Source organism: Catharus ustulatus, chromosome 14 (genome assembly GCF_009819885.2).
Source record: "Catharus ustulatus isolate bCatUst1 chromosome 14, bCatUst1.pri.v2, whole genome shotgun sequence".
Lineage (NCBI taxonomy): Eukaryota > Metazoa > Chordata > Aves > Passeriformes > Turdidae > Catharus > Catharus ustulatus.
The window spans coordinates 14,444,322-14,573,077 of record NC_046234.1 but is presented as its reverse complement, the minus strand read 5'-3'; the positions used below and the strand labels follow the sequence as shown (position 1 = coordinate 14,573,077).

Here is a 128,756-nt window from a genome sequence, read left to right as displayed (position 1 = left end):
GGAGCTTTGGCACCAGGCACTTCCACCTGAGCCTGGCCCTCTGAGTGCTCTGGAACCTCCCTCCCACCTGAGCTTTCAGCAGCCCCACAGAGGCTTTCAGGCTCATCTCACCTAGCATTTCTAAACAATGGACATTGCACATCTAAAACAAACTACTGCCAAATTTTAAATTAATCTTCCAGCTTCAATCAAATTAAAATTCAGGGGGCAGGAATTAGAAAGTGCAAATAGTCGTCCATAATAACCAAAGAAAAAAAGCTCAATTTCCCCAGGGTCAGAGTATGATCTGGCATTAGTTGCCACTGGTATGGGAACAGTGCTTTCGTGTGGTTTCATTAGGTCAGGCCAGAGCCTGCCATTATCATATGCTCTGACTGGCTCTGAGATTGAGCACAGGAGAGTGGGTGGAGGGGCAGCTTGTACAAAATGGGCTTCAAAAAGAGAAAGAAGAAAATGCCATAGCAATTGCAATTGATGTCCTGTGAACAGTTACAATTTAGACTATTATTCAAAATACAAATGGCAATTACATAATAGCTACTAATAATGCAACATCAGGGTAGTTAGAAAAGAAAAGCTTTCTAATGGATTTGATAGTCCTTGCTGTAAGGTTTGGGTGACAGAAAAAAGAGAACTACCATTGTATGTATCTATTACAATCTACCATTGCAACTGTTCCTCCCTGCTCTGATGAGCTTTGTCTAGTGACCCACTGGGGCTGAATCTTCAGACTTCTTTTTAATTTTGTTCTTGGAAAAGAGTCCTACAGAATGACTGACAGCACACCCAGTTCCTATGTGATTGCTGGCCCCACGATTTTCAGTGGGGTGTGAAACCTTAGCAGGTAACAGCAACAGCCAGCTCCTACCTGTGCTGTCCGACCAGCTCTGAGTGCTCCAGTCCATGGAGGTCTGCCCTTTGGGTTGGTATTCAACCTATCAATGTGCATTGTCCTTTGCTGGGGTGGACTCTCAGCTCCAGAAGCCTCTGAGCCTAGAACATTCCTTCAGGTGTGTTTTCTTTTTAGGAGGTGCTTCTTGCCTCTCTGCGTGGTAGTCAAGAGAGAAAAACAAACAAACAAACAAACTAAACAACAAAAAAAAATCTTGTTTTCCTTAACAGAAAACTCTTTACTAATGAAAGGGTCTTGGCAAAGAGTGGAAGGGGTAAGTCATTTTCTGTGTGTGGTGTGCATGGGGGTTGATTTTAGGGATGTTAGTTCCCCCATCCCTGCCTGCAGCTCACTCTGCAGGGCACCAGGAGAGCTTCTTGGAGTCCTCCTGGGCAGGTACAGCAGCAGTGAGCAGGGACACCCCCACATCCACACACCACCCACACTCACACTGAGTGACACCCACTGCACTGAGCTCACAGGGAGCCTGGTGACCTGTGAGGAACAGTTCAAAACTCGCACACCTCTCACAGTGTCTGAACTCAGCCCATCCGTGAGTGCATTGCTGGTCTGAGGCCAGAGAGCTGCAGCTCTGCAAGCAGGACTTTGTCAGAGCAGCTTCCCCTCAGAGGTGTCTGGAGTAGAAGCCAGCAGCTGACAGACACTGCACAGACCCTGTCACAAGCTCAGGAGAGAGGTGGATATGTTTGACGAGGTGAGGAAGACTCAGGCAGCACGCTCCCCTGTGCTGTGCATTCCCTGGCTTTTAAGAAATGCTGTCCTGGAATGGCTCATTATCTCTGCTCCCTTCCAAGACCCAATTAATTTAAAGCATGATAGGTTTGCTGGGATGACTCACACACCAAAGGAAAGGAGGAATGAAGACAGGACTTGAAAAATATTGATGCAATATACATTTACTTCAAAACTCTGTCCTTTGTGCAGCTCTGACCAAAGGAAGAGATGTGACAAAGGCTAAAGGTGCCTGAGCTATAAAGGGACAGTCATGCAGAGGCTGATGGCAGCTGTAGCATCCCACTGAGTTCTGTCTGGGGACAAGTCACCCATCGGGGCCCTGATTCAGGGATCTCACTGTGTGGTAAATACCTGTGAGTAGCTGCTGAGGGATGTGTCAGCTCAGAAAGCCCTTGAGCTGTGGAGCTCCGGTGAAAGCTCACTCCCTCAGCTGAAAGGACCCCTCTTGGCAGAATCCCCCAGGATCTATGTGTTTGCCCAGTTTCTGGCTTTGGGAGGAATGGTTCAGCCACCAGCAGCATTGGTGACAGGTTCCTTCCAGTGTCACCCCTGGGCCAGGTGCTCCAGGCAGCTCTGCCACACAGCCCAGGGCAGCCAGGACTCGGGAACAGCTTGGCCAGAGGACACAGAGTGCTGAGGCTCTGCCAGATTCCTGATCAGCAGAACAACCACAGGCACCAGCAGCTGATGGTGAGGGGCACTGGGGCAGGAGCCTCTCAAAACTGAGCTGCAGCAGCTGCTGCAGGGTCCCAGCAGGGTTCCAAAAGTCCATCGCTCTGAGCTTGCAAATGCATGGAAGCAGGAGCAAACAGCCAGGGAAGGAGGGGTAGTTCTGACAGACACTTGAGCTGAAGCATTTAAAACGTAATTTTCGGCTCGTTCAGTCAAAAGAGGTTATGAAATTACAGCAATAAAATCTGAAGAGCGTCATCCAAATGGCACTTTCCTGGGAGGGCTAAAGAGCTCAAAAATGAAAGTACTGATTATTGTGTTTTTAAATTATAAGTTAAACTACTTTACCATGAAGGGAACAAAACATGGCCAGTAGGGTGTCCTTTCTGAAAGGGGCTGCAGGGGCAATTCTGGTTATTTTACATCCAAGTTCCCTTCCAAGCAGCCTGAAAAAAAGGATTAATGCACACTGGAGAAATGTGATTTATTGGAGCATGCAGACACATGCACGTCAGAGAATTTACCCTCCTGCTGGAAGGAGGCACCACAAATAAAGAGGACCTCTCCACACAACCCCCTTGGATCTCTAGGAGGATTTCCACTGGTTTCCCTCTGGGTGGAATGGTGGGCCAGCCTTGAGGATGGACAGAGCAGGCAGAGAGTGACTGGCTGCCCTCTGCCTGCACAGGACACACGGATGGCTGCAGGATGACTTCAGGGAACTGAGGACTGGTTGGGATGAAAGGGGCATTTCTCACTGCTGTGCAGAACTGGAGAGTGCTGAGGTTGCTCAGGCACGTCCTGTGCAGCCCCACACTGCCCCTCTGCCTCTGGAGCAGCCAGGCAGCACTGGGGTGACTCACCAAAATCTAGCACTGCAGAAAACTGGAGCCTCTAAAGCTCAGTACCAGGGGCTAAACAAGAGCACTGAGGAGTGAGCTCTGGCCTTTGGATCAAGCAGCATAAAGATTTCCAGGGCCACTTGGAGACTTCAATTTCTGTAATAACTGTAGACAAGGCAGCAATTTCCCATTTCTTTACTTACTGGTGCAGAATTCTAAACAACCCAGACAAGAAATCAACACACAAACCACCCAGCCAGCATATGTCTGCAGAACACAGCCAGCCAGCATCCTCTGCTCCCAGCTGCAATTATCCAGCAAAACAGGTTCCCTGTGCCAGCTTTGGCTGGTTTATCTGCAGAATTTTGAACAACTGAAATGGGAACAGGCCCACAGGGTGAACTCAAGGCCCATCAATGTGTATTTCACTGCTGAGTAAAGTCAGGGCAGGTTTGTTCCTCTTCACAACAGCAATATACTATTTCTATCAAAAACTTTTGTACTGAAATCCTCTGGAACTGTGAATGCAGAACAAGTTCAGGAATCAGCAAAACCAGAAAGGACATAGCTGAAGGTATGTGCCTTCCTCTTGAAGAGGAGACCAGTTGCCACCAGCCCTTGGCCACTGGAGCCTCTCCTGCAGCACAGAGCTCACAGTGACAAGAAGTGATGGGTGGCATCTGCAGGGAGCCAGCCCAGCTCAAGGGAAAACCACGCCAATTTATTGAACCAGAAAATTAAGTTTTCACAAAAACAACCCAAAACCAATCAAACAAACACAAAACCAACTAACCTACTATCAGAGAGCTCAGCTAATAAAGCTCCCAGGCTGTCACACCAGACGATGCTGGGCTGGAGCTGCTTGCTGCAGCCTTTGGGTTCAGGTTCTGCAGGGGCTGGGCCCCTCCCTATCCATTGCAGGAAATATTCTTCTTGCCAAGATGAAGCTTGGCTAGGTTTTGAAATTCCTGGTTTCTCCTGGATCAGGGAGCTCTGCTCAGGGTTCAGTACCTGTCAGAACAGAGGAGGGGCTGCTCCTCTGCTCAGGAGCTAAGGTACCTCAGGTACCAGGAGAGGATTCAGGAATGCTGATTTCTTGCCTCTGCTCAGCTTTCTTGCTCCAGGGACTGATCTAAATCACAGTCTTTTGGGGTTCCTCCCTTTCCAGGTGTAAGAGAAAAAATTACAAAAGCTCTTCTTGCTTTTGAGATGTTCAGCAAGGATAGGTGGCACAAAACTCTCAGAGCTGCTGCTTGGGGCAGGTACCACTGGGCCAGGGCTGGAAAGAGCAGGGATGAGGAGAGAATGCTGGCAGGGGCTGCCCCTGCTTCCTGCCTGCCCTCCCCAGCACCTGCAGGTTTCTCCAAAACCCTGAAATCCTGAAACCCTGAAACCCTGAAACCCCAAAACCCTGAAACCCTCTCTATGAAGCTGCAGAGTCTTGGGTATCACAAAGAGACCCACATGTGGCAGGGGGCTCCTGCTGGGCAAAAATGTGGAGAGCAAGGGAAATGTTGCTGCTGCTGCTGCTGCTGCTGCTGCTGCTGAGGCTTTTCCCATGAGGAAACACAGAGAGGGATTTCAAAGCCTTTGGTCAGTTCAATGCCATCCCCCTTGGTGCTGAGACCCCTGGTAAGCCTGCCCAGATCCTCCCTAGAAACCCATTTCTCCTGTCCACAATGCTTAATTACACTGGGTGATAGATTAATTTCTGTATTTGGGGCTTATCCAACCTGGGACTCAGATCATCTCCTTTTTTCTTGCAGTTTTTTCCTGCTGTAGATGATAACTCATTCAGGAAACTTCACCTCAAAGAAGCCACTTCTGGTAATTTTTCCCAACCAAGGCCCTCGAGGCCACGGGCATCAGGTGGATGTATCTGCCAAACATATTTTCTATTTTCTTGAGACTTTAGAGTGCCTGGGATTTAAATGCACTAATGTTCCATGTTTTCTGTTTCCTTGATGAGCCTGGCAAGCACAGAAGCCAAACCTTTCCCAGAGGCACATGAATAGCTGCAAAGAAGGAGAATCAGGAGTCTCTCTTTGTTCACTTAAGAATTTGTGAACAAAAAACTGAAAAGAAACTGAAGAGACAGGCATTTCCTTTTTGTATAGAGAATTCAATGCCCAGTGCTGGGCTCAAAGACACATTTTCCACTTCCTATTCAGCTCATTTGTGCTAATCAACAGGGTATATTATAAGTGAAATGAGTGCAGGTCTGTGTCCCTGATGTGGCTTGCTGGGATGGAGGGATGGCTGGCTCAGACCAACCTAAACTGATTTGTGGAGCTGAACCCTAAAACGCTCCTGTGAAGAAAACAGCCTATTGTTATTGTCAGCACTGAAGATCTCGTTTGAGGGCAGAGGTACACCACAGGTCATGGGCTGGCTCCTTATTTTGGCAGTCTAAGTCCTCCCATTCTGATTCAGGAGAAAATCCTGAATTCCCTGGGAAGAGGGAAAGTACAGAATTCAGTGCTGCAGTGTGTGGCAGCTGTGAACAAAGATGAGTCGATACCATTCCACTTTGCTAGCAGCTCAGGTGATAATAAAATGACAGATTCCCCATGGATCAGAAGCTCATTGATGTGCTAAAGCTCAGTGTGGCTTTGGAGGCAGCTACACCCCCACATCTCCTGACCACCAGCCTGTGTTTTGTACTCCAGTCAATCAGCACTGACACTGGGAGGCCCGAGTGCCTTTGCTGTGACAAAGAGGGACCTTCAGCAGTGAGAGTCTTTGCCAGGCTGCTCAGTGAGCAATCTTCTCTCTTCCCTCCTTGGTATGTGATTGGGCTCAAACACACCAACAGCTTAAAGAAAGGCTTGAAACAGAAGAGTCTGTTGTGTGGATGTGTGGGCAAATAGGAACAGCAAATAATCATATCCTGTAAATAAACCATGGCCTAGGTCTGGGGAGATCCAGCTGCAGGTGTTGTCAGGAGCAGGGGCAGCTCACACTCCTGCAGCACAGCAGAGGCTCAGAGCATCCTCTCCCAGCTCAGGGTTGCTCCAGACTCACCTGCAATTGCAGCCATGGGCAGGTCCATCAGCAGAGCCCTCACTGAGGCTCAGAGCCAGGGCAGCACTAATAGATGTGAGCAGAGTGACCAACATGAACCCTGACTGGTGACATGTCTGTCTGATGAGTCTGCTTCTACAGTTCTCCTTCAGGACTTCTGTTTCTTCTCCAGGACTGAATAATTCTTTTTCAATGAGCACTTCATCAATATGCAGCTACATTCTGAAGATGAGCTTCCAGACACTTTCTGCTGGATGATATTCAAATTTCTTACATAGGCATTTTGATTCAAATGAATCTTATTCTCTAATAAAAGCTTTGAATCAACCTGTAGCTCTCCCACTTGAAACACTGGAGATAAACAATGAATATTCAGAACTCCATATCTAGATAAGACAATGTTTTTTTCTTCACATTTGCTCACACCTCCTTTCTAGGAGTCAGTGAGTTAAAGATGTGACGTGTAATTGTCCTCCTAGTGCCTCCCTCTGTGCTGTCCATCACCTGTTGGGGCTGCTGGGGGTCACCAGTCAAGGGAGCTCTCCAGTAACATGATGGCCTTCAGCAATCTGCTCCCCCTCTCAAAAGCTGCCTGTTACACCAGGAGAGCACAACGTGGGCTTTGATGCTGTTATCTGCCTTTGCTCCCGTGTTTATCAAACACTTTGAAATATGTGACACTCCTTTTGCAGGCACTCCAAACCATCCAAGCAATTAACACTAATCTCTGGCAATAACAGCATAAGAGGAACCAGAAGACAAGGGTTCCCAGCTCTTCACAGGCTGCCTTTAGAATTGCTGCAAGAAAACTCTTCCTGGATACTCAGGCAGTTTATTCCTGGGTTAGGACAGAGATTTCCTAGAACCTCTTCAGATAGCTTGTAGGATTTGCTTCATTAAGATGCCAGAAAAACAGCATCCCCACTCCTATGCCCTTTGGCATTGGGTTCCTTCCCCAGCCAGGAAAGACAAAGAAAACTTTTCTTGAGAAATTTATAAAGATGCACAAGTTTGCCAGGGTGGCCAGAGGGGACAGCCAAAGTCCTGAGCAGAGTGACACAGGGAGGGAGGAGACACCTCTCTGGGGATGGCTCTGCTGCTCCTTCTGTACCCTCTGCCCAGTGCAGCCTCATTCTCTTAGTGATCTTCGACACCCCCTGGTCTCCATGGGTTTGTTTTTCCATATCTGAGCATGTGTCTGACTTAATGTTCCCTTAGCATGAAAAACTGCACACAGAGAGGCATGACTGTGGTCTCACAATCAAAAAGAGAAGAAAACTGCAGCTGAACTAATCCTTCATCAAGATGCTGTTCAAAGTGAAAAAGGATTGGGAGGCAAACCCTGAGGTTTTGAATTTTCAGGAATTCTGAACTGGCATTTCCAAGCATCACAAAAGTGTCCTTCCTGCATTGCAGGTAATTTGGACTATGAGAAGCAAAAAGGGCAGAATAATCTGATGGAACCTCACAGGACTGCAGTGACACTCAGGGAAGGGAAAGCTGTGGGACAGCCTGACCACCAGCAGAGGAGAAAGAAGTATAGAAGGATTCCCTGGAGGGAGAAGCCACTTCACAACTCTGAAAAGCAGGAAAGAATAGGCAATTATACTGCAATGGCAGCAAAATCGGCTTTTAGGTGCAAAGTGGAGCCTAAACTCCTGAAATCCTTAAGTACTTCAAGATCTGGGAACTGGAACTTCAGCCACATCCCTGTGAGGAGCAGAGCCCTGCCCGGTGTGGAGGAGGCCAGAAACACAGAGCAGACCCAACCAGATCCCCACAGCCCAGAGGAGTCAGTTCTGGATGCAGACCCTTCCACTCAGAGCCCAGACCTTCCCAAACCTCCTGGGCCTCAGCCCCTCACAAACCTTTTGGGCTTGGGTGCCAAAACTATTCCAAGGAGGTTTATTAAATTCTGGAAGTTTATTAAATACCCATCAGTTCATGCACAAACCCCAGCACAGCCAATGCAGCCAGGAGCACACAGGGATTTGCTGCCCCTCAGATATCCTTTTCCAGTGGTATAAATAAGATCCACTTCTTCATTTATGCTCCTCCTGAAGCTTACTGAAGATGTGGATGAATCTCTAGTCCACACCATATCATGCAGCACAAACCTGCTCTCAGATTCTAAGGCTGTGAAGAATTATCCGGCCCTCAGAAAATGCTGTACGATCTGTCCTATCCTGATTTTCTTGCTCCTCCAGCAAATCACTCTGCAATTTCCTGCTGCACAGTGCTAAAATAGAAGGGAAATTGTTTCCTTATGAATCAGCACAACCAGCATTTTTTGCGTGTTTGATCTGGCTGAGTACTTTTTTCTTAGAGAGGGAAAAAAATAATGCCCACGATCCTGTGAAACATCCACGGTCAAACACCCGTATATCCAAGGGAAAGGGACTGACTCTGGACTTGGGAGCCAAATATTGAGAGGCAATATTATTTTTTCATCTGCCACTGAGGGGCTGTGGGCTCTGCTGGGGTGCCCAGGCAGCACCTCCCTGGTCCCAGGGGAGTGGAGCAGAGAGCAGTGCCAGTGCCAGTTTGCCACACACGCTGCTCTGCACGCTCCCACTCTGGGAAGGGGGCCAGGGGGTGACACAGCCAGCAGAGTTCATGCACTGCAGACAGACCATCACATCTCTGCTCCATGTGTTTGGGAAGTTTGGAGTTGCTGTAGAGACACAGAACAGGATGTGACATGACAACTCCTCTGCCTATGACCTTAAAAACTAGTTATTTTTATTAACGAGGAATGCGCGCAGACAAATATTCCTCTGCTGCTGGCAGCCGTTTGTGTGGCTTGGCAGGCGTCACATCCCAGGGAGTGGGAGGGCAGGGGGGTGGACAGACCTCAGCTGGGTCACCCCAATGCACGGCACAGACACTCCTGCTCCCTGTGCCAGCTGGAGGTCGGTGGAGCTGCCTTGGGGACAGTCCTTGGTGGGGCTGGGTGCCCTCCTGGTGTCAGAGCCAGGCTCTCCCTCTGCAGCAGCTTCCCCAAAAGAGTGCAGAGTGTGATGGAGGACCTCACAGATCCCTGCTCAGCCTCTGCACAGCAGCTCAGTGTTACACAGACCCTGACATGGAGCATCCCCAGCCCTGACAAGGATCCACCTCATCTGTCCCTGCAGAGCCAGGTTTGGAGTTCCGTGGCCAGTCTCACAATGGGCACTTTGTCTGTGAGATTGAGTCTCTTGCAGTTGCAGCAATCCACAAGGAATTGTGAATGATTGATAATTCCTCTTTCTGAGCAAACATGATTTGACACAAGCTTAAAGGGCTGTTAAAACACTGATCAAGAAGAAGCTGTAATTCATTACTGGAAGCTGGAATTAATTGCTGCTGATAATCACATTAACCAGAGAATGCACATTCTTGGCAGGGAGTGATCAGGAGTGCTGACAGGTAAAACAGTTAAGCTCAAGAGTGTGGAATTACCCTTTTCTTCAGGAAGACCAGACACAGATTCATCTGGAGCCCCTCGTGCCCTTTAGTTTTCTGTCCCCCCTCGGGGACATCCCCAGTTTCTTCCCCCTCTCCAAAGCTGGCCATGCTGAACCATCCAGTCACTCTCACCTGGATCCCTGGGATCCCATCCAAATGAGCTCAGGCTCTCCACAGTGCTATTTGAAAGGTCAGGATCTGACTCATGACTCCAGTATGGTGATATTTTTGGCTCTGCTTTAATCATTTTCTCCTGCATGTCTCATGTGCTGCCTGCCAGAAACCCTTGTCCTCCCAATTATGGTGAAAATAGATAATTAGTAATAGCCTAATTCAGGAACTACTTGGAATTATTGACGAAGAGCCTCTAGTCCAACAAGATGAATTCTTCATTTATCTTTTCCACTTCAGTACTGGCACAGGGATAAATGCTGGGCCAGGCTTTCCAAGGGAGACGCTTGTTGGCTGCTGGGAAGGTTTATGTTAGAATCCTGATGTGTAATGCTAACATGCTGGTGCTAAAAGGGAGATGAAGCCCATCACTAGAATCCCTGTTGTTCCCTTGGGGTCTCCTCTCAACTCCCAGTGACAGAACTCTTTTCTGTGCTCTGCAGAAAACTCTGCTCCCCAAACCTTGTGCTCTCACCACGCCAGCCACAGGCATTTCAGATCATATGAACTCCCAAATCTTTCTGACATTAATTTGTGTTCCTCAGTCTAGACTCATCATGTCCAACTATTTCATTCCTGAGATCCCAAACATTTCAAAACTGCATTTCCGTTGCAGAAGTTTTATTCCACATAAATATTGTTCTTAATGTCTCATCTGAAAAATATTAATTCATACTCAGCCCTCCTGTGAAGCAGAGAAATTGCTATCATTAACCTCAGTTTATGGAAAGGAAAGAGAGGAGGAATGATTTGCTGAGGGCAAAGAGGGAAAATTGGTATTAACGTGGGAGTGAAAGCTCAAAGGCTCCATCTCTGAGCCATCCCTGTCCTCAGCAGAGCAGTGCCAGGCAGCCTTTTTTGGGTGCCCAGCAGAGACATACATGGCACTTCACTCACATCTGCTCTTCTGTTTCATTCCACACAACCTGTTCAATAAACACAGGGTTGCCCAGGCACTAGAACAATGAGGGAAGCCGCCCTGCCTTCCTCCCTTGTCTGCTCCCTCCAGAGTCCCTGCACTCAGTGCCCCTTTTCCTCAGCCTGAAGATGACATCCAGACCCTGCAGAGGGAGAACACACCCTGGTTGTCACCTGGGGCTCTGTCCTCACGCTGGCTGTCACTGCAGGGCCAGCTGGGGCAGATTTGACAGCCTGGGCAGCGACACATTTACCACAGGCACCATGGGCACTGCCACACACACCACGGACACCACTGCTGTGTGCCATGGGCACTGCACACACACCATGGACACCACTGCTGTGTGCCATGGGCACTGCCACACACACCATGGACACCACTGCTGTGTGCCATGGCACTGCTGTGTGCTGTGGGCACTGCCACACACACCATGGACACCACTGCTGTGTGCCATGGGCACTGCCACACACTCCATGGACACCACTCTGTGCCATGGGCACTGCCACACACCATGGACATCACAGGAGCTCTGCCACACGTGTGTGAACAAGTGGCACAAACCCTGCACATCACACCAGGGTGAAGCTAACGCTGCCCCACAGCATCCTGGCTGTGACAGGGGAGCAGACCTTGCTGTGCCCTGAGGGCAGGGCTTTCTCAGCTGCTTTTATTTTTACCAAGTGACACGTCTGACCCGCAGAGGGGTGACCTAGTCCCAGCTGTTGCATGGCTGAGCCACAGCAAACATGCCAACAGTGCTTGACACTGGCACAAAACAGCCCTCCCCCTTTTTAATGATACATGTACTGGAAACTCCTATCTCAACTAGCAGGAGCCCAGGCTGCCCAACACTCCATCTCAGCATGGGGAGGTGTTAGGAAAGATATTTTTGAAGTTCTGGACAAGCTCAGTCAGTGAAGTGCAATTACTACGAAAAGCTCTTAATGTAGAAGATAAATTTTGCTGTGCACACAGGATCCTGCACTCCCCAAGCAGAACCAAGATATAAAGCAGAGCACACATTCAGGAGACTCGCTTTCCTGATACTAATGCCTCAGATATTTATTGAGGCTTGGGAGAAGGGATCATTATCTGACTGACATTGCATTTTCCTTTTCTCTTTCTCTCCCCTGTAAATGCATGTGGGTTTTATGGAAGAACAGAAATCTGGCATTATTAGAAGTCACCATAAAGTCAACTTTAATGTTTGGAGATTTTTATTTTGGAGGAGACTATTTCTGTACTGCAGTTTTCCTGGTCTTCTGGATATGTGTTGAATTTTCCAATAGATGCATCCATTAAAAAAATTATTTCGTCTGTAGCCCAAAGTATGACTTTATCACCAAAACCTCCTCTACCAAAAGCCCTTCTCAGCTGCCTGACTGATTGCTGAAGGCTAGGAACAATTAATGAGACTGCCAATATTCAGGACTCCTGCATGACCAGGGCAAGAGGAAGTATTCAAGACATAAAATGCTTTTTCCACCCAAGAGGTGAAAGTTAAAATAGCATTAATAATAGCAGAATGGGGCTGCAACAGCCTTCCATTCCCAGGCTACCAAGACACCCAAACACATAATTCATAGCAGTTTGGGGATCATTTTAAAACACTTTAATTTGTGTTGAGAAATTTGCAGAAATCTGGGTAAGACTCCAAGAAAGCAGGCTTTCCTGGTAGTTCTTTGATTGCTTTATGATTTTTCCATGTTTAAACAGCAGCACACAGCAGCACCCAGGCTGTTGATGGTCCTGGGGACACCAGGCTGGAGCACAGTGAGGGGATACAGGACAGGGTGACAGCTGAAGAGCACTGCCCTGCATGGGAAGCCTGCTCCTTTTCCCTGCAGGTGGCTCTGCCTGGAGACAGCAAGGGCTGAACACTGGATGCAGAGCAGAGTCAAGGCTCCCATTTTACCAAACACAAATGCTTTTCACTGCCAAACCTGCCAGATGTCCCTCTGCCTGGATAAGTGCCCGTGAAGCTGGGACAAGCAGGAGAGGAACTCTGGAACCGGGATTAGAAAAGCAAGTTTTGATCCTTGCCAAGGTCTCAGACGTGGTACCATGTACATTCCTGTGAATGGCTGCATTTCTCAGTGCTCCCTCTGTGCCTCCTGTGGGGGTGTTAATGGGATTGTGAGTGCCTGCTCAGCCCCACTTGCAGCTGATGTAATTCCCCCTAATTTGGCAGAGGTGGTGAACAGAGCTGAGCAGTTGCCTACTGAACTGAGGAACAAATTATTGTTTCAGATTATTTTTAACTTATACACACCATTGAAGCAGAACAACTTCCACAGGAAGGTCTGTGATTCAAACAGACTTTCCATGGGGGTGACTGCTGGAGGCAAGGGCGTTCTTGGAGGAGGGAAGTACACTGGATAAAGCCCCTCAGCTCAGGAGGAGCTTTCACCACCAAGGAGGAAACCTTCCACTTGCTGGGAAACGATTTAATTGCATGGTTTCAAGACACACACACACAGCTGTGAGGATCATTCCAGGTGTGTGTCTGGCATCCCCTCTGAGAGTCTGCCTTACCAAGTTCCTCAAATACACTGCTGGGAGAATCTCTTTTCTGTGTCCCATCCAGTTACTGGCTTCCCAAGCACACTGCCTCTTTCCAAAGCACATGGCTTTCATGGGAAATATTGGGAGCAATTGGAGAAGCAGCTTTTGATGGCTGCAGCTTTTAGAGATTGCTCCTGTAGTTGTAATGTTCCCTCAAGTTGGAGGATGACACATACCTAAGGGTGTCAGCCAGCCCCACTGCTGCCCCTTTAAGCCCCAGTCTGAAATGCAACACTTCAGAAATATGATGGTTTGGACAACTTTAGTCAGTGAGTCAATTCCGGATTATCAGCCCACAGAGGGAGGATACCGACTATCCTTTAAAAATTAGCAACCAGCAAGCTCTTCCTTTTGATGAATGTTATTTTAAAGAGTCAGCTCACTTCTTTGCTCCAAGAACACTTGCCATTAATCACCGCACAGGAACATTGTGACCTCCTCCCCCAATGGCTTTATGCCCAGGATGACTAGTTCAGCATCATCAGAAAAGAAGAAGGGGGGAGAGGAGCTGGAGAAGATTTGGTCCCACCAAGATGTGGGGAAATAGGTGTCAGTATCAGAAAGTCACTTCAAGGGATGGGATAGATGGGAAGCAGCATGCCAGTGCTCACAAGACTTCCAGACCTAAAAGTATTAGAAAACAACTAAACTTTTGCCTGCTTCAGGAGAAAAAAAAAAAAAAAAAAAAAAAAAAAGAGTGGGAAAGGTCCTGTGCCAAGACATCAGCAGTTCAGCGGTTCAGAGCTGCCTCATCTGACAGATCTCCCTGTCTGCCACACACCCTCCCATTTCCAGTGACTGTGCTCATTGCTATGACCACTGCTGTCCCACCAGTACCTAACCCCTGCAGTGCTGCAGCCAGTGCCTCAGTTCAGTGCCTCTGCTGTTCTCAGCTGTGATTTACCCACAATGAGCACCAGTTAAACAGATCATGTGAACAGATAAAGCTGCTGAGGAACAAGTTCCTTTATATGGCTTGGACTGAACATCTCAGCTTCCAGATCTGAGAGAATCTGTGATTACTCTTAACATAAAGTTAGTGATACCAGACTGGGTATGACTGAGCAGTGAAAAACGCCCAGAAGCATCAATTCAGTGAATATTTACTTTAATTTGCAAGGCTCCATGAAAGGGCAGTACCTGCAAGCCCTGATCAGCCCAGAGCTAATTGCAATTTGCTCCAATAGACTTTAAAACCATAGAACATAGATTCAAGTAGTAAAAGGCAGTGGGGATGGTCCCACTGAGCTCCCAGGCCTAGCAAAACTCCACCATTAGTTTTACAATTCTTTCTTCCCATTGTATATATATTTCACATTCCAGATCTTTCTGTGGCTTACACTGTATTACCAAATACTCCCTGAGGAATTGAGACTCACACTCTTACAGGTTGTCAGGCTCATTAGGGAAGGCATTAAAACAGAGCTTGAATATCTAAAAACTACTAACGACCCCTTGTGCTACATCCAACACCTTTCACACTGTCCAGGCTGTGGGAGGAGGATGGGACAAGCCCAGGCAGGGTGCTCAGGGCAGCCCTAGGTGAAGGAGCTTCCCAGGGGACAGCTCTGCTGAGCAGGAACTGCTCTGGTCAGTACCAGGCACAGGGAAGGGTCTTTCTTCAGGGACTCACAACTTAATGAAGAAACCTTTAAACCAAGGTCAGTGGGGTTGGTGATGTGAGCCTGCAGGTGGGTCCAAAGCACAGAGCCCTGGGCAGCAGCCTGAGCACACACAGTTGGAATGGAAACAAGAAAACACTGGCTCTTTTTTGTTCCCCTGCTTTGATGCCCACGTCCAACAACAGAAATGCACCAGCCAGCCCTGTGCCAGCAACAGCAGGAGATTTCCATACAAAAACATGCAAAAAAAATTTGCCTGAAATAGGAAAATACTGCAAAAGGTATACTTCTTAATTCGCTACTGGAAAATATTTTTCACTCGAGATTTTTACCGTTTCAGATTGATAGTCCTAGCATGTATTTTAAACCAAAGCATTTTAGTTTTCCCATGGCAATTGGAAAATCCTTTTGCTGGCTGGATCTCCTGTGAAACTGGCTTTTTCCATAAAACACTTTGGAAGTCTTGTCTGACTGACAGCTGTCATACTGGCATCACAGCCTCTCTTCTTTTATCCCTGTCATCTCCTTCCTTGTGTCTGAATTATCTCAGGAGTTTTGGGAAACTGGTTAAAAGCTCCCAGCAGAGGAGCAGCAGAACCCCTGGGATCCCTTCCTTCACCCCACATGGTGGTTTTAGATCATGATCATCTGCAGCAGACAGAGCTGAAATAAGCCTGCTGAAGGGAACAGGTTCTCCTTTTCAACCAGTGCCTCTGGGGGCTCTTCTCTGTTGTGTGTTTGCTTGGGTTTTAGGCAGGTAAAGAATTCACAAAAAATTTAGAGTTGGAATCTTTCTTTATCCAGAGGCAGAAGTTTATGGTTTTCACTTAATATTTCTAGAAATAGCTGGAACAGTGGTTAAAGAAAAGTGCCTGTTTTCAGAAAAAGAGAGGAACTCAATTTCAGATTTGAAGTGTTTTTTGCTTTGTTTAAACACACCTGCCAAGTTCTATCTTTCCTTTCTTTTCAGCTTCATAAACAAAACCTGCCAATCTGCTCAAAAGAAGCACAACAATTTGACACTTGAAGCAAAATTATCAGGTTATCTTCCAGCCCCAGCAGCGGGCCCTGGGACGGCAGCCAGCCCTCCTCAGCTGGGAGCAATACACCAAAACACATCCCTAACCCCAGGAAGAGGCTCCCAGAACATGCCAGACCTGCTTCTTGAGGACACAGGGAAAGGCAGATGGTCCTTGAATTTCCCTTAGCCGGTTGTACCTGGCTTTGCAGTGTCTGGGTAACACGCTGCAGGCAGTAATGCAGCCAATAAACAACCTTTAGGGTACTCAGTGCATGATGCTCTACAGGGTTAGGTTAGAACTGACTGAGTGACACCTGCTGGTCTGTCTGGGTCCTCAGGTGCCCGATGCCACCAGGCTGACCTGCTGTGCAAGGCTCTGGGGCATCTCCAGAAAACCTGTGCTTGGCTGCAGTGCCACCAGCTCAATGAACTCAGTTACACAGCCGAGGAAAGGTTTTATTGCCTCCCTGAAAGCCATAGAAACAAGGAATGATTTATAGTGGTTTATTGACAGTTTGATTCTGCTACCTCAGGAGGCTCAGGAGAAGAGTGAACAAAAGACAGGATGCTGACTCATGAGCAGAAATGTAGAAAAAAGATGATACCTTGTTCAAACCAGCCTTCAGAGCAGTGATGATATTCTGGGAGACATTAATGACTGGGAGAAGTATCCGTGGGATTCATCTGTTTGTTTTAACTTTCCCAGGGCAAGTGCTTTTTAGCTGTGGGCTTTCATGTATATTAAATGCAATATTATTACTCACAAATCGTCAGCTGGAAAGGAGAGATATTATGTCAGAGGATGAAAACTGACACCCCCAACACTTTGTTCAGCTTCACCGGAAATCTGTCACCTCCCCGGTCTCTTTTTGAAGAGTCTGAAGATTTAAGTTCAGTGTAGCAGAAGTATTTGGCTGGTCTGCTCTGGCTGACCACTGCAAGCCATCAAGAGCTATTTTTAGATAGATGAATAATGCAAGATTTTGGAGTGGGTCCTGAAATGTCCTGAGCCTCAACAGGAATGTGGCAGTGGCACTTAAAGGGGCTTGTTTGCAAGTGTTTAATTTGTTCATTTGTTCAGAGCTCTCCATCCCAGTATGTGCTGTGAGTCACATCTCCTCTGCCCACAGCTCCCCATGGGAATGGTTCCAGCTGGGGGGTGGGTCTGTGGGTCTCTGCTCTCTTGGGGTTCAGCCAGGTCCAAGCAGTTCCACCTTCTGCTGATGTTTGTGTGGCTGTGAGTGCCACAGCCTGGCACCGTTCCCCTGCAGCCCCCCAGCCCCCTTCCAGGCTGGCAGCTTGGGTTTGTCAGGGAGGTGTTGGGGACACAACTGCTGCCTGTCCTTGGCCAGTCTGTGCTGCCACCCTCGGCAGCCCAGGGCAGTGACTGGAGGTGGAGCTCAGGCTGCCTGATCTTGTGTGTTCTGTCACTGAGACACCAAACTCCTGGGCTGTGGCTGTGTCCGGGGCTCAAGGAGTCCCTGCCAAGGCACCAGCACAGCTCCAGCCAGCAGCACGGCATCGGCACGAGCATGTCACTGTGTCACATCCTGCAGTGTCACTGTGTCACATCCTGCAGTGTCACTGTGCCCCATCCTGCAGTGTCACTGTGCCCCATCTCGCAGTGTCACTGTGCCATATCCTGCAGTGTCACTGTGCCCCCTCCTGCAGTGTCACTGTGTCACGTCCTGCAGTGACACTGTGCCCCATCCCGCAGTGACACTGTGTCACGTCCTGCAGTGACACTGTGCCCCATCCCGCAGTGTCAGTGTGCAATATCCCGCAGTGTCAGTGTGGCACGTCCTGCAGTGACACTGTGCCCCATCCCGCAGTGTCACTGTGCCCCATCCTGCAGTGTCACTGTGCCCCATCCTGCAGTGCCACATCCTGCAGTGTCACTGTGCCCCATCCTACAGTGTCACTGTGCCATATCCCAAATGAGCAGGGTGCAGTGTCACTGTGGCTTGGGGGGGCTCTGGGGGGGGCTCTGGAGGGTCCTGGGGGGCTTTGGGGGGGGCTTGGGGGGGGTGGGGTGGGTCTGGAAGGGGTTTGGGGGGTTCTGGGGGGTGCTGGGGGGGTTTGGGAGGCTTGGGGGGGCTCCTGGGGGATCTTTGGGGGGATCTGGGGAGGTTTGGGGAGTCCTGGGGAGGTTTGGGGGCTCCTGGGGGTGTTTGGGGTTGGTCTGGGGGGGTCTGGGACGGGTTTGAGGGGTTCTGGGGGGGCTTGGGGTGGTTTGGGGGTTCCTGGGGAGGCTTTGGGGGATTCTGGGGGCGCTTTGGGGGGTTCTGGGGGCGCTTTGGAGGGGTTTGGGGGATCCTGGGGAGCCTTTGGGAGGCTTTGGGGGGTCCTAGGGGTCCTAGGGTACTGGCCCAGATCTGAGACCCCCAAATCCCCATATTTTACCCCAAATTTCCATTTTCTCCAGATAGTCCCGGTGCCCCCCTGGACCGCCGGGTCCTGGCACGCGTGGCCGCCGCCGTCAGTTCCTGCTGTGACCACCTGGGGGCGCTGCAGGTCCAGGGAGCCGCGGCGGCCGTGCGGAGCTTCTGGGTCCGGAGCTTCTGTGATGTGTACCTGGTATAGAACCCCAAAATGTGCGAAATTCGCCCCAGAAATATCCTGAAAATATCCTGAAAATATCCCAATATCATCACAAAAAATATCCAAAAAATATCCCAAAAATATCCCAAAAATATCCTGAAAATATCCCGAAAATATCCCAAAAATAACCTAAAAATATCCCGAAAATATCCCAAAAATAACCTAAAAATATCCCGAAAATATCCTGAAAATGTCTCAAATTCACCCAAAAAATATCCTGAAAATATCCTGAAAATCGCCCCCAAAAAACCCCAAATTCAACCCAAACTCAGCGCTGTGCAGAGCTTCTGGGTCTGGAGCTTCTGTGATGTGTATCTGGTATGGAACCCCAAAAATACCCCACAAATATCCAAAATTCACCCCAAAAATATCCCCAAAATATCTTGAAAATATCCTGAAAATATCCCAATATCATCACAAAAAACACCCCAAAAATATCCTAAAATCACCCAAAAAATATCCTGAAAATATCCTAAAAAGCATCCCAAATTCACCCCCAAAATATCCCCAAAATATCTTGAAAATATCCTGAAAATATCCTAAAAATCAGCCCAAAAAAACTCCAAAATATCCCAAATTCAGCCCAAACTCAGCTCTCTGCAGAGCTTCTGGGTCCGAAACTTCTGTGATGTGTACCTGGTATGGAACCCCAAAATGTGCCAAATTCACCCCAAAAACATCCCAAAAAATACCCCAAAAATATCCTGAAAATGTCCTAAAAATGATCCCAAAAAAACCCAAATTCAGCCCAAACTCAGCGCTGTGCAGAGCTTCTGGGACTGGAACTTCTGTGATATTTATGTGGTATGGAACCCTAAAATGTCCCAAATTCACCCCAAAAATACCCCGAAAATATCCTGACAATATCCTGACAATATCCTAAAAATTGGCCCAAAAAAACCCAAATTCACCCTGAGAGGAGCGCTGGATTTGTCTGTACAAACTGTGGGTCTGCTGGTGGATAAGAGCAGCACTGAGAGACAGAAGAAACAATGGGATGGATTCCACTTATTGAATGAAAAAAGACATTTGCCTTTACAAACAAATTGCAGAAATGAAACTGGGTATTGGAAGATGAAAGAAACAATGGGGGGGAAAACTATGAATTCTGTAAGAATTAAAAATTAAAAGGAAGGGTTATACATTAGAAGGGAATCTCAGGTATCAGGCGTTCCGGGAAGTCTGTGCCTCTCAAGTACCTCAGCCATGGGGAAAGAGAGAGGGAAATGCAGCTGGGAAAACAGGATTAAAAGGAGGCTGTGTCCTCCAAAAATCTGAGAGACCCCAGGGGAATTCCCCATGGCCTCTCCCTTTATTGGAATAAAGCAAAAGGGACTCCTCTGTCTCCTTTTTGGACATAAATCTCTATTGTTTGTGGATTAATTTTCCTGACAATATGAAAGGGCGATAGGAATTTATTTAAGAGTAATCCGCAAGTCAATGTGGATTCTATCAGCCAGATGTCCAGATGAAAAGGATCATGCCAGCTCCTGACAAGGCACATTTATTGGGACCTGTGTTTCCAAGGCATAAATTCATGTCTTTAACAGTCTACCTGTCACAGCAATATTATCTAAGCAGCACTGTCATGCCACTGCTATGGAACTTTTCTTTAAAAACAGCTGTAGCCTGTCACACAAAATCTGTATCAGTTCTCCTGTTCCCCCATGCCTGAGTGTCATGATATTACAGATTGATGTTTATTTCACATCCCTAAACCTTGTGTTTATAGCACTACTCCATTCAGAAATTACCTTGCAAGGAAAGCAAAAGAAAAATAAATAGTTGGATTCAAAAGAAAAAAAAATGAGAATCTGGAAAGATGACAGATAATCTCTCATACAGCAGATGTGCCCATCTTCAGACCAAACTCTAGCCCCAAAGCTTCTTCTGAAGCAAGTGCAATTAAATGTGTAGCATAGCAGGTTTAATCTCCTAATTTATGCAAGTTAGAAATGAGTAGGCATAAAAATATCTGTGTTTGCAAAATGTTTGTGAGTCTTCAAACATGTCCAGAAGGGATCCAATCTGGCAAAATACAACCAAAGGCTGAGTGTCGAAGGATAAGCAGACCACAGCATTTTGTTTTAAGAGCCCATAGAGACTCATGGCAATGCTTTATCACTCTTCCCTTCCACACATTTCCCAGATATTTTTCAGTTCCGGCTTTTCTGTAGAGAACAGCTACTGCCAACATTAAGGATGGCTACCCCTGAGAACAATTGTTTGGGACATCAGATCTGAGGATAGCGATGATAATGTGCTGCACAATATTCAAGAGCAAAACGAGCCCCTTAAGAACAGCATCAAATGGTGATCCAAATAATAAAGCCCAAATTCTGCTGTAGGTCAGTGCCTCTGGCAACACCTTTGTCTAACAGGTGAACCAGAATTTGGGTTCTTCTCGGTGTGTTTCGCCCAAACAAGCCTCTTACACTTGTCAGGGGAAGTCCTCGGGAGAGCGAGGATGCAATCCAAATCCACTGTGTGCATGGAATCAGGAGGAGAATGCCAGAAATGAACATAAAATCTAGAGAAGGAGTTAAAATCACCACTGAGCATCCCCACAAAGGGGTGAGCTGCGGGCGGCATTGCTGCCACAGTCACACCCACTCACGTGAAGTACCGTGATAAAGCATCCAGTAAAGAGAAAAAAGGTAAGAAAGCAGCGCCTTACACCCTCTTTCAGTTGCAAATGACTGTGGAAGGACCGACAAGCACTCTCTGCTAATGTCTCCCGGGACAGAAGGGGACAGATGAAATTCAAGCTGAACGGCCTGAGGGAAGAGCCCAAGGTGCGCATCGCATTTTTGCCAGCTCACCGTCTTCACTTACCTCTGTAAATATGCCCCAATCTTAGAGAAGCTCACAAGCACAGAAGCAGTGAGGAAATCAATCTACTTACCCCAGTCAGCAACGCCGCATTTTAGGATGTACTTTGAGACATAAACATTGAAAACTTTGACAAGAGCCAAATAAAAGTGAACAGACTCCAGGCACATGCACATGAATAATGCAAGAAGGAGATAGCGGAGGAGCACGGCTGCAGTGATGCGGGGTCTGGCTGGTTGAATTATCATCGCTATCCTCAGATCTGATGTCCCAAACAATTGTTCTCAGGGGTAGCCATCCTTAATGGTGCCGTTGGCAGTAGCTGTTCTCTACAGAAAAGGAACTGAAAAATATCTGGGAAATGTGCGGAAGGGAAGAGTGATAAAGCGCTGCCTGAGAAACATGTGTCTTTATGGGCTCTTAAAACAAAATGCTGTGGTCTGCTTATCCTTCGACACTCAGCCAGGAATCGGTGAGGATGACAATGCTCAGCATCAGCAGCACAAAGGTTGAGCAGGATCTTTGAGGGGTTTTTTGTCCTCACCTTCCTGAAAAGAAAGGAAAAGCTCACAACGTTGTCACTTCATCATCCAATTTACAGCCTATACCCAGGAATATTCCAGATCCTTGACATAATATCTAAGCCACGTCCAGGGGTAAATTTTTGAAATGACAAATTTTTACTCTTAACAGACATTTTACTGTGAGAGTGGTGAGGCCCTGGCACAGGTTGCCCAAAGAAGCAGTGGCTGCCCCATCCCTGGAAGTGTTCGAGGCCAGGTTGGACACTGGCGTTTGGAGCAATATGGTCTGGTGGAAAGTGTCCCTGCCAAAGGCAGGGTGCTGGAACTAAAGGACCTTTAAGTAATCCCTTCCAATCCAACGCATTCAATGATTTTATGAAATTTAGGAACATAAAAATTGCTGAACAGTTCAGACAGGTGCTTGTCTTGAAGTATAAGTATTCAAATCTCCCTAATTTCACAATGGTAAGACATCAAAATAAAGCCATATTTATACTGCCAGCTCTCAGTCTTCCCTCTTATGCATCACAGCATCAACTATTAGCAAACATTCTGATAATTGCTGCAAATGCCTTATTGCCAAAATATGAAAATCAGTGTAAGAGAAAGGATCAGACTTACTCAAGGGTTCTCAAGGGTTAGGTATGGCATGGGTGTTATTCCCAAAAAATAAAAAAAAATTAAAAAAAAAAAAGGAAGAAGCACTACATCCTGCATAGCTTATCAGACTCAATATAAAATCATGTGTGACATCTATTTTTGTCTGGGCCAAATGCTGCATTACAAGATAAAGAAACACAGTTGCTTGCTGAGACAGACTTTGAAAATTCCTTCCCAGACTTTGACCTTGTGAAATTACTGTTCTGATTCCTGTTGTTTTTGGAGATTTCCCATTAATATATTTGCGTGTTTCTTATTGCACAGTCCCACAGAATATCCAAACTAGTAAATGGTAAATTAACCAGCAGTATTTGAAGTGTCCAGCAATGAGTTGCAAAGCTAGAAAAGCTGTTCTTCAGAAACCACAAATTGAACATGGACTCCAGGATCTCACCAAAATTATTCCACTGAAGCTCACTTTGTTTCACTGGCAGCTGCCATGCTTGGGAGTTGCACAAACCCTCTAAATGTCTTGGAACTTGCCCTGTCCTGAAAGCACCACTGCAAAATCAGACAGGAGGTTGGGCTCTGCTTCTCCACAGCTGCTGCCAGGAGGGACATCGAGGGAATTTTGTGGTCCCATGGATGATGCTGTCAAAGACCAGTAGCTGGGTCACGCTAACCTCTAGGGAACGCATCAAAGGCAAAGGTGGGGCCTCACCCCATCCTGTGGGCTACATCCTACTGGGAATAGACAATTCAATCTGTTCGGTTCTGCCTATTCTCAGGCAGTCATCCCAGCTTTAGACATTTTGCTTTTAGAGGCAGTTTTCTCTGTATTACAGAGAAATAAGAGGCAATAGATAATGACATCTCCCCTATTTATACTAAACTGCACTCTCTGATGGTGCATAGATAAAAATTTCAAAAAGATTTAATGTCATTACTTGTCGCTGGCAGTTAATGAATTTAACAGGCACTTCCAACACAGTAAATAACACATAAAGGTCAATTAAGTTACACCTGCAAAGTACAAACTACATCTGTAAAACAAAATTGCCTCGAAGCAAGTGACATTTAAAGGACTTTACACCATTTAATTATTATAACTGGGGTTTTTTTGTTACTGTCGATTTTGGCAACACTGCAGATATCTAAGAACTTGTATAGATATGAATCTCCCATCTCTTCTCCAGAACTAGTGATGACTTTGTTTAGTGCCACGGGACTTTCTGGGAGATGATTCATGGAGTACTCACCAGCCAGACTCCAAGATGGGTAAGGTGGTCACAAAAACATTGTATAATTCATATCTGTATATTCCATTTCACACCCCAGTGTATTCCAACCACCCAGTCCATCTGTGTAATAGAGAAAAAAGGATTTTTAAGCAGAGTTAGTCATCCTCCATCATTTATAGCTCTGCAGCATGCAGGGTGTGTGAACATGAGCTCAAGTGAGTACAGATTACAGGGTCATTTAGAGTGAGATTTCACACTGAAACACCTCTTCTGTAGTTGCCCGAGAACCTCAAAATTTGGATGAAAGCTTTTGGTGGAATGAATAAATATTTAAAGTCATTTACTTACGTGCACACATAGAAAGAAGGAAAGAAGATGAACAACTTAGTGCTGGGTTAGATTGCGCTGGAGGATGTGGAAACAGAAGAAAAGAAACGCGCACGGGGCAGGGGATTTGTTTAGGTGGAGAGCAGCACCGAAACAGCCGCATCTTCCCTGGAAAGACTGAATGTTATTGACCCTATTCATGTGGCATCCATCACATACTCGGAAGCTAAGCTTCTGTTTTAAAAGAAACAAATAATTTATATATACTCCTAGTAATTGCAGAGGAAACCTCTTCCACATGCTCTGAGTAAACCCAATTCACAGTTACCTCTCTCTGCCTGGTGACTGAGCCATTCTAAAGACCTGACCCCAGCCAAACCCATACTGTATTCCCTGAAGTCACGGTAGCAGTTCGTGTGACATTTCACCGCATTTCTGCCTTTTTCTTAGGCAAAGTCTTCTTGTTCATGTAGATGCAGCACTGCACAATGCCACACCCATATCCCTGGGGATAACACTGAGTACAGAGGTGTTGACATCAACACAAAGCAGTAGCACAAACTCGAGTTTCAAGGTGCCATGTCAAGCAGCCAAAGCCTCTGCGATGCTGGGAGCAGAGCCAGCTCGGCAGGTAACACTTAGAGTTTCCCAGAGTCCCAAAAAACGCAGTGCACTGCTGCATCGGCTTGGGAACAGAAAAAAAGGAGGCTGTGACATTTATTCAGGACATCGTCACTCCGTCTGCACTCGCAGATGTGTATCTCACTCTAATTGGGGTGTATAACCACGGCACTTGGATTCCATTTCCCCTGCAGCGCTTGGCAGCGAAGCCCACTCGTGTCCGGGATTATTTGTGTGTGGCTCTGAGTCTGTCAGCTGTGCCCTGGCAGCTCAAACCCTTTGCCTTGGGATGCTTTCCCTAGAGGCTAGCGTGACCCAGCTCCAAAGGCAAAAGCCCTCCCGAGAGTAAAATTTTACTTTTACAGAAAGGAGTTGAGATGGTTCAGATTTCAGACACTTGCTCAAGTTTTGGGAATCAAATGTATGGAATTATACAAATCGCAGCAATCAGGCTGTGATCACCCAGAGAGACAATCCAAGGCCCAAACAATTCCTCCCCAATCCAGTTTGGGGGAAAACACCCCGTGCCTGTCAGGAGCTCTGACTCTGCTTTCCTACCAGCTCCTGAGAAGTGTCAGGGCCACGCCTTGAGGGCTTTGAAATCCAGGCAAATCCCAACGTAAGAGCCGAAAATGCGGGACTCCAGACCGGCTCTTAAAAATGATGTTTATTGTGTCCAAACGATGCGGCAATTCACGGGTCGTGGGTGACCAGAGCCCAGCCCACAGCCTTTTCAGCCACCGCGATGGGTTCGCCTGAAAGCTTCTCCTAATTTTGGTTATAATGCATTATATACTTTTCAATGTAGATCATCTTAATACATGAAAACAATTAATACTTTTACTATTACCTATAGCCTATCACAACTACTAACATTACCATATTCATCCTACTATTTTCCAATCACAAAAGGGTACCGTATTACAGGTTAAGCTAGAAGTTGTTTTTTCAGTTTTCTTGCAGTGGAAAATTCTGAGATCTTTTCTCTACTTGCAACAGGACATCTTTGTTTGTCTGTGAAAATCCTTTTGCTTGGTAAAAACATCTTTTGTTTGAGGTGGATTTATCCTTCGGTCGGAGTCATAAAAGCCCTCCCAGCTCACTTGTTCTGCCTTCTGAGCCACTCAGTAAGATCGGCTCAGCAATTCTTTACCTCTATATCAAAAGTTGCTATCATTCATAGTCCTTCTTCAGAGACTACATGCAAAGACCTTTCTGTTATACACACATATCTGTCAAATCCTTAGCCTTCTCTATACCTCAAATCCCACACAATGGGGAAAACGTCCACCTTCTAAAGTAGGCGCTATCAACAGCCAAGGCAGCATTAATCGATGTTCTTATCACTTTGGTAACTACATTCCTCCTGGCACACACATGCAAATGAAGGAATTTAGGATCTTAACTCGAGACTTGCAAAAGAAAGAGCAAAGCAAGAAAGATCTTCCACCCTGTGTCCTTCCTGCTCAGCTCCAGGTGGGGTCTTTGGTCAGCCTCCAAGAGAGGTGAAAAACATTTTAGCCACATGCAAATCCATCAGCTCCTTTTCCTAAAAATATCTGCTCCAAGAAATGATTTCCCTTGCTGTGGCTGCACCCATATGTATGCTCTGTGCATCTCGGAGGGGAGGCGATTGTCACAAACATTTGTTCAAACAAAAGAATTAAAATAAGCTTTCTTCTGAAACAATGACTGTTTCTACATGAAGCACGGTTACGCAAAGAGTCCAGATCAAACTCCCCAAACCTGCCAGCACTGTGTCACAGGCAGCACAATCCAAAGGGCTCGCTCCCCGCAGCGTCTGCAGAAATAAATGCAGAAATAAATGCATACAACTTGCTAAATGCTGCTTCAAAAGGAGAGGTGTCAGCACAAAGCACCGTGAAGCCAAGGTTTGTCCAGACCTCAGCCAGCACTCCCAGCGCAGCAGGGATGTCAGCGCACAAGGTTTGCGCTCTGCCAGAGCTGCACAGCACAGCCTCAGCAAGAGCACAGCCCCACACCTCCTGCCTCCCCAAACCTACAGCACACACAGTTCCCAGCAAAGCCCAGGGCACGGGCATTACTGACCCCAAACCAGGGCATGGGCATTTACTGACCCCAAACCCAGGGCATGGGCATTTACTGACCCCAAACCGAGGGCATTACTGACCCCAAAGCCAGGGCATGGGCATTTACTGACCCCAAACCCAGGACATTTACTGACCCTAATCCCAGGGCATGGCATTTACTGACTCCAAACCCAGGGCATGGGCATTTACTGACCCCAAACCCAGGGCATTTACTGACCCCAAAGCCAGGGAATGGGCATTTACTGACTCCAAAACCAGGGCATTTACTGACCCCAAACCCAGGACATTACTGACTCCAAATCCAGGGCATTTACTGACCCCAAACCCAGGGCATGGGCATTTACTGGCCCCAAAACCAGGGCATTTACTGACCCCAAACCCAGGGCATTTACTGACTCCAAACCCAGGCCATTACTGACCCCAAACTCAGGGCATGGGCATTAACTGGCCCCAAACCCAGGCCATTACTGATCCCAAACTCCTCTGCCCTTGTTGGGAGCTGGGTCGCCCTCCTCCTTTTTTTGTGGAATTTTCCCCATTTTAATGTTAAGAGACTTGTTAGCTACACCCTAGGACGATGCTTAACGACAAAAGCCGGAGGAGAGGTGGGCAGGACACCGGAGTACCGGGGGCGGGGTGAAGGAAGGGAGACTGAATTGTCCTCTGAAGGACACGCTCTTTCGCTCCACCGTGCTCGTCCGAGAAAGACGTGCGGGGACACTGCGAGCTGCCATCCCTGCTATTCCCAACGCGGCACGGCTGCTTTTTCCTTTATCCAGCCTGTACCTCCGGATACCCCGCCGAGCCACACTCCAGAGGTAAGCAGGGGATGCTCTTCTATCCCTTTCCGCCGCCGCTGCTGCCATGGTTCTGCCCTCCGTAGCTGCGGGGGACCCGCCGTGCCCCGGCACCACCGGGACTGAGAGCGGGGAGACGGCGGCTGCGGCCGGGAAGGGCGGGATGTGAGTTGCGCTGTTCTATTTCCTCGCTAATTTTCATAGCTGATGTTTTTTGTTTGTCTTGTAGATATATTATTATGTTATGTTATGTCTATTCTATTCTATTCTATTCTATTCTATTCTATTCTATTCTATTCTATTCTATTCTATTCTATTCATTATTCCTAAACTCCTATCTTTGCCTAAGAGCCCCCTCGATTTCCAAATTATAATAAATTGGAGGCAGGGGTTTTCAGTCTCCATCTCGGGGAGGGAAGTACCTGTCTTTGAAACCACGGCATCTCCCAGCCAGAGCTGCTCGAGGGTGGGAGCACTGAAGGCTCGTGCGAGATCCACACAGAGAGCACAGGGAGAGGCTTGAAGGGGGAGTATTTGAAAAGGTACATCTGGAAGGCATGAACAGACTATTGCAGTGACAAAAGTACTTTTTAAAATAGAGCACGCTTGTTCCATCCCTTTCTGCTGCCAAGAGGAATCAGCAGCAGAGGGCTGGAGACAGCAGGGACACGTGTTTTCTCTGAAAGGAGAATTCATTCTTTTGGCCGATGGGTTCAAATCCAAGTGTGGGGTCTTTCCATCAGCAGCGTTCAGTCACTGGCAAGCTTTGCTGGAAGCGCTGCAGTTGCCTTTCACATGATCACATGAAAAGGTGCTTTCTGAGCTTCTGTTTGCCATTCCTTTTTTCTTCTAAACTACGTACGATTTAAAATTATCTGGACGAGTTACAAATTACGCTAACCAATTCTTTCAGCATGCAAGAATAGATGACTGTAAGGCGATTATAAATGTATTTTCTAACCGTTATAAATTATAAATTTATTATATAAATTATAAATGTATTTTCTGAGCAGTTCAAGCCCAATATTTCAATGTTGGTATAAAAATATACGAAACCAAATTGTATGACAGAGCTTGCTTTGTCAAACACAAATGCCTCAAAATACGCTGTCTGGCATCATGAGCAGTAGGTAATATTTTTCAGACAAACCTTTTCAAGGAAAAATTCCAATTAAAATTAACAAAAGACATTCAAATGTAGGATTTGATAATGTTCTCTTTTGATTTCAAGTGGCAACAGTTCTAAAGTTTGTTAGATTCGTTTAAAGGTCAGCCCCAAAATAAAAAAAATCAGCTATGCAAAATATTTTGTTCAACCTTTTGAAACTTCCTAAAGTTATCTTTCCTAAAGTTACTTTCCTCAGTTGAAAACTGCCCAAAAAACCTCCTGTATTTCTGCAGTTCCCCTATGTGCCATCTTTGTCTCCAGTATTTCTCTACATCCCACAAGCCAAAACACACTATTTGTTCAGCTCTAATCCAAAGGGACTTCACCCATGTCACTTATCAGACCGTTTTTTGGATTTTAAGTCTTCCCAGCAGCTGTGATCTTTTGGTGTGAGGAGAAGGGAAGCTGAATTTCCTGGCAAAGAAACCACTCTGAACCGCTTGTACCCAGCTGAGCAGCACTGCTGCCTCACAGGGCAACGGGCAGAGAGAAAAGGATTCAGCAGTGCTGCAGAGGTGGGGTGGGAGCAGGGGAGGGCAGGGGGAACCTGCCAGGCTGCACTGACACCAAATGTCCCTTAGCACAGGGCAGAGAGGAACCCCAAGGTCTGGAAATGGTCCCCCCATCCAGCCTGCCCCTGCTAGGATGGAGAGCCAGGCTCCAGGCTGCCACCACTTGGAACCCTGGCTGTCTTTGCAGTGCAAAATGCCTCTTCCCAACTGATATCGTGGAACTGGGCAGGTTAAGACTTGCTTCACAGAGAAATTAATCTTTTTCCTGGTTTTTTAAAATGTAGATAGCCCTAAATAGAGGTCCCTGTGACTCTTAGGCCATTCTTCTTAGTCCTGTTCTTGTCCACCCTAGTAAGTCAGATGTATAGTAGTAACTTCTTGCATTCACTAAGGACTAATTATGCCACTTCATAAATTTTCTATGTTATCTAGTTATGCTGCTGAAACACAAAGTTTTGCATGCAGTGATGTCTTGTCTTCTTTGTTGTAGCTGACTAAGGCACAACAGCCCAGCGATGGCAGGAATTTCCCAAATGGTGAAGCTTTTTTATTCCACACCTGACCTGGATTCTCATACCTGGATCTCTGACAGATAAGTGCAGGGCTCCAACCCACAGAGGGGATGGGAGTGTGATGCTGGTCTGGAATGGTCAGGAGGGATTTTTGAGGCAGCTTTGGAGCAAGAAGCAGCCCCTTAAGCACCCTAAGGGGAAGAGTCTCAATTTGATCTCAATGCTGAGTGGATAGGGTAGGGCAGTTCCTCTGGGTGTCATGTCACTTGTCTCTTGTGCAGTCTGTGTTTTCTGTGTGTGTTGTATGGTATGTCTCTTACCTTAGCTCTTTAAAGAGGCCTATCAGAACTCATTGAGTTTTTGCGGGCCCTTTTGGGGTCTCAGGGTTTTTTTTGGGGGTCTCAGGGGTTTTTGCGGGGAGTTTGGGGTTCTCAGAGGGTTTTGGGGGAGCATTCTGAGGTCTCATGGGGTTTTTAGGGGGCCCTTTAAAGGTCTCACTGGGTTTTTTGGGGGCCATTGGGGGGGGTCTCATTGAGTTTTTGGGGTCTCATTGAGTTTTTTGGGGCCCCCTTGGGGAGTCTCCCCCTCTCCTCCCCCTGCCCAGTTGTTGAAGAACTGCTTCATCCACAGCTACGTGCAGCTCCAGGCCGACGACATGAACACACAGCTGCTGCAGGAGACCCCTCCCCAAACTGGAATTCCCCACCCTGAGGGCCCGGATTTCCCACCCCCCCCAAAGCCCCCTCCCCAAATTGGGATTTCCCCCCCGAAGCCCCCTCCCCACCCTGAGGGCCTGCCGGGTGCTGTGGCTGCAGCTGTGGCGATGGTCTGGAGGCCAGCCATGCTCAGGAAGCCTTTGAAGGTGCCACACCACGAGCACTGTGGACACCGTGAAGTCCTGGGGAGGGGGCGTGGGGTGGGGGGTTCAGGACCCCCAGAAACCCCCCAGGAACTGCTGCAGACACCGAGAAACTTCCCCCAAAAAAGACCCCCCACAAAGTGCCCCAAATTTCCCCCAAAACCCCCAGGTCTTTGAATCCCAAAATTTCTCAGGGGTCTGAACCACCCAGAGGCCCCCCAAACTCCCCAAATTGCCCCCAAAACCCTCCAAAGCCCCCTGAATTTTCCTCAAGATCCCCCCAAACCCTCTGCAGGTCTGAACCCCCAAATTACCTTAGAAATTCCCTCCAAACCCCACCCAGACCCCTCCAAACCCCCCCAGGGGATCTTTTTCCCCCCAGCCCCCCGGGGGTCTCACTCTGAAGGTGTCTGCCATGGCCTCAGCCCCTTGCAGGGTGGTCTAGGGCAAGATTCCCACAAAGAATTCCCGGCTGGGACCCCCTGGAGGGGGTCGGGGGGGAGGACACTGGGTTAGAGCCCCCAGACCCACAGAGCCCCCCAGAATCCACAGAGCCTCCCCCGGATCCACAGAGCAAACAGAACAGAGTGATCCACCGGTGAACAGAAAAACGTCGCCCCCGTCCAGCACCGCTCCCTCGTCCATCCGTCACCGACAGCAGCCGGAGCTGCTCCAGCACCTCCAGGAGCCCCCCGAGCTGGGAGGGGGAACAGCGGGCACGACAGAATCCACAAAGACCCCCAGACCCACCGAGCTCCCTGAGCTGGGGATGGGGACAGGGGGTCATGGGGGAGTCATGGTGGGGGGACACCAGGCACGACTCACCCCAGAACCCCCAGTGCAGCCCAACCCTCCCTGAAATGTGGGATCCAAAACGGGGTGGTGGGGGATGTTCAGGGGATATCAGAACGCCCCCACCACCACTTGGGACCCCCAAATTGCAACCCCCCTCCGCATCCACGGGGTCCCAGGCAGCTCCAGGATCCCCAAAAGGACCCCCACACACAATTCCAACTCCTCCCGGTGCTCCCCTGGTGGTCCCAGCCCCCCAAAATCCCTCCGGCTGGGTCAGCAGCGCCATGCCCCCTGCACCACCAGCAGCTCCTCGAGCAGCAGCGCCCGCAGCCCCCCGGGCCGGGGGCAGCTCCAGCAGCTGCAGCCCCAAGTGCTGCCGCAGGTTCCCCCTCAGGACCCCCCCTTGCCGCTGCGCCTTGGCGGGGTCCGCGACCTCCAGAGCCCCCTCCCAGGGGTGCCCCGGGGCAGCCAGCGTCCGCACCAGATCGTGCGTGAAGTGGCCGAAGGGCAGGGACATGGTGGGGACCCCTCTCCAAAAATGGGGGCTCCTCCCAGAAATGGGACCTTCCAAAAACGCGACTTTCCAAAACAAACGCGACCCCTCCCCGAAATGGAAACTTCCCAAAAACGGGACCTTCCACAAACGGGAACCCTCTCCCCGGATGGGCGGGGCAGTTTTGGGGCTTCCCGGGGGTGGGGGGGGGTGGGGGGGTGTCTCACCGAGACAGGAGGAAGAAAAGCAGCGGAGGGAGGTGAAAAGGGAAGATGGGAAGGAAGGAGCGGAGCCTTCGGGCGCCCAGGGATGAGGATTGGGGGGCGGAGCAGCGCCGTTGATTAACGAGGACTTATTAGCGATAACTACCGGGGTAGGGCGGCGCCATGAAACGTCCCCCATGCCCAGAACTGCTCAAAAATTTGGGTGGAGGCGCGCACAAAGCCGACCCCTTCCCCCCCTCCCACACACACAGAGCAGCCAACCCACTTCCACCACCCCCCCCCCCCCAAAAAAAAAAAGGAAAAAACCAATACCAAAAAAAAAAATAAAAATTCCCCGCAATCCCCGGGCCCGCCTACCCACAATGCATTGCGGCCCCGCCTACCCACAATGCATTGCGGCCCCCTACCCATAATGCATTGCGCCCCCCGCCTACCCACAATGCATTGCGGCGGCCCCCTACCCATAATACATTGCGGCGGCCCCCTACCCATAATGCATTGCGGCGGCCCCCTACCCATAATGCATTGCGGCGGCCCCCCTACCCATAATGCATTGCGGCGGCCCCCTACCCATAATGCATTGCGGCCCCGCCTACCCATAATGCATTGCGGCCCCGCCTACCCATAATGCATTGCGGGTCCCGCCTACCCATAATGCATTGCGGGTCCCGCCTACCCATAATGCATTGCGGCCCCCGCCTACCCATAATGCATTGCGGCCCCGCCTACCCATAATGCATTGCGGCCCCCGCCTACCCATAATGCATTGCGGCGGCCCCCTACCCATAATGCATTGTGGCGGCCCCCTACCCATAATGCATTGCGGCGGCCGCCTACCCATAATGCATTGCGGCCCCGCCTACCCATAATGCATTGCGGCCCTGCCTACCCACAATGCATTGCGGCCCCCTACCCATAATGCATTGCGGCCCCCCGCCTACCCATAATGCATTGCGGCGGCCCCCTACCCATAATGCATTGCGGCCCCGCCTACCCATAATGCATTGCGGCGGTCCCCTACCCATAATGCATTGCGGCGGTCCCCTACCCATAATGCATTGTGGCCCCGCCTACCCATAATGCATTGCGGCCCCGCCTACCCATAATGCATTGCGGCCCCGCCTACCCATAATGCATTGCGGCCCCCGCCTACCCATAATGCATTGCGGCGGCCCCCTACCCATAATGCATTGCGGCGGCCCCTACCCATAATGCATTGCGGCGGTCCCTACCCATAATGCATTGCGGCCCCCCGCCTACCCATAATGCATTGCGGCGGCCCCCTACCCATAATGCATTGCGGCCCCGCCTACCCATAATGCATTGCGGCGGCCCCCTACCCATAATGCATTGCGGCCCCCCGCCTACCCATAATGCATTGCGGCCCCCCGCCTACCCACAATGCATTGCGGCCCCCGCCTACCCATAATGCATTGCGGCCCCCGCCTACCCACAATGCATTGCGGCCCCCCGCCTACCCACAATGCATTGCGGCCCCCGCCTACCCATAATGCATTGCGGCCCCCGCCTACCCACAATGCATTGCGGCCCCCCCGCCTACCCACAATGCATTGCGGCGGCCCCATACCCATAATGCATTGCGGCGGCCCGCCTACCCACAATGCATTGCGGCCGACCCTACCCATAATGCATTGCGGCGGGCCCTTACCCATAATGCATTGCGGTCCCCGCCTACCCACAATGCATTGCGGCCGACCCTACCCATAATGCCTTGCGGCGGCCCCGCCTACCCATAACACATTGTGGCTTCAATCCACGGCACGGTTGGAACTATCGCCACACCCCCATTCGTGCGGGCTTTCCCCCGGTGAGTGAGCAGGGGTGGGCGGCTCTACTGATGCCTTTATTGGGGGGCGGGGGGGGGATGTTTCATTTTTATTTTGGGGGTTCTGAGGAGGTTCTTGGGGAGCCTGACAGCATTTTCCTCATCTGCTCCTCAGCTTCCAGAAAGTTCTGCAGCTGACTCCAGCTGGATCAGCTGGGGGGGGGATGGGTCAGGGTGGGGTCGCCCCCAGCACCCCCCTGTGAGCCCCTCAGGATGGCCTAATCATGCACCAACCCTCAAAATTTCCCCAAAACGCCCCCAAACCACTCAAAATCCCTCTAACACCCCCCCAAAACCACCCTCAGACCCCTCCAAGACCTCCCCCAGCCCTCAACCCCCACCTGAGCCCCCCTAAACCCCCCCCAAAAATCCCTCTGAATTCTCCCCAAAATCCCTCTTAACTCCCCAAGAACCTCCCCCCCCAAAAAAAATCCCTCTGAACCCCCCCTGCCCCAGGACCCTCTGAACCCCCTGAAAACCATCCTGGACCTGCTCTGGACCCCTCCAGACCCCCCCGACCCTCTCAGGACCCTCTGACCCCCCCCCAAATCCCTCCTGAACCCCCCCCAGACCCCTAGGATCCCTCTAAACCTTATCTGGACCCCCCCAGACCCCCTCAGGATCCCCCAGACACCCCCAAACCCCCCAGGACCTCCCCAGCCCCATTTATCCCCCCCAGACCCACATGGGGGTCTCTGCCGGGTCAGCCCATGCGATGCCCGCAGGCTCCGCAGCGCTCGGACAATTCCCAGCACGAACTCTGTGGTGGCCTTGGCCTCCTTGTTGTGCCAGCAGAACTGGGGGGACAAAGGGGGGGTCAGGGACCCCCAAAATTCCCCCAGGGCACTCCAATCTCCTTCTGAGTGCCCCAAATCCCCCCTGAGCCCCCCAAATCCCCCCATGATACCCCCAGGACCTCCCTGAGACCCCCCAAAATCCCTCCTAGGAGCCCTCCTGACATCCCAGGACTCCCAAATCCCCCCCCAAATTCTCCCCTGAACTCTCCTAAATATCCCCCAGGACCTCCCAATTTCCCCCCAGACCCTTCCCAGGCTGCCCCAAATCCCCCCTGAGCCCCTCCAGGACCCCCCAAATCCCCCCTGGGATCCTCTTGATCCTCATAAGAGGAGATGGATCCTGGAGTAGAGCTGCTGGCAGCTTTTGGGGAGGCCAAGCCCCTACTTTACTTTACATCCTACTTTGCACCAGGTCTCTGTCAGGTTAATGTCAAGACAAACCCCACTAACTCTTGTCCTCATAATGACAAAAGAATATTAAAAATTAAAACGAATTTGAGGTCATTTAATGGTCAGTGCAGATGCCACAGAAGAGTATTTTCCACCTGAGAAATCTGAATTTTGTCCTGTGAAAAAAAGAGTTGCTTTTCATTTTGATGTGTAGGAGACCAGGCCCATTCTTCTTCACTTGAGATACCAGACTCTGTGCAAACAATAGCACTGCATGAGTTAACACTTCTCTTGTATGGAAAAAATCATCAACAAGAAGCAATTCCTGTACCTGAGTCAGGGCTCAAAATTTTTTAAAAGGCCAAAGTCCGCAGTAGAGTAAAGTGTCAGACCAAGTAACTTGGTTCTACCAGCTTAATAGTTATTCAGCTAGCTAATAATTACTTCACTGGCAAGCTTACCTCCTGCACAATGAGCACTGGACTCTTTGACAATAGCAGCAATCCCAAATTGCTTGTCAGTTCAGGTGACTGACCCTCTGGGGTGATCAGCACTGTGTGTTGGGGGTCAGACCACACTATGAGCAACCCTCAGGTGTCTTCTTACCACAGTTAAAGCCAAAGTGAGAAGAACCCTCCATGGAGGGATGTCTTTCCCACTCCTCTGATTTACACATTCCTATTCATAATCTCCCCGTTTTTCAAACTAAAGCCATTTAGTCTGGATTTCGAGGGTGCCACAGTGCTTTAGGTTATGTTGAAGTGAACTCAGTTAACAGCTTCCATTGTAATCACTCAGAAGTGACTCGAAAAACCTGTGAGCTCTCTGTAGAGCTGCACAAAGCTCATCAGGGCTGGTTAAATGATTCACAGCCACAGGTTCGTTACTCTGCTTGGAAGTTTCTTCAAAAGGAGAGATAAGAAACAGCTCTTCAGAGAGGGCAATAAAATATTTTCTTCTTTTGGTGTAGTCACTTGGTTTTAACACTTTGAATGCCAAAGGGTTATTTTAATGTATCTGCGGGGCTCTGCATTTGGTACACTGCTGGTTTTCAGTAGATGTGTAGCTGGAATTTGATGTACCATCTTTGGTGACTGGTTACCTGCCTGAGTTCTTGCTTTGCCCAACAAGCCTGGGTCTGGCACAGTCAGAGTGCACATGTTGTTACTGAGCAGCCCCTTCCAAACAAATCTGACTTGGATGATGAGTTTTCACATGGGGCAGAGCTGTAGCAGACTTGCTGTGCACAGTTCCTGCCCTGGCTGTGCCTCTCTTTGTGGAAGTGTTTGTTGAAGAATAAAAATTAAATTCAAGGAGACCTCTAAGTATCCCATGCTCCTGCCTGGACCGAGGTGCCAGGCAAAGAGTGCTGCTGGGACCAGCCATTGACTGCACGGGCTGCATGGCAGTGAAACAACATTTGCAGTCAGGGCACATCCATGGCTGACTCTCCACCACAGCACTTCTTTGTGCGAAGGGCTTTTCATGCTGAAAGAAGTCAAAACACATGGAGATAAAAGTTTTGGTCATGGGTTTATGTCTGCCACAAGCAGCAGTCTATGCTTTCTTGCTAATCCTCTTCTAAGAGGCAATATCATCTCCTTTTAATAACACAAAAGTTACACAAAACTCAGATGAGAGAGAGGGTGCTGAATCAGTATTTTATTTGAGTGTTAGCCCCCAAAGAACATTGGTAAATCAAATCTTACTGAATTACAACCACACAGATATTTTAACAGCGTATTCAAGCAAGAGCATCCAATGGGAGGTTGTATGTAATCAGGGGGAAGTTTGCCAGACTTTTACAAAAACCAATCACAATGTTTTTTAAGGCAGCTCAGCATAGCCAGACTGCAGACTCCTACTGAGGAAGGCGCTGCTGTGCAGGAATCAGCATGGGATGTGCTATGAGGCAACAATGTCAGCTTTTCATCTGAGAGCAAACTGTCCCTTGGAGAGCTGTTGCCAGGTGAGGGATGTCTGCCTGCTGCCACGCTCAGACGGGCAGCCTGTGGGTTTAACCTTTGCACCATCCATCCCTTCACACAAGGCTGAGGGATGCTGAGCCAGCATGATGAAGGATGAGGGACAAGAACAGACTGATTTATTTAGCCCAGAGTAAGCAGTTTGACAGTTCTCTGTATTATTTAATCTCTTTGATTTTTTCCAATGTAAAGGGAAGAGCATTTGAAGGAGAATAAGTTTTATTGTTACAGTAACAATGTTTATTTGCATTTTTGATTGGTTTGGTTTTTAAAGAAGAGATTTTGTTTATAGAAACCTCCAGACAGTAATAGTAGGGAAATGCTATTTGTAGTGTTGTGGATTCTCAGTTTTCCAGACAGTAAAACACCCAGCGTAGGAGTAATGTCTGGTTTGTGCTGTAATTTACTTGTAACACAGAATTAAAGGTTTTGGTACTGCCTCTGCTGTGCCAGGACTCTGCTCCAGTGGAACCAAATCGAAGGCTCACCTGGTCAGAGCCAATACCTGAGCCTTGGGTATTTGCTCTCTGAAGAGATGCTTCTAATTCCATTTCCTCCCCATGGCATATCCTCAGCAGAGTAATTCCTGCAGATGTGAAGGAAAAGATACCACTGTGCCTCAGATGGGAGCAGACCTGAAGCCTTAGTACTGTCAATACCACTGGGATTTGCAGTGTCCCCAAGCCACGTCCCTGTCCCTGTCCCTGTCCCTGTCCCTGTCCTAACTGCTGTTGTCCTCCTCCTCCCCACAATAACTTAGGAAAAAAGCAAGATTAGTGTTGCTCTTACTCTTTCCTCCCCTTCACAGTTTCTCTTTGAAATACAAATACATTCTCAGGTCACATATTTTTGTACCCATCAAAGCATCTTGATTTCCAAATTCAAGCAGCCTTTCATGCAGGACTGCAGCTGTGACATGCTGTGCTTGAGGTGAATGCTGTGACACATTGTCAGATGCTCATTTTAACTGAGCAGGGAATACATGACCGTTCACATGTAACAGGTTTGTTAAACTTCCTCCATCTCCTGCCTGTTTGGTTGAAAACCTGCAGGTCTGGTTTGTTCCGTTGTGATGGAACCAACACAATGCTGGTTCCATCTCAGACAAAGGCAGAGCCCCAAGTTCCATAGCTGTCAAAAGGTTGCTGCTGCTGCTGCCCACAGGATAACTACAGGACAGGAGGACAGGCTGACCCAATGAGAAGGGCTGCCAGGCTGGCAGGGAAGCCACAAAGAACACAGCTCTTGAGGACTGGTAAAAAATAAAATATTATTGAAAGTGAAAATAATTTAGATTTTATGCCAAAAAAGTGTCAGTTCACAAAGTTAAAGCCCTAACAGCTTTACATCAAGCCACAGTGAGCAGCTGGTGTGTGTAAAACCAGTGTAGCTTCCCCATATTTGCTTAGACCATGAAAGGCTTTGTGTGCAGTTAAAGAATTCATTTTTGCTGAATGAAAAATTCACTCAACACCCCTCATTCTGCAGCCCACAAGTGGGCAATTCATCCCTAGCAAATTTTGATACCTGAGAGAACAAGGTCCTGAATGACCCAGTCAAAGGTTGAAGTTTTTGTGCTGTGGGCAGAAGATTGACTTGATGGTCTCCAGAGACCCTTCCAAACTCACTTTCCCCATGATTTTGCAATCCCTACGTGATGCTGCGCAGCAGTCAGACGAAGGGCTCAGCTTTCTGCCACAATGGGCTGCACGCTGGATATGTCTGTCCTTGCAGAGCTCCTCTGGGAGGGTACCTGTGCCTTCTGGCATGTGCTGCTTCTCTTGTAGCGGCAGTTCTCAGCCTTGGCATGCCGGAAGAGCGGGGAGATGGGCTGCAGAGCGTGGCCCTGAGCCGCGCTCCTGCGCCGGCACACGCACAGCAGGGAGCGCAGCTCCGCGCGGAAGCTCTCGTTCAGCCAGCAGTAGATGAAGGGGTTGTAGCAGGTGCTGCTCATGGCAAACCAGTGAAAAGCAAAGTACAGAGCGTTGCTGCTGTGGATGGCCCTGCAGGAGATCAGCACCACGTAGCAGTTCAGGGGAAACCAGCACACGGCAAACACAACCACCACTACCATCAGCATCTTCAGCGTCATCTTCTTCTTCCGCTGATGGGCGTAGTACTGCTCCATGGTGAGGTCCCCAATGGCGTTCCTCAGCCAGAGCTTTTTGGCCACTATGGTGTATGTGATGGAGATCACAAGCAAAGGCAGAACATACAAGAGTACAAATGTAGTCAGGTCCAAATACTTCCAGAAAAGATCAGCAGGAGGAGGGAAACTGGGGAGGCAGACCATTCGGATGGTTTTGTTCCTGAAGATCAAAGAGAAAGAGCTCTCAATTCCACTACCAGCTGCGCACGTATGAGGACAAACAGCTCAGACATTCGGACAAGTTTCAGTACAGGTACAGGTAGCAGAACTCATTTGGTGTCATGGGCAGGTGCCACTTTCAGTGGAAAATTTTACTCTTGGTTTGAACTTTGTCTCCAATGAAAGTTATCTTAAACACATCCACAAGAAAAGAAATAAATCATCCATACTGACATCTGTGTCCTCTGCTGACGAGGGGGCCCTCTCCCCTGTACCTGCCCCAAATCACATGGTTGAATCTCTGGAGCCCAAAACAACTAATGAACCAGCCTGGAAACAATTCCATTGATTGTCACTGTCCCTTTGTGACAGACACTGCCCCCATGCAAAGGGAACAAAAACCTCTCTGTTTCACCACCCTTTCTGCCCTAATAACATAGATGGAGGGGTATGGCTTTGGTTTTATGTGGGGCTTTGCAAATGTCATACAACAAAAAATATGTAAATGTCTTACCCAATATAAAACCTTGTCAGAGTCTGATAAATGGCGTGAGGCAGCGAGAAGCAGCTGGCCATAACCCAGATGATGATGATGCAAATCCCTCCTTTCACCATGGACATGCGTGGCTTGAGAGGGTGCATGATCACCTGCAGAGAACAATGATTCCTGAGGATTTACAGAGTCTTGGTCACTCCTTGAGCCCCATGTTGCATGTGACATGCAGCAGCACCTCCACTTCTCCTCAGTGTTGAAAGGCAGAGAGACTCACTTTACAGGACTTAGGGAGCATGAGGGCTGGGAAATGAATGGAGTTGTGCACGTATTGGGTGTTATTGCTGGCCCAGAGCCTGAGCAGAGGAACACATTCTGTGTCAACCTTCAGCAGGACTCCAGAGACCGCAGTGGTGAGATCTCTGTTGAGCTATATGCACTATATATATGGAGGATTACCTTAGGCAATGAAACAGTAATTAAAAATAGACCTATCATGTCATGCAGATGATCACTTGGCTGATGAAGTCTTCAGTATTTTATGTATGTTGTTTTGAGTCCCATTATAAATACCTACTTAACCAAGTTGTACAGCTCCCCCAGAGTGTCTGTCTGCTGTGGTACTTCTCAGGATTAGCAATATTTTTAGAGGCAAGTGTTGGTTCCTCTTTTGTCCAGGACATCTCCTCGTTTCTGTCTTTCTCTCCTTGGGCCATACTAGCTCATTCCAGCCCTGAGGAACCCACTCCACTGAATTTGAGGACATGTATTGTTTGCCCTTAATTAAACAAACACTTCTTTATACCTAGCCATGCCTTGCAATTAACCCATAATCTACTGGTTAAAATTAATCACTGTCAAAGTGCTTCAATTTCAGGAGCCGTAATATTGCACATGAAATGGGCAAACTGTCAAAACTCTTAGTGGTAAAAAAGACAAAAGTGGCTGATCTATGCTGGAGCAGTCCCTGTGATTCTCTGACACCAGATGGAGCCAGTTCTTGTTTTGAATTTCATCCAGCCACGGCATTTACTATGTGAAGTTGATTTTCTGTAGCAACTGCTTCAGTGGCTCCAGCACTGCAAGAAATCCAGTGTGCCTGAGAGCTCGCCTTGCTGGATCTGGCCTCCCATTACTCAGCACTCATCAGCTAAAGAACAAACTACAAACTGTTTCACTTAAAGAAACCCTTCAGTCTGAACTCATTGCTTGCCCTGAAAGGTTTTCCTGGCTGGTAAGTATCAGGGCTGGAGAAGAAGGAGAGAATTTCTTACCTTGTACTGGATGAGTTAACATAATTCTTACTGTTTCCAGCCTTAGGCAAGGAATGGGGCAAGTATCAGAACTGACAAGACTCTCATGAATTTGTGTGGACAGAACTTGTGGTCTGGCTGATGTTTGAATTCAGCAGCCCAATGTCCCAGGCAGAGCAGGGCTGGACCAGGCTGTCTGGCACTGATCTCCTGAAGTTTTCAATATCCCCAAGGACAGAGACTCCCACTAACCACAACCTCTCTAGACAGCCTGTTGCAGTATTTCATCACCCTCGCTGTAAAAAAATGGGTGTTTTGTTTTGGAGTTCTCTCCTCTGTTCCCTGAGTCTCAAGACAGTGCAGGTTTCCAGGTACTGGGATTTGAAGAGGAAACCACTATGTATTTAACACATTATTGCTAGCAAACATATGTGTTCAACATACCTGGTGCCGGTCCAGTGCAATGGCAGCAAGGGTCAGCACAGACACGTGGACAGAGCAGTACTGAACAAACCGGCTGATGTGACACATCAGCTTCCCAAAAACCCAGGTGCTGCTCACAAACCTCACCTGAAGGACAGACAACAATCAGATTAAGAGGAGCAGTATCTGAAGAGAAGCAAATTGGCTTGCCAGGTGCACAGTACAGAAGAAATGCTTTAATACAGCTTCCTGAGACTTTGGAGGTGCTTTATCCTCAGTTTTTCCTTGGGAAACAGTGACTGTGCAAGAGAGTCTCAAACTGAGGTGAGATTTATTGCAGTGTGCAAACCAATGGCTTGAGCAGTGCTCTGGGTGTGTTTGGTACATGTGTACACTTGTACATCTGTTCATTTGTACATTTACTATGGCTCTTCTGGAACACATACAGAAATCTTAGCTCTGCTTCTCAACAAGGCTCTGCAGGACACGCTAGGTGCCTCCCATGGCACGTGGATGCTGAAAGCTGCATGGTCCCCAAACTTAGTGAGAGAAATCCATGGAATCCATCCCACCTGTTCCCAGAGAGGTGTTACTGATGATGGCTTCTCTGCAGAGGAGGACGTGCCAAATTGACTCATTCCCTTGTTATTCCTGACTGTGTAATATTAATTACAAATTAATGTCATTCATTTTTCTGCAGATTAAGCTAATTTGAAGTAAAGTGTATTTACTACACAGCATCTGTCCACAGAAAATTAGTCAAGACTAGCTAATCTGTTTTCAATTAATCTAATTAATTTCCCTGTAGGGGTGACTCTTGCAGCACTGACTGTCACTGAACTGGAGCAGTGTGCTGGATGTCTGGAGCTGGTGTAAAGCTCATTCCTGAGAGAGCTGATAAAATTAAATTACACATGCCTGGTGTGTGGCTGTTGGTGTGTGAACACGCAAGAGGGCACCAGGCTCTCCCTGAACAAATTACAGGATGCAAATCACATCCGAGCAAGGTAGGGAAATCCCACCAAAGAAACAGCATCAGGTTAAGAAAGGGTGAATTGAAATAGCTAACTCAAGATCTGCTTTTGGAAGGCAGAAGAGCGCTCTGGGCAGGGATGAGGCAGGAGGATTTTGAACAGGAGTGCTGGGTCAAATCCAGGAGCAGAGTCCTGTTTACATGGCATTTACAGTCTGTGACAGTGGGGCAAGAAATTAATCTTTATTTTTTTCCCACCTCATTCATTTAATACTCTTTTATATCATATATTTTTTAGTCACTGAAAATAAAAAAAAAAAAAGGATGATTAGCCCCAGGAAGCACCATCTGTCGTGGCTGAGGGAGGGACATGCCACTGACACTGTTAAGTACAGCCTGAGCACTTCCCTGAGATGTTGCACAGGGACTGACCTGGTTCATGTTGTTTCCATAGGAAACCAGCAATTAGTTGGATTTTCTCCTGTCAAACTTGTCCCCACTTCCTTCCCCGTCTACAGACAAAAAGGGTGCCCAGGTCTGTGCCTTGCCCAGGCAGGGGGGGAAAGCTGCAGCAGAGTGACCCTGCAGTGGGATGTGAGGTGGGGGCATGAGCCCCCAGCTCCCCAGCTCAGGGGGTGTTTGGGATGGGGGTCATGACTGCAACCTCTGCAGAAGGCAAAAGGGGAAGGGGGCAAAAGCAAGTCTGGATAGCAGCCTGGTCCCAGCCCGTTCAATCCTAGCACACACAGCTGACAGGCACACACAGACACCAGCAGGCACGGCTGGACAGGCTCACCAGTGTGAAGGGGGTGTTCAGCGTGGTGATCATCACGTCAGCGATAGCCAGGTTGACGATGAAGAGGTTGGTGGCAGAGTGCATCCTCTTGTTCTTGATGACCACGTGGCACACCAGGATGTTGCCAAAGAGTGAGATGCAGATGATCACGGAGTAGGCGACGATCAGCAGCGCCTTCACCGTCCGGCTCTGGGACTCGCCCTCGTACTTGGCTCCGCTGTCAAAGTCCCCCAGGTCCTCCAGGTTCAAGTCACTGTGGAAGAAGGACTGGTTAGGGAAGCCGTACAGTGCAGAGAAGAAGCTGCTGGTGTTGTGGTTCTCCGCTCTCCAGAAGGGCTTGGGCATGTACTGCAAGGGGAACCAGGTGTGCTGTCTCATGGCTGGGGCAGCAGAGCCCTGCTCCAGCCACACACTCCTCAGTGCCTTCTGCCAGCTCAGCTGCTAAAGCCGGTGGTTGCAGGAGGGAACACACACACTTGCATTTTAAAAGTCTGCCCCATGGTTGCAAACTAGAGAAAAGAGTTGATAAATGGGTCCTTCTGCCTGTGCTGGGGACACACCAGCTTCACCTCAGAGGCTCCCTGTCAGCTGTCCTTCTTAAGTCCCATATGTCCCCCAGAGAGAAGCTGAAATATCAGAGATCCCCAAACACTTTCTCTCTGCACCAAGGAAGAAATCTTAGTGAATATTTCCTTTTGGGCACTGTTCTTCTTCAGTCTGCAACTTTCCTTAGAAATCTGCTTTAGTGGCTCTCCACACCGTCCTTAATCCATCAGGTTTCTGTTTCCCAAGAGTTTTCAGAGCCTGGCAGAAACAAAAAAGCAAGGACTGCCTTCTGCTTTGCTTTTCTCTCTTCAAGTATCTCTGACTACTCAGTGAAGCAGATTTGCTCAGCAGCAGAATGGTCCCTGTGTTCCCTGTGATATACACAGCTGCCAGATGACACACTGCACAGGAAGGAGCCAATGGCAGATCTCTTCCCAGTTTTTCCTGAGGTGTATCACAACCCACACGTGGGCAAGAGCACAGCCTGACATGTGCAGATCCAGAGAGCAGCAGAACACAGATGGAGGGTGGATGTGCTATGACTCCCCTGTCTGCTCTCTGCTCTTCTCTGGACACCCAGCACAAAAGCTACATGGGGGTGAAGCATCTTTCACTACTTTGTGGCATCTCTCTCTTCATCCCAAAGTTTCATCAGAAAACACTGAGAGCACCTTAGTGCTTGGCCCCAGCCCCTTCCTGCTCTCCTGTGGTGCAGGGGACAGGGTGAAAAGTGAAATGCAATGTGGCAATAAGAGCAGCAGCAGCATGGCTGGCTGCACTCTCTGTGCTGAGCCTCGGGGCATCCAGGCACCCGCTGGCATCTCTGCAGCAGCCTGGCAGAGGCTGCAGGAGCACACAGGGCTCCATCCCTGGGCTCCTTTGCTGTATGGCCCCTTTGCCATGCTCCCTGCCATTTCCCTGCTGTGCATCAGGAGGGTGATGTACTGGCTGTACATGCACCTGAGCCCAAGAGCAGTGAGATGTCCTGGCTGCCAGAGGTGAGTGACTCTCATCCCGTATTCCTGGGGAACAGATTTATTCTGTTGCAGGTACAAACACTTCAGCAATCACATGCTGGTTTGCTGCAGTTATTATCCACTTGCAAACATTTTGAACTGTTCAGAGCAGGCTTTGGGGCTCATCATGCTTTGGTGCTAGCTCCTCTCAGTCAGACAGACAAAGTAAGGGAAAAATGTATTTTTGCCAAATCATCCAGGTGAATTGTCACCCTTTGTTTCTCTGGAAGATTTTTGGCTTTCACATGTTGACACTACTTGAGGCACAAGTTTTTGCAAGTTTTCATTTTTGTGAGATTATTTAGCATTTTCCTTGTTAGTGCTCTTTTGAAAAGAAATGTCAGCTTGCTGAAATGTCAGTTGAGATGCATATCCATCTTCTGAACAGATCTAATGTGATCTAACAAGAGCAGTGTTGATGAGGGCCAGAGAAATCAGAGCTATACTATAAAAAATTCAGATCCTTGGGAACACTAAAACACCAGATTTCAAGCATTTTCACAGGTCTTTGCTGTGGTTCATCACCTTTGCTCATGGAGGCCAAGGGGGTTGTTGGGAACAAGTCCCTGAGCTCAGGGGGCTCGTAGAATCTTTCATGTACTTCCCTCCAGGGATTTTTTCCTGCCTAACAGAGAGAAGTGAGATAATTCAGCAGTCACACTCATTGTACAGCATGTAAAAGCATCCAGGGTCGAGGCTGCTTGCACTTGCACCTGAATTTAAGCTAATTTCAAGGAAATGAATTCTAAAGACATGATTCATCTCCATTACTGGACAGAATTTAATGATGAGGCAAATGATAATAGCAATGGAGATTTTCTCCCAGGCTGTTACTATAGGCTCAGTGGGTACACGCATTGAAATGCTTGTCCCTGTCTGCTCTCATGAAGAGGTACAAAAAATGCTTTCATGACTGGAGTATTGAGCTCAAAAACTGAATAGAATTGTCCCCACAGATCTCTGAAGATTGCTATATTTCATATTTATGAGTTATATAAAGACATCACAAGAGGACAGACAAGAAATACTGTGAACCCGAGACCACTGTGTTAAAATTTCCTTAATGCAGATATTCTATCATGCTCCAACTGTGCATTTTTTGGCTTCTTTTCTTGGTCTTCTCCATCCATCCTTCCCCAAGCTCCACTCTGATGCTGAGTGCAGGCTCCCCATGTCATCAGGAAAGGAGCTGAGAGCTGCTGCAGATAAAGTGCTACTCCACTTAGGGTCTGCACTCAGGACACACAGAGGTGATGCCCAGAGCACCCACCAGGAAATCATCCAGCCTCCAAGAGAACCCCCTGTCCTTCCAGCTGGGAGCTGTGCCACATGGATCCTGGCAATGCCTAAACCAAGGTCTGCTGGTGCAATAATGAGATTTCTGGATGGGAAAAGAAAGTGTCTCTGCTTTGCCATTTGGAGCTGAAAGCACCTGGAAGCAGAGAGGAAGTTCCAGAGCCTGAGCCTCATCCAAAGGGAGAAAATTCAACAGCTGAACGTGTCAAATCCAAATGAGTAATATTCAATTCAATGTGTTTGTTGCATCATGAAACTTCTTGCAAGATTTCTCTGCCACAGAGTTTCATAGTTTACTTTTTCTACATTAAACACAAGTTTGATATAAAACAGAAACAACAAGAGCTATAGAACAACCCCTGAAGTTTTATTTCACTCAAAAGGAGTGTCAGAAATAAGAGTCTGAACAATTCTCATAAACCAAGAATCAGCAACTTTTTATTTTTTCATATTTGCTTTAATGCACTTGGGACACTGTGTTCCTCTTCATTTGCAGTGACTAGTCCTGCTTTTGTGACTCAGAAAACGTGGGATGAACAGGCACAGACATTTTCCAGGACACTTCATGGACTTGATCACCAGACAATAAATAAACCCCAATTGGTGATAACAGAGTGAATACCCCAGCAATACATTAAGTACAGCAGTTCTGTAATTCAGACAGGTGTAACCATTCAAAACCACACTATACACAATGCCTTTCTGTCCAGGTGAGCCAAGGTTTGGCTCCTGAGGAGGGAAAGATCTCAGCTCCCAGCAACATGAGAGTCACTTATGTGTTCATCCATACCACACACGTCATTCACTGCATGTTCCCTCTTGATATGTGAGAGCCATTGCAGCTATAATCCAGGTCTTACAAAGTATTTTCACTTACTGAGGGCAGACTTTTAGGCAAAATCCTAACATTTATCACTCTCGATGTGGGAAATGTACGATTCTCGATGGCTTATATTTTTTCCCTGAGAAAAATCCCTCTTTGTGGAGAAAAAATCTGGAAGGAAGGTGCTGGGCAAAGACTTTCTCTGCCAGATACTCAATTACATTCCCTTGAAAGAGTATTTGAGCTTTTATTCTCAGAGCTTTCTTGGAGGCAGTGTAATTGGATTCTCATGCTGCACAGATGGAAGGAGCAAACAATGGAGGACATGTGTGGGATACCAGGGTGCTGATGCTTGACTTAGGAGCTGGAAATGACTTCTTCAAATATGCTAGACCAGCCTTTCTGCAGTGAAGCCCGACATCTAAATTATTGACAGTGAACTGGAACATTGGGGAGGAGCTGCATGGCCTTGGATCCAAGTGCTGTGCTGTAATGGACCATGTCCTGTTCTAGAGAGCAGCCTGGGTTAGATGGGTGTCCCTCACCTGGTGAGGAAGAACTCCCCAGAGCCAGAGGAAGAGTCAGCTCCAGGCCATCAATTTTATGAAGCTCAATACAAAGTACCCAACAGCTTCACCGTGACTTCTCTACTGCAATTATTTCTAATTCCATGTGCCAGAGACACGGCTGTAGCACACACAGCAAAGTGCTTGAGGAGGGTAAAGGCATGCTGTTCTCAGCTTAAAGGACAGAGTTATATTCTAGAACTTCAAGTTATTCCCTATGACCATCAATTGGCTGTAAAGTAAAACCAAGGGAGTCTCTATTGCCTCAGGACATGGAATTTGACATGCACTAATGCAGAAGATTGGCTCTTGGCAAAGAAAGCTCAGACACAGAGGAGACAGGATGTACAGGGATGTTGACATGGCAACTGTCACTCATGGTCCCTCAGGAGATGGACGTGAGCACTGCCAGCTTCAGGCAATGCTGGAGGTTTTCACTTTCTGGAGGATTCAATACCAGGAGGAAAAGCTAGATGGATTGTTCCAGAGGTCGCTGATGCTGGCAAAGGGAGGGGATTTGCTCTGGAAGCCTCTATCAAGCCTTTTTTCCTTAGTTTGAAGAGAACTCCTCTGGAAGGATGGAGTAGACTCAAAAGTACTTGAAAGTTTTGAAAAATAACAACAACAACAACAAAAAAACCAAACAAACAAAAAAAACAAAAACCCAAACAAAAAAAACCACAGCAAAACCCCAGTCTGACTTTACTAGCAGCTACAATTGTTCAGACAGGAATCAAGAGCCAGGGTCCTTGAACAAGTGATGCAGAAGATAAAATATTATTTAAAAGGAAACACTCCTGAAGACAGGGATGCTGTGAACCCTGAACAAACAGTCTCAAAACCCATCCATGAATAACAGCTTCCTTCTTCAGAGAGTGACTGGGAAATAGGTGATGTTCTGCAGTTGTATTCTGAAAATGCTGTTTTTTCACTGAAAATATGAATGAAAGCCAGGACATAAATGCCATCACCAACAATTTGAAGTTTTAGCTATGGACAAACCACTTTATCCCATTCAATTAAAAAAAAATTAAAAACACCTTGCTATACTTCAGAAGCAAATACTCCTCTAAAATAACAAAATTTCCAACTTCAGTCCCTCAACCCAGAGTTTCAGTTGCTGAGTTTGGGGTCTTGGTACAGAGCTGGAGGAGGCAAATGCCTCCAGGGGATGTGGCCATGAGCAGGGGAGGAGAGTGGTGGTAGATTGACAGTGAGAAGCAGAAAATGGCCTCGTCTCAGGTGTGGGGAGGTCAGCCCTGGAAGCAGCTCAGCCCAGAGATCATTCCTCACCCCCACCTGCCAGCACTCATCTGCTCCACAGTGCCCTTCACATCCTTGCCAGTCTGGGCATCTCCCACTGAGATTCTTTTGCCCTTAAAGCATTCACAGCCTTTTTCAGTGCCTCTTACTCATTCTTGGATTTTGTTTTTTCTTTTCCATTTCTTCAGATATTTCAGGGGCTAAGTTTTGGAAACACTGATGGCCATTCCAGCTTGGGTTAGTCTGCATTCCTAGTATGAAAAACATTTCTTGCATTCATTCCCTTCTCTCTTCTCAACTGCCCTTTATCTGACTGCTCCAGGAAAAGCAGAATTAGCCTGTTTTGTTTTCTCTCCTTATTGCCCCAGCTACCCTCACTGCAATTCCTGGCTTGCAAGAGAAAAAAAAAAAAAAAAAATTGCATGTACTTTTTCCTTTAAATGCCAGATGCCACGTGAATGCCCACATCTCTTTTCAACATCCAAAATTTCAGGGACAGAGGCACCACACACCCCAAAGGCAGACCTCTCTCTGGGACACAGATACACCAGCTCCCCTCCTGAGAGCCCTCCTGACTGTGGGCTCCAAAAGGCTCCTTGGCAAGCTGCAAGAGTGACGACAGTGCTCAGGAGTGAGCTCCAAACAAGGGAGGAAAGCTTGGCAGGATGTCTGCAGCAGGGGCACAGCTGCTGTTAAAGGGGTTTTGACCATTTCCCAGCTAAACCCTACCACTCCATGCCTCAGCATGTCTTCAGAGAGATGGAAACCAACTTCAGGACTCAAAGTAAAATGCTCAGCTTCACTGCTGCCCTGATGGATGGCCCTAAGAGCTCGTTCCTCTCACTGACCCATTTCTGAGCACAGACCAGCCGCAGCTCCATCAGGCGCACAAAACCAGCAGCTATTATGGTACAATCAGCTGAATCCTCCCCAAATTGTGCTGTTATATAAAATCACACAGCTGCTACCCTCTCTCCGTAACATCCCAGCCTTTCTTCTCTTTGCCTGTCTCCTGGGGCTGGGGGAAGCCAGGTGGATGGTATCAGCAGTCAGCTCAGGGAAGCAGAGAGCCTCAGAGGAGCAAAAATCAGAGCCCAAACTGCTGCTCCTTGGGCTTTGAGGTGGTCTCAGAGCAGTTCTTCCCAGCTGAGAGCAGAAACTGGGGACAGATGCCAGAAACCACCCCACACACTCCCTCTGTGGCACCAGGTGTCCCACAGCTCCCACCAGGCAGCTCCATCTGAAATGAGTGGGCTCTGGAGCTGCTGCTCCAGCACAGTGCAGGTGGCAGCAGCTTGGCCCTGAGGGACTCCATGTGACACTTGGATTTGAAGAAAAGAACCTGAATGCATGTTCAGGAGTAGATATTTGTTTGAGCTGGTCCTAAAGATAAAGAGATATTAGAAAAACTACAAAATCCTTTTTTCCTTTTTAGTCTCAGGCTTCTGCTGTAGAGGTCTGATGTGGCACCAGGATACAGGGCTGTGGCACTGACACAGCCCCCTGCATGGGGGGACTGCACTTTGAGAAAAGTACCACCAATAATTTGATGAGGTGACTTGGAAAATGTATGTGGGATTACGGGGTGCTTATAAAAATTGCTGCGCAGAAGTGTGAACAGCCAGGTGGAACCCTGCTCTCTGCCCACCCCTGCCCAGAGCAGCTTGGGACACCACAGCCTGAACTCCCCACTCACTTTCTCCTTTAAAAACTTTCCTGAAACTTTTCAGACTCCAAGTTACTGGTATTTTGAAGTTCTTGTTCATACTGTAAATTGCCAGTGATCGGCAAAATAAAAATTACTTGGTCTTGTTCTTTTCCCCCCTGCACACAATATTCCACATTCCAGAAACTCAAACACATTCCAGAAGAGTTACTTGGTAATGAAAGTGTAATGAGACAGCCTTTGTTCTTCTTTATTTCTCTTCAACATTAACAAGAGTGAGTGGGGGGAAAAAAGAAAAAAAGGAAAAGAAAAGAAAAAAAAGGAAAAGAAAAGAAAAAAAAGGTCAACCTCAGCCAGTCAAAATAAGCAAGAGACAGGAATATGTTCATCTGTTCCCTGTTCGGCAGAAGGAACACAGCTCAGCCAGACCCACTGGCAAGTGCTGAACCATTCACTGCCCTAGAAGTAACAATAAAGGAAAAAAATGTTCTGAACGACAGATAAAGCCATTCCAAAGGACTGAATCACTGAGAATGGAGTTCCTTAGTGCAGGGAAGTATGTGCTAGGGAAAGAAAAAAGTGCCTGAGTCGAACTACCCTAAAGGCTTTGCTTGATGAAGCAACCTCACCTGCTTCCAGAACACATTTTTTAAGATAATATCATTTATTTTTTTCATACTGGTGAATCTCAAGGAAGAACAATGCCAGCAGGGCTGCAGTCGTCTTCATAACTATTTTTCTTCAAAGCCTACCATTGTATGTAGGCTCTCAGCTTGGAAGAAACGCCTGAAAGGAGGTAAATGAAAAAGAGGAAGAAATAAAATTTGAGACTGTATTATCTCTTTTTTAACAGTCACAATTTGAAATGAAATACAGAAATCGATGAGAGGCTCCCTGTGTGGGAGGAGAGGTTTTCAATGCAGTCTACAAATTCCTACTTTTTTTTTTTTTTCTGCTGCTGTTTACTTAAATTAAGGACCTTGTCCTTAGGCTGGACAGACTTGGGCATTAATCAAACACAGGCAGCTTCTCTGAGGGCTCACATCTCCTCTGGTCTTCAATAGATCATGGCTGCAATTGCATCTGTCCTGAAATCAGTTGTGGGCAAGAGGGGGAAGATGCAATTTGGGAGCCAAACAATCTAATTTAGAAATGTTTCTCTCCAATGACTTCTTAGTGATTTGGTTTGGGTGATTACACATCACTCTGGAATGGGTACACTGCGTAACAAGGGAGAAATACAGGAGAAAAAAAAAGAAGCAAGGGAGAAAAACACCCCTGACATCCCAGCAGCTCCAAAGGTGCTAAGCGAGGACTGATCCAAATGCACCCAATTTTATAAAAGTAGCTTAGAAGATCACACAGCTATTCCTGATCCCTTTGAAATAAATGGTATTGTTTGTGTTTTTCTAAAATTTTGTAGAACTTAGCCCCATGAAAGATTGAAAAAAAAAAAATCTGTTTGGGAACAGGCTGTCTCCTTTCAGCACCTCTAACACTGGCCAAAAAGGTTTTATGTGCCTGTGTACCTGATTTGCACATAAATCTCACCTCCAGAAGGTATTATGAAATTTTAATTATAGTCCATCTGAAGCAAAGTGGCCCTGAATTACATCCAAACTTCTCCCATGCTGAGCAGAGGATTTTGTGCCTGGCAGTTTTACAAACCTCTTCTGCTGCCAACTTAACAGGATAATACTCAAAAACCTTGAGAACCCTGAATGGAAGTGGCTATTAATTACAAAAGTTCAATTATCAACAACAGCACCTGAATTACTGAACCTCAGACCCAGCACAGCATGCCTCCATAACCAAATATCGTCTCTGAGTCACTGGAACATTTGCATGAGTCAACCTGAAGCAAAACAACGAGCCCTGCACACAAAGGATGTCTTTCTGTCCCCAGATCCATAGTGCTGCTTTGACCCATGCTGGGCAGGGACTTCTGGAGCCAGTGCTCAGCAGCTGGAGCTGCTGGAAGGCAAAGCAGTTACAAGCATAAACAGCCAGCCAAATCTGCAAGAACACTGAAAACATCTCCACATGTGAAACAAAAACCAAAGAAACTCCTTCTGCATAAGCATTTGGTTTAGTACTTTTTTGTTTGTTGTAGTGTCTTTTTGCAACAGAAAAGCAGGCTAAGTAAAGGCAAAAGCAGCCCTGAATCTCTGGCCACCACCTTGCTCCATCTGTTAGTTATCAGCACCTTGGACAATATGACTTTTTTCCTGTTTTCTGCACGACCAAATTCCCAGAGCTTACACACAGGACATGGAAGGTGTGCTAATGTCTGTGCTAAATGCTCTGACAGCAATGGAAACATCTCAGGTGCTGGTGAGGAGCATCAGCACAAACACAGATGTTTTGAGAGTGCATTGGTGAGGGTTGGGTGTGGTGATCCAGGTCTGGAATCCGGCCACAAACCCCAGATAACCAGAGGAGGTTGGTGCTGCCAGGGCAGCAGCCACGCACACAAACTACAATTCACATATCTGAGGCTCCTTTGGGACCCTCCCTCCTTGCAAAGCCCTGCAGACTTCCCCTCAATCAGTTCTCACATTCCCTCTCTGCACTGTGCTCCACAGACTCGGCTGATCACGTTTGCCACAGCCAATATCACTGTGACACAAATCCAGGAACCAGCAAGGGGCTCACTCAGCAGGAACAGAACAAATTACTTCTGTCATCGCAGAGGTTTGACATCAACCTGCTGAAAAGATTCTTTTTTATCACAGAAAACACACCAAAACCTCAGAGAAGCCCAGCTGAGCTCTGTCATGTGTGGGATTGTGCCCTGCAGTCAGGAATTTGTTGTGCTAGGTATGAATCCACTTAAGGTTTGTTGCCCTTCCAGTCCACACTGTGACATTTATTTGCCATCACCTTGAGACAAGAAATCCAGAGATTCACTGACTCTTCTCCATTTGGTTTAGTAATTTATGTGTCTTTAGCCTACAGAAAGCTGGGTCATGAGTGTCAGCTGGCAGGCCAGTAACAGACCCAGAAAGGTGCAGGACATGTTCAGAACGTGCTTTATGAATTATTGCCTGTTCCACCAAAATCATCGTCTGCTCTCTGATTCCAGACTCTCAGTTACAGGATGTACCTGTACAGGTTCAGGTACAAACAGGCACGAAATCCAGATGTGGCATTGCCATGGCAACACACTTGTAAAGCGAATTTGCTCTTTTTCTGAGATTCACCAGTAGAGCTGGATGTTACAGGTGACTCAGAGAACGGTGCAATGGAGCACACACGTAGAGCAGCACCAGGAGACCCTGGCAGAGGTAATCAGTGGGACAAATCCTGGTGGGTAGGCAGGGATGGAACCCATAAAGCAGCTGCTGTCATGAAGCACTACTGAGGCAGTGAGGTTCTAGAAGGGCAGATAAAAAAGCAGCACAAAGCAGCCTGAGGAAAAGGATTCACAGAAAAGCCCTAACAGAGTGTGACTGTGTAACTAAAGAGCTGTCAGAGGCCACAGATCAAGTGCAGGAGCTATGTGGCTCAGGACACAAGAATTTGATGATATTGATTGAATATGGGCAAAGTCTGAGGAGGTGTTTGGTTTGACTGGGCAATATTTGGGCAAACTGGAATGAGAAGAATTTTAAATCTTGGTTCCATTTCCCTTGACTGTTCAAAATCTTCCAAATTAGGATGCAGTTTGTGTTTCAGCAATACTGATATCCCCCTGAGTAAGAATGAAATTGCTGTGAAATACCAACTACACATATTGCTATTTAAATTCTTGGAAAATTAAGGAGCAGCAGTAATTCATTCCCAAAGCCTTGTATAACCTTTTGAGTTGCTAGCTGCTTGCTTACAGACCCTGAGGTCACAGTATGTAGGCATCAGCCATTATGATAAATGATGTCCCTGGGCATTTCAAGCTTACTGTGGCTCAGCCTGATGATTCCAGACCCTCTCCACTTGTAACCAGTCTTCAGGCTCTCAACATGACTGAAGATGATGACTTACCCTGACAGTGATTTATCTGAGTTTCTCAAAGCATTAAAAGCTGTGGCCTAGTCTCCCTTTATCACTGCAGACAGTAATTTGATGCTCTGCTGGATGATCAGCATTTTGGGGATTTGCTGGCTAATTAAACTGCTATCAGTTTTATCAAATCTTTGTAGAGCTTCACCCAAGGGAAATCATATAACTCAGACACAGCATCAGCAATCAATTTCCCAGAAGGGTCCTTATAAAACGACTGTGAAACCTGGTATTTTTACACCGAAAATTTGCAGCTCTGCCATAAGTCTGCAGGTTCCACTCACTGAAGATCAAAACAGGACCCATGAGGATCCATTTCTGAACTGTGCATCTGGAATATTAACAAAGGGATAAGAGCCATGACAACACCCAGGGGTGGTTCCTCACCCATTGGCAATTAGACTGGTAATTAGCAATGCCAAGGGATCCTGTCCAGTTCTTCCAGGCTAACTCATGAAACTCCCCCAAGCTAAAAATCTCTAAAGGCTGTAGAGAGAAAATCATGAGCCACAATCCAATTCTGACACAAGACTTGCAGCCAGACCTTCAGAGGGAGCAAGGATGGGTGGGGAGGTGGAGAGAGGAGCTCACAAGGAAAGGGCAGCTGGGACTTGGGTGGCAGCTTCACTTAAGGAGAATCTTTGGCCCTTCCCAAGCAGCTGCCTTGGATCTGTGCCAAGGACTGGAGAATGAGGCAAACTCAAATTTCAATTATTGTAGGCTCTAGTCCCAGCCTAAAAGGTCAATATACTTTTTCTTAATAGTTTCAGTCATACCTTGTGAAAATCAAATTAATCATTGTGGTCACATCAAAACAGCTTTGTGAACTGAAAGGATAATTTCCATTTTCCATTGTGAAGACTTTTCAGAAGAAAGGGGGCAGTTTTGACATAAATCTCCCTCAGATATTCAGAAAGTAGAGCTGGAATGCCTGTTTCAGCTTTATTGAAGCAAAATCTTTCAGCCAGGAAATGTGCATTGACTTTTTCTGTGGAAGAAGAGACTACAACTTAAAGGCATGACATGCCTTCAGCAGTGGGAGATGGTTTTAACTGCTCAGCTTTGCACAGAGCTACGTGTGTAAGAGTGTGGCCAGATCTCAGTGCAGGACAGGAGCCAGGGCTGGCAGTGGGCAACAGGGCCCCTCCTGCACAGCTGTACCACCTATAAGAACCCTACAGCCCTTGGAATAAGGTGTTGTACACTGGGCTGGTGCAAAAATGTCTCCATGAGCATCTGTGCACAGGTTTATAGCAGCACGGTCTCGAACATCTGCGCCATCGAGCAGATAAACAGCAGCTCTTCCCAAGAAAAATTATTTCTTTTGCTCTGAGAAAATGAAGCAGAAAGTAAGTTTTCTGGGGTCACATGCCAGCTGTAATCTACTGAGCTGTATATTCACAGAGTATTGACGAAAGGAGGCTGGAGATTGTTTCAGTTCAATGCAGCACTAACAAGCTCTTCCAGCCCTGCCGGAGCACTGCAGTGCTCAGCAGCTGCCCGGCCGTCCTCTCACACCCATGCTGTTCTCACTCCTTGGGTTTTTTTGATGTTTGCAAATTGGACTAGTCACAATCCTCATGCTCAGCCTTGTGCAAGAGTTTTGATAAGCCCATCCGAATCTGGCTGTGCATCCCTTGCCCACAAAGCACAACAACCTGGAAGTTTTCAAAAGGACTGAGGAAACACCAGACCTGGAGGAACTGATGCTACAAAAGCGCCCACACCAGTGGCCTCTCCCACACATCATGTTTTGCTTAAGACCTTCCTGCTTTTGGCATGACATGGGGAATAGAACAGTCTCACTGCCAGCCCCATTCCCTCACACAGGCACTGCTGTGCCAGCACAGCCTCCAGCAGCAGCAGCCCACGGGCAGGCAGGGACACACTGTGCTCGCTGCCATCCTCAGCTTTGCTTTGTGCTTGTTTGCTTCTCACAAAGCAGGTCAGCCTGATCCAAAGACGATGGCTGCTCTTCACTTGCCTCTAAAAAGGAAAGCTTTCCTAGGAAGAAAAAAACCCTAAAGGTGAAGAATAAGGATCCAGTAGGAAGATCCTACAGGCAGGATTTTCTGTCAGCTCCTTACAGTGACAGACTGCAAAGCTTCCCATATTGACATATACAAAGGAAGATGTAATTTCTTTGTTATACTTGATGACACTGAATAAAGGAGTATTTCTGTCTCCTGTGCCTACCAGACATGCACAGCATGCATTGAACTGTCTCTTACACAGAAAGTTCTTTGCCCACACCTTCTCCCAACAGTCTGAACTCCTCCTCTACTGTTCCCTTGTGTCTCTTCAGGGATAGGTGACTGTTTCATCTTGCCCATACTTCCCACAGTTAAAGAATGCAGAATGAAGCCTGTCTCTCAAGAACACCAAAGGACATTAGGTTTATAAAGCACCTGGTGAGCAACAGATTTACTTTCCCCAAAATAAGAGCAAATTAAAAAACAAATTGATTTCCAAGACAGGCTGTCTTTGATTTTAACACCCTAAATGCTAATTTCAGCAACAGCTGTTTGATCAATCACATGCCCAGTCCTGCCCTTCTTACATCCCAGAACAGTTTGTGACTGCATTCATTGATTGTTTCCCAGACGAGAGCTGCAGCAGGTCTGGTACCTCATGTATGCACATTGCCTCATTTGTACATCCCATATCCCAGACTCCACACGTGAATAAGCCAGATGTGGCTTTCTCTTCTGCTCAGATCCATCCTCTGATTTTACCTTGCAGAACCCCTTGTTTTGTTGTGCCCAAATTCCTCTCCCCAGGCAGTCTATGAGCACATCACTCCAGACTTGCCCTCGCTCCTATAATTTGCTAAGCCAACAAAACTGCAAACAGGCTGCATGGCCAGTCTGGATCACCAAGCAATTCAGTTCAGAATTAAAGGCTGCACAACAGCTGAGAGCCCAGCAAATCCTTTCACTGACAACTACCAGTGTCAGTTATTTTATGGAGTGCCCCGGGTTTATTCCACATTAACTTCTGTGTTTCCAGAAAAAAGTACCAAGACAGCACGTTATATTTCCATGTGCACAACCAAAAGGCTTTAGACTCACACATCTCCCACGTGTAGTGAAAGGGGAGTCAGCAGGAGGATGAGCCACACGGCCATGGCTGAGGGCAGGGCTGCCTGCCCATCACTGAGCAGGGTGACAGCACAGGGACCCCAGCCCAGCCCTGCTAAAAACAGCCAGCTGCTGCAGTGTGACAAGTAACTCTGCCCTGCAGTCACCTGAGATTGCCTGGAAGGCTTCAAAGAGGTGAGTGATCATCTGGGTCAACTTTTGAAAATGTCACCGCAGCTAATGGGGGTGTAGGAAGGACAATGTTAAAACTGCAGACAGAAAGCACTACCTCAAGTGACTACAACAGGCAGCACTGCCTGCTTCTTACATTTACCCCATACAAAAGCTGCAACACCTGCTCTTCCATGGCAGTAAACCTGCTCTGAACTCTACTGGCAGTGTGGGGTGGGTTTATGGTGGAGGTTTATTGGACTAGCTCAGTTGGTTAATAATGCCAGGGTTGAGGGCTCAATCCCTATATGGACCATTCACCCAAGAACCATCCTTGTAGGTCCCCTCCAACTCAGAATATTCTGTGATCTCTCCTCCTCCTCACATGCACACAGGCAGGGAGAGCCAACTTCCACTTAGAAGGAGTTGTGAACTCGGTGATAAACTGTGCTTTGTCAGTTTGCTGCAACAGAAGGTTCTAAAAAATTGATCTGTTTCTGTTTTGTCCAAGGCCTTCCCTTGAGTTTTCTCAGTTTGAGGAAGAGTTGGTGCTCACACCCCTCACACCACAGGCTTCTCCAGAGCCTGTCCCAAGTGTTCCTCACAACCCCTGCTGGAAAGGAGACCTCTGCCACTGATGCTCCACTTGGCCCAAAACACATTACATTGGAGGAATTTTGGCTGCATGCTCTTTATGGAATGTGTGAAATTCAGCTCCTAGCCATCTGCTGTTCTGCTTGGGGCCAGCACCCAAAGCCCAGTCTGCAGAGCTGGAGGAAGGGCAATTTCCCTGTTCTGCTGCCCTGAAGCAAGGGAATACATTTAAACTCACTCCTTTGTCTCAGTGCAGGCCCAAAACATTTTTTAATATATTTTTTAACAAGTCAAAGAAGGGAAAAATAAAATAAAGACTTATTTCTTCATTCTTATTTCTTGTGCCATAGTTTCTAAAATTCCCTACAACTAATGGGTTTGGAAACCTCTGGTTTGCAGCAGCAAAGTGAACCAGGCTTGAATCCAAGCAAAGATCATCCATATTCAGAGTATTCAACAGTCCTCTAGCCCCTCACCAGGCTTAATGAAGTGTAATGAAAGAAAAATAATGAGCTTTGTCCTCACTGCCAAAGGAAAAGGCAGCTGGAAATATGCAGGGGCTTGATATGAATTGAACATGATTAAGTATGTGATAACCACTGTTCTGAAGAAAATGGTGCTGTTATACCTAAGGAGCCCGCAGCAGTTCCTTGTAATTAGAGCCACTTAGCTGGTTTAATTGCCTCTGAAAGCCACCCACAACAGACTGCTTTTATGCTCTTTCCATTTTAAAACCAGGCATAGAAATATGGAAGCATTAACCTGCAGCCATTTGGGCAATGGGGATTCAGGGGAGGGAGCTGGACAGGTATTTCATAGGGAAAGGCTCAGTACTTGACCACAGGGTGATGGGACTGGGATGTGTGGGCACACACAGGATGATGTTAGGGTGGTATGTGTGGGCACAGCTAGTCCTGGAAGATGGCTACCACAGCCCACAGGTGAGCTACAGAACTCTGGTCCCACCACCCACTCCAAGAAAGCCCCCAGAAAAGAGCAAAAGGATGTGTCACAGCAAGGCTGGCAGTGAGGCACAGCTCATCATGGTCCTTCATGGGGTTCTCACAGTGGTGTGCAGTGCCCTGATTTTGTATCCACCCACTCACTCATCAAAAACAGCAATCCAACTCTAAATTAACAATCTTTTTTCTGTATTCCTCATTGATTCACAAAACTGAAAATATTATCTTCCTCGCCTTCAGATTAATTACATTAGTGGTTCACAGTTTCTTGGGAGACAATTCCCAACTCGGTTCTGGCAATGGAGCAAGACTGGAGTCTGGCCTAAGCTACTCTGCTGGGTAAGAAGAAAACATCCCCTCTCTTCCTGGGGGAAGGAGAGTATTCCAGAAGGACCTTTTTTAATCATTACTTGTCTCCAGTCAGTTCAAGGGGTCCTTGGATTCTCCTGGATTTTCTTTACAGCGGGCTGAGGAGAATATAAGAAGAGGTCAGGGCTCCAGCTTTCCCTCCTTAGCTTCTAGAAGTACAGTGCACAATTGAAATGATGCCCCAAAATCTTTGTTGTGGACAAGGATCCAGCCCCTGCTCCGAGCACACAGCCCAGTGTTTGCACATGGCTTTCAGAGACCAGAATTCTTTTGAGACATGAGTTTGAATCCATCGTCCAGGATGGATCTCCGATTGCGCCGTAACCTCCTTTGCTTCTCGAGATGGATGACTGCTCCCAGCAGGACACCAGCAGCCAGGAGCAGCAGGACTCCTACAACAGCCAGGGCGATGACTGTGGCCTCTATCTGCTCTTGGCTCACCTTAGATCCAAAAAACATCAGCTTCTGGGAATCATCCTCATCCTGAAGAGGCAACCCTGAGAGACAAACAGAAAGGTATTTTCAACAAGAGCCACAGTAACAGAACTGAAAGGTTGCAAGAAATGCAACAAAGGAGCATTAGGAAAACATGGTGCAAAGAAGTGGAATCACCATCCCTGAAAATTTTCAAAAGATGTGTAGATATGGAGCTTAGAGATGTTTCAGTGGTAGACATGACAGTGCTGAGTTAATGGCTGGACTCTATAACCTTAGAGGACTTTTCCAGTCTTAATGATTCAATGATTCAAAGGAGGCCCCAGTGCCATCCATCTGTCACATCCTCATCCCTGAGCCCACACAGAAATTTGAGATTTCCCTAACCTGCTCCAGCTCAGAACCAGACAGTGTCTCAGGGGTGTCCATCCCACTGATCCACTGCTGTTCCCAGCACAAATGATGTGTCCAGGTTGGGGCTGCTGCAAGTTCCCCCAGTCCACACTCCCTGTGCCCATGGCTGCTGTCCTACACACCACTGAGTGCAAACAATCAGCCATGGCCATGGGGAGTCTCCAAGATCCTGAGCTTGCTTGTGCCTCCACACAGAAGCAGCAGCCACCCCCTGAGAAAAGGGGCTGTCTGCTCAGAAAAGATTTCTGCCTGGTGAAAATACACAAGCTGGTATCTGCACATGGTATAAAACCAAATTATTTAATATTGCCACTACTGCTCTCATATCTCCTACTCCTCCTCTGGTTTGTCCATTTTGAGTGAGGAAAATGTTGAGGAGAAAATGACTGAAATAACAGTGGAGAAAGCCTGCTGAGTTGTAAGTAGGTGGCTGCATTTGTAGGTGACCTGAACTGGCCCTCAAATCAGCTCAGCTGAACTTCCTCACAGCAGCTGAAAAATGGAGTTGAGAAAAGATGAAAAATCAGGAAAATAAGCCACCAGTGTACATTACTCAGACTTCTACCACAGAAAATTTCAAAGGGATCATATCTACTACTGCCCTTCTCCCTGTGCTGCTCGACCAAATGTCTTCTCACATCTGTCCTTTACAGCACCCAAAAAACTCCAGACATGTGCTGGGGCTCTTTTCTCAGAGGAATATCAGAGTAGGAGGCAGATGTGCTTGTTTCCATGCTGACTCCATCCCTTCAGCTTGTAGAGATGATTGTGAACCTTCCCTAAACCAGAGTCACTTACAGTCCAAAGAGGGAGGCCAACCCATCGCAGGTATCCTCCTCCAAATCTCTGCCAGTACCTAAGCTCATACTCTGAATCTGAATCCATACATAGCAGGCACAACAGGGTGTGAGGTTACCAACCTTTTCCACCTAACACAGGCAAACAAGCCTAACCAGCCCAACTTCCTTGTTTCTATCAGCAGAGGACAGATTGGTGTCCTCCCTGTTATCTACTGAAGCAAAGCCTCACACCAAGGCACTGCCAGGCAGAGTAGGTGCTGTGTGTTCCTCCCTCCCCTTACACAGATCCAAACCTCTGTGTTGCTCAGGGATCTGCCCTCTCCCCTTGCCACAGACAGCATTTGGCAGTGCTGTCACCATACCTGGGATGGCAGTCAAGTCTTCTGGCTCTGGCTCTGACTCTGAAAGGAAAAAAAAGGAGGGTGAGAAGGTGTTGGGCTGAGCAGGCAAAGGTCAGAACAAGGCACATCTGGCAAGGATCAGATCCAGAGGCAGCATGGTTTTCCAGGACTAGCAGGCTGTCCTTTGTCCTGTCCATGTTTTCCCTCTCTACATGAACAAGAGAATTTTTGTATGACCTGCTTCAAAGGCAGCCCCAGTTCTAGTGCACAGCCCTTTCCAGCCTTCAAAAGGGAAGTGCTGAGGGAGAAACAGAGATGGTCCTGGCACTGGGCACCCACAGCTGAAACACTGGGGTATTCACTGGTTTGGTAATGCATCTAAAACCACATCACCATAAGGGCTTCCACTGTAGCCAAACCCAGTCCTGAGAGTCACTCACCTCTGAGCACCTTCTAGTTCTCAGTAAGAGCAATTACTGGCTGAGAGCTGAGCATGGCAATTCAGACACAAGCTAAAAACCAAACTCAGAATAACAACATAGGCAATGTAAACAACAGAAAACAATTTGTTTTTAGCCCCAGCTCCAGGTATTACCATATTTAAAGGGAAGATAATAATTTAATAAGTAATTATCTACTCCATTAACCGGCTTTTTGTAGTATGTAAGAGAGTTGGGGTGCAAACACTCAGAATTTCACAGCAGCAGCAGGAAGTGCTGCTAAATGTTTACAGTGAGAGCTCCCTACCTCCTCTGGGCAGAACAGTGAAGAGGATCTCCATGCCAGCATGGATATGGTCAGACACGTGACAGTGAAGCAGCCACGTCCCAGGGTTCCCAACCAGCATCTCCACCATTTCAAAGGTCCCAGGGAACAGATCCACAACATCTGCTCTGTAGCTTTTGCCATTCTGTCAGAGAAGGGAAGCCATCAGCTGCAGTGTTCAATGCATCTCCTCAGGAAGAAAATGCTGCCAGTGTTGCTGGGGAATCACTTCAGCTTTTTAATGCTCAAGAAAACCCAAAGCTTTCAAAAAGCAGCTCCAGGGCTGCAGCTTGGAAAGCAAGCAAGCAATCTGGTAATGCCTAACCCTAACAAGGATTAAGATGGACATCTCAGCACAACACAGGCTGAGGAAGTCAGACTGGAATGTGTAAAACTACATCTTTTTCTTAGCTGGATGAAGCTTCTGTGGAGTCATTAAAAAACATTGAAATACAGAGTCAAGTAGAAGTGCTGATATCAGTGGTCAGTATCTGCTTTACCATCAGCAGATGTTCTCACCTTGTATATGAAGGTCTCAGCATGAAAATGGACTGTGTGGACATCAACCTCGTGCCCCATTCCCAGCAGGTACCAGTTCACCTTCTCTCCTTGGTACATGGTCAGCCCAGGCAAGGTGGCATAGAGCCTGCCATTGATTGCTGTGCAGGGAATAACACAGAGGGGAAAAGGCTGTCAGTGAAACTGAATGGTGCTGCACCTCCTCAGAGGAAGGCAGCAAATTAGAGGCTACAAAGCTCACACAGCACCCAATGTATCAGCAGTTAGTGGCCCCCACAGGACAGTCCCCTCAGCTCAGCTACTTATCCACTCTGCTCACAGCCAGGACAAGTGACTTGCACTCAAGGCCATGCTGTAGCTCAAATAAATCTCAAAAACTACCTTTGCTGAAAACCTGCAGTGAGCCAGCAGAAGTGGTTGCTTCTAGAAGTCAAAATGCATAAAAATGGCATTTTCAGCCCAATGATGGAGAAACACATATATACCTACATACACATAAATGAAATGTCCTTGATGACCACTGAAAAGGGGTAAATCCTGCCAGTGGGCAGCCCTGTGTTGCTGTGCCTCAGGCTGGCCACATACACCACACTCCAACCACTTGTAAATCCCTGCATGACCGGATTTACCTCTCAAGCAGCACAGCTGGAAGGAATCCTGCTGTGACTGCACATGCAGGAAAGGAATCAAAACATGAGTGAGCTGAGCTGACTGCTATGGCACACACATGGAGACTTTCATGCTTACATGACAACAGAGGGAATAAGATGGAATGAGGCAGGATCTGAGGGCAGAGCACCAGGTTTCTACTCCCAGGTCTGCCCTGGGCACTTTGTGTAGCCAAAAACAAGTATCCAACTTCAGCATGCAGGTTCTGCTAGCTGTGATACTGGGTTAACAATTACACCTTCATGGAAGTGGACTTGGAGAGTCCTTATCTCACCCATACAAAAACCAGCAGTAATGACACTACACAGAACTCTTCAGTATTCTTATCTCTACAACTGTCAAGGGACCTGTTTTGCTGAAGGTATCTAGATATAATATGGAGAGAAAGTAACATAAATAACAGCCTAATTTAAACAAATTGTTCATCCTTCTATGGTAGAAATAACCTAAAACAGCAAAAACAACTGAGCCACATCTTGCAGCCACATAGCTCAGAAACTTAATTTGAAGTCTAAAATACTCTGATGGTCCCTGAGACAAACAATTAAATTTGTCTGACAAGTTAATTTCATGTTTGATTTTATTTCCTCTTCTGAGTCACTCAGACACATCAGAGATTAACCTCTCTGGCCTGGATGTTGCTATTTCTCCTTACAGGAATAGCCACAATGATCAGCCTTCACTGCAGATCAAGGATTTGGGCTGTAGGTGTGCTGCAGTATTGAGAACAGACAGTTTAATTTTGTTTGTGCCACTGATAATGGAAAAGGATGAGGACATTGACCACAAGCCAGGCTCCCTACTTAGAGAGGCTGCAGAATCAACACCAACATTACCGTGCATTTTGTTGCTTTCCACAAATTTCTCATCCAGCAGGTCGATCTCCCCATGATTTCCCTTACTGAAGAGTTCCACATTCTCCTCCAAGTACCAGGACTGATTTTCATCAAAAACCAGGAAGAGCAGAGCAAACTCCCTCTTTACATCCTTCCTGGCCCCACTGGACCGCAGGGCCCCTCTCCGGCAGACCTTCAGGGGCCCGACCAGCCCACTGTACATATCCTAGTCAGAAGGAAGGAGAGCTCTGAGGCAAGGACCTTCTCACCCTCTTTTATGCACAGTTCTTTGCCTTTCAGCAATCATTTCCTATTCCCACACCACCCCACTTAAAACAACCAGTGCTGCTGTGCAAGTATTCTTGTTGGAGAGCATCAGCCACTGAAGCACAGGAACAGAAACTCTACGTGCTCTTAGAAATGCAAATCCAAAAGTCATAAATATGGATGGTATCAAAGTATTTTCCACTCAGTGACTTCAAAAACATCTGCAACTTTAGATAAAAAGGCCATTATTTCTGGGTTGAATGCATTGGTTTATTACAGGATCCTCCAGGTTGTTGCCCTGTGAAATCAGTGCTATGACACTTCTAGCAATCTGCCTGCTTTATTCATGATGTTTATTTTGTACAATTTCTGCCTTTTGTAGATTAGCCCTATGGCTCTCACCAGTAGAAACCATGATCAACTGGGAGATTGCCTACAAATAACTGGAGGAAGGTTAGTAGCAAGGAAAGATGGTGGAATTATTTTATGAAGGTTTGTTAGGAAAAAATAAGGACAGACACCAGGACAAATTCAGATGATTTCCTGTCCAAGGAGAAGACTGGACATGTTACCAGATGATTTTCCACCTCTTGGCTGGGCCAACCCACACTGTTTTCTAAATGGGTTAAAAAACTTGTCTAATTAGGCTTTTCTGGTTATAACTTTCATGTTACCTTTACTGGGTCCACTGCAGAGTAGTAGATCCAAGGAACACAGGCTGAATCATTTGGCCCTGGACCAGATCTCTCGGGAACTTCCCACCGGTATGTCACAATGTCACCTGAGGGACAGAACAGCACCGTACACCAGGTGACACCCCCTCACTAAGCAGCAGCAAAACCAAATGGAAAAAGAAAATCCTGTCTCCAAAGCCCAATTTCAATTCTGTATTTTCCAGATATTGCATCTGCCTTCCTCAAACACAAAGCAGGGAGGAAGCTCCCTTCTCAGAACAAGACACAGGGGTCACAGGATGTACACACTGTCTCTGGTACCAGCACAATGCAGGTTTATCTGCTGCTTTCAAAACTGGACCTGACCATGGAAATGACCATGGAAGCTCATTCAGATGGAGCTTAAGACAATCTTTCTTCTCTTTGAAGTGAATTTATGATGCTGATTCAAAATGATGGGGTTTAAAATCACCCTTTTTTCTCATTAGCAGCCCATTTCACAAAGATTGGGCTGACAGCCTGACTGTGGCGAGTTAGAGGAGACCAAAACTTAAATACATAGGCATCTGGATCATGGGACAAAGTGGCCATTTCAATCAGATGCCAGCAAAGAATTGTGCATTTCTCTTATTTCATACTCTTTTCATACTATTGAGGTCAAGCAGCCCAAAGAAGAGGCTCCCCCATCCCAGGACCGGCTGAGCAGTCACCTGCTATCACCTTCCCCTTCCCACAGAGACCACACTCAGTGTGGGGGGTAAGGCTGCACACAGAAGAATGTCCTACACATGTCCCAGAGCTGCCATGCCCACACAAATGGTATCACTAAAACTGGACCTGAAAGACCAGTTACTGTCCAGTTCCAGCACTCTGCTGTAACAAAGCCAGGGCATCTGAGACTGCTTAAGGAAACCAGTCTGGCTCTGGGATAAAATCAGCTGTGAGCCCACACAGGAGTGCAGCTAGAGACAGGGACCTACCAGGGTTTGCCACCTGGGGATGTCCAGCCTGCTGCTCCAGCACCCCGTGTGCATGGACAGAGTAGGGTCGCGAGGCGTTGTTCTTGAACACGATGTTGAGAATATCGCCCACTTCCGCCCACAGAAAAGGGCCTTGAGACAGGAAGAGTGCACTCTGAGACCAGCAAAATCCATCAGCACATCTCCTGGGATATTCCCACCCCTCTCTCAGTATCTTCTCCCCAAAAATATTACCCTATAATATTTATGATGTTCCCCTTCCTACTGTTCTTCTCTACCTCCCAAAAAGAGAATTGGATGTCAGTCCCAATTGAAATATAGGAAACTGGACTGATTTTCACAATAAGGACAATGAAGGTGGTTGCACATCTTAACTGGGCCCAGCACAGCTAAGGCTTGATTTCTGAATACTGTTATATTAAATGTCACATGTTGATCACCCCTTGCTATTGATTTCAAAAAATGTGGTAATATTCAACTGAGCCTGACAATGTCACAAAGCTGCAGCCTATTTTGAGTGGTAGATGCTGCCTCAGCCTGGCTGCCCTGACATCACTCACAGCCTTGGCTTCATAACACTAGTTCTGTCTCCACAGACCTCCTCTAGTCAGTGCAAAATGCTCCTCCACTTCCCAAGGCTGCCTGCTTTTGCCCCAGAAGCATTTCTCACAGCTACAGATTTTCCCCTCTATTTCTCAGGCCCCCCTCCAGAAGTCAGTAGTTGTTTCAGTGCCATAGTCAGAGAAATGCAGCTGTGAAACATGCTTTGCCCAAGCCATGACAGAACACTGGTGCAAAGGCAAGTAGAAAAGCCCAGGCTTTCCTACAAGCTGTGCACAGGACTCTTCTAACTGCTATCTCCAAGGTGGCAAATGCAGGAGTAGGAGACAGCCCCAATTTCTCTGCACTTACGTACACAGTAGATGCCTAAATATCCAGTGAGCCTTCAGATCACAGCTGTGAGCCACTGCAGCTTTAGAGCCCCAGTCCCATTGGTGTGTGAGAGGAAGGTGAATGCTCTGCACACATCCTTACCCAGTATCCCCAGGTGTTCATCACGGCTTATCCTGGCCTTGGGGGTTTGGAAAGTGCCATCTGTGTACTCCCTGTAAACTGCTTTCTTGTACCTGGAGCCGAGCAGTCCGTTCTCGTTGTTCAGAAACACGTCAGCATAGCTGAGAAATGCAGAATGAGTGCTGAGATAACCCAAACCTCATGGGGAACAACCAACCAGCTTGTGTCAGGGGGCTCACAAGCTGAAAGGGCTCCCAGAGCCAGCCTGGGCTGCAAAGGAGAGCATGATGACACAGAGGGCTGTGCTCCCAGCAGCAGCACCACCAGCACATGCACCAGGTCACAGGGTGGCCGAGATGCCCAACAGGCTCCACCAGGGTGTGCTGGGACATGCCAGGCCTCCCCAGAAGGTGGGCTGTACCTCTGTGCAGAGTGGTTGTGCCGCTCCCTCTCCCAGCTGCGGTCGGGCGCGTAGTCCCACACCACCTCCTCGGCCGCGATGTAGAACGTCCGCACGCCCGTGTAGCGACGGGCAGAGGCACTGCCTGCCCTTCCACACCTGGAAACGTTGTACTGCTGCCTCATCCCAGACTGGTAGTGATTGCTCGTCTGGCAGTAGATCTCAAAAGTCCCTGAGGGAGGCAGGATGAACAAGGAAATCAGTGGCTTTTGAAGATTCCAGGAAACAGCTGCTTCCCCGACCGGTGTCAGTATGTGCTTGGTGTATCTCTGTGGTGCTTAGGGGGCTTGGCTGCCACAGGCCATTGGAGAAATCAAGCAGGAATGGCACAACAAAGTCCTACACATAAATCATCTCAGGAAGCTTTCTTACACAATAAGCACCTGCAGCACAGCTCACCCTGTAAGAGTTCATACCATGCTAGAGAATCCGCCACAGAAGCAAAGAGCACAGTGGGAGACTCTTCCATCTGCCCAGTCAGCTGTGCAGGCACTCACCACTGTGATCAGGCTGCATGAAGGCAGTGGCAAATGTGTGGGGGAACAGGCTGGCTGAATCTCTCCGCATCCCGTTCATCTCCATGGTGTTTCCCTGAAACACAGCTCCGTGCACGTCTGCTTCGCTGCCCAAGCCCAGGAGGTGCCAGGACACTTTGTCTCCTTCACACACGTCCAGCCCAGGCAAATTACCAAACATAAATCCATTGATGGCTGGAAAGGAGAAAGCAATTAACTCTCTGCAGGCAGCTGTCAGCCAGGAGATTTTGAGCATAGAGCTTGTAGGACAGGCCTGCCAGTCAGAAGGGTAACTTGCTTGTAATTCACCCCTGAATATACTGAGAGCACACTTCTGCAGACAGCTGTGCTGCTGCCTGTCCATGTCTCACTGGTGCCTCCAGCCTGGCTTGATTCCAGACCAACACCACACAGCCCTTCCAGCCCCCAGCTCAGCCTTTAGGTGAACACCAGCCTGTGCTCTGCAGGTTCATCCCCACTGTCATAGAGCAGCATCCAACCATACCATGCATCCTGTTGGATTCCTCGAAGCCATCATCCTTTTTCACAGATGTCTCTTCCATCCTCAAGTAGTACTTTATGTTGGCATTTAAATACCAGCTGAGGTTCTCGTCAAACACATTGAAGAGAAGATAAAATTCTTTGTCGATCCCTTTCTGTAATTACAATGATGGCTGTTAACTTTTAAAACACAACAATTAACTATCCTTAGAGTTAAAGCTGTTTTGCATGGCTCTTGTATTCCCCTTTATTTTAAAACATAGCTCATTGAGGGACAGGACTCTGTCCCTTTACTTATGTTGAGCAGTCCTCTTTTATTTCACAAAAGGGACCACTAGGCCTGGATTGGAGATTTTATAATTAACCAAAATCATTGGGAGTGTTAATTCTCCTAAGACATGCACTCCAAAGCATGGTACTTCCCCACTAAAAGAACATTGTGATGGTGTCCAGACTCTCCCACTGGTGTCACTGTCCCCAGCAGCACACAGGCAGCCAGCCTGCTCAGAAGGTGAGCCAATTCCCAGGCTGCAGCACACAGGTATAGCAGTGCCCATGCACCTTCCACAGTTAAGCATTCATTACAGGTTTGCCTGAGATTAAGGAGCTGGAATTGCCACTCCAGGTAATTATTCCCTGTCTTACATTTACAAAGGTCTGTCTCTTGTGCTTACACCCTTCCAATACCTTCCCATGTCTATCATCACAGCTCCTTCACCTCCAGGGCTCTGTGTATTTCCAATTTGCTCAGCAGATCCACATTTTCACCCAGGGCAGCACACTAACTTCTTCTGCACTCCTGATTTAGTCACAGGGTGACTAAACTGCCCCCACTGACTTGAGCTCCCCCAGGAAGGCTCTGAGGACAGCAGTCACCAGATCTGCCACCGCTCCCTGAGCCACGCTGGACAGCAGTGGGGGTTTGATTTGCCATCTGTTGTCTTTCACAACAAGGCTCAGCTCCTCTGTCTGGTACCACTCCAGGTATCTCAATTTACTGTTTTCCCTAGATTTACTGCCAGGAACAGACTACTCCTGAGTGACATTCCAAGAGGAAGTTCTGGCTGCCCTTCCAGTTTCACCTCTCCATCAAAAGCACAAGACTGACATGGATTTTCACATGCTTTTTGTAGCCAGCTCTGCTTGAAAATTAACTTCTCTGGCAGAATAAATGAGGCTCACCAAAACCTCAAAGCATTGTTATCACCCAAGCAGAACACCTGGAAACAAAAATGTCTTTTCAGTGTTTCTAGGACTGCAAGGACTATTCCACGTGCCTCTCTGAAAGCAGCCTGCTACACAAGCCTCAGGACAAGGGTTACCAATAAGGTAACTCTTCCAAGGTACAGTTGTTCAGCCAAGTTTGTCTGTGAATTAAAAACAGAGCTCAGGAACTATTCTGAGGGCAGCTCTTGAGAGCCCAGAACACTACTGGCCTTTCCCAGGCAAAACCTGGGCACCAGCTCTACCAGCATTAACTTGGCCAACAACAAGGCTTGGATTTGACTGTCCCAGACTTGCACTACTGCACATTTGTTTTTAATATACTCCCTAATGTTTAGCTGATGCTTCCTTTCTCTACATGAAAGCACAAACTTGGTAGGAACAGGGAAGCAAAACCCCTTTACCTGCTTGTTGTTTTCATCCAAAGTGCCTGACTTGCAGATGAGCAGAGGCCCCACTAAGCCTGAGCTGGAGTCTTTGACAGGATTCACAGCTGAGCTGTACATCCAGGTGAGGCAGGGAGGGTCACTGGACGTGGGCCCCACGTGGCTTGGCACAGTCCAGCGGTACGTGAAGTTGTGCAGTGGTGCCACAGAAACCCCACTCTGGGACAGGCCTTTAAAACAGGGATTACAGGGTTATTCCCAAGTCTCTGCACAAACTCAGTTACACACTCTCACCAGCTACTTTCAGAGCAGGCTTTACTTCATCCATGTCAACCAAACAACCTCTGAAGGGTGATGGGGGTGTACTCAAGAAAAGGGATGCACCAACCATCATGGTACCACATCCCTTCTGATTCCTTCCCATAGGACACTCCATGTGGCTGGATGCTGAAAGGCCAGGAGGCTTTGTTAAAAAACGTCACCAGGATGGTGTCTCCAACTTCAGCTTTGATCACTGGTCCTAGAATATAGCAGAGAGAGCACATCAGCAACAGAGCATTTCCCCAGGCAAACCAAAGCAGACAGGCACCTTCCTCCAAAGCTGCAGGGCCAAAGATGAGAGGTAGCAATGGCCTGGCCTTGCTGCTGCTGAAGGGAACTCAGGGGAGCAGGGGCTAGCAAGGATTGTCTGAAAGCAGTTTGGGTCTACAGAGAACTTAGAGAGGCATCACACCTTCACACAGGGAAGTAAGAGAACAGCCAGATGTGCTGGAATGCCCTCTGGAGAGGCCCATGTCTCTCCCCCACCTACATAAACTACCCAAAACACGCGCCTCAGATGTGAGATGCTCCAAGCCCACCAGAGTCTGTAAGCCCATGACCTAGGCCAGCCAGAGAGGAGCTATGAACTCTTACCATGCCTGTCCCCAAGCACTCATTCAGGAGAGAAAGCTCTCTGAGAACGTGGAGTTTGCAGCATGCCTTGAAAGGGCTTAGTAAAAAACACATAACCAGGAGCTATAGCTGTGACCTGTTCAGCTCTAGCCACACGTACTACACTGTGTCCCTCAGCTCTTTCCTCTAGAACACCTTCAGAATGACCCCTGAAGTGATTCTGTACATTCTACTACCCTGCAGCTTGGCCTGTTCCCTTTCCTCTCAGTTGTGAAGCACCTCTTGTGCCCCTCCCTACCCCTAAAATGAGCCAGCAGATACAGCCACCTGGCACTCCCAGCATCAGCATCCTTCTCACAGACACTGACAGGATTTGTGTTCCTGGATAATTCTCACCAAGTATTCCAAGGTGTTTCTCTTCTGCTGATTGCTGCTTTTCCTCACGGAAGCTCTCATCAGTATATTCCACGTACTTTGCTTTCCAATAGACACCTCCAATTCGGTAGAGGCTACGCTTGAAATACTGCTCAGCAGGACTAAATGCAAAAAGCAAATGTCAGGACATGTCATAGAAAAATCAGCCCCGTTCCCTGCTCCCACTGGCAAGGCCAGCATCTCCAAATCAAGCAGTATTTCAGACAAGGACAGCATCTCTAGTTTGACTCTGCAAAGCTTTTTTGCCCTTACAGACTCATCCACAGTGTGATAAGGGAGCACCTGTGGCACACAGCCCTCTCCCAGGTGAGATCAGCCTCACTACACAGGATGTGTGAAGGAATGAACAAAACTGCAGTGCAGTCAGCGGGAAGGCAGTGCTAGAGCTCCTCTTCAGAAGCTGGGGACAGCCCCAGTCACAACTAAAATAAACAGCTGTAAAGGTATTTATTTCCTCCACTACCACCCTCATCAAATATAAGTAACAAGCCTTGGAGGAGAGGTAGTGCAGTTACAAGGCCAGCTCACAGGTCTAAGGTCTGCAATGCTTGCTGCATGGCATTGAGTAAATAATTAACCACTCTACATTTCCTCTTCTCCATCTGAATGAGTTATATCCTCTCCAACAGATTATGAGGGAAGGGAAGTAATCTCAATGGAAGGAGAAGAATCTCCTTCAGTTAGCCAAAGAATGAATGGGAAGTCTCTCAACTGCTCTGCCAGTCACCTGACCGTGGGATGGAGCGCTGCCATCCAAGTCCTTGTATCTGATTTCCTAGAAATTGCTCCTGCAGCAACACCAGCCTGAGGCCCATCTGCAGGCCCGCTCTGCCACCCTGTGTCTGCTGCACTAGGGGCTTTTTGAATCATTTCTCAAATAGATAAATCTGTTCCTAGGCTCCTAATCACAGCAAGCAGAAATTAAGCCCAGAGACAAATGTAGCAGTTTATATCTGGTGCCACACAGCATTCTCATGGGAAGGCCCCAAGGCACCTGTACTGCTCTCAGTGCAGTCCAGCTACAGGAGATGGGGTGATCAGCCTCCCCAGGAAATATTCCCCATGTGAGCAGCAGGCATGTATTTTGAAAAGAAAGAAATTCCACATTTTCCTAAGCATCCTTTCTGATACCAGGCAGACTCCCCAAACACTGGCCAGGCCCAGCAGCCTCTCACTCACCTGCCTGTGTCACTGAGCTGTTTCCCAGTGAGGCGGTCGAGCGCCGAGGGTGCGTAGTCCCACTGCACGTCCTTGGCAGCTATGAAATATTTCCGAACTCTCCCTTCCAGGCTGGGCGCCTCAGCTTGCTGAGAACAGGGCCGGACTTCATAGAGTGCCCCCATCCCAGCTGGCCAAGACATGAAGGTGGACATTCATTTAGCCCCTCCAGACAGCCTAATGGGCAGTCCCACCTTCCCTCTGCTGTCCCAAAAGGCACAGGGATGGGAGTGACTCCACAGCAAGGAGTTTTTTGTCAGTGAGCAGAACTTCTGACCTTAGATACTGGATGCAATGGAAATATGGACAGAGTGAACAGAGTCTTCTGCTCTGCTCCTCAGATCTATCATGCAAGTGCCTCTTACAGGAACCAGAGCTCTTAAGGCACTGCCTCATCTCAGCTTTCAGCTGTACCAAACATCAAATATCACACCATGGCACAAGTCAGCCCCACCTGACAAAGCTGCCCTGCACATTAGTAACCAGCCCACTCCAATTTTTACAAGACAAGGTTATCACCCACTCATCTGGAGACATTTTTCACTGTTCCCAGCAAACTGTACATCATGTACATCAAAGAGAGAGGACACAGAGTCCAGGACCTATTCCACCCTCTGCCTTACCTTGTATGTGATCGTTGACCTGGCAGCTCAGCAGCCATCTCCCAGGGTTCCTGGGGATCATATCTGCTGTAACAAAAGTGGCTGGGAAGAGGCTGGCCACATCTGTCCTGTGACCCCGGATTTTGAGTGTCTCTCCATGGAAGAACGCTGTGTGAACATCAATTTCATTGCCCATCCCAAAGAGGTACCATGCAACAAAATCTCCAGCACACATCTTCAGCTCAGGGAGGTTGCCAAACACATAACCATTAATAGCTGTAAAACCAAGCAAGCCAAAATTAGAGAGCAGAAAAAGGGTCTTCAGAGTTCCTGCCAGCAGGCAACAGCATAGACATAACAGAAGGATGGACCTAACCAGAGCTCCTCCTCCTCTTCTGCTTTGGAGAGCCCAGCTCCACAGCTCATTACTAAAACAAAGGGTATAAAAGCTCACTCAAGCCAAAGATAAAACCAAAACAATACTTTCATTTTCTGGAGTCATTGCCCTGTCCCTGAGATAGTGTTTGCTAAGCACATGATCACAGAGCAAATCCTGGAGCACTGACACTCCTGAGTGTCTCAGCAGACACACTGGCCTCACACAGGTGACACTGACCATGCATTTTGTTGCTCTCCTGAAACTCCTCATCTTCTTTGTCTACAGAGCCCGGATCTGTGCAGAATGATGCAATGTTGTCATCCAGGTACCAGCTTAGGTTCTCATCCACCACACTGAACATCAGAAAGAAATCAACATCCACATCCCAGCGTCTTTGAGAGCTGCCAGTCAGCATTCCTGAGGTGAGAGAGGAATGAAAATCACTCATGCAGAAAATCATATATCAGACAAGAGATCAGAACTCCAGCAGCAGAGTAAATCTTGTCTTATGAGTTGGAGACATGCTTTCCCCCCATCCTCACAGCTCACCACAGAGCAGCAAGCTCACCCTTTTCCAGCATACCCCTGCCCATACAGTTCTCTTTCCCAAGCAGCTCTGCCACTGCAGGCCTCAACTACAACACCTTCACACTTCTCACTCCTGCTGAAACCAACCACCATGTTTTTCATGCACAAACCAGATCTTGGACAAGAGTCTTGCTTTTAACGTGGATTCAAGCAACTCTCTTGGATCAAGAGCCCTGCAAGCTCAGTGCCCAACCACTAAGATAATGGCAATGCAATGACCAGAATCCAGCTAGAACCCAGACCTGTCCTTTCTAACCAAGCTGCATTTCCCCCTGAAGCTGGGAGCTGCACACCAGAGGATCTTCACACCTATCCTTATTCATGCCACCACAAGACCTCTATATTATGGAATTGCAGGCCTCAGCTGCTTTCTCTTGGTGTTTTTACCCCTTTTACATGTAAGCAAAGGCCCAATTAATCCAGATGCAATGTCCCTTGGTGCATCAATGTGAGAGTGGTAGATCCAGGTCAAGCAGTTTGGGTCATCATCAGTTGGACTGTGATCTTCAGGGACAGTCCAAGTATAGGTGTAATTCTTCCCTGGGAAAACAGCATCATCCTTCTTCTGATCCTGGGGGGACATATCAGGATACAGGGATCCTAGAACAATTGAGCAATCACAACATCCATTCAAGTAGAGCCAAGATGCCCATACATGTCACCTTATACTGAGCTGAGACTCACCATCCCAAGGCTGAAATAGTGCTTAATCATCACTTCCTCAAAGAGGCACTGAGGCACAGAGCCACTGTAAGGCAACTTGCCCAGTAAACAGGTCAGCACAGAGTCAGCAAGATTATTTCCATTCTGCTTAGTGCTGCTTTGCCTTCAATTCTGCACTGTGCCCTCACAGTCAGTCTTTCTACAATTTCTAGAGTTGATCAGTGTTTTGGAGGTTCTACAATCAAGAAACCCAGGCCCAGGTCAGGACTCCAGCCCCATGACCCTCCTAACCCAACACCTGATATCTTCACCAAACACCCAAAAGCAGTTGCCTTCTAGCTGGGGCTTTATGGACATTTCTCCCCCATGCATACTCCTAAGTTCCCAGTGAGAAAAATCTGTCTCCATGATGGCAATAGCTCATTTACCTTCAGAGTCCTTCTCGTAGAAAACACCATGAGGATGGATTGTATACGGTCGCGTAGCAAAATTTTTTAGGTGTACTTTAATGGTATCCCCCACTTCTGCTCGGATGATAGGCCCAAGGAACCCCAGCCAGGCAGGCTTGGGGATCTCAGTGGTGTACGTGGAGTCCGTGTATTGCTTATAGACAGATTTCTTGTATGTGCTTCCCACCCTGTCTTTCCCAGACTGCAGGAATTCTGAGGCCTGGCTGTTGAAGTCAAAGGGAAAGGCACTGTGAGTCATCATTATACACAACAGCTGGTCAATACTGCAGCAGAGTGATGGTTCTGATGCCTAGAGGAGCTGGAACAGAGGCTACAGAGAGTTAAGGGGAATAAAATGGGTATTTATTGAGAGGCTTCAAAGGCCACACCCTGGCAGTACCAATCATGGCCCTGCCTGGATGGCTCCAAGATGGGAGCAAAAGAGGGCTTGGTCATGAGATCTCACACCTTTTTAGGTTTTAGTCCATTTGCATGCAAGCATCAACTGTCCAATTGATAGTCTCAAATTGTGAGGTTTCATCCTTTGTGCTTGCTTCCTGGCCTGCCCTCCTCTTTCCATGTTGTTTATGCTTAGGGCCTGAAGTTTGAAGAGATTGTCCTTGAGTCCCCAGCTAGAATAGGACTGGTTTGTCTTCACCACCCAGGCACAACAGAAAAGCACACCCAAGCAGAACAGAAAAACTTAGAACTTAGAGCATCAGTGACACTCCAATTTCCAGGGTACAGCCAAAAGCTTTGGCATTAGAGGACCCTGGATACTCCAAGCCACCCATGCATGGCCACAACCTCAACCCCAGCTCTTCACCAACAGACAAAGTGCACCCTGAGCTGTGCCCTGCAAATAAGAAATGGGAAGGACAGTGCTTCCCAGACAATCCCATGTGGGTGTTGCAGGGAGAACCTTTCTCATGCCTCCTTCAGCCTTCACTGGGCTCTTCAAAACTCTCTTTGATTCCTTTGTGGCATTTCCAGCTAAATCACAAGGCAGGTAGAGTGGAGTCCTGAGCTCTCTGGCCAAAATTTGAAGAGTGAAAGATGATTTTCTACTTAACAGTTTCCAAATTCCTTCCAGAGTGGTAGATAAGTCAGGCAGGTACGTACCCAGCACGTAACCAGCTTCTCGAGTGAAAACCTCATAGTGGTACTAAAGTTTAACTTACAAGCATATTTGCTCTTTACGGTAATTCTTAATAGATAAGAGATGAATCACAGTCCAGGTATTAGTGGAACCAACCTAAACGAGAACCAAGGTCACTCCCCTCACTTCCCCCTTCGGATTGATCACCCACAGCAGCAGAGCAGCCCTGGAAGGGAGGTAAACTCTACTGCACATCTCAGAGAATGAGCAGTGCAGACCCAAATATTAAGCACTGGCCTCATCATTCAAAAACAGGCAGGGCTTGGCTCTACAAGCTATACAATCCAGAGTTCAGCTCTTTGCCAAGTCATTTCTGCAGCCATTACCAGCAAAGAGTTTAAGATAATTCACACTTTGTTTGCCTCTTTTCCCCACACAGTCTATTTCTTCCCAACAAAAAGTGTTCTTGACATAACTTGTTACCTCTATCAATCATATCAACACCTCATCCCTTTCTAATTGCCAGCACTTTTATTTCTGCAATCATTGTACAAATAGGTCCCATTAAGTAATTGTTTGCAGTGACAAAAGTTTTTAAATAGCTTTTAAGTTCAGTGGCCCTGAATTTTATTTCCTTCTCTTCATGAAAGAAACCACACAAAATCCACTGCATTCATTATCACTTTAGGAGTCAGTGGTAACATCTTTATTAACCCTGAATTTTGAGGTGAACTTATTTACATCTACAACATCTTTATTAACCCTGAATTTTGGGGTGAACTTATTTACATCTATACAGCATCTCCAGAGAATAGAGACTTCTCCATGCTAAACTGACAGACCTTGATGTTTCTGTGCACCCTTCCTGTTCTTGCTTCTGAAGGTGCCTTAACCTGAGTGCTAGTTATTATGGAAGGGTAAAGAATTGAGAGCAGGTCAAAAAATACCAGCTATTTTCCACAGAAAATGAGGGCAAGGGAAAAAAAGCACAAATGCCTTTAAAATTCTATGGAAACCTTTTTAATAACAAAACAAACCACACACACAAAAAAAACATTGACCAAAGAAAAAGGCTTAATGTTTTGAAAGCTAAACGCAAAACACTGTTTGTGTAGTAACTCAAACCAATTATTGCAGTTTCCAGATTTAGTTTTGCAAGAAAAACAAAAATGTTTTTTAAACAACCCCTAAAATCCCATGCAGGAAGTCTCATTAAGGCTTGAAATTCCACCGAAACAAAAACAAGTTGGCTCTGTGAAGTCATTTATAAAAAGATGAAAAGTCATCATGCTTCAGGATAAACAAGCAGATCACCAGCTGGAACTAAGCAAAATGAAACTCCAGGGCAGAGCATTGCAAAATCTGGCTGATTTTAGAACAATGTGTTCTGTATCTGCTCTATTTTCTGTTCCGTGTTTGTTTTCCATACACTTCTCTCCAGCGTATGGGCTCTGGACTCTCCAGACCATCCCTTTTCCCACTGACACAGGTTTTACCACAGGAGCATAAAACAAGTTAAACATTAAGCTCATAAAGATCAGAATCTACGGGAGTGTGTCTCTTGCTTGCTCAGATGCCCCAAAATACTTGTATTAAATTACACATCAAACGACAGCTTAAAGCCAGCCCCAGACTAAATTCTGCCAGAAGGGAACGTACCTGTTACTTGCAATAACCTGGTTAGCAAGCACATTCTTCCCTGTTGGAGCATAATTCCAGTCCACCTCATGGATCCCCAGGTAATAGACTCTGATGACACCCCCAGCAAGTGTGGGTGACAGCATGGGCATGCAGAGCAGCAACCACCAGACTGATCCCATCACAGCCTGAAGGGAAGGCGCTTTTGGAACCTTTTTGGGAAACACAAAAAGAATTAAACAGAATATGATCATTTGGTTTGAAGGTGCTGGACATTTTGAGAAGGTATGAAGAAATCAGGGGTAAGTATTATTGGGATCATTACTGAAGAAGGAAATCACTCTGTAACAAAATTGACACACAAGGTGGATGGAGATCATGCCTTGTTAATGAGTCCCCAATACCAAATGAAATGCTCTCATAATAATTTAATTAGCTTTTTTTCACTACTGCTCACATTCCAAATCATCTTACAGGTCTAAATAGAAAGCTCAAGGAAATAGTCCTGAGTAAGTATATGCATATTTTAAACTTTCACCAAGAGCTCTCCATTCAAAGTCATCTGAGGAAGTATAATTTAGTCACTATGAAGTAATTTTAAATTTTCATTTCTTTAAAATGGCTCTTAGGGAGCAGCTATCTGTAATCTAGGAGTACATCTCAAATGAGCTGCACAAGGTTTTTTCTTTCTGTTTCATTATTTTCCCCATGATTTTGATCAATAAGTAGCTTACTCATAAAACTTCCAATTGACACCAAGCTTGTTTCAATATGCATTAGAAATATTCTAAACAGAGTTGGGAAAAAGTTGGGGAAACTGTCAGAAATTATCATAACACACTTGTGTGAATATAGGCTCAAAGAACTGCATGAAGGAGAAGCTGTTGCAATATGGGGCAGTAGAATTACACCAAAAGATAAGGAAGGATTAAAGCGCATTTAAAAATCACGTGAAAACGACTACAACAGTTCTCACACAATGATACCCTTTACAAAGCTGGATGTAGCCAACAAACAAACAGCCCCTAAATGAGATACTGAGATACAGCTCTTGAGACATGTAACAGCAACTCAGATTTGCAGAGAAACAGAAAGCAAGAGAATGAGAAACATGACCTAGCAAGAAACCTCAGAAGAATCCATTTTCCTTTTCATAAAGGAATGGTGACACAGCACCATGGCAAAGGTTGGTCATAGAGAGACTGACATTATTTATTCTTACTCTCTTTGTAACAGCAACATGAATGTAAAAGGATTTTCTGCAGCAAAACTGGATATTCTGAAAGCCTTCAGCCAGCACAGCATTACACAGAGCTGCTTTGAAACCTCTTCTAACATCTGATACCCAACAGACATGATACAACCCCAGCACATGGCAATGGACTGAACACCTTCCAAAGCTTCACTTACTGATTTCCAAACATGCTCTGCTATTCTGAGAAACTAATAATAATCAAGTATTGCTGTTTCCAGACAGTCATTAAATTGAACAAAGTTTGGAGACACCTTCTTTCCCTCTTTTCTCAGAAGGAAGCTGTAGGGATCTCTAAATCTGAGATGTTTTGGATCCATCAACACAGTACAGCTCTGCTCCAGTGGCTCCACCAGCCAGTCCCCTTCAGAAGCTCCTGGTCATACGCCTGATAAGCCTCAGATACAGAACAGCCCCTTCAAAGTGGCTTCAGCAATGTGGGAACAGCAGCACACTGGCTCATACCCACCCCTACACACCACTCAGTCACCGACTTATTCCCTGCTGCTGTTCACAGGGAGCTAAAATACCTTTTTTTACTCGCTCTGTGCCAACATGAACTCAAAGGAAGGAGTTTGGAAAACCATACCTGTGCTGTTTCAAAAGGCAGGAGTGACAGCAATGTGGAAAGAAACAGCAGCACCGGTGCTCAGCCTGGAAGCTGCCAGCCGGGCAGCACACACCCCGAGGGAAGGGCAGCGGGATGCTCCTGACTCAGCCCAAGCTGTGGCCTTTCTGTCTGCTCGGGACAAAGTTCGCGGGAGCTTCCGGCACCCAGGGTGGCTCCTCAAGGCCCGGGGCAGGGCTGGGCTGTGCTGTGCGTGCTCCATCCCCACGGCTTGTGCGGGAGAACAGCGGCTCTGGAAGCGGAGTGTGAAAAGCCCAGGGACAAACCCGCGGTGCAGAGCCCCTGCTCAGCGCAGCCAGCGGGACAGGCACGCACAGCCACGAGCCGGGGCATCCCAAGGGTCTGTGCTGTGCTCTGCCATGGAAGAGCCCAGGACAAGGCTTAGGGACAGCCTGCACAGAGTCCCACCCGGACTCTGCTTGCACACACCTCCGGGGTAATCCTAGCAAAAATATCCCTGAATGCAGATGTAGCTGATGACACAAAGTCTGTGCTCACATTCGCAGTAACTAATCACTATTTAGTTACTCGACTGTCGCAAGGTGAAATTAGCTAAATTAGTTTCAAAAGTTTTTGTTTTGAATTTTTCATTGATATTAATATTTGCCTTTAGGAAAAAAAAAAAGAAAGCAAGCCAAAACCAACCCAAGTTTTATATTACATCCATCCCTGAACCTTGTACTTTACAGCAGAATCCTCCCCCAGGACTGCCCTTTACCGGGTCCCCGACAGCACAGGAATCGCGAATGAACGGAAATCAGATTTCAGGCGGGGTGGTGGGACCCAGGTCCCATCTGATCCAGGCGGACGATGCAGGGACAATTCCCCGACACCCGAGTGCAGGGAAAGCACAGCCCGAGAGCGAGGGGGAAGCGCAGGAGGAAGGCAGGAGGAGGACGGCTCACCCCTTACGTGCGGAGCGGCGGGGCTGCAGAGCGGGACGCGGAGCGCCGGCGGGGACCAGCCCGGGACGGACAAAGGGGCGCTGCCTCCGCGGGCTCACCGAGCCCGGCCCGGCCCCGCAGCGCCGACCGCGCCCGCTCCCGCCCACAGGGCGGGCCCGGCTGCTCCGCCCCGCACCTGCGGGAGCGCCCCGGCCCGGCCGCGCCTCGGCCGCGCACGCAGAGCCCGACCCCCGCCGTGCACCTGCCCGCCCCGCCCAGGGCTCGGCCCCCGGAGCGGGGAGCCCCGGGAAGGCGGGCGGGGGTGGAGGCAGAGCCGCGGCCAGCGGCACCCACCTGCTGGGCGGGACCGACTGCGGGACCGGGCGAGCCCTCCCTGGGGACCGCGCTACCGGGGGAGGGCGGCGGCTGCGGCCCCTTTAAATGCTTGCGGTGACGTCACGCGGCCGCGCGCTCCCCCGGGAGCACAACAAGAGTCACGCTCGCGGCCGCCGGGCCGAGGGGCGGGGCCTGGCGGCTCCCGCCAATCAGCGGCCGCCCCGCGCGGCGGCCCCGCCCCTCGCTGCGTCGCGCGGCCCCGCGCGGCCCGTCCCCGCTCGCGCGGCCCGTCGCGGTCCGAGGATGCGGGAGGCGCCCGCGCTGCCCCGCGGCCCCGCCGCCCCCGCCGCGCCCGCCCCCGGGCCCGTGCCCGTGCCCGGCTTCCTCGCCAAGCTCTGGGCCTTGCTGGAGGATCCGGACAGCGACGACGTCATCTGCTGGAGCAGGGTGAGGTGGCCGCTCGGGCCCGGCCCGGGGAGGCCCGCGCGGAGGACTCGAGGGTGGTGGGGTCGGTGGGCCGGGGCGCGGAGCCCCGCAGGCGGGCGGTGTCGGAGGGTCCCCGGCTGCCCGCAGCGTGCCGAGCCCGCTTCCCCGCGCCGCTTGCGGCGGTGCTGGCGGGCCGGGCCTCCCCCGGTGCCCGGGCCCCTCCCGCGTGCGGCCCGCGGCGGCGGCGCTGGAGCGGCGGGACATCCCCGGGGACAGTCCCGATTCCCGGTCAGCAGCTCCGGGCGGTGCAAGGACGCTGTCAGGGGCCATTAACTGTCCGTTTTCCTTCCGGAGCGGAGGCAGACGTGCCCCGCGGGCTTAGGGCACGGACACAGCGACCCGACAACCCAGACACGCACTGTGCTTATTTTCGTTCACTGTCATTTTTCAATCCGTACGACTTTTCTCCACTTTTTTTTTTCCCCAGCCGTTTGCCCTTTTCAAAGGCAAAGATGAAAACAAGCGCAGTATTTTTGTTCTCTTCATTAACAATATAAAAGTGATGTAAAAAGCTCTTCCTGTCTCCAGGAAGTTTGATCCTGAGCATATAATGAATCTGGCACTGCTGGTGTCACGCTTACCCCTGGTCACCGCTGGGTTGTGTTGTCTGAACTTTCGGTAACTCAGCAACGTTCCGTGGTTATTTTTAGTGATGACATAGCACGTACAATGGAAGAATCTTGTCAGGAGCTGGGCAGTCTGATGAAGGGAGATGAAATCTCTTTAGTAGCCTGAATTCCATGGGGTTTGTGCAATGTTTATGTTTCCTGGGGACAAAGGGAGCAGGTTTTTAGAACGGTTTTGCTTTGGATTAAGATTAGTGTGTCATGGCTTTAATAAATATTCCTTTTTCAATAGAAGTGTTCCATGTAATTGTGTCATTGAATTCAAACTTTCTAATCCAGTCCCAAGTCCTCACAGGTGCTCCCACAAACAGTTCACTTGGTGAAGTCTTTTGCCCTTCTCTGCTGTCAGAATTGCCTCTGCTGATTTATGATCTTCATTTAAGAGCAACACCTTAGAAAAGCTGTGCTTATTCACTAACTGTTACTTCTGCTTATTTCCTAGAATGGCGAGAATTTCTGCATTCTGGATGAGCAGAGGTTTGCCAAGGAGCTGCTCCCCAAGTACTTCAAACACAACAATATCTCCAGCTTCATACGGCAGCTCAACATGTGTAAGCATCAGCGGTTCCTACACACTCTGCCAAGTTCACAGCTACTTGGTTTGGATTTCTTTAAACAAGCAAATGGACTTGGCAAGTCTTTCATCCCTAAAAAGCCTGATAAAAAGCTTTATCCCTGAGCCCTGGCCTTAAGTTTGCTTTGCAAAAGAAAAGACTGATGGTAGAGCTTGGTTTAGTGTTTGGTTTTTGTGTTTTAGCTCCAAGCCCTTTTGAGTAACAGCTGTAAGAATATGTGCTGGTTCTTTGAGGTTGTGTGAGGTTCCCTGAGCTCCAGCATTGCTCTTGCAGCAAACATGTGCACCCAGGGGAGTAGAGGCTGTGTGTACACCCAGACACCTAGAATGTGAGCAATAATTACCAGGATTTTGGGGTTACCACTGCTCTTGCCTGCTGTGCTGTGTTGGAACCAGATCAATCCTGCTGATGGGCCAAGCTGGACTGCATTGTCATTATGTTTGCTCAACTTGTGAGCATCATGTGGAGGCATTGCATAGCACACGTACAGCATGGCCAGGCAGAGGGGTGCAGTGAGGGTGGCTCAGGGGCACAGTGCAGCATGCAGGGCTGCAGCCATCAACAGGAATAACTGCAGGAGCTTCTGGGACCAGTGGAGGGACACCCAGCACAGGAGGTGCTGCCTTACAATTTCAGACTGTCAGACTCTGTCCTTGCCCAGTGGGTTTGCCTGATCTCTCTAGCTGATGCCTGTATAGGTTTTGTAACCTATGACACAGATAGCACATCTGTTTAGTCTCTGAGCAGAGGGTAGATGCTTCTGTTTGTGTTGTGTGCTTGTGTTTGTAAGATCCACTTGAGTGACAGAGGATAATCCAAAGAAACAATCACCTCTTCCCTTGTAGCCAGGGAAATGAAAAAAAGCAAATATTCCTATGTAGATACACAATGCAGTGGCAGCCTCCTTTTCCTGCTGGATCTATCCTGGCTTTCTAATAATAGCTGGAGTGTTTTAATTGTATTAAAACCTTGACTGAGAAGAGACGTGGATTGGCCTGTCAGCTGAATCATGCATCTACCCTGTGGTGTTTGAGCAGTGATGGAGATAGAACTGGCAGTATCTTACTTTGTGCAGGCAGTCTAGTATGAAGAAGGTGCTTTGCTGCAGGTGTTTGCATAGGCAGGCAAGGAACTAACTTCTCTGCCTTGCTTTATTCTGTAGACCATGGTGCTACATGGCAGCATTTATTTTGACATGTAGTTGTCAGGGATAAAAGGGAAAGTGTAGCATTCCTCTGCATCCACTGGGACATGATTCTATTCAAGATATCATAATAAACCTCATTTCTAACTAACTGTTTTGAAGGTTTGTGCATGGCTGTGATGGTTTGGCCATGGCTGTCTTGCCCACAGACACACACTGGCCTCTGCTGTGCAGGTGCCTGTGCAGCCTGCCAAGGGCAGGCAGTGGTGCTATGGACATACTCTAGTTGTAAAGATCAGAGCAATGAAATCATTGAGCACCAAGAAAAGCTGCTTTGGCTGTTTTTCATAATTTCTGTTCCCAGTAACTGTAGTGCAGCAGGTGTTTTGGTAGCACTGAACTTCCTTAAGCTATGTATTCCAAGTCAACTTTCAACTGGAAGAAATGCCTTTGTTGATTTCCTCTCCACAGATGGTTTCAGGAAGGTGATTGCACTGGAGAATGGTATCATTACAGCAGAGAAAAGCTCAGTCATTGAGTTCCAGCACCCTTTCTTCAAGCAAGGAAAGGCACACTTACTGGAAAACATCAAGCGCAAGGTACAGTCAAAGCACATATTTATTTCACCTAGTTACAGAAAGTGGCTTATCAGGAGCATGTATGGGAGTTTCAATCACAGCCATGGGAGCCAAGGCAACTCCCTCACAATGCCAGGCCTGTGCTTGGCTGGGCCTCCTTGTGCCAGTGCTCAGACAAAACCTGCTCTGCTCTTGGTTGTGAACTGGGGTAGGATCATGTTCTGCATCATCATCAAACCACAGCCCTTCTCCACAGAGTTCATATCCCTGATTGCAGCTTAGCATGGTCTGCAGTTCTGTCAGCATCTCCAGTCCGAGAAAGGCACAAAGTGAAAGAAGCAAAAGTAAATACGTTCCCATTTGGCAGTCATTAAAAATTAGCAAGGTCATTGGTAACCAGTTCATTTAGATGAGTTTGTGTAAATTATATTGCTCCTCCAAAACTGTGTTGCCGCTAAGCTACATCTTTATGAGCGCTTTCTGCTTTTCTTTTGTACGTTCAGGCCTTGTCTGACCTGTTTCTGCACAGATATTTATCCTCTATTGGCACATTACAGCCCATAATATCCTGAGGAAGAGAGTATCATGATACATCACACTGACATTTGAACAGCAGAATCTTTTCTTTAGGCTGTTGTCAGGTGTGGCTGCACTGCCCAGGGTAATAAAAGCCCGGGGTAGGCTGGAGAGCCACAATTATGTTTGGATTGATTCCTGACTGAGCTGCCCCTGCTTGGAGCCAGGATCGATGGAGTGGCACTGCCTGGGGGCTGTGCTCCCCCCGCTGTTGTCACCGGCGTGTCCCAGCCTGCACGCCTGGCAGGGCAGGTGCGCGCTGACGTCAGGTGTGGCACCATGTGTCCCAGGGGTGGTGCACTGGGTGGAGTGTTCTAGATGGAAAGACAAGAGCTCTGCTCAGTACCAAGGACTCTCGTGTGAAGTGTTGAATAGGTTGGTGAAAGATGCTCTTTGTTGCACGGGATTTTTTTGCGAAACTGTAATTCATTTTCTTGCTCTTTTACTTCCTGGAATGGGGCCATATTCCAGTATTGACTGTAAACTGTGTTTCCAGCCTCTGTCAGGACTGCAGATTTGAATGGAGGACTTGCTTTACTTTTTCACTTTCACTTTTAGCTCTGCTGGTGTGCAGATACTCTGTGTGTCTTCACAGAATACCAGAATGGTTTGAATTGGAAGGCACCTTAGAGCTGCCATGGGCAGGGACACCTCCCACTAGACCAGGTTGCTCCAAGCCCCATCCAACCAGGGATGGGACAGCCAAGTTTCCCTGGGCAGCCTGTGCCAGTGCCTCAGCACCCAAGGACTGGACACCCTGATTAGCCAGTTGAGGACTCTGAAGAGCAGTTCCTTGGGCAGAATTTTTATTGGCCCTTGTATTTTTGGAGGGTAGCTGGCTGCATTTGGCATTTCCACCTACTTCCTGCAACTTTTGGTTGTCTCTCCCCCACAGAGGTGGTGTGCTGAAGAGAAATCAGGCAGCCTTGAATTCCATTTGGGATGGACCCTGTGTACATTAGCCTCAGTTATTAACTGCAGCAAACAGCAGAGCATCTAGACTGCAGGCAAGGAGGAGAACTGTCAGACCTTCAGTCCATCCTTTGCACCATGGGATTATGTCAAGAAAGTAGTTAGTCATGTCTGAGGAGTGATTGCACAGCAGCTGTGTTCTGTTCCAGCACAAGATGTTGGGATGTTGGTTTATAACACCATGGGTTCATTTCTGACCCTTCCACTCCTCTTGGGAAGACAAGATGTGTGAGCCAGCCTGCGCAGAAGTTATCTCACACCTCAGCAGGCTAATGCCACATTGGTGCTTTCACCTCCCCCTTGGAATCCACATGAGATGCTTTCCCATCCTTCTTGGAATTCAGCAGAGTGACAGGAAAACACCCAGCAGGCTGTGGGTTGGGAGAGACACCTGGTACAACTCCACGTGGCTCAGTTATAGTCAATATTTGGCAAAATGATGATCAAAATTATGCCCACATAACCTGGATGTGTCATTCAGACAAGTGCATGTGTTGCACTATAGACCTGTCTTTTTCAAAATCCTGAATTGTGTCACAGCCACCAATCCTTCTGCTGCAGAGACAGTTGCTGAAGGAGCTGGGAAATGTTTAATATAGAAGTGCAGGAAGGAGATGGTGAAACTTTTGATCTCTGATGGCTTTTCCACCATCGTTTGAAGTAGCAGCATTCCCGGATTGTGCTGTGAGCAGAAGAGCAGTTTGGACTCTTCTTTCTAAAGACAAGTCTCCATAACTTTGGAATGTCACAGAGCAGAGAGGTAGTAGAGGACACAACAATGAGGGAATCTGCAATACAGCTGGTGTGGGATAAATTTCCTGAGTAGGGTGCATCTAACTATATGCCTTCATCTCCCAGTAGCTCAATGGAAATTTGTTACTCCTTTGCTGGCAGATTTACCCACACCTAGAAGGACTATGATCATCTTGTTCTTTCACTATCAGCTGTGAGGTTTTTCTGGCTGATGTTTGCTCTGTGACACTAGAGGGCAAACTGTCACCAGGCCTGGCAGAGAACCCCCAGGGAAAGCCCTTTGCACTCAGTGGTTTTTATTGTGAAGTTCAGTCATGAATATACTGTCTCCAGGTATAAAATGCTAATCTCATGTTTTTATTGGCATCTTATTTTTTTCATGTCCTAAGGATTGTCAGCTGTAGCAGTTGTGGTGTTTTGTGCCATGTAAGAATTGCAGTCTTATCTGATCTGTTAATGGGGCTTGGTCCTGCCCTGCAGGCTGACTGCACTCTCCCTGCAGCAAGGACTATGCACTGTTTGTAGTAAAGCCTGTGTACCTATTCTAGGTGTCTGCAGTGAGAACTGAGGATCTCAAGGTCTGCACAGAGGATTTGCACAAAGTCCTGTCTGAGGTGCAGGAGATGAGAGAGCAGCAGAACAACATGGATGTCAGGCTGGCTAACATGAAGAGGTAGACTCGGCTGTTTCGGGGCGCTTACGCTTTGAATGTTGCTTATATGTGATGGAGATTGGCTAAATATGGGTTTCATTTGAACTGGAAACAGGTGAAGCTGTACTTTTTCCTAAGAATACCCATTCCACCCCACACAACGTTCTGAATCTTGTTTGCTTTTGTAATTCAGTTGCAGACTGGAGATTTAGACTGGGAGTTTGTTTGAGATTTCACTCTGGTTGGCAGCACCTGTAGTTTCTTAGGTCAATAAAAGCATTTAATTTTTTGAATACAAACAGGGTTAGATGCAGTGAGGGACAATTGGTGGTTTGTTTTCTTTCTAACTGGAAGTGGACTTTGCACATCCTCATCTCTGTTCTCTCAGATCCCATTCATATAGGCACTGGTAATTCATTCAGGTTATTGGTTTGCTAGCAGATATCAACCAGAGTTCAGGAGATACCTTTCTCTCTCTGTTCCTTAAAAAAACAAAACAAACCACCAAGCCCCTTGAACACCACCTTTAGATCTGTCCCAAGGCTGTCAGTGTTTGGAAGCAGGCTGAGTGTAAGACAAAGTCCTTATTCAACAGCTTTGAGGCTTTGAAGGAATACTTCAGATCAAGCTTATTGGTGGAGCAGCAGAGCATGAGGGTGTCCTTATTAAGTGAGTGATGCTGCTGATGGAAAATGGAGACCAGTTAACCCAGAGTTTATGCTAGTGGATTGAATTAACTGAGGGTTAGTTATCCACAGAGGGAATGTTGCCATTGGTTCTGCAAGGTACTCTAAAGGTTTGAAAGCTGTGAAACTAGAGCATATAAAGTAAACTCTGTTCATCCTCTGTCTTCTGATTTATTCTGCATTGCAGAGAAAATAAGGCCCTGTGGAAAGAAGTGGCAGTTCTAAGGCAGAAGCACAGTCAACAACAGAAGCTGCTGTCTAAGGTACCATTGCAGCATCTTCAGTGCTACCATCCTTATTCCTGCCTCTGTGATACTTCATGGCATTCTTTGCTTATGTAGAATGACAAATGACACAGAGCTGAACAGGCTGTATTAATACAGCATAAAGAAAACATTCACAGTTCCTGAGTGTCCCAGAAGTAGCACAGTAAAGAACCACGAGCAAAGCACTAAGGAGAAGTCATAGTAGGATGTCAGTGTGTGGAGACAGTGCATGGTAACAGGAGCCCAGAACTTGAGAGATTGCAGGCACATGGAATGGAGTCTGTAAAAGATCTTGGACCAGGATACCTTGAGAAGTGAACTTGGAATACAGAAACTGTAGTAGCTTGCACGCTGGAAAAAATTTTCTCTGGTTTATTCCTCAGCTGTTTCTGGTCTGGAATCCTCTATTGACTTGTGCTGTTACATTGCATTAAAAAAAAAAAAAGCCAACTGTGCAAGTGGGCTGTGCAGTTTTTAACTCTTGCTTTGTTCTTTAAGATACAATTGCAAATGGATTTTTAAAATACCTGTTAATTTCTGTCATGTAACTATATAATTTTATAGTAAAATCAGAATTAAGAATTTAATTTTAGGATTGCTATGCTGACCTCTTTTTTCTGGTTTTCTTTTGTTTTTCCTTTTTAGATTCTTCAATTTATACTAAGTTTGATGCGAGGAAATTATATTGTTGGGGTCAAAAGAAAAAGGTAATTACTTGATAGGTCCCAGATCAGTGTCAGATGTGAATTGTACAGATGAATCAGTTTCTATTTTGTGACAGGTATTTTTATCACACTTGAGAAAGCTGATGGAAATTCAGTCAAGCACGAAATAAGAATTTCCTCCTTATCACTAAAATGGGTGGGAAGAGACTATTCTACACATTTTCAGTTCCAAAGGGCACAGTTATCAGAAGTGGTAAATCTCAAAATGTGCACATGTGACTGACTTCTTCCCAACCTCAGTGTGTGTGTAGTACAGGCTGCCTGCAGAGCCCTTCCTGACACATTCCCAAAAGCCAGGCTTCTTGGGATGGCAAGAATGATTACCATTACTGCCTGTCTTGGGCACTGCTGCAGCTCTTGCCTCTGGCAGTCAGGGTGTACTAAAGCTGTGCTTTGTCTCAGGTCTCTCACGGATGCTGCGGGTGCTTCACCCTCCAAGTACAGTCGGCAGTATGTCCGCATCCCTGTGGAGAGTGGCCAAGCTGTAAGTCTCCCCAGGGTCAGAGGCAGTGGGTTGGACAGATGATACACAGTGATAGCAGTCTTCCTCATAGTTACAAATACCCAAACCTTGCAGTTAAATGCTCTCCCTTTTGTAATGGGCAGCTTTAGATCAACACTCTGGCTGTAAAATCGTGCAAATCAGTGCAACTGGTCACAAATGTAATGTGAACAGGAAAGGGAAGCTGCAAGGAGTATGGGGCTTCAGTATGAAAAAAGAAAAGGTCAGAGCCTGTGGTTTACTTATTCTGTGTTGTATCTGCAGATGGCTTTTTCTGAACATAGTGCACATGAAGAGGATGGGAATGGTACAGGTCTGATAATCCGAGATATCACTGATACCCTGGAAAATGCCACCAATGGCCTCCTTGCTGTGGCACACACAAGTGGCAGAACCAGGTATGTCCAAAGTATATGAAGTATTTATGCCTGGGTTGTTAAATGGGTAGTAGTTGTGTTAATGTTGGTGATCCATGTGGATTCTGGGACACAGACTACCTCTCTGAATGTCCATTTGTGCATGACAGGCCTGTTGTAGGCTCTGCTACAGCATGTGGCATTGGTCATTGTCAGAGCCCATGTCTCTTCAGGAGTCCCTGGAGGCCTGTCAGGGTGATGGCCATTGCAGGTTTAATTTGCTGAGGCTTTCTGTCTGTTCAACAAATGAGCACATACGTGGCTTTTGAACAAGGACCTGAATGCATATATAGGCTTCTGATAATCCAAAATGTATATAGATTGCTAATAAATCAAGATGTATAGTTTTATCTCCAGTTTCAGTACTACTCTCACTAAGCATATCCTAGGGAAGGTATTTTCTGAGTGGCAACAGATTTTACTGAAAACCCATTTAGTTACTAATACCCAGAGTGAAATATGGACTGATTTGGAATCTTTTCTTTCCAGAGTGTGTCTGTTAGGAGTTTCCCTCCTGCCTGATTCCTATATACTATGTTGCTGCTTTTTGCCTGGGAAAAAGAATTTTGTTCTAATACACGCTCTCTGTGTAAGCTGTAGTAAGATTCTTCATCTGCCACTTGCTTTTCCTAAACACCAATTTGCTACTTGAATCCTTGACTGGCCTAATCTTATTAAGATTTGGGATACTAAACCTGAAATGAATAGTAATGCAGTTGATAAATCCTGTGTGTTGTTTCTGTTTTGGTCACATTTTAGAGAGCCACAGGCAGTTCTGGATCCTGGCTTACCTCTTTGTCAAGTATCACAGCCAAGTGAGTTGAATTGTGCAGAACCTGTCCCATCAGTTCCTATAAACGATGTCAAAGCCGGTGAAATAGGCACGGCTGCTGTGGAGCTCCACACTGCACAGCCAAATGCTCCAGAGGACCCTGTGTCAGTAATTGACTCCATCTTGAATGAGAACAGCTCTGGAAACCAAAGTGATCCTTTGCTGGACAGGTATTAACGTGTTTCTGAAGAGTCATGCTGTTGTCACCTTGTGGGATCCTGTCAGAGCCTTGGAGGGTCTGTTGGTTTGACAGAACATAGGGAATTAGTTTTTGAATTGTCATTGACAAAGTGAATTCTCTTCACCTTTGTTACCAGGGCTTGAAAAAACCAAATGTTGGCATCACACATTGAAAAAGGTTGTGTCCCTCTCACCTTTATGGTAGCATGTGTGCCTGGCTGCTGGTGCATCCATCAGTGTGTCCCATCAGCCCACTGCTGTCACTGCCAGGTGCTGCCAAGCAGCACGTGCAGGGCACTGAGCTCGGCAGTGTGGGCACTTTGTCCCTGGGACCTGGATGTGGATTGTCCTGGTGGTCATCTCATTGTTCTCTTCCCTCTTTGCCCCTCATTTGTACAAAGCTGTTTCCAGTGTGCCCTGTCAAATCCCACTGTGGCTGCAGGAGAGCTGTACCGAGGACAAAACTTTAACCCTTGCTTCTACAGCTCATCTGCTGTGGTCAGCAGCAGGTAGGAGGGTCTGGGCTGGTGTCCCAGCACTCATGCAGTCTGAAGGCCCTGCTTATCTTCCCTCCTGGGCACTGCAGGATGTGGGCAGTGCCTTGGAACTGCCCATTCTCAGTGCTGGGAATTCAGAACAGGAACTCCTTATGGCATAGCAAGACATGAGTGTGGGCATTGTGCCTGCAGCTGCCTTCTCAGGTTCTTCACTGTCCCTCATGTCCTGCCCACTGTCCTTGGAAACATACCCAGTTTGGCAACAAGCTGATGTTTCAAAGTAGGTAGAGTTCCTTCAGGCCCAGATTATTTCCAGCCCTTTGCTTGTCACTTATTGTCCCAGGGCAAAGCCATCAGACCTTTGTTTAAACAGATACTGGTGTACAGACTGGGATCTGAGAATATTCAAATACTAAAATGAGGGAGGAAGTAGCTAGGGAAGGAGGAACTGCTTTTTGACCTGGTGGCTGTAGTTGTGTTCAGGTTGTCTTCCTTGTACCTGCACCTCAGAGAGCTGGAGTGAAAGGTGATACAGGAATGTGGTTTCATCCCTTTGGCTATTCTGGGTTGTAAGCAGCCTGCCCTGTGGGGCAAGAGAAGGGCCTGCCTGCCACCTGTGCCTTACAGTCCTCTGTAATTTTGTCTCTTTAGAGAGGAAATTCAGGATTTTCTGAACTGCATTGATGCCAGCCTTGAAGAGCTCCAAGCAATGCTGTCAGGGAAGCAGTACAACTTCGGCGCTGAAGCATTCAGCGATGTGAGTGTCTTCTCACTCTTTCAGATTTCTGAGAAATACTGCTCAGGTTGTGTCATGGAGTGCTGCTGGTTTATTCCATGTTGTAGTGGGTAAGATTTGGGAGCATTTTGGAAAGCAAATAGTTACAAACAGAATGATTTGTAGGTATTGATGGTGTACAGGGTTATACTGGGAGCCTTTCTCAGGTCATACAGGATTCCTGTTCTACAGAACTGAAGGAGGAAGAAAAAAAGGAAAAATTGTTCTCCTTCTCAAACTTAATCACGTACCATCACATCCTGACCATGTATTTGATTCAGCTGGATGATATGGAGTGAAACTCAGCTGTATTCCTGGAATCACTGGGAAATAGGGTAACCTTTTCTCCTCCTGTGACCTCAGTTTACTGCCACAGCTTGGAGCTCCCAGCTGAAGGCCCATGGAGGTGCCACTGTCCCCATGCTTCAGTGGAAGGAGCAGCACACTGTGTCCTGCAGTCCTTTCAGGAGCTCTCTGCAGTTTTATATCAATAACTTTATTAATTGACACATGATCTGGTTTTATTTTCAGACATTTAATCCGGAGCTGCCAGCCCTGGATATGAGCTTGATGGAAACTCCCTCTGGTATTGAAAATGTAAGAGTAAGATTTACTTCTGTGGTGGAGAGGATGAATGTGATGCTGGGAGTTGGATCTTGCTTGATGCAACTCAAGGGTGGGAATGGGGTTGGTGGCACAGGGTGACACTGCTGGCTCATCTCATCCAGCTGACTCCAGGCTTTTAATTATTAGTGTTGGCATGTTGGAATTTAGGAGGGATCTTGAGATAATTTCCAGTCCTATATTCTTAGTGCAGTCATACACTTGGAATGCCTGTCTGAAGACTGAAGGAAAAGTACTGAAAGAAAACTGGAATGCAGTACACTGTAGTTGGTCTGAGCATGGCTCTGTGGGATTTCCTCAGAAAACACACAGAAGTTCAGCACAAACTTACTTCTCTTGGTCTGCTTCCTAAAATTGATTCATACTATTAAAAAAATACCCTTGCAAGTGTTGTTTTTGTTGTAGTCCTGAAATAATGTTTAAACTAGGATTTCTCAGTAAGAAGAACTTAGACTACAACGGATGTAAAATGCAGCTGTGTTTAAGCAGTGCCTGCAAAATTCAATTACATGATGAAATCATGTTTAACTGTTACCCCAGCAAAGTGATTATAATAAAGCTTCTGGTTTGGAAGGTAAAACAAATATTTGCTAGTCAGAAGCTCTTTTTGTTTAGTAAGTTAAGTTTTTCTGTATTTCACTGTGCCTCCTTCTGAGAGCTCCTGTGTGCAGGCCTTCATGTGCAGTGACAGGCTCATTGCTCAGTTGTTTCATCTCTTTTCCCTCCTCCTTGCACATCCAATTCTGTTAACCAGTGAGTAAAGACATCCATTTTGTTATTAAACATTCTGTCTTAACTCTCTGTCTGCTTTGTTTCAGATGGCAAACTTGGCAGAGAGCAGTGAAGGTCTGGGAGCAAGTGAGAGGGAAACAGCAGGAAGCAAAGGTGGGCAGGAAGGAACACTGAGTGCTGTGGCAGCTCCACACTCTGAAAACTGTGTTTTGAAATGGAATTGTTGTAGCCTATAATATCTCCTCCTTTGGTCTGGGCTTAAGCTTTTTGTGAAGGCTGTGATGTTTCACTCATCTTGAAGCTGTGCCTCAGCCTTAAAAGGCCCATCCTGTGCCCTGTGGTTTTTCACATGGAAAACATGGGGCCCATCCTGTGTCCCTTTTCACATGGAGATGTGCCACAGTGGGGAGCAGAACTGCAAATGCCCTTGTGGCAGTATCTCCTGCACAGGCTGTGATCCCCCCAGAGGCAATGCTGCTCAGGTTACCCCTGCAGTGCTGCCTCTGCCTGCTGTGAGACTCAGGGCTTGGAGTGGGCTTCAGGCACTGATGTTTCCAGGCACAGGGGCATTGGCTTCACTCTGACAGCCATGGCTGTAGGGTTTGTACCAGCCCAGCTTGGGCTTTGCTGTAGTGCACCAAGTTTGAAGCAACCTATTATTATTATTATTACTATTATTATCAACCTCTTATTAAGGTTTCCTTGCCTTGAATAAGAGCCTTCTGTTGGTGAAACAGTTTGAACTGTTTGTTTTTCCTTCAGATATGCAGCTGATCCAGTACAGGGCCAACCCTCTGCTTTCCTTATTTGAAGAGCTGCCTTCAGGTGAAGCTGCTGGGAAGGTGGAGGATCCAAAAGACTTTCTGCTGCCTCCCCTGGAGGAGAAACCTGCTCTCCAGCCTCCAGCAGCCAGTGGAACCGTTGTGCCACTTGCAGCTCCAGCAAGCCAGGCTGAGCCTCTGGACACTCTGGGAATGGGTGATCCTCCTCTCCTCCCAGAAGATGGGAATGGAGAGTATAAACTGTTCCCACTCCTGCTTCTCAGTCCTGTTGCTAACTTCATAGATGAGGCCTCTGAGATAGAAATTTCTTGAACTCATAGAACATCTGTAACCAGCTTAGTGCTATGGAATAACCACTGAAGGAGTGGAGCAGCAAAAAGTGTGAGCTTGGTCCTCACCTGCTTCCTGGGGACCCTGCTCTGTGCAGACAAGTGGAAGTTCTCTTGCTGCAAGCAGGGAGCACATCTGGGAGAACTGAACACAAGCTCAGCAACACCAAGAGCTGGTGGAGTGAAGGCACCAGACAGAGGGGAAGAACAACAGCCCTGTAAACATACCACAGTGTATTCCATAACTTTTTATCCAATATTCTTATTGCAAGAGGAAATATGTTTGTATCCTGTTTGTAAAGTTTGGCTGGGCTTTTTTGTTGGGGGGTGGTGTTTGTTTTTATTAGCTGGATAGTAATGTGGTGTGTGATATTTTAAACCTGGGTTTTACTCTTTGGAGAGCCTGCTTCAATAGGTGGCTTGCCTACTGTTTGGAATTAAGTTGGTTTTAAATTTTAATTTGAGATTTCTTTTGATAGTTACTGGCTACAATTGTTTGCATCTGCTTAGATTACTTTGTACTCCTAGATTTGCTCCTAGGTATAGGGAACATTTTTCCTATGGAAAATGACATTTAACTGTGGAGTATTATTTTTTAACATGCTAGCACACATCCATTGCCCTGGATTGTAGGAGTTGTGGTAGGAAGTGCTTTCCCCCCTGTGTAGTGCTAATTTCTCATGCACATTGCATGGCAATGGGGTAACCTGCCCCCAGTTCACAGGTCTGATGGAGATGGTCACTAGGACTGATTCATGTTTAGCAAAGGCCAGCAGCTGTCCCTAAAATGAGAAGGGGAGCCCTGGGGTGCCTTACACTGACACAGGGTGTCACATTAAGGTTTCCCTGTGCTGGTAGCAGCTATTGTTCCCTGCCCCTGTATGCACACCAGGTTTCACACTGCAATTTCTGCCCACAGAATCTTAAAGCCAAATTAACTAGATGCATCTGAGTTTTTTGACAATAAATTACATAAACTAATACCTATCTGTTTCACCAAAAAGTTGTTCCCCAAAGTTTCTTTTGGCACTGTTTCCCTGGTTCTTTTGGCACTGTTTCCCAGGTTCTTTTGGCACTGTTTCCCAAGTTCTTTTGGCACTGTTTCCCAAGTTCTCTGAGCAGCTGCACTGTGGAGCCCAGGCCTGGTGTCAGTGGAGCAGAAGTTGTGTGCTAGTAGCAAGCATGTCACAGCTTCACCAGCCCACACACACCTGCTATGTGCTGAAGTGACAGCCAGCTGCTGGGGCTGCAAGAGGCGTGGGTGCAGGTAGAAACCCCCTTGGATAATATCACCTGATATTTCCTACCAGCACAGTTACTTTAAATTTTTTCAAGTTTTAGGGGTTTAGGCTACCTGCAGGCTTTGTTATCTCTGATGTTCCTGAATTAGTAAGTGCTGAGCTCTTTTCTGTTCAAGAATCCAAGGTAGATATTCTGAAGCCTGCTAGATAATGCATGTTACCTGTGCTGGCCCAACTTAGATTTGTGCTTCACTGTCGAATCTCTGAGTTGCAGAGGAAGGTCCTGTTCCCTGAGTGTGTAACACTTCCAGTGTCATTTTATTTCTGTGCTTCTGTACCTGTTCTTACCTCGTGGCCCTTCTCATTTCCTTTTGATTTGCCTTCTGTCCAGTTTGTCTTATTCAATCCTTCACAGTCTTTCTTTTGCTGACTTGTTGAGGCCAAAGGCTGAATAGTCTCAAGTTTTCATAAGCTGAAGGGAGAGGGGGAAGTGAGCATATTGCATCTGTTCCAGGTCAGGTTTGATTTGTTAATTCCTTCCCAAAGGTCACAGTTTTGCCAAGAGTGAATCAGTGAAAACCAGGCTTTTCTGGTGTGCTGTTTGACAGCACCATGCAGACAGCAGAGTTCTTTGGGAGGTTGATCTGCACCTCTGACTCCCTGCACTGGTTGGACTGTAATTTCTCTCACGGATTAGTGTCATGTTCCTGTCTCAGAGTCCTCTCCCCTCAGCACAGCTCACTGTCAGATATTGGGTCTGAGTGCATCATGGGTTTTTAATACACTTTCTCTCTTAAGAAGTTAAGAAACCAAGGCTTAAGAAAATTGCAAAAAAGAAAAAAGTTTGTGCATCTGTGTGTCTGGTTTATGTACAGGTTCAGGAAAAGTATTTGTGCAACTTTCTTGAGAAAGATTGCAATGTAAAGGGGAAGACTGAACAACCAGAAAAACCCACATGCTGAAGTAATTAAACTCAAGAATTGCAAAAAGATTATTGTGTTTCTTGTACGTTCTTTGTGTGTGTTCCTGTGTGTGCCAATATTTCCCAAACCTTTTTACTGATTTTCCAGAATTGAGAGGTTTCATGCTCTGGGGGTGTGGTCTCATGATGCAGGTTTAGGTTATTGCTGGTTCAGGAATAACCAGGGTGATGAGGAAAGCCTGGGAGAGCAGCACCTGGGTCTGGTTTTTCAAAAGGGTTGATGTGAAAGGTCAAAATGTCATGTATGGTGAAAAACAGACCAGATGTAGTGCACACGTGCACATGTTCTCGGTAGACTCCAGTAAGAAAGGCCCTAGCTCCAATAGGTCTGGATTAAAATACTCACTGGAGACAACAGAAGGAAATGGAACAGCCCTGATCATGTGTAGCATCAGGCAGACCCCAGATCTGGCACATCTGTGCAGACTCTGCCCAGGGTAACTGGCACCATGGGCATTACAGTTTTTGTGGTGTTTTCCTTAGAGTAAGGAACTGTTCTTCATTTCCACTGCCAAGAAAAAGGACCTTTATACAGAACATGCTGCTCTTCAGGATAAGGACAAGGACACAGCAGTGGAGTTGGCACGTGGAGCTATGGACAGACTCCTCTGCTATGACAAACTGGCTGAATCTGCAGCCCAGTGCCCCTCCAGCACTGCAGCTGCTGCCCAGCCTGTGCCCGAGGGCCAGTGGCCAGGCAGTGGGTGCCATGTGCCAGCCTGGGTGTGGGCACTGCCCCACTGCAGCCTGATGTGTCACCAGCTTGTCACCCATGGCCACAGGGGCCTCTCTGTAGCAGCAGCTTCCTTCCTTCCTTCCTTCTGCAGCATCAGAGCACGTGGCTTTATCACTCTGTGTCTGGGGAGGAAAGATTGCTCTCCCTTATCGTTCCTGTGCTGGGAATCCACAGAACACTCCCAGGCGTGGTGAGAGCAGACTGAGGAAGTGCCAAGTGCCCCTTGCACGCTGCTTTCAGATCTGCTCTTGCACTGTTCTGACCCAGCCCTCCCCACAGCGACCGTGGGAGCCTTGCCATCAGTTCATATCCCCTGTGTGCTTGCTAGCAGAGCTTCTCAGAGTACAAGGAAAACTGATTTTGTTCTGTCTCTCCTGCGCTGTGTGATGCCACCTCATCCATCCATGCTCAGAAAGTTTTGCTGTCTCCTAAAACAAGACTCTTGTTTTGAAAAGCAGCACCATGGTATCACAGATACCCCAAGCAGAAACAAGGGGTTGCTGCCACAGTCCCCTTAGGTACAGGTGCTACACTGTACAAAGGACAAGACTTTTCCTGCCACTGTTCCCCCAACCAACAGGATAAATGTAAATATGTGAATAAATACCTACACATCTTTTTTAATCACACAGTCTGAGTTTCAGCTCCTGGTTGGTCCAGACCCCACTAGTGATACATTCCCATTGTGTTTTTACCCCAGCCAGCAACCAAGCCCCACACAGCCACTTGTTCATTCTCCCACCAGAGGGATTTGTGGAGAGAATTGGAAAGGTAAAAGCTGGGAAACTCTTGGGTTGAGATAAAGACAGATTAATAGTGAAAGCAAAAGTTGGCACACAAGCAAGGAAAAACAAAGGATTCATTCACTGCTTCCCAGGGGCAGGCAGGTGTTCAGCCACCTCCAGAAGAGCAGAGCCCCATCACCTGCAATGGTGGCTGGGAAGACAAAGACCATCACTCCATATGTCCCCCCTCCTTCTTCCCCCCACCTTTGAATACTGAGAGTGATGTCATGTGGTCATTTGGTCATTTGGGGTCACCTGTCCTGGCTGTGTCCCCATCCCATCTCCCATGCACCCCCATCCCCCTCACCAGCCTGGCTGTACAAAAAACAGGAAAGGCCTTGGCTCTGTGTAAACACTGCTCAGCAATAACAAAACCATCTCTATATTGTCACCCTTGTGTTCAGCAGAAATGCAAAACACAACCCCCTATCAGCCACTGTGAAGACAATTAATTCTGCCCCAGCCAAACCATTGTCTTTTAGTTCAAGGCAGTGTAGGTTTCTACTGTCCTCCAGCAAGCTCTGCTCCCTGCAGAGGAGTTCCAGTGATTTGACCTTAACATGGTCTTTTCTTTCCTTGAACCAAGAAGAACATGAACCCTGCAGCCCACTGCAGCTTTTCCTGCTTCTCCCTATCCCAGTGGCCGTAGGTTGGAGTGGCACCTCATGGGAAATTTTGATGAAGGAATGCAGGGCCACAAGGGAAAATCCCACTGTGCCACTGCAGACCCAAACCATGTCTCACTATCACTACAGGAGGGCTGTGTCCAGGCCAGGGACTGGGACTTGTTGACTGCACTGAATTAGTCTGATTACTTATATTTGAGATGTTGAATTTGGGTGTAACAACAACAAAGGCTCATTTCAGTTCAGCTGAATGCAATGAAAAAGAAGAGATTCTTTTACTGGAGCAGAAGAAAAATTGAGAGCAGTAGAAAACAGCAAAAGGCAGTAAAATCCCTCGAAAGGGATATTTCAGTAGACAATAGATACTTCTCTTAGATAGGGCTAGTGCTCAACTACTGAATTACAGAGATTACCTATAGCATTTAATGAATAGTAATATATCATTACAGTTAGGAAACCATGATTTCAAGCTCTCAAAGATTTTCTACTTTGACAAGTTCCTCTTTTTCTTTTTCCCTCCACGTTCACCTGTTTCCCAAGCAGTCTGAAGGCACTGGAGGGATGTATGGCCCCAATCAGGGCTTGTAATTGAAAACAATTAATCAATTAAACCAAGCAGCTAAATTGCTCTGGGAGAAGGGAGGATCTACCTGTGAGATGCAGTGGGATTAGTGGCTCAGATATCTGCAGCTCTTGGGAAATTTTTGGCTTTAGATTTGTACACCTGAATTTCTCTTCTCTTCAATGTGGTAGAGTGATACAGAATATTCCAGCGGGAACAGGCTTCAACAATTGTCTGTCTTGCACTGGTAATGTAAAGATTTAAGGGGTTTCATGAACCTTAACTTAAAGCATAGTGGTGGGTGTCTCAGGAGCTGGTGAGAAAGTGAATTGTGAGGACCCAGATGGCTCAGCTTCTTATGAGTTCTCTCTCAGATCTGTGTGTGTAATTGTGTGTTAAAATTTATTTATCAGCAAGCAGCACAAGGAGAAAAAGAGGAAGAAAGGGTTTCCTAGGAAGCAAAAGAAGTAAAAAAAAAATTAAAAACAGAAGGTGAGGAAAACATACTCAGCAGAAAATACTAAATAAGGTAGAAGTAACTTTTAAACTTTCCTCTTTGCACCCTTCCTCAGGGTTTCCGCTCTGCCCACGCCTCTGACGGTGGTCACCGAGACACTTGTTTTCTGATAAAGAGGAAGGAAAAACCACCAGCTGTTGTCCCAGATGCTCAGTGACAGAGTGAACCCAAGCAGGAAAGTGCTCCTGATTTACCACAGCTTGGGAAAAGAGGGTGATCCCGGCTGGAGAGGGAGCAGCCGTGGCCCGGGAAGGATGGGAGTGATGCTGCGAGCAGCCCTGCTCCTGAGCTCCCTTCTCCAGTGCAGCGGTGAGTCCGGGCTGGGCACTGCCCCTGCCCTGCAGGGCTTTGGGAGGAGCTTAGAGTCAGTCCTCAGAGCGAGAGAAATGCCCTGGGATGTGGGAATGAAGGACTTCTGGACAGCAAATCGATTTATTGTTTACTTTTAACCCTACTTATACATTACAAAACTACTGTTCACGTGATTATGCATTTTTTTATTGGCCTCTTTATTTTGTCCATGAGCCTTGCAGGTAAAATGATTGGTTGCAGTCCAGAGCATCACTGCCCACGTTTGTCTTGGGTCTTCTAATTTTGGCGTTCTGTTTTTTCAGCTTCTCTCAATTTAGCACAATTTATGTTTTAGTAGCCTTGAAGAGTTCTAGAAAGTTTGATAAACTGCAGAAAAAATGGCTCATCTAGTGCACTTGTTATAAACAATGGTCTAAACTAAAAAACATGGAAAAACAGCTAAATATAGTTTGGCTGGTGTGCTTGGTACAGATTCTGGCCTAGACTGTTCAGGTACATTGCTACACTGGGACAAAGGCAGTAATCCTCATTTTTACAGGAAAGAGTTTTGGGTTTCTTTACCCAGTGGTTCAAGTTTCTCGTGTTTGGCTTTGGCTGAGAGTGGTGTCAGGAAAACAAAAGGGCAGTGCATCAAGGAAGTCTTTGCTGTTCCTCACAAGCCCCAAGGGTGGTGTCTGGGGCAGGTGCTGGCTGATGCCAGTGAGCTGCAACTTGAACTTTAGACCAACTCCTTCCCTCAGGCCTGAGTTATGCAGTAACTCTGACCCTGTGCTCTGCTCGGTGCTGGTGGTGGCAGGGAAGGACCAGGCAGAGCAGGAGAGCCAGGGTGCACATGGCAGGAGTCCCCATCCACCTGCCTCATGCCACACTGATTTTTGGTTACCCCACCCTGAGCAGCCCAACCCTCACACTCCCACTGACTGCTTCTGTTTCTCACCTGGTGGGTTCTCTTTGCCAAGGCTCCTGCTGTGGCTTCACCACCTGGCAGCTGCCTTCACCCTGGATGCTCTGTGTTAATTTTCACCCTCTTTTCTTCCTGCAGCTTTTCTGGAACTGAGTGGCTCCAGTGAGATCAAAGGTGTCTGGAAGGACTCTATCACTCTGCCTTGTGCCTATGTGCCTGTGGAGGATCTTGTGCAGCAAACCCTCACCTGGAGTGTGGTACATGACAAGGGTTCAGGCACCATCCTTCGGAGGGATAGCTCTGGTGACCACATCCTCCTGTCTGAGTACAGGGACAGAGTCAGCATCCCAAAGGATGTCCCAGGAAATGTGTCTCTCCTCATCCTGAGCCTGGAGATCTCTGACAGAGGGACCTACACTTGCCATGTCACCTGGAGAGACAGCAACAACAGCCTGATAGCAAAGGCAATCACCACCAGTTTGGAGGTTGTTAAAGGTAAATCCAAAAAGGAGGCTGCTCAGGAGGGAAAGGCTTGGATCAGGAAAGCTTTTGGCAATTAGAGCAGGTATGCAGTGTCTGTGTTTCCATGAAGAAGCATTTTGCTGGACAGTGCCAGCCTCCAGCAAGAAGAAGCAAATAGATCAGAGAGAAATTCTGCCCAGGGCACAGCACCCTGTGGCTCCTCAAGCATAGTTCATCTGTGGCTCTATCTGTAGGCTGTGGCTCAGAGTTTCCCAGGGGCATGCAGCAGTGGGGAAGTCCCAGGGATGTGGTATGGCTGTCCTTTGACTAAATTTGACCCGCAAGTGCTTTCCCTCCCTCAGCCCAGTGTGGGAGTTCATAGAGGCACAGAGACCGCAGGGCACCATGTGCGGCACAGCTGAGCCCAGCCCGTGCAGGGAGGCGATGTGAGAACCGAGCTGCTTCCCCCTGGCAAGGCAGACAGCAAAAGCGAGAATTCCTGTGGCAGGGGGACCGTCCCCGGCACAGCCAGGGCTCCGTGACCTGTCCCTCTGCTTTGTGTTCCAGTGGCAGCCACCAAGCCCATCATCAGAGCGGAGCCGGGGCTGACGCTGCCGGCCGGAGCCAGCGCCAGCCTGACCTGCGAGGCCAGCGGCTCCCCTCCCATCAGCTACCGCTGGTTCCGCAGCTCCCCGGCGGCCACAGCCCAGCTCCCGAGCAGCGGGGCTGAGCTCGCCTGGTCCAGCCTGCGGCCCTCGGACAGCGGCTCGTACTTCTGCGAGGCGGAGAACAGGGCTGGGGCCGGCGCCGTGCAGCGCAGCGATGCTGTGCAGCTCACGGTGACAGGTGAGTGCCCGCGGCTGCCAGGGGAGCATCGGGCACAGCGCAAGGAGCGGCATCCTCCTGCCTTCCTTCCTCCCTGCCCGCTCAGGAGCGGCATCCTCCTGCCTTCCTTCCTTCCCTGCCTGCACAGGAGCGGCATCCTCCTGCCTTCCTTCCTTCCCTGCCTGCACAGGAGCGGCATCCTCCTGCCTTCCTTCCTTCCCTGCCGGCACAGGAGCAGCATCCTCCTTCCTTCCTTCCCTGCCGGCACAGGAGCGGCATCCTCCTGCCTTCCTTCCCTGCCCGCACAGGAGCAGCATCCTCCTGCCTTCCTTCCCTGCCCGCACAGGAGCAGCATCCTCCTGCCCTGCCCGCAAAGAGGGAAATGCCAAACGCCTTCAGCACTGACACACCCCTCCCGCTGGCTCCAGTCTGTCTTTCTCTATTGACTCTATTCCATTTCCTCTTCTTTGAGGAACTGCTCTCTTCTGATGCAAAAGAGGGTTTCTACTTCCAATATTTCCTTATTCCTCTGTGGGTTTTTTGAAGTTCTCCCTGCCTCTGCAATGCTGCCCACTGCAGTTCAGCAAGTTTAGACAAGGAGTCAGGGCTTTGGTTGAGAACCAGGAACCAGTGAGTGGTCATTCATGGCAGAACAAACCAAAGTGGCCTTTGCTCCCCAGCACCAGCTCCATGTCTCAGGGAGACACATTGCACTTCACTCACACCAGGCTCTGACACCTCCAGGCTCTGCAGGACAGTGTGGGACACGTTGGACTCAGTGGCCTCAGAGGCCTCTTTCAATCTGAACCATTCTGTGATGAGTGCCTGGTGGGAACCTTGCAGCTCTCCTTGGCTGTTCCTCCAGCAGCAGAGCTGTGAATTCCCTGATGGCAGAGCCAAGCACAGGCACCACTCAGTGTCCTGTCAAAGAGGCAGAGCCTGCTCAGCTCCCAGGGCACAAAGCTTTGGCTGAAGCCCTGTGCTGCTTTCCCCAGCAGTCACCCTCTGGAGGGAACAGCACAGGGACAGGGCTCAGTGCTGCAGGTGCTGGCTCACACTGCTGCCACAGCAGCCCCCTCCTGTCAGTGGCAGGGGGCTGCTTCCTCCTGCTCCCATCCCACCTCCAGGCAATTCTGTAGCACAGCAGCATCACCAACGTGCTCAAACCCCTGTGTAAGCCTCTTCCTCACCTTGCAGATCTGCCCACAACAACAGCAACCTTGCAGAGGAGTGTGGTAACCACAGGGGGACACCACTCAACCATAGGTGGAGGTGAGAGCTGATGGCAAGGATGGGGTGTTTGGGCTGTGTGACACCAGTGCTTGGCAGTGGATTTATTGCTGGAGAACAGTCTTGACAATACTAAACTTGAGTCCATATGCCTCAGTTTTTAACTCTGATGTCTCTGAAAGCAAATCTTCCTTCCCTCGGTTTCCAGTTTGTCTTTCTAGGACAGATTGTATGTGTCTTTGGGCTGCTGAAAATGCCATTTCCTAGGTTGCAGAGCATACAGGATGGGATGTTCTGGGTTTGGCTCTTTTCTAAAGGGTTTTTTTCCTCGTTATCTGATCCTTAAAGGAAGCTGCTGAGGGGAGGCAGATCTGGTGTCTCCTGTGGCAGACACGAGGGATGCAAAAGCTTCCTCAGACCTGACTGAAAACATGCACTTGACCAGGGACAGCAGTTTTGAGGGAGGGCTTGTGATTTCCCATTTGTTTTTGTGGGATGTGGGAATTTAGGTCTGGACTAGAACAGGTCTGCTTGTGGAAACTTTCTATGGTTGGATTATGTTTCATTTGAATATATATTATATATAGTATCCATCCAGTGACTATATGGTACTACATAACCCTCTATAGTGTGTACACAGTGCTCATTTCTGCAGTTTGCCTACTTTCACTGCCTTGCAAAGGGGATGGAGGCATTCTCTTCTGATCCTACAGCTCTAATCCCAGATCTCCTGGTGCTAAAATGAGGGCTGGAAATGCACTGTCAGACTTTAACTCATGTTTGTTTAGCAGAACTGCCCATAGCAGCAACGACTTCTGAGAGTGGTGTGGGATACCCAAGGAAGAATGAAACAATTAGTGGTAAGTAAGAGCAAAACCAAGCTGAGAAGAAGATTAAGGACCCAAACCAGATGCTCTGTAGGTGGGAACTTCAGCCTCAAAATTAGTATTCTTGCCTTTTTAGGTGCAAATTGCATTAACAGCTGTTCTCAAAGGACCCAGATAAATCATGGTGACTCTTTAAAAGATTGGGGATGTTTTTATGGAAGAATGAAAAAAAAAGTGTTGATATATGGGGCACATAGTGTTGTTGCAGTGTTCCTGAGCTGTTGGTCCATTTTTATCTTGGACTGTCAAAGCTGAAACAGCACAAAAGCCTCGGTGTGTGCCTCAAGCAGATCTACACATCCTCCAGCTTTGCAAACAGAACTGAGCAGCACCCTTGGATGGAAAGCTTTATTTCATGATATGCAGTGCAATCATCCTGCCCAGCTTGCATCCCTGGTCCCCTCAGCATGAGAGGGACACTGTCTGTACAGCTGTGGTCTCTTGCTGAGGTGTACACAGTGCTGGCTCCCACAGCACCCACTGAGAGCCACAGGGCCAAGGGTGTGTGGGGACACAGCTCTGCAGGGACACAGCCCCATGGGCTCAGGCAAGGCTGGCTGTTGCTGTCCTCAGGGACCTGGTACATGTCCTGTACCTGCTGCTGGCTCCCAGGAGGGCTCCCCTGTCTGAAAATCTTCTGTTGTATTGCTTTAGATTCCCAGAGGACTGGCTTGCCCCTGTACCTGGTCGTCCTGATTGCTGTGGTGTGTGGTGCTGTGGTTTTCCTTGTCATCTCTCTCATCATGTGCGTTAGAAAGCCCAAAGATGGTGAGTAAAATGTTCTGGAAAACCTGACTGTTTGACACATGCCCAGCATGGTTTTACCCTTGGTGGGTTTGGGGTCTGGAGCAGTTCTTGCAGCCACCAGCTCTGGCACCTGCACGGTGCAGGCAGCAGATGACGTGTGCAGTGACACAGATGGAGGGACACCCAAAGAGCAGAGGAGTTCTTGCAGTCAGGAGGGTTTTCCAGGCAGCAGCTGTGGGGCTGGGGCAGCAGTGGCCCTGGTGCTCCTGAGCTGCACCCTCCCATCCCTGCACTGGCTCTGGGGCAAAACAGTCCCTGCCCTACAGCCCACCCCAGGGTGTGTGGCCACAGAGCCTTGGGATGGCTCCTCACAGACATCCCAGGGCTCAGACTTGCCTGCTTGGCTGGGCTCATCATTCCAAATCTTTGAAGTCTCTGGCAGAGGGTTCATCCTGTGCTGCTGCTGGGAAGTGCTTTTGGCACCAGCTGCTGCTCAGTTCCTGCAGTTGGTACCCAGAGGGAAGAGGTCATTGTCAGTTCTCCCTATTCCATGTGAATTTGTTTCCTCTCTGGTCTTTAGTCACAGGATCCATTCACTGAGTGCCTCTGTCTCTCCTGCACTGCCACCAGAATTCCCCTTGACCAAATGGTCCTTGGAGCTGTGCAGAGAGCACACAGGTGTGCTTTGGGGTTTGAGATCCCACAGACTTCATTTTCTCCTTTCTTTCTCTATAATGATCTTCCTATGCTTTCATGCTACCAATTAACACTACAATTGTGAACTATTTCTTTTGCCATTTTTCTTATTTTTATCTTTTGGGGTTTTTTTAAGGAATCCAGAACAACCGCTTTCAAAAAACTGTTCTTTATTGAACTTCTAATGAATAGGGAAACTGGGGAAACTCTGGACTTCTGGTTTCTAACCTCAACTTTCTTTGACATTGGGCTGGTTATTTTGACCCAGCTGTGTGATGGCTGGGTTGTTTTTGTTTTCTTGGAATGAATCCTGGGAAACGGAGTCCTCACCCATCTGACATGGTATCCAAAGCTGTTATTTTTATTCTGTCTTTAGAGGTAGTTTTCTTAAACCAAGAAGATAAACAAACATTCTTTTTTTAAGACTATAAATGCAAATTATTGACACAAATTCTGGTTTTTCTTTTCCAGCTCAAGTCTATGACGTAAAATTGTGAGTATAACCCTTTATCTGGCACATTGATGAGTCCTGGGATGCTGTATCAGAGCAGAAATAAAAAGCACTGCTATAGCTGTCGTAATTAAAACCCCCTTAAGCAGGCTAGGTGAAGAAGTTCACAGTTAGCTCAACAGCATGTTGTAGCCTGGTTTGTGGGCTTTCCACAGCAACAGTGTGGGAAGAAAGATCTTTTTCATGGCAATATCAGAGTTGTACAAGTGAGCAGGAGCTGCTTGACTCCCTAAGGCCAGAGAGGGCTACTGGAGATGATTGACAGTGCTAAATTTTCTGTGTTTTTCCAAGGTTAGATTCCCAGTGTTTTTTCAAATGCAAAGAAAAGGAACTCCCCTTCTAGAGACTACTCGTTATGTGCTGATTTATCCTCAAAACATCTCTGGCTGAATTTCCTTCTTCTAACCATAGCTGTGGCAGGAAGTTATAGCTGTTTTTAAACTCAGGTTTCACATCCTGATTTGCTTGTGACCTGTGGAAGTTTAATGGAAAGCCTGATAATCTGGTCAAAACATACAAGGAGAACCACTTCTCTAGGTATAAAGTGCTGCTGACTTGAGTATTACAGTGGGATGTGCCAGCACCCCAGTGCTTTCCCTGCAGTGTGTAAGGCAGCAGCTTAAGTAACATTTGAGCCCTGAGCAATGAAACAAATGCTGTGATGGCATTTCTCCTTACAGGATCTATCTTCATTTAAAAAATATTAGATACCAGAAGCCAGACAGTGGATGTGGGCTGCTTTCAGTTCTCAGTTTATTCTCCCTCCAATACTTTTTATAAATATTTACTTCTCTTCAGGAATTATCTGATTGTGCCAGTACAAGAAATGGTGGTAATCCTTTCATTGCTTGCACACCCTTTGCTCCCTCTCCCTGGAAACTTTCTCAGGGTTGGAAGTGATGGTGCTCCAATGCCCAAGGTTTTTCTGCCACCAGAAAGCAAAGGACAAAATTCTCTCCTTTAGAATACTGCTGCAGTCCAGTGCCCCAGGTTTACATGAGTTTGAATCAGACCACAATGCTTTGTTTACCCTGGTTTCTACTCTTCTTGCTTTTTCATTTCAGCCATAACTCAAGAGCAGCAGCTTCTTCAAACACGCATCACTATGAGGAACCCATCTGCGCCACTGAAAACAACTATGTGATGGAGCTTGGGGAGAGCAAAACCTCTGAAGAAGTAAATAAGAATGTGTCTGACTGTGTTGCAACCCCCCAGGAATCCGAGTATGAAGTAGGGGACACTTCCTGAGAGCCAACAATGCTCTGCAGATACCAGTCCTGAGGAACACTTTCACCCAGACAAAATACATATTTTTCACTTTTGCCCCTGACAAATAGGTTGGACAAGCAGTGGCTGTTCTCCCTTCACACTATCCCTGCAGTGAAAATGAACATCTTGTCAGGAATCTGCTGTATAGAACTCCTGATTCTGTTTACCTTGATTCCCTCTCACCACCTCTATCCAAGAAAGCCCTCTGAAAGCTGCAGCATGCAGGTCCCAGGCTAGAGCACTGTACTGAAATTACTGCTTTCTCTGGCCAAAAGGACCAGTGTTCCCAGCCTTTGTGTGGTGCAAGGAGAGCCAGCACTGAGGGCTGCTCAGCATCCCCCTCCCTCTGGGTGAACAGGGCAGGATGGGGCTGGCTTGGGAGTTGATGGTTCTTCTCCTGCCCACCTGCTGCTGCACAGATTTAACATGAGAGACCTTCTAGAAACACTGAAAGGCAGATTAAAGCCAAGAGAAACTCAGGAACCTGCCACCCTAGGAGAAGCAAGAGTGGCCTGTGCAGTCCTTGTGCTGCCCTTGGTCCCCTCTGCAGCCCTGCAGAGAGGTCTGGACACCCTGGCCACAGCTCTGGGTGCTTCTGGCACTGCAACCAGGCACGTTCTGACTGAGCTCAGGTTCTGTTCTCTCTTGAAAGGTATGATGGATATTTGAAAGAAGTTAGATACTTTTCCATAAGTTTGGGGTAGAATTGCTTACACATGCCTCACATATTTTGCTGTGTGCATTTCTGCACAGCTGGCTCATTTTGCCACTCACAGCCCCTCACTAGGTGCTCAAGAAGTACCTTCCTCCCAGATTAAAAGGCCTGCAGGGTACGTTATGAATAATTTCTGTGGCCCTGAGTAAATCTATCATGCAGAATTTCAGAAGAACCTTTTTATAGCAAACAGGGCAATCCTGTGTTACATTAAAAGCCATGCAGGCAGATGCAAAACTGAGAGTGACCTGAGGGATGAGCAAGACATTGGTAACACAGGCACAGGATTAATGGGCCCCTGGCTGTGCTGCTCACACTGAGGACAGCTCTGCAGCTGCAGATCTCTGAGCATCAGTTCAAAACTCAGCAGAAATCAAAGGGAGTGTGAAGTGTTAATGGAAAGGTATTCCAGTCAAAAAACAGGATTGTGGTAGTGTAAAGCCCCTGGAATGTTGCTAATTTCTGTATGCATGTTGGCCTCATCTTGGGTTTAGCAGAGCAAAAAAAGTTACTGAGGAGAAGAAACAAATGAGCAAAGTGTTCCCACAGGGGTCAGGGCTGAGAAGGTAAAGGGGCTACTTGTTTACAGCTTCTCTGAAAAGGATGCAGAACGTAGTGATAATTGTCTGGTAGCACTTCCAAAGGGCAAGGAAAAGAACTTCTTTGCATGCAACACAGAAATAAATGTGGAACACAGTACTGCTCACCCGAGGCTGAGAGCCAGGGCTGTAATGGGAAATTAGAGGGATTAATGATTTATTTAAGAGTTCATCAGAATGCACAAACTACCAGGCACGCTTTCCAGGCACTTATGAGTGACCTTATACTTTCTCCTGTCCTACAACTTTTATTTTTCTTTGTGAAGAATGTACTTAAAAATCAAGGGCTGGGACATCTTGATCTCTGAATGAAGAGGGAATACCTGGCAGCTGCTGGTGCTGTCATGGAGAAAACTGTCACTATGCAGCTAATTGTAGATGTGGAGAAAATAGGTCTGAGTGTGAGGTCAGAGGAGGCAGGAAGGACATGTTAGAAGGTGCTGGAGCATAGCCCATCCATCTGAACTCCGTCTGACTGCTGTGGTCACCTGAAATGACCTGCAGTGCTCTTCATCTTCAGGGTCAGGGTGTGGCCAGAGCTCCAGCTGGAGAAGGGAGCACTGAGGGAGGGCAGAGATGCAGAGAGAAAGGGTGACCCACTGAGGGACAGGGTGGTCAGTCACACCATGGTCTGAGCTCTCACTGCTGAAACCCCATGGGAAATGGCTGCCAGGAATCCCACAGCTTGCCCCAAAATCACTCAATTCCAGCTGTACTGCAAAGCCACAGGCACTACAGCCCTGCCAATGTGGTTAAACAGCAGTGTTATCCTGGCTGGACAGCCAGCACCAGGAGCTGATGATATTAAACACAACTGTTGTAAGGCAAGCTCATGAAACTGAAAATAAATCCATGAGTTATGGTCTCCATGTGGTTTGTGTCTGCATGCACTGGGGGACAGCTGGACAAGGTCCAGGTCCTGGCTTGGTCTGGGGTGTACCTGGGCAGAAGGGCAGCCAGAGGATGAGCTGAAGTCACAGCAGATCATCCTGGACCAGCAGTTTTGTTTGCCAGACCCAGAGCTCAGCTCTGCAGAGCACTGAGAGGAGGAACTGAACAGCCTGGAAAAAGCCAGCATCAGACAGTGCTGAGACTGCAGAGAGCAGCAGCAGCTGGTGCATGTGGTACCTGCAGGTAAGGAAACATCTGCACTGCTCTGATGGCTGGGGTGTGCAGCCCACCTGCAGCACCAGGAATGAAACAAGAACTCAGATGACATCATACACATGGCTCACTTTCTTGGAATCTGGAGCTCTTTACAAGGATTTGGCCAAGCTAATAGCAACCCAAAACTAATGTCATTGACCTGGGAATTCCTGGGAAGGGAAGTGGATTTTTTCACAAAGAACACTTGTACATTTTGTTCCTGCCGCACAAGCTTTAAGGGGAAATGCTAATTTACACTAATTTCTGTTTCTTTAAATGGAACAAGGTTATCTTTTGATGACTGACTATATGATTATCTGATGTGACAGAACTGTGATGTGAATGACTAGGGGAGATCACACAATCATCTACTCTGGGACATCCAAAAAACACTTAGTAAAATACACTCTGTTGAGTCAGATCTGTGAGTTAGCTGTGGCTGCACCAAACAAGAAAGCCTCAATTAAAAATTGCTTCTTTTTTGAATGCATGTGGTTGAAATAGAGTACTTTGAGACCTTTCTTCCTTGGTTATCTACTTTTTGGTGATTTGCTCACAGCTGGGTACTGAATTTCATCTCCTTGAATGCTAAGGATCTTATTTATCACCAGAGAAAAGGTAGCAAACTTCTCTAGCTACTGGCAAAATTTGTCAGAACTGAATGAATGTAAGATGCAGGCTCAGCAGAGCTGGTCCCTATGAACAGGGTCTGAGTGACCATCTGTGCTCAAGTTGGGGACATGGGGATTTTACTGTGTCACCTGGAGTTAGCCCAAGGTGGGTAGCAGAAATGACAAAACAGAGTGCCAGAGCTGTGGTACTTGAAGAAATGAGACTGGAAAGTGTCCTGTGCTGTGTGTAGGAGGAAGGTGAGTACCTGGGGGGACAGGCTGCAGAGTGCCTCAGCTGCAGCACTGCTTGGGAGAGAGCAGCAAGTTCAACCCAGAGCAGAGACACTGGAATAAAACACTGCATTTTACTACTCCAGGTAGCTAGCCAAAATGTCTGAGACACTGAAAGCTTTTTCTTCTTTTGTTCAGATTCAAAACTGTGAGGAGTCCTTTAAGCAAGGAAGAAATGGGCTGACTGTGTGACTCAAGTGTGTCTGTATCCAGGGAGAGAAAGATGTCATGTACATCACATTTGGGGAACTATAGTTATTCATGTCCACTTCAGTTAAATAGCCTTCTTTTTTTTAATTCCTGTATAATTAGGGCCTCAGGAAGTCTTGCATGTCCGGTTCAAAAAAAATAATCCTATCAGCAGTTTTAGTTTGGTTTTTCAACTTCTTTCAGGGTATGTTCCCCAAACCCCAACTTCTCTTAAACTTTTTGTGTAGGAGACTGTTTGGGACAGAAAACTGTTTGTTTGTTTGGGACAAGGCTCTACTGCCAGTCATGGATCAGGGTATGGAAAAGGTTGGGTTTTCATCACCTCTATGAAAGTGGACACATTTCCCTCTTTGAGTGACACAGCTAGCAACTTTAACAAGTGCATGTTTGTTTGTTTGCTTGCTTGCTTTTAGGCAGGACTCAAACTGCTAAACTCTTCTCTGACATGAATAAGCTGTCACTGACATGGAGCAGCACTCCCAGAGATGGTTTCAGCTGCAAGGTGAACGTTTCAGCCCAAGCACACAGGGACTTGTGATGGGATGAGGCTGGGGTAAAACCATCCCATTCACCTTTCTCTCCCAGCTCCAGTAGAAAACAGTTCCCTGTTTCCCAGACACATCTGCCTCCTGCTCAATAGATGCTGTTAGAACCATATGCTGAGGCATGGCTATTGAATAAATCCTAAAAAGCTGCTTTACTGGCTATTAAACACGTAAAACAGAATTCACTAGGTCAGTAGATTTGCTTTTATACATATTTCTTATCTTTCATAAGTCCTTCTCCTTCTGGTAATAATTAGTAAACACAGATCAATCCTGTGTATCACATTTAGATAATTCTTGGAGGTACTTTTAAAGATACCCTACAGAGCACACTCAGAATGTCCCTTGGCTGCCAGTCAGAAGCCACCTCCTTGGCAAACACAATGTGTGCTTTCAGAGCATGACTTCTGCCCATGAACTGGATTATTGCAGCAGAAATGTGAGCTGAGAGAGGCTGTGATGCTCAACATGACCTGGCAATGGGCACTTGCAGGGCAGAAAGGCAGCTGGGTCCTGGGCTGCATCAAGAGAAGTGGATGGGGACAGGGAATGGGACTGGATTTCTCCTTCCTTCACCCTTCACCTAACTCAGCAGGGAAATGGACTCGTGATGTTTCAGAAAGAGGATCCTAGATGACAAAGGACAGAATAAAGGGAAGTGTTCTTCACTTGCAGTCTGGCTCCAGGAGGGTGGGGGTCTCTTGGGGAAAGGAGGACAGACCTGCACTTCTGGGAGAATGGGAGAAGTTGGGTGGATAGCGGTGTTGGTGATGACTTTCATCAGCTGCAATGGTGAGTAAATGCTTCAACATATAAGAAAAAAATCAGAGTACTAAGAGGATAGGAAAAATCTTTTGAATTGTAGAATCTTTTTTTTTCAACTGACAAGTCAATTAGAAAGTCTTTACCTTATTGCATTAACCACAGAGCCTCAGAATTCCTGAGAGTCTCCTTTGGTATCAGATACAACGAGGTGCTTTCAAGAGTGCAGCAAATGGGGCAGTACTGGGCAAGTCCACTCCCTGCCCCAAGGCAAGAGCAGAATACAGTTTTTTTGGCAAGGACTCACTGTGGTGTCCAGCTCTCAAAAGAGTCTTGGTGAAGCTGGGATATGCACTGTAAATTTAATAACTCATCCTCATTGTTAGCATGGGCCTGGGAAGAAGAGTTGTGAGGCCAGGTGCTGGCACATTTAATTCCCCTTGGTCTCTCCTACCTAGTGACTCTCTGGTTGCATCAGGAAAGCTGGGACTGGAGCCTTGGCTTCAATTCCTATGCCCCTGACTGAATATACCCTTTCTCAGGGATGTATGACACTGGCAGGAGCAGAGGATAGTTTTGGGAAATAGGAGAAAAGTGCTCTTACAAGTTGTATGCAAAAGCACAGGATTGCTCCTGACATTTAGAAAATTGGGTTGAAATCTATTCCTTATTTTGTGATAAAAAAACCCCAGCTTTGCAGATTACTGGGATCTTCCTCTCAAGCAACTTCTTGTGAGTTAAAGCTGCTGAATATAACCAGTATCTTTCAGGGGAGGGGAAAGAGGAGAAGAACAAGGGGTATGAGGAGAGATGAGCCAAGTCAAATGAAATTCTGGTGATTTGCTACTTACAAGATGCACTTCCCAGAGGAGATGTGGGATCCATGGGTAGGCAGCTGGAGAAATTGGGAGAATGTTGGAGAAAATCTGCCCACTCTTCTTCTGTGCCTACCTGAATGCTTGGCAGGGTGCTGATCTGGGTCAGGTCTGAAGTTTTCCAAGGCTAAAGCAAAAGGATAGGTTAGGTTTTGGTCCACCATTCCTATTCCAGGTCCAACACTGTGGGGAATATCCCAGAATGTTCCTGCCCACAAGGAACCCCTCGGTACCAAGAAAGAATTAAGAATTGGCAAGTGCCCAGAGACAGAGAGACACAATAAAAATAGACAAGAAGTCAGGGCAGCTGTTCACTTCCCCATGCTTGATGATGTGGGCTGGCTTAGTGCTGTGGTGTGCAGCACATCTGAGACCTGGCTGCACGTTTGCATCTGGTGAGTCCCATCTATCTGGAGGATATTTCCTTCTTCTGCTGCATTCTGATTTCTTCTCCTTCCACTGCTGTTCCCTGCAGCCGTCCCAAATCTGTCCGGTGTCCACCAGGTCACGGGCACGTGGATGGGATCCACCACTGTGCCGTGTACCTACGTGCCTTGGGAAGGTTTCACAGAGCACACGCTGAGCTGGAGCCTGGAGCGGGACTCCAGCGTCTCCACCATCTTCCGGAGGGATGAATCTGGTGACCACATCTTGCCAGCGAAATTCCGAGGCCGACTCAGCGTCCCAAAGAACAGCCCAGGGGATGCCTCACTCCTCATTGAGAACCTGGAAATGCCTGACAGTGGACACTACACCTGTCAAGTTGTCTGGAGGTCTGCAGATAACAGCTTGGTAACAAGAGAGCTGACCACTACAGTTAAAGTTGTCAAAGGTAAATCCAGCAGTAAAGCCCTGCTCTTGTGCAGCCAGGTTAAACCAAAAGAAGGTGGGGGGCAGCGTTGGTGTCAATATTCTCTCACACCACATAGTCTGGTCCATCTAGCTGTGGGGTTGAAGCATCTGCCTCCCTTGCTGTGTTGGCTAACCTGGAGGTGCAAGAATGAACTGGGGAAAGGAGCCAGATAGTCTGCAGCCTAAGCTGGATCTATGGATGGGACAGTTGAATCCATGATGCTGAGATAATATTTGAGTCTGGTTCTGCGTGGCAGACAATATCTCTGTGGTTCTTGCAGCAAGTGGGTGTTCTGTGAGCCAAGCCTGCCTTCTCCCTTTCTTGAGCATCCTGAATGTGTGCTAGAAAAAGATCTTTCTGCAAGGGGGCCACCCACTGCAGAGAGCAGGACGTTGTGAAAGGGTGGCAGCAACGGTGGCACAGCTGGGGTAACCTGGGTTAACACACAGGAGACCCGAACTCAGGCTGTGCAGGGAGGTGATGTGAGAGCTGAGCTGACCTGACCTGTCCCTCTGCTTTGTGTTCCAGCGGCAGCCACCAAGCCCATCATCAGAGCGGAGCCGGGGCTGACGCTGCCGGCCGGAGCCAGCGCCAGCCTGACCTGCGAGGCCAGCGGCTCCCCTCCCATCAGCTACCGCTGGTTCCGCAGCTCCCCGGCGGCCACAGCCCAGCTCCTGAGCAGCGGGGCTGAGCTGGCCTGGTCCAGCCTGCGGCCCTCGGACAGCGGCTCGTACTTCTGCGAGGCGGAGAACAGGGCTGGGGCCGGCGCCGTGCAGCGCAGCGATGCTGTGCAGCTCACGGTGACAGGTGAGTGCCCGCGGCTGCCAGGGGAGCATCGGGCACAGCGCACAGCAGCGGCATCCTCCTGCCTTCCTTCCCTCCCTGCCCGCACAGGAGCGGCATCCTCCTGCCTTCCCTGCCCGCACAGGAACGGCATCCTCCTGCCCTGCCCGCAAAGAGGGAAATGCCAAACGCCTTCAGCACCGACACACCCCTCCCGCTGGCTCCAGTCTGTCTTTCTCTATTGACTCTATTCCATTTCCTCTTCTTTGAGGAACTGCTCTTTTCTGATGCAAAAGACTGTTTCGACTTCCAATATTTCTTTATTCCTCTGTGGGTTTTTTGAAGTTCTCCCTGCCTCTGCAATGCTGCCCACTGCAGATCAGCAAGTCTAGGCAAGGAGTCAGGGCTTTGGTTGAGAACCCCGAACAAGTGAGTGGTCATTCATGGCAGAACAAACCAAAGTGGCCTTTGCTCCCCAGCACCAGCTCCATGTCTCAGGGAGACACATTGCACTTCACTCACACCAGGCTCTGACACCTCCAGGCTCTGCAGGACAGTGTGGGACACGTTGGACTCAATGGCCTCAGAGGCCCCTTTCAATCTGAACCATTCTGTGATGAGTGCCTGGTGGGAACCTTGCAGCTCTCCTTGGCTGTTCCTCCAGCAGCAGAGCTGTGAATTCCCTGATGGCAGAGCCAAGCACAGGCACCACTCAGTGTCCTGTGCAAGAGGCAGAGCCTGCTCAGCTCCCAGGGCACAAAGCTTTGGCTGAAGCCCTGTGCTGCTTTCCCCAGCAGTCACCCTCTGGAGGGAACAGCACAGGGACAGGGCTCAGCGCTGCAGGTGCTGGCTCACACTGCTGCCACAGCAGCCCCCTCCTGTCAGTGGCAGGGGGCTGCTTCCTCCTGCTCCCATCCCACCTGTGGGCAATTCTGTAGCACAGCAGCATCACCAACGTGCTCAAACCCCTGTGTACACCTCTTCCTCACCTTGCAGATCTGCCCACAACAACAGCAACCTTGCAGAGGAGTGTGGGAACCACAGGGGGACACCACTCAACCATAGGTCAGGGACAGAGCAGTGACATGGAGCACACACCAACAGGTGAGTGTCCAGGCCAGGGTTATTAATCTCTGTGGCAGGAGAAGACTGAGGCAGGGAGTTTGCTCTTGCATAGGCAGATCAGAAAACTATGCTGAATATGAATTATGTCTTGATTGTTACCCAGAGAGGCAATGTCGATGGCTGGCACCCTTCCTTCTTGAGATTGTGCTTGATGATGAGAGAGGACAAGAAAATGTCATCTGTGTCCCTCTGGGACCAGAAATGTTGAGGCTGCAGAGTTTCAGAGGGAGGTCACCTGTGGCAAGAGAACTGGCACCTCCACACCTCAGGAAGTTTATGGCAGAGCTGATGGCAAAGCCCCCAGGCCAGGCATGGAGTCATCACATGAGAGAGGGAGTGCATGTGTCCTCTGGAAACTTAGGGAAGTGCCAGCAGAACAAAGCCAAAGCATTCCCAGGCCATGCTATAGCCAGGCATGATGCATCACATCAGCCAGGGCTGCTAGGAACCTTGGGGTGATGCTCAGGGAGGGGGATATGAGTGCCAAATGCTGCCCCAGGCCTGCTGGCAAGACACAGGATAATAGGTGAGTCTAGGCTGGCAGAGCAGCCTCATTTTCCCAGTGGGGCTGCAATGTATCCACCATTCTCCACTGATAGATCCAGTCCCAACCACTCGGGTCTCCAGGATGGATACTGCTCCAGTGGGGCCTTTCACAGACACAGGTGAGTGGAGTCTCATGCTGGAAAACACCAGATTTACACTGGCAAGGGCAGGATGGCAAACAGACCAGCTCATCCCAGAATCTGGCTGCTGTGCTTGTGGCAGATATGGCTGCAGATTTGCCTGCATGGCAAATACCAGGCATTATCCAGGCAGGACCTCCTGCCCACACACCTGTTGGTGAGGGTGTTTGCAGCTTGGAGTTTGCTGGTTTTAGCCATGAAGGGATGTCCCATCCCTGGAAGTGTTCAAGGCCAGGTTGGACGGGGCTTGGAGCAGCCTGGTTGGTGGAAGGTGTCTCTGCCCATGGTAGGGCGTGGAACGAGCTGGGCTTTAAAATCCCTTCCAAACTCAACCATCCCGACATCCTGTGACTGCCGGGAAGTGCCTGAACCCCCAAGTGGCCTCGGTCCCTTCTCGGGTAGGGTTTAAAGGCCGTCTGAAGCAGCAGTGACAGCCCCCGGTGTCCCTGCAGGTTCCCCGCGGGTCGCTCCGTCCCCGCTGCTGTACGGGCTGGTGGCCGCACTCGGAGGAGCCGCGCTGGGCGCGCTGCTGGCGGTGGGGCTGGGCTACTGGCGGCGGCGGCGGAGGAAGGACGGTGAGCAGCGACAAACCCAGCCAGGACCGGGCTGGGGGCACCCCTGGGAGGAGGGGACGGGGTGGGGTGGGCGATGGAGGGCCTGATCTGAGGTGAGGGCGGGCAGGACGCTCCCATCCCCATGGCTCCCATCCCCATGGCTCCCATCCCCATCACTCCCATCCCCATCACTCCCATCCCCATCACTCCCATCCCCATCGCTCCCATCCCCATCACTCCCATCCCCATCACTCGCATCCCCATCACTCCCATCCCCATCTCTCCCATTGCTCCCATCGCTCCCATCGCTCCCATCCCCATCGCTCCTATCCCCATGGCTCCGATCCCCATCACTCCCATCCCCATGGCTCCCATCCTCATCACTCCCATCCCCATGGCTCCCATCCCCATCGCTCCCATGCCCATCGTTTCCATCCCCATCATTCCCTGTGGGAACACCTGGAAGTTGGGTTTTGTTCTGTGACACATAAAACAAGTCGATGCATATCTTAGATTCATTTTCTTTTTTTTTTTTTCCCCCAGAACCTCTCTATGAAGTTGCTTTGTGAGTGCAATTTTCTACTTGGGACATTAAGACTGTACTGGTATCTGCTCCTAAAAAGCCTCTTTGCACAGTGAAAAACAAAGATTTACTTGCCTTGCAGGAGGAGAATCTGAACACCGTGGCAGTTTAGTTAGCAACATGAGGACTTAACGTGTGGTCACAGGAGATAGCCAGACTGTTCTTAATCATGGTAGAAAAAGAGAAAGATACTCTGGGTGCCTTGCTCTGCCCGTCACATGCCATGGGAAACCTGTTCTCTGTGGGAAATTCTCGCCATTATTTAGCAAAGCAAAGGACAGCAATTCTCAGCTCTTCCTTTAAGCTCCCCTACACTTGCCTTTCCTTTTAAGAAACGTCTTAGTGCTTAGCCAAGTATTACTTTGCAGCGTTCCTATGAGCGTATTGTACAAACACACCTTCTGCCCTGTCCTCATCTCAGTCTTCAACCTTCATACTGCTTCCCTACTCAGAGACACACTCTAGCCATCTGTAGCAATTCTTCCCAATTATTCCTGGTATTTACTTTCCAAAGGTTAGACTGTCTGGTAACTTTAGAGTATAACATGATAATGCCAAGAGAGTTTCTAGTACCAGTATTAACCAGTGCTTCTTTTTGTGTAATTCTTTTAATGTCACTTTCTGGGGTCTTTCAGAGCCTCCCAGGCCCTCACTAGAATAATGTGAATTTTGCTGTTCCACAGATAATGTGCTAGATCTTGTCACCAGGATGTAAGTGAAGTGCCATCTGCTTTGGTCATCCCTCTCACTCGTGTCTCTCTTGTCGCAGCCGCAGAACTGCAGACGTCGCCCTGCTGCACACTGAGGGGGAAGTCCCTGCTAAGAGCCTACAGGAGGAAATGTGCTCTAACACTGCAAAGACCACCGTGAAAGACAGGAAAAGTCCTGAGTACGAGAACCTTATGACTGCAATGGAATCACAATATGAAGCAGAAGGAATTTAGTTGAGTACCAGCTTTTCCACGTAAGCAGCCATGCAGGGCTGCAGGTACTGACTAGTGAACTTAACAGAAGGAAACTCTTCCTCCTATTGTCCCTCTATTCTGCTCTCACTGCTTGCTTTAACCCAGAGGAGCTGCAAAACCTTTTGGTCTTTGGCAGACCAGGCCCTGCAGAAACCCCCAGCCAACTGTTTTGTCTACCCACTTCTATAGAGCAAGTTGTTTCTGAGCAACCTGAAGGACCAAAGGCAGGAAGAGAGGATCTGAAGGAGTGAGAACATGAAATTCTTTAGCCTGTAAATCCAGGAGTAGTTGGTGCAATGCTGCCAGTCAGTAACACTAGCAAGGGGTACTCTCCAATGTGTCTTCCAATGTGCGAGGAGCCAGGATTGTGCTGGAAATGGAGATCCTCTGGCTTTTTCAACTCAGCAAATACTGGTTGTACATCCTGCCTGTCCTTGAGTCTTTCTTTTTTTTTGTTACAGCATAGTAAAGGGACCACAGAGGGGAGGTTGATGTCCCAGGAATGTAATTTTTGCTATCAGACTGGAGCTCAATGCTCAGAGAGAGAAGGAATGAGTCTCCGAACTGTCACCTACTGGTTTTTCTCCTGGAAAGCCAGAACTGATGTTGAAAGAAATACTGGCATTTAATTTTTACACTATAGGGGGCAGAGGCATGATAAAATAGAGAGAAATTTGAGATATTTGGATAATGATTGAGTCAGGCACCTGTCTGAATACAATACCAATTTACTCTGTGGGATGTAAGTCAGCCTGTGTGATTACTAATGATGACTGTTGTGCAGTGTGGATGCAGTTCCTGTCCTCAGCAGCAGGGCATTCCCTGCTGTCACTCAGCAACCTGATTTGCCTTGTCACTGTTAATTGTTTGCATCTTACCTATGCTGCAGTGCTGCTGTCAGCTCTGTCTTCCCTATCTGTGCCTCCAGCCAGCATCCCTTTGTCCTCCAGGCTTGGCAGGGAGGAGGAATGCCTCCTAGCTTTAGCAAACCAAATTTGTAGGAGTTACTGGCTTTTTTTCAAATCAGTGGGTGCAGCAAGGAAAGCATGGGGAAGCAGCTGAGTTCAGGTCACACACACCCTCCTGCTTGGCCCTGACTTCACCCACAAGGCTCATCTCTGCTGCCATGGATCGTCCCTTCTCGGGTCAGCAGCCCCACAGCAGGGTCACATTGCTGCTTGTGGCCTGAGGGCTGTGTAGAGCCACACTTTCACCTTTACAGCTCTGAATTGCAATGATGCTTCTTCTGCAGGACATGAGGTGGGCAAGTTCAGAGAAAAAAATCTCCTGCCTATATTATGAGGGCTTCACAAACACAGTGACAGCCATGCAAGGAGGGCTGTGCTGGGTGTCAGGCTGTGCTCCAGGGAGGCAGACAGGATCCAGTACGTCTCTGTGGGACCCACGGCAGCAGCCCTGAAGATCCCATGCTGCAGAAACTGCTGGCATCAGCACTTCCAGGAGTGGTGCAGAACAAAGGAGTTGAGGGGAATGGGGAGCAGCAGCACATGCAGGGCAGTAGCATATGGTGCAAGGTCAATACTGGGAGGGAAGGGAACTGAAAATATCTCAGCTTCCCCATCCTTACCTCAGCAGATCTAGGCCCAAAACACATGACACTGCACTCTCCTTTCCCCCCAAAATATCTTCCTCATGCATTTTCAATTAACTTGGTGTTTTGTGCAAGTTTTCCTGCTGTTACAAACTCTGAGCTCCAGGTTCACTCACTGACTATGTAACACCATGGTTTTTCCATCTTGTGATTCCTCCCAGCATTGATCTGCTCTGATGAGGACTGGACACCTTCCTCAGAAGACATGAAGCCTGGGACAAGCTACAGAAGAAGAAGGCAACAGGAGTCAAGAAAGGGGGAGCAGATGCCTCAGATGGACCAGCCCCCGTGTACTCCATGTTGTCACTGCCTCTAGTTAGGGCAGCAAAAGGACTTTGGTCACAAGTAGAAGAACAGTGGAAACATTAGAAGCCTGTCTCCAGTGCTGAGGTATTTTTTCTCTGGGCAACAAATGCGTGATTATTTCTTTATTTTATTTTTGGTGTGTTTTCTATGTTTCTAGTAAAACCTGTTGGCAACAGAACTTTTTTTTTCTGAAAGCCACAGAGGGTTCTGCTGTGTTGTGTCACCATCAAACCAGAAAACTTCGTTCCTTGCACTAGTCACTCACAGTGCTCATCTGCTGAGCTGTGCTGCAGAACGGAAGGATAAATTCAGCTTCTGCCCTGAAAGAACACTGCCTCCCAAAAGCACAATATCTCCAGTTCCCAGTGCAGTGTCATGAGACTCACAGTTCCCCTTGCAGTGCCTGTCCCATGGAGGGGACCTGCTGGCTTTTACACCTGCTGAGTTTGTACCATACTTCAGAGCAGGGAGGTGGGAGATGAAGTCCCAGAGAAATTTGTCCCACTGTTATTTGGTGTTTGTTCTAGTAAGAAAGGAAGGGGTTTATTTTCTTCCCCTTCACCCCAGTTATCTGGAAGGCTCTGGGAGCTGAAGGGGAGAGTTATCTAAAAAGCAGAGGGCAAAGTGCTGAAAGCAAAAATTAGAAATGCATGAGAAAACAAGAATGAAGGGCATACACAAACACTTGGCCAGCTGTGGTGGGAGGTTGGGTCTGTTGAAACCTCAAGGTTTGAGTTAAAGCAGGGCTTGGGGCTGACATGGCTGTGTGCTTCATGGAAGATCCACTGGGGACAAAGCAAAGCCTGAAATCATAGCCCTTGCTCTCTTTTGAAGCTAACTTCAGTGATAAAGATCAGAGTGATGTGTGTGAGTCATGAGGAGGTGCTTGAGAGAGACCATGGGAGTGTGAGTCATAAGAAGCAGGGCCATTTCTTGACCACTTGTGGACCATGTTTGTCCAGAAGTACAGAAGCTATTCAAAAAGCAGAATACAATTTGTTTAGGCAATGATATACATTCATAGGTCCCAGCTTTGTACAAACTCCAGCCTCTTCAAAATATTTACTGAGAAATAGTTGCAACAAAATGCCTAAAAGCTTAGTATTCAACTTTATTAATACTCTCAAATATTGTCAAATTTGCTGGTGGTACTGTCCTAAAACTAGGCAGGAGGGTCTTGGGATGTTTTTACTTTTGAATTTTCCATGCCAGATGCTTCCAGGGAATTTGATTTGACAAATTGGGCTGGATGCTGCCCCTGCCATTCCCCTACCCTGACATATCCGAAATGCTACAAGTCAGTTACTGAAAACACTTATCAACCATTACATCTTCAAGTTGGATGTTTAGAGGGAATTACTTTACTTAAATAGCAGAACAGGCAACCTTGCTGCAAGTGCTGACTAGGACTTTCTAAAAGAAAAGCCATCCATCCAAACCATCTAGAGACAAGAAGTCTTCTCCAAATAGCAAGGCTCCCAGGAGGGGACTCCATGGCCTAATTTAAAACAGATTGAGCAAACATGCATTTCTCACAGGATAATGGGCCAGAGGGAAGTTAATGAGCAGCCTCATTAGTTTGTACCCCATATAAAAAAGATTACTACATGTGCAAAGGAAAGATTCTTTATTATGGATAATGATGCCTTTACCCATGATGTTGTGATTATAGTTGCCAGGCTCCTTGTTAACTGAGCTGGCTAGTTAATGCTGTGTAAGAGAACAGCATTGTATTTGCATGCAGAGAACAAGGACCCAGGGCACAATTCCCTGTCCTCACAGTGCAGAGAAGTTGCACCAGCACCACTTCTCTGATTTACTGTTGGGAGGGATACCCCAACAGACACTTCCAAAACCGGGGTGGAAGGGAAACCTGGCAGCACAGGATCAGTCAGGTGTTCTGGAACAATGGGATGGGCTGTTGAGTACCTCGGTTTCTAGAGAGGTGAGACTTCTGGCAGAGCAGGAGGAAAGGGCTGGAGCCTCGGCGTCGCGCTGCTCAGCAGTGCCTCACTTGGGGTATTTGACAAACTGACACTCTGCACACTGAGTGTCGGACTCAGCTTGTCAAATACACGCAGTGCCACACTGCAGCTCCCGGGGTCACAGTCCTCGCTGGATGCCAACCTGGGCACACAGAGGGGAAAGAAGCACAGCAGCTGTTGTTAACTTCAGAGGCTTTTTCCTGATAGCAAAAGCATCATTAATCCTCCCATATTTCCCCCTCCTCTCACTCTTTTTGGGTGAGAGAGAACCACACAAGCAGACACTGACTTCTGCTGAGGAAAATATCCACTGTATTATATTCAGAAGTCAGAAAAAGAAGCACAACTCTGCCCCTGGGCATGCACATAGGGGTTCATCACTGACTCTGTTGGAGACCCCATTTGGCAGAATACTGTAAAGATTATGATGCTGAAATAAAACCAAACTCCACATAGGGAAACAATGACCTTCTTCAGAGGCAAACTGAAACTTTCTCTTCCGTTGACAAACTAATCCCCTCCTGCTTCATTTCTAGTAAACAGAAAAAGCTTTTCCTGCAATAAGTGGAGCTTTCCACCTCCAAACTCTGGCATAATCCAGCCTTTAAGGGTGAACATCATATTCACACACACACACACTCCTTGCACAAATACAAAAATATTGTTATTCACTTGTTCTTTTAACAGGAGTGTGCAGGAAATGCAGAAATGCACCTCAAGAAAATGAAATAACAAAGCATACATAAGAGGAGCTGTTGCACAGTATTACTCTGTTCTGTGTCCTTCTCAGATGCTGACTGTTTAGAAATTCAGTCTAAAAACAGATTTGAAATTCTGATACTGTACAAATCTCCCAGAAAAATCCATACTGGTTCCTAAGTCACACACCCGTTCTGCACAACACTGTTTATGCCATTCATACCTTTGTGGACATGTCCAGATATAGCTGACTTTTTAGCATAGACTTTTAGCTTCCTTACCAGTCCATGGATTTTAATTTCACATGATCAGCATCACAGTTTGTAAGAAAGTAGTCATGCTATTTTTAGTATCAAAATAAAAACTGAAATGTTTTTAATTATATTTTTAAGGTAGACCATTAAAGACACTAAAGTAGAATTAGATTAAGTATATTAATAGTATCATAAAGCATTTCTACCTCTAACTTCTGTGACAGATGATCATAGGAGTCCATCTAATATCACATACAGAAACATACCTGGAAAGGAAAAGGGTTTTTTTCAGGTGTCAGTATGGTAAATATGTGTTCTCTGAACCCAGAGTGGAGTAAGACTTCAGGGCAAGATAAGAGCTGTAGCTTTAAAGGTAAAATCTAGACTGAGTCACTAGCCAGGCTTTGTAATTCTGGCATTCCTCTCTCTCCACCTTTGCCTTGGGTGCAATATAGATAGTGACCAGTTCTGTGTTCTGGCTCCTCATTCCAAATGCAGTTCAGCCATGGCAGAGAAATCTACGTGGCAATGGATAAAAGCAGCATGTGCATTTCATGAAGGTAAGAAAACAGAGTTAATAAGCTGATTTAAGATCAGCCTACTCGAGTACATATGAACCTGTGATCCCCCAAAGGACTCTAAGCCATACCAAAACGTGGGGAAACCACTAGAGAAGCACTAATCAGGCTCTTCCACAGGTATCAGTGACCAGATTGCCTTCAGCTTCAGTGCTGATGTCTAACAGGGGCAGACCTGGCCTTGGCGGGGGAAGAAGAAAACAAGGCAGCACTGCTTCTGCAATTGAAGCTTAAAATAATCCCCCATTGTGGCTTTCTGAGGGGAAAACCAGACACTTAAAATATTGCTGTGAGGGACACATAAAGGGTGGGGACACAATGGAGATAATTCTATCAGCAGATGGGAATGGAACTTGCAATTCTACCCGTAGAGATCATATCTGCTGTGAATGGATTTGTCATTGTTAGAGCTTCTGGTTTCAAGATAAAGTGGGTATTTCCAAGTAAAAGCTTAGTGTTATAAAACTGAGCTATCTACTGCATACTCTAAAGGTAACACAGAAAGAATTTTTCTTCCTGCATTCTTGAGTCAGTCCCTTACCAAATCCACAAAAAGTCCCCTCCAGGCTGCACATCATCGCTCAGGTATTTTTACAGGGCTGTCAGACTGCTCAGCAACTTGTAATGAAAATAAATGAAAAGTAAGATTATTGGATAGATTCAACTCTAAACCTAATAACAGCATGCATGGAAGTGTGATTTTCTCATGATGAGTAGCAGAGCCTTAGGATACAGATTGCAGCCATTTCAAGGCATGTATTTATTATGCAGGATTTGAACTGGAATCAAGGTCGTCTCTGTTGCCCGCTTGGTGAAACACAAATCACAGCCCGAATTGAAAGCAAGAGTCCCCGCAGATCTGTGGCAATGGGGTCTGCTGAATCCCTGGCCAACTGAAACCTTGGGTGGAGCTTCTCCTAGGAGCTGGAAGCCTTTGTCGTAACAGAGACAAACAAGGCTCTGCTCATGGCAGGCTTCCACTGGATGCTGTCCTGCTCCATATATGACCTTCCCATGCCCCCAGCCCTGCAGTGGACACTGCAAGGAGCTTTGCCAAATGCTGGCTCACTTCAAAGCCCCCAGGAAGGGCCTGATAATCCTCCCATTACCTTCAGGTCACCAGCCTCACATGCTCCCACAGCCCCTGCCCTCCCCTGAGCCCCACAGCCCTGTCCCTGCACACTGTAATCTGTCCCCATGGCCGCTCATGCCCCAGGCACCCAAAGAGAGGAACAGGTTCAGGGCAGTAAGCTTTCATCTGCTCTTCTGAAACCAGTAAGACAGTGAGAAATGGAGCTGAAGAACACACTTGCCCATGGCTGGGACAGGGTCTCTCCCTGGTTACACCCTCGTCCATCCCACACCCTCCCCTGCTCATTGTGAGCTCCCTCATCTATGACTAATTTAGATCAAAATCTCCCACTGCCAGCAGCTCACAGACAGCATGTGTGTGTGTCTGAGCAGAGGGAGCACGCACACATGGATCCTGGTGCTGAGCAGGGCGACATATCTCTGCTAATCATAATTCATCTTCATCCCAGTGCTTCCTGGCTGGGACCCGTGGCATTCCATGCCTGAGGCTGCCCTCCCCAAGCACACCCAAATTCAACCTCAGCCCTGAAAGGAGGCACCAAAAAGCTCCTCTGGCTTAGGCAGACACAGCCCCAGCACTGAAGGGAGGCAGCCCAAACCCAAGCAGGAGGTGTAACATGGGGTGGGAGCTTCGCTTCCTTCATCGCCAGGAACATTTTCAATGTCCCAATGCACACAGGCCTTTGGGACCTCCTGAGGGAGAAACAGGAGATGAACCCCAAAGGACACATTCTCCCCTGTCCCCAGCCACCCTTTCCACAAGCAGGACGGGGACCAGGCACCTACCATGGTTGGGCCATCCCGGCCCAGAGCAGGCAGGGCCAGCAGCGCGGGGCCGAGCTGGGGTCGTGCAGGAGCGCGGTGGGGGCACAGCGCGGGCACACAGCTCGGTTTTGAAGGGGCTGCTCCTCCTTCAAGAGGAAGCTGCGAATGGGGAAGATAAGGCTGAGGTTAGATAACAGGAAGTCTGGATGTGAGTGACAACACACATCCAGGTTGTGAAAGCAGCTCTCCCCATCCTGCTGCGGGGCACGAGGCTCACGAGAGCGGGGTGAGGGCGAGCAGCTCGGCCTTTGCCCGGTGCAGCCATGGTGCCTCTGTGGGCCTGCAGGGACCTGCAGCCAGCCCAGCCACAGGGAAAGACAGCAGGGAAGCTGTAAGCAGCCACACCGACTGTCCCAAACCCGGCCACCTCAGGCTTCCATCTCTCAGTGGTCAGGCTCGGCTGGCCTGGCTGCTGAGGAGCCATGCACAGGGCTGTGAGGTGCAAACAGCCAGAAGGGCTCTGGCTCGGGAGACAGGCTGAGCACAGAGGGGTGGATCTGTTACCCTGAGAGGAGTCAGAGTGAGGTGCAGGGAAGCAGAGTTCTGTTCTCAGGGCTGGGCTGACGGTTCAGCCATTGCAGGAGGTTTTGTTCCAAAAGCTGCCCCACAAGGCTCACCTCGAGTTTGAATTCACAGCCAAGCCTCAGTTCTTCTGCTCCCTCTCACTCACATGAGCAGACAGGTTTTGCTTTCCCAGTTGCAGCACCCAACCAAGGAGCTGGTCCTGCTTCTGTGCCCCTTCCGAGCCTCCACACACCCTCTGGTGTCCACTGAGGTCCCCATCCCTGTCTCTGGAGCATCGACAATGCCTGCACAGAAAAGTAAATACCAGTGTATAGTTTAGAGTTGTAACCAAAGCAAGTCCCACAATTTCTCCTCTCCTGTCCCCTCCCTGTACCCTCCACACAAGGCACAGGTATTTGGAATCAGTGCTGTTTTCCCCAGCACAGCTGTGGGGACAGACACCAGCAAGCTGCATTTACTTACGCCAGCAGCACAGGCTGGCCATGCAAGAGCAAAACAATTTCAAGCAAACCCAGGAATTTTAGAGACATTCCTCATCTTTCTAGGTTAGTATGATGCACAGTATATTTTGTAAGGCCAGAATTCATTAAAATGGTGGGTCTTCACCATCCCAAGCATGTTTGCCATCAGCTAGCCCTGACAGTGCGATGGGATACTTGAGGGACATCCCTCTTGTAGGATTGGTTTTCCCACTCCCAGCATTCAGCTGCAGCCCCTCCTTTTCAGTTTTTCCTCCCACTGCTGTCTGGCTCTTCAACCAAACCCCACAGACACCCTCCAGTGCTGGAGGGCCTGTCCTAGTCCAGCAGCTTTCAGTTACATTATCAGCATGCCAGGACTGCAACCACAGACTTTATGTCTCTGCAGCTCTGACCAAACCCCTGATCTGGAAAGCACTTACTTATGCCTCCAAGTAACTGAGCCCCCTGGGAGCACCCACAAAGTACTCCTGAGGCTGTGTGCAGACAGAGTAAAATCAGCCATCCTG

The 128,756-nt window shown here is 47.9% G+C and overlaps 5 protein-coding genes and 1 long non-coding RNA gene across 14 annotated transcripts; 4 read left to right on the top strand and 2 right to left on the bottom strand.

Moving 5' to 3' along the window:
• Nucleotides 1-33,653: 33,653 nt before the first annotated feature.
• LOC117002979 lies at nt 33,654-37,112 on the top strand. Its single transcript, XR_004419445.1, has 2 exons — nt 33,654-33,937; nt 36,975-37,112. It is a non-coding gene; the product is annotated as an uncharacterized LOC117002979 (long non-coding RNA).
• LOC117002978 (probable G-protein coupled receptor 83) lies at nt 36,778-44,419 on the bottom strand. Its single transcript, XM_033072565.1, has 4 exons — nt 43,374-44,419; nt 41,626-41,751; nt 39,950-40,083; nt 36,778-39,436 (listed from the first exon to the last, which is right to left on the bottom strand). The coding sequence occupies exons 1-4, from the start codon at nt 43,749-43,751 to the stop codon at nt 38,812-38,814; spliced, it is 1,263 nt and encodes a 420-aa protein (XP_032928456.1). The 5' UTR covers nt 43,752-44,419; the 3' UTR covers nt 36,778-38,811.
• Nucleotides 44,420-59,523: 15,104 nt separating this feature from the next.
• Nucleotides 59,524-81,703, bottom strand: HEPH (hephaestin). Of its 4 annotated transcripts, none has more exons than XM_033072187.2 (21): nt 81,608-81,703; nt 78,511-78,701; nt 75,732-75,976; nt 75,028-75,240; nt 74,290-74,469; nt 73,695-73,949; nt 73,033-73,201; nt 71,815-71,954; nt 70,913-71,044; nt 70,543-70,754; nt 68,919-69,069; nt 68,396-68,608; nt 67,860-68,070; nt 67,460-67,599; nt 66,425-66,556; nt 65,445-65,551; nt 64,504-64,729; nt 62,999-63,138; nt 62,462-62,624; nt 61,736-61,774; nt 59,524-60,221 (listed from the first exon to the last, which is right to left on the bottom strand). In XM_033072187.2, the coding sequence occupies exons 2-21, from the start codon at nt 78,669-78,671 to the stop codon at nt 59,977-59,979; spliced, it is 3,474 nt and encodes a 1,157-aa protein (XP_032928078.1). In that variant the 5' UTR covers nt 78,672-78,701; nt 81,608-81,703; the 3' UTR covers nt 59,524-59,976. The 4 variants fall into 4 exon arrangements, with proteins under 4 accessions (XP_032928078.1, XP_032928079.1, XP_032928076.1 ...); XM_033072188.2 differs by lacking the exon at nt 81,608-81,703 and adding an exon at nt 81,282-81,371; XM_033072185.2 differs by lacking the exon at nt 81,608-81,703 and adding an exon at nt 81,275-81,363.
• Nucleotides 81,704-81,875: 172 nt separating this feature from the next.
• Nucleotides 81,876-97,529, top strand: LOC117002781 (heat shock factor protein 3-like). The gene is made up of 13 exons (XM_033072190.1): nt 81,876-82,036; nt 83,144-83,252; nt 84,892-85,019; nt 87,848-87,972; nt 88,825-88,900; nt 89,549-89,610; nt 90,031-90,112; nt 90,395-90,528; nt 91,306-91,548; nt 92,707-92,812; nt 93,362-93,427; nt 94,273-94,339; nt 94,949-97,529. The coding sequence occupies exons 1-13, from the start codon at nt 81,893-81,895 to the stop codon at nt 95,278-95,280; spliced, it is 1,674 nt and encodes a 557-aa protein (XP_032928081.1). The 5' UTR covers nt 81,876-81,892; the 3' UTR covers nt 95,281-97,529.
• Nucleotides 97,530-101,000: 3,471 nt separating this feature from the next.
• LOC117003004 (V-set and immunoglobulin domain-containing protein 4-like) lies at nt 101,001-110,692 on the top strand. The gene is made up of 8 exons (XM_033072595.1): nt 101,001-101,055; nt 102,101-102,457; nt 102,992-103,270; nt 104,447-104,521; nt 105,226-105,339; nt 106,021-106,134; nt 107,281-107,302; nt 108,385-110,692. Exons 1-8 carry the CDS (start codon nt 101,001-101,003, stop codon nt 108,566-108,568), a joined length of 1,200 nt encoding a protein of 399 aa, XP_032928486.1. The 3' UTR covers nt 108,569-110,692.
• A 2,694-nt stretch (nt 110,693-113,386) lies between these two features.
• On the top strand, nt 113,387-122,897 carry LOC117003031 (V-set and immunoglobulin domain-containing protein 4-like). Of its 6 annotated transcripts, none has more exons than XM_033072632.1 (9): nt 113,387-113,498; nt 114,819-115,175; nt 115,725-116,003; nt 116,976-117,083; nt 117,704-117,769; nt 118,243-118,365; nt 118,888-118,909; nt 119,697-119,870; nt 121,666-122,897. In XM_033072632.1, the coding sequence occupies exons 1-9, from the start codon at nt 113,444-113,446 to the stop codon at nt 121,679-121,681; spliced, it is 1,200 nt and encodes a 399-aa protein (XP_032928523.1). In that variant the 5' UTR covers nt 113,387-113,443; the 3' UTR covers nt 121,682-122,897. The 6 variants fall into 6 exon arrangements, with proteins under 6 accessions (XP_032928523.1, XP_032928522.1, XP_032928526.1 ...); XM_033072631.2 differs by lacking the exon at nt 113,387-113,498 and adding an exon at nt 114,564-114,738; XM_033072633.2 differs by lacking the exon at nt 113,387-113,498 and adding an exon at nt 114,567-114,738 and having other exon boundaries at nt 119,697-119,915.
• The last annotated feature ends 5,859 nt before the right edge of the window (nt 122,898-128,756 follow it).

Bases quoted from the DNA above. Each gene is read 5' to 3' on its own strand.
- LOC117003004 (XM_033072595.1), top strand. From the start codon at position 101,001: ATGGGAGTGATGCTGCGAGCAGCCCTGCTCCTGAGCTCCCTTCTCCAG. The intron at 105,340-106,020 runs GTAAGTAAGAGC...GTATTGCTTTAG, and splicing joins GAAGAATGAAACAATTAGTG to ATTCCCAGAGGACTGGCTTG. The intron at 107,303-108,384 runs GTGAGTATAACC...TTTTCATTTCAG, and splicing joins CAAGTCTATGACGTAAAATT to CCATAACTCAAGAGCAGCAG.
- LOC117002978 (XM_033072565.1), bottom strand. From the start codon at position 43,751: ATGAGACAGCACACCTGGTTCCCCTTGCAGTACATGCCCAAGCCCTTC. The intron at 41,752-43,373 runs GTGAGCCTGTCC...TCTGTCCTTCAG, and splicing joins TGAACACCCCCTTCACACTG to GTGAGGTTTGTGAGCAGCAC. The intron at 40,084-41,625 runs GTATGTTGAACA...TGTTCTCTGCAG, and splicing joins TTGCACTGGACCGGCACCAG to GTGATCATGCACCCTCTCAA.
- HEPH (XM_033072187.2), bottom strand. From the start codon at position 78,671: ATGGGATCAGTCTGGTGGTTGCTGCTCTGCATGCCCATGCTGTCACCC. The intron at 75,241-75,731 runs GTAAATGAGCTA...CAATTGTTCTAG, and splicing joins CTACGAGAAGGACTCTGAAG to GATCCCTGTATCCTGATATG. The intron at 65,552-66,424 runs GTAGGTCCCTGT...TCTGTCCCTCAG, and splicing joins TCCCCAGGTGGCAAACCCTG to GTGACATTGTGACATACCGG.
- LOC117003031 (XM_033072631.2), top strand. From the start codon at position 114,672: ATGATGTGGGCTGGCTTAGTGCTGTGGTGTGCAGCACATCTGAGACCT. The intron at 115,176-115,724 runs GTAAATCCAGCA...TTTGTGTTCCAG, and splicing joins TACAGTTAAAGTTGTCAAAG to CGGCAGCCACCAAGCCCATC. The intron at 118,366-118,887 runs GTGAGCAGCGAC...TTTTTCCCCCAG, and splicing joins GCGGCGGCGGAGGAAGGACG to AACCTCTCTATGAAGTTGCT.
- LOC117002781 (XM_033072190.1), top strand. From the start codon at position 81,893: ATGCGGGAGGCGCCCGCGCTGCCCCGCGGCCCCGCCGCCCCCGCCGCG. The intron at 88,901-89,548 runs GTACCATTGCAG...TTTCCTTTTTAG, and splicing joins AACAGAAGCTGCTGTCTAAG to ATTCTTCAATTTATACTAAG. The intron at 90,113-90,394 runs GTAAGTCTCCCC...TTGTATCTGCAG, and splicing joins CTGTGGAGAGTGGCCAAGCT to ATGGCTTTTTCTGAACATAG.